We start from the raw sequence: 143,416 nt of genomic DNA, 5'->3' as shown, positions 1-143,416 counted from the left end.
TATCTTCAGCAAACTTACTAACGGCGCATCCAACTCCTGCCTCCAGATCATTGATAAAAACGTTGAACAGCACTGGCCCTAGAATTGAGCCCTCAGGAACACCACTGCTCACTGGCCACCAGCCAGATGTAGCCCCATTCACTACAACCTCCTGAGCCCTCCCCTTCAGCCCGTTCTTCACCCGGCGCACTCTGCACCTGCTCATCTCACACCTGGACCAGTTGTCCAGAAGGATGCTGTGAGGGACAGTGTCAAGAGCCTTACTAAAATCCAGAAAAGCTGCATCCGCCACCTTCCCCTCACCCACTAGGCAGGTGACCTTATTGCAGAAGGATATCAGATCAGTTAGACAGGGCTCTCCCTCTGTGAGCCCGTGCTGACTGTGCCTGAGGATGTTGCACTCTCCTTGAAATGCCTTTCAGGAGCACCCAGCAGGATCTTCTCCCTAATTTTCCCAGGCACCCAGGCACTAACAGGTCTGTAGTTTCCTGGGTCTTCCCTCATGCCCTTCTGGCAAATTGGAAGAACGTTGCCTACCTTCCAGTCAGCAGGGACCTCCCCAGACTCCCAAGACCTTTGGTAGATGATCGAGAGGGTCCTGCTGTAACGTCCGCTAGCTCCTTCCGTACGCTGGGATGAATCCCACCAGGCCCCATGGACTTACGAACATTCAACAGATCCCATTTTAGGGTCCAGAAATGGTAAGCTGCTGTTCCCACAGGACTCCCACAGGAGTCATGGTCCTCCAACGCAGAGGACTGGGCAGCCCAAGGTCTATCATTAGGGTTAAAGACTGAGGCAAAAAAAGCATTGAATGCCTCTGCTTTTTCTGCATCCCTATTTGCCAGGTGACCCTCTTCATCAAGGATCGGCCCAAGGTTTCCCTTAGACCTCCTCTTGCTATTAACGTACTTACAAAATACTTTCTTGTCTGACACAACGCTGGCCAGTGGCAACTCGAGTTGAGCTCTGGCCTTTCGTGCCACTGGGACCTGGCTCTTTCTTTGGGGCCCCGCAGCAGCTCTTGGTGCCAAACCCAGCAGCCGCCTTCTGTCCCTCCCTTCATCTTGCGTGGCCGGCTTGGCTGCAGAAGGGCTCACGGAGCGGAGTGCGAGAGGAGGCCGAGGGGCCCTGGGGAGCACGGAGAAGATGCGCTGCCTTTTCTGCGGGGTTCACTCACAGCAGAGAGGAGCTGTGCTGGGGGAAGACCTGCAGAGAGCATGCGATGCGGAGGGCTGGTGGGGGGGGTGGTGAGGGGCGCTGGGGAACTGATGGCGCCCATCTGCCACAGAGGGGTCCTCTCCAAGCAGATGAGAAGAAATGCCAGCGCCGAAGCTGGATCTGGCGGAGCGGGAAAAAAGCCTGTGCTCGATGGCAGCAGCACATCCATCTTCCTTGGCTCGTGTCCCATGGCACTTGATGGGGGGGAAAGGGGGCCCAGCGAGACCAGACAACCCGACTCAATGGAGCTCCCATCAGCGCAAAGAGGCTCTTCAGGTCCACAGGGCCAGGCCCCACGGCACTCGAATCAGAGGAAAGGGCCCCTGCAAGAGCACAGAGCCAGGCGCCATGGCACCTTGCTCACGGGAAAGGGGTCCTGCGGGAGCAGAGGCCCAAGACTCCTATCACTGTGCTCTGGGGAGAGGTGCACTCCGAGAGCACAGGCCCGGCTCCGCAATAGTCAAAGCAGGGCAACGAGGCTGGGCAAGACCAGAGGGAGAAAGCCCCATCGTGCTCTGCTACAGACAGCGAGAGGAAACGGTGGGCGTAGCCCCAGGAAAAGGGGGAGAAAGCAGCAGGGATGGGGGTAGCAACGCCACCAGTTAGTAACACCGAGACTTTTTCTGCAGTCTTCAGGCCTTTATTTTCTTTTACTGCCTGATAATTGGACTTAGAGGGCCGGGAACCCTTGAGGGCCGGCGTATGCCCCAGCTGCTGGCCCAGCCCTGGTTTCAGCAGTGCCTGGGGCGTTCTTCTAGTGCTGCCGGCGGGGTGGCCTCTTCTTGGCTGCAGAAGAGGCCTCGGGGCTGCCAGCCCTCCTCTTTGCGGGTCGCCGAAGCTCCCCAGGGGAGCGTTCACTGCCCCGGCTGGAGGCAGATGGATGTGCCGTGGCCTCCTCGGACTCCTCCTGGGGCTCCTCTTGCTCCCCGGGGACAGGAATGGGGGCAAAGGGAGGGCTGCCAGCACCCCCACGAAAGGCAGCTGCTGAGGTGCTGGGGAGGTCGTCCGCGTTGGTTCCTTCAGGGCCGACGGAGGGGGCCGGGCCAGGTGCGGGAGACCCTCCTCGGGAGGCGGCGGGGACGGGGGCAGCCACGGGGCTGCCCTCCCGCCCCCCGGCAGCATGGCTGTCCTCCAGGCCCAGCAGTCGGCAGGCCTCCCCACTGCACCGTTGCACGGCGACGTCAATAAGCTGGTGCACAAACGTCGCCGTGCGGTTTTCGAGGGAGGCCCGCAGCAGCTGGACCAGCAGATCTTCATCCAGCCCAAAGAGAACCAGGAGGGGCATGACGAGGCCCTCCACTATGTCTGCCCGCGAACGCCGGCTCCCAAAGATCCGTCCCAGCTCCTGACGCACCCAGGTCCGAAGGGGATGGAGGAGAGCTGGGTGGTCCCGGAAAAGGGATGCCCAGGTGCTGGGCCGGACGCCGCCCAGAGGAGCCCTGGGCACCAGCCCCACAGCCTGTGGTTGTGTTGCTGCAGGGCGACGCAGGCTGTGGGCAGCTGGACGGCCACGAGCTCCTCCTGCCTGGCGGCCGACGACTGATGGTGCCGCAGATGGTGTGACGACATGCTCCTCAAAGTCGTCGTCCGCCTGCACCGAGTGCACGATGGAAAGGATCCTCCTCTTGCAGAGGGGGCACTCAGGCTTCCTCTCAGCCCACCGCAGGATGCACGGGTGGCAGAACTGGTGGAGGCACGGCATCACGTAGCTGGCCTCCTCCCAGCCGTCCAGGCATATTGGACAGCAGTTGTCCAGCTCCATGGCCACGCTCTCCATCTGCTGCAGTGGGCTGGGGGCAGCTGGGGATGTCGAGCGGCTCCCTCTCACCGGCGCTGCAGCAGCGGGTGTCACGCTAGAAAAGGAAGAGAGCCCACGGTCACTGGCTGGCCAGGGGAGGGGTGGGAAAAATGCCCAGGTCCCTCAAGAAGGAAACCCTCCCAGCTCCCCGAGGTGAGGCGTCCCCGCATAGCTCACCTCTGCTGCTGCAAGTGCACCTCCTGGGTGCCCCGGCTGCCTGAACCTGGCAGGCCGGAGAAAATCCTTCGATGGCTCTGGGGTTGGACACCGAGAGCTGCAACAAACAACTCCCCGCGCACCACACCAGCACCAAAGGCCTCGCTCAACACTCCAAACCTTGCGAACTCGCTCAGCTGGAGCGCAGGCACAAGCCGGCTGGCTGAGACTCAGCGCCCAGATAAAAGCAGCGAGGGACGCATGGTCACAATCCATCGCTCGGGGACGTCACAATCCATCATTCGGAGATGTCGCAGCTCACCCTTCGGTGACATCAGAACCCATCGCTCGGGGACTCAGTGACACCAGAACCCATCGCTCACAGCGCTCGCCCCGGCAGCGCTGTGGCCCCAGCGCACACGTCTGGGGTTAATGCAACGCCACTGCCCACTCCATCCCCCCAGCTCTTGTCTTGTGCTCGGCATTGGTGCTTCACGCCAGTCACCGAGGCCTCGGCCGTGTCTTCCCAGGGCCCCGTCGGGTCGCTCTGCCCGTGGCAGACGTCTCCAGGCACATATGGCAAGGGGGTTCATTGGATAACACCTCGTGCTCCCTTGGAGGCTGCAGGACAAAGTCCCACAGGCTCTCCCCACTCTCCAGCACTGCTGGCCAGCCCCCTGGGCTCCCCTGCTTCCTCCCACGGGGCGTCAAAGGCAGCGCTTGGCTCGCTCTCGCGGGTTTTATCCTATCTTTCTCCCCTAGCCAGAGGGCACCAGGGTGATCCCCCTCATCCGAGCACTACGTTCCATTTGGGGTCCTGGACAGGAGGGAGGTTGACAAACCAGAGGGGCTCAGGGGAGGCAAGGAGAGTCTGTGGGGCCGCCTCACCGTGGAGCAGAGAAGGCGTCGGCGCACCTCACAGCACACTCCGGTGCCTGTGGGGAAGGCATCAAGGGGATGGGGACAGGCTCTTCCCAGTACTGCCTGGTGGGAGGGTGAGAGACAGGGGCATCTCCTGAAAGTAGAGAGGCTCAGGATGGAGGTAAGGAGTCCAAACCAAAATCCCTGTCAGGATCATTAAGCACTGGAGTGGGTTGCCCAGAGAGGAGCTGGGATCCCTGAGCCTGGAGGTCTTCAAGACCGGAGTGGCCACAACCCAGAGCACAACTGTCACAAGCCCGCGAAGGGATGCTTACTGAAGTCCCGGAAGAGAAAGCATTGCCGGTGGCAAAGGTGGCAAAGGTTTCCAAAGGTGCAACGGCTTCCATAAGCTGCAATGTCAGAAGACCACTTTCTAGTTTCCTTCAGTTCAGCAGCTTTCACAAACATTGGTTTAGAATTAGAATAGAACAGAACAGAGTAGTTCCGGTTGGAAGGGACCTACAACAATCATCCGGTCTGACTGCCTGACCACTCCAGGGCTGACCAAAAGTCAAAGCCTGTTATTGAGGGCATTGTCCAAATGCCTCTTCAACACTGGCGCATTGGCCACCTCTCTAAGGAGCCTGTTCCAGTGTTTGACCACCCTTTTGGTAAAGAAATGGTTCCTAATGTCCAGTCTAGACCTCCCCTAGCGCAGCTTTGAGCCATTCCCACGTGTCCTGTCGCTGGATCCCAGGGAGAAGAGGTCAGCACCTCCCTCTCCACTTCCCCTCCTCAGGAAGCTGCAGAGAGCAATGAGGTCACCCCTCAGCCTCCTGTTCTCCAAACCAGACAAACCCAGAGTCCTCAGGCACTCCGCATAGAACATGCCTTCCGGCCCTTTCACCGGCTTTCTTGCCCTCCTCGGGACGCGTTCAAGTGCCTTCACACCCTTCTTAAATCGTGGGGCCCACAGCTGCACACAGTACTCAAGGTGAGGCCGCACAGCGCTAAACACAGCGGGATAATCCCCTCTTTTGACCGGCTGCCTCTACTGTGTTTGATGCACCCCAGGACGCCGGTTGCCCTCTTGGCTGCCAGGGCACACTGCTGACTCGTGTTGAGCTTCATGTCAACCGGCACCCCCAGATCCCTTTCTGCAGGGCTGCTCTCCAGCCACTCCTCTCCCAGTCTATACCTGCGTCACAACTGGGTGCCCAATCGGTGCCCAATGCTCCAATCTATCTGGATCCCTCTGCAAGTCCTCTTGTCGCTCGAGAGAGTCAACAGCACCTCCCAGTTCAGTATCTTCAGCAAACTTACTAACGGCGCATCCAACTCCTGCCTCCAGATCATTGATAAAAACGTTGAACAGCACTGGCCCTAGAATTGAGCCCTCAGGAACACCACTGCTCACTGGCCACCAGCCAGATGTAGCCCCATTCACTACAACCTCCTGAGCCCTCCCCTTCAGCCCGTTCTTCACCCGGCGCACTCTGCACCTGCTCATCTCACACCTGGACCAGTTGTCCAGAAGGATGCTGTGAGGGACAGTGTCAAGAGCCTTACTAAAATCCAGAAAAGCTGCATCCGCCACCTTCCCCTCACCCACTAGGCAGGTGACCTTATTGCAGAAGGATATCAGATCAGTTAGACAGGGCTCTCCCTCTGTGAGCCCGTGCTGACTGTGCCTGAGGATGTTGCACTCTCCTTGAAATGCCTTTCAGGAGCACCCAGCAGGATCTTCTCCCTAATTTTCCCAGGCACCCAGGCACTAACAGGTCTGTAGTTTCCTGGGTCTTCCCTCATGCCCTTCTGGCAAATTGGAAGAACGTTGCCTACCTTCCAGTCAGCAGGGACCTCCCCAGACTCCCAAGACCTTTGGTAGATGATCGAGAGGGTCCTGCTGTAACGTCCGCTAGCTCCTTCCGTACGCTGGGATGAATCCCACCAGGCCCCATGGACTTACGAACATTCAACAGATCCCATTTTAGGGTCCAGAAATGGTAAGCTGCTGTTCCCACAGGACTCCCACAGGAGTCATGGTCCTCCAACGCAGAGGACTGGGCAGCCCAAGGTCTATCATTAGGGTTAAAGACTGAGGCAAAAAAAGCATTGAATGCCTCTGCTTTTTCTGCATCCCTATTTGCCAGGTGACCCTCTTCATCAAGGATCGGCCCAAGGTTTCCCTTAGACCTCCTCTTGCTATTAACGTACTTACAAAATACTTTCTTGTCTGACACAACGCTGGCCAGTGGCAACTCGAGTTGAGCTCTGGCCTTTCGTGCCACTGGGACCTGGCTCTTTCTTTGGGGCCCCGCAGCAGCTCTTGGTGCCAAACCCAGCAGCCGCCTTCTGTCCCTCCCTTCATCTTGCGTGGCCGGCTTGGCTGCAGAAGGGCTCACGGAGCGGAGTGCGAGAGGAGGCCGAGGGGCCCTGGGGAGCACGGAGAAGATGCGCTGCCTTTTCTGCGGGGTTCACTCACAGCAGAGAGGAGCTGTGCTGGGGGAAGACCTGCAGAGAGCATGCGATGCGGAGGGCTGGTGGGGGGGGTGGTGAGGGGCGCTGGGGAACTGATGGCGCCCATCTGCCACAGAGGGGTCCTCTCCAAGCAGATGAGAAGAAATGCCAGCGCCGAAGCTGGATCTGGCGGAGCGGGAAAAAAGCCTGTGCTCGATGGCAGCAGCACATCCATCTTCCTTGGCTCGTGTCCCATGGCACTTGATGGGGGGGAAAGGGGGCCCAGCGAGACCAGACAACCCGACTCAATGGAGCTCCCATCAGCGCAAAGAGGCTCTTCAGGTCCACAGGGCCAGGCCCCACGGCACTCGAATCAGAGGAAAGGGCCCCTGCAAGAGCACAGAGCCAGGCGCCATGGCACCTTGCTCACGGGAAAGGGGTCCTGCGGGAGCAGAGGCCCAAGACTCCTATCACTGTGCTCTGGGGAGAGGTGCACTCCGAGAGCACAGGCCCGGCTCCGCAATAGTCAAAGCAGGGCAACGAGGCTGGGCAAGACCAGAGGGAGAAAGCCCCATCGTGCTCTGCTACAGACAGCGAGAGGAAACGGTGGGCGTAGCCCCAGGAAAAGGGGGAGAAAGCAGCAGGGATGGGGGTAGCAACGCCACCAGTTAGTAACACCGAGACTTTTTCTGCAGTCTTCAGGCCTTTATTTTCTTTTACTGCCTGATAATTGGACTTAGAGGGCCGGGAACCCTTGAGGGCCGGCGTATGCCCCAGCTGCTGGCCCAGCCCTGGTTTCAGCAGTGCCTGGGGCGTTCTTCTAGTGCTGCCGGCGGGGTGGCCTCTTCTTGGCTGCAGAAGAGGCCTCGGGGCTGCCAGCCCTCCTCTTTGCGGGTCGCCGAAGCTCCCCAGGGGAGCGTTCACTGCCCCGGCTGGAGGCAGATGGATGTGCCGTGGCCTCCTCGGACTCCTCCTGGGGCTCCTCTTGCTCCCCGGGGACAGGAATGGGGGCAAAGGGAGGGCTGCCAGCACCCCCACGAAAGGCAGCTGCTGAGGTGCTGGGGAGGTCGTCCGCGTTGGTTCCTTCAGGGCCGACGGAGGGGGCCGGGCCAGGTGCGGGAGACCCTCCTCGGGAGGCGGCGGGGACGGGGGCAGCCACGGGGCTGCCCTCCCGCCCCCCGGCAGCATGGCTGTCCTCCAGGCCCAGCAGTCGGCAGGCCTCCCCACTGCACCGTTGCACGGCGACGTCAATAAGCTGGTGCACAAACGTCGCCGTGCGGTTTTCGAGGGAGGCCCGCAGCAGCTGGACCAGCAGATCTTCATCCAGCCCAAAGAGAACCAGGAGGGGCATGACGAGGCCCTCCACTATGTCTGCCCGCGAACGCCGGCTCCCAAAGATCCGTCCCAGCTCCTGACGCACCCAGGTCCGAAGGGGATGGAGGAGAGCTGGGTGGTCCCGGAAAAGGGATGCCCAGGTGCTGGGCCGGACGCCGCCCAGAGGAGCCCTGGGCACCAGCCCCACAGCCTGTGGTTGTGTTGCTGCAGGGCGACGCAGGCTGTGGGCAGCTGGACGGCCACGAGCTCCTCCTGCCTGGCGGCCGACGACTGATGGTGCCGCAGATGGTGTGACGACATGCTCCTCAAAGTCGTCGTCCGCCTGCACCGAGTGCACGATGGAAAGGATCCTCCTCTTGCAGAGGGGGCACTCAGGCTTCCTCTCAGCCCACCGCAGGATGCACGGGTGGCAGAACTGGTGGAGGCACGGCATCACGTAGCTGGCCTCCTCCCAGCCGTCCAGGCATATTGGACAGCAGTTGTCCAGCTCCATGGCCACGCTCTCCATCTGCTGCAGTGGGCTGGGGGCAGCTGGGGATGTCGAGCGGCTCCCTCTCACCGGCGCTGCAGCAGCGGGTGTCACGCTAGAAAAGGAAGAGAGCCCACGGTCACTGGCTGGCCAGGGGAGGGGTGGGAAAAATGCCCAGGTCCCTCAAGAAGGAAACCCTCCCAGCTCCCCGAGGTGAGGCGTCCCCGCATAGCTCACCTCTGCTGCTGCAAGTGCACCTCCTGGGTGCCCCGGCTGCCTGAACCTGGCAGGCCGGAGAAAATCCTTCGATGGCTCTGGGGTTGGACACCGAGAGCTGCAACAAACAACTCCCCGCGCACCACACCAGCACCAAAGGCCTCGCTCAACACTCCAAACCTTGCGAACTCGCTCAGCTGGAGCGCAGGCACAAGCCGGCTGGCTGAGACTCAGCGCCCAGATAAAAGCAGCGAGGGACGCATGGTCACAATCCATCGCTCGGGGACGTCACAATCCATCATTCGGAGATGTCGCAGCTCACCCTTCGGTGACATCAGAACCCATCGCTCGGGGACTCAGTGACACCAGAACCCATCGCTCACAGCGCTCGCCCCGGCAGCGCTGTGGCCCCAGCGCACACGTCTGGGGTTAATGCAACGCCACTGCCCACTCCATCCCCCCAGCTCTTGTCTTGTGCTCGGCATTGGTGCTTCACGCCAGTCACCGAGGCCTCGGCCGTGTCTTCCCAGGGCCCCGTCGGGTCGCTCTGCCCGTGGCAGACGTCTCCAGGCACATATGGCAAGGGGGTTCATTGGATAACACCTCGTGCTCCCTTGGAGGCTGCAGGACAAAGTCCCACAGGCTCTCCCCACTCTCCAGCACTGCTGGCCAGCCCCCTGGGCTCCCCTGCTTCCTCCCACGGGGCGTCAAAGGCAGCGCTTGGCTCGCTCTCGCGGGTTTTATCCTATCTTTCTCCCCTAGCCAGAGGGCACCAGGGTGATCCCCCTCATCCGAGCACTACGTTCCATTTGGGGTCCTGGACAGGAGGGAGGTTGACAAACCAGAGGGGCTCAGGGGAGGCAAGGAGAGTCTGTGGGGCCGCCTCACCGTGGAGCAGAGAAGGCGTCGGCGCACCTCACAGCACACTCCGGTGCCTGTGGGGAAGGCATCAAGGGGATGGGGACAGGCTCTTCCCAGTACTGCCTGGTGGGAGGGTGAGAGACAGGGGCATCTCCTGAAAGTAGAGAGGCTCAGGATGGAGGTAAGGAGTCCAAACCAAAATCCCTGTCAGGATCATTAAGCACTGGAGTGGGTTGCCCAGAGAGGAGCTGGGATCCCTGAGCCTGGAGGTCTTCAAGACCGGAGTGGCCACAACCCAGAGCACAACTGTCACAAGCCCGCGAAGGGATGCTTACTGAAGTCCCGGAAGAGAAAGCATTGCCGGTGGCAAAGGTGGCAAAGGTTTCCAAAGGTGCAACGGCTTCCATAAGCTGCAATGTCAGAAGACCACTTTCTAGTTTCCTTCAGTTCAGCAGCTTTCACAAACATTGGTTTAGAATTAGAATAGAACAGAACAGAGTAGTTCCGGTTGGAAGGGACCTACAACAATCATCCGGTCTGACTGCCTGACCACTCCAGGGCTGACCAAAAGTCAAAGCCTGTTATTGAGGGCATTGTCCAAATGCCTCTTCAACACTGGCGCATTGGCCACCTCTCTAAGGAGCCTGTTCCAGTGTTTGACCACCCTTTTGGTAAAGAAATGGTTCCTAATGTCCAGTCTAGACCTCCCCTAGCGCAGCTTTGAGCCATTCCCACGTGTCCTGTCGCTGGATCCCAGGGAGAAGAGGTCAGCACCTCCCTCTCCACTTCCCCTCCTCAGGAAGCTGCAGAGAGCAATGAGGTCACCCCTCAGCCTCCTGTTCTCCAAACCAGACAAACCCAGAGTCCTCAGGCACTCCGCATAGAACATGCCTTCCGGCCCTTTCACCGGCTTTCTTGCCCTCCTCGGGACGCGTTCAAGTGCCTTCACACCCTTCTTAAATCGTGGGGCCCACAGCTGCACACAGTACTCAAGGTGAGGCCGCACAGCGCTAAACACAGCGGGATAATCCCCTCTTTTGACCGGCTGCCTCTACTGTGTTTGATGCACCCCAGGACGCCGGTTGCCCTCTTGGCTGCCAGGGCACACTGCTGACTCGTGTTGAGCTTCATGTCAACCGGCACCCCCAGATCCCTTTCTGCAGGGCTGCTCTCCAGCCACTCCTCTCCCAGTCTATACCTGCGTCACAACTGGGTGCCCAATCGGTGCCCAATGCTCCAATCTATCTGGATCCCTCTGCAAGTCCTCTTGTCGCTCGAGAGAGTCAACAGCACCTCCCAGTTCAGTATCTTCAGCAAACTTACTAACGGCGCATCCAACTCCTGCCTCCAGATCATTGATAAAAACGTTGAACAGCACTGGCCCTAGAATTGAGCCCTCAGGAACACCACTGCTCACTGGCCACCAGCCAGATGTAGCCCCATTCACTACAACCTCCTGAGCCCTCCCCTTCAGCCCGTTCTTCACCCGGCGCACTCTGCACCTGCTCATCTCACACCTGGACCAGTTGTCCAGAAGGATGCTGTGAGGGACAGTGTCAAGAGCCTTACTAAAATCCAGAAAAGCTGCATCCGCCACCTTCCCCTCACCCACTAGGCAGGTGACCTTATTGCAGAAGGATATCAGATCAGTTAGACAGGGCTCTCCCTCTGTGAGCCCGTGCTGACTGTGCCTGAGGATGTTGCACTCTCCTTGAAATGCCTTTCAGGAGCACCCAGCAGGATCTTCTCCCTAATTTTCCCAGGCACCCAGGCACTAACAGGTCTGTAGTTTCCTGGGTCTTCCCTCATGCCCTTCTGGCAAATTGGAAGAACGTTGCCTACCTTCCAGTCAGCAGGGACCTCCCCAGACTCCCAAGACCTTTGGTAGATGATCGAGAGGGTCCTGCTGTAACGTCCGCTAGCTCCTTCCGTACGCTGGGATGAATCCCACCAGGCCCCATGGACTTACGAACATTCAACAGATCCCATTTCAGGGTCCAGAAATGGTAAGCTGCTGTTCCCACAGGACTCCCACAGGAGTCATGGTCCTCCAACGCAGAGGACTGGGCAGCCCAAGGTCTATCATTAGGGTTAAAGACTGAGGCAAAAAAAGCATTGAATGCCTCTGCTTTTTCTGCATCCCTATTTGCCAGGTGACCCTCTTCATCAAGGATCGGCCCAAGGTTTCCCTTAGACCTCCTCTTGCTATTAACGTACTTACAAAATCCTTTCTTGTCTGACACAACGCTGGCCAGTGGCAACTCGAGTTGAGCTCTGGCCTTTCGTGCCACTGGGACCTGGCTCTTTCTTTGGGGCCCCGCAGCAGCTCTTGGTGCCAAACCCAGCAGCCGCCTTCTGTCCCTCCCTTCATCTTGCGTGGCCGGCTTGGCTGCAGAAGGGCTCACGGAGCGGAGTGCGAGAGGAGGCCGAGGGGCCCTGGGGAGCACGGAGAAGATGCGCTGCCTTTTCTGCGGGGTTCACTCACAGCAGAGAGGAGCTGTGCTGGGGGAAGACCTGCAGAGAGCATGCGATGCGGAGGGCTGGTGGGGGGGGTGGTGAGGGGCGCTGGGGAACTGATGGCGCCCATCTGCCACAGAGGGGTCCTCTCCAAGCAGATGAGAAGAAATGCCAGCGCCGAAGTTGGATCTGGCGGAGCGGGAAAAAAGCCTGTGCTCGATGGCAGCAGCACATCCATCTTCCTTGGCTCGTGTCCCATGGCACTTGATGGGGGGGAAAGGGGGCCCAGCGAGACCAGACAACCCGACTCAATGGAGCTCCCATCAGCGCAAAGAGGCTCTTCAGGTCCACAGGGCCAGGCCCCACGGCACTCGAATCAGAGGAAAGGGCCCCTGCAAGAGCACAGAGCCAGGCGCCATGGCACCTTGCTCACGGGAAAGGGGTCCTGCGGGAGCAGAGGCCCAAGACTCCTATCACTGTGCTCTGGGGAGAGGTGCACTCTGAGAGCACAGGCCCGGCTCCGCAATAGTCAAAGCAGGGCAACGAGGCTGGGCAAGACCAGAGGGAGAAAGCCCCATCGTGCTCTGCTACAGACAGCGAGAGGAAACGGTGGGCGTAGCCCCAGGAAAAGGGGGAGAAAGCAGCAGGGATGGGGGTAGCAACGCCACCAGTTAGTAACACCGAGACTTTTTCTGCAGTCTTCAGGCCTTTATTTTCTTTTACTGCCTGATAATTGGACTTAGAGGGCCGGGAACCCTTGAGGGCCGGCGTATGCCCCAGCTGCTGGCCCAGCCCTGGTTTCAGCAGTGCCTGGGGCGTTCTTCTAGTGCTGCCGGCGGGGTGGCCTCTTCTTGGCTGCAGAAGAGGCCTCGGGGCTGCCAGCCCTCCTCTTTGCGGGTCGCCGAAGCTCCCCAGGGGAGCGTTCACTGCCCCGGCTGGAGGCAGATGGATGTGCCGTGGCCTCCTCGGACTCCTCCTGGGGCTCCTCTTGCTCCCCGGGGACAGGAATGGGGGCAAAGGGAGGGCTGCCAGCACCCCCACGAAAGGCAGCTGCTGAGGTGCTGGGGAGGTCGTCCGCGTTGGTTCCTTCAGGGCCGACGGAGGGGGCCGGGCCAGGTGCGGGAGACCCTCCTCGGGAGGCGGCGGGGACGGGGGCAGCCACGGGGCTGCCCTCCCGCCCCCCGGCAGCATGGCTGTCCTCCAGGCCCAGCAGTCGGCGGGCCTCCCCACTGCACCGTTGCACGGCGACGTCAATAAGCTGGTGCACAAACGTCGCCGTGCGGTTTTCGAGGGAGGCCCGCAGCAGCTGGACCAGCAGATCTTCATCCAGCCCAAAGAGAACCAGGAGGGGCATGACGAGGCCCTCCACTATGTCTGCCCGCGAACGCCGGCTCCCAAAGATCCGTCCCAGCTCCTGACGCACCCAGGTCCGAAGGGGATGGAGGAGAGCTGGGTGGTCCCGGAAAAGGGATGCCCAGGTGCTGGGCCGGACGCCGCCCAGAGGAGCCCTGGGCACCAGCCCCACAGCCTGTGGTTGTGTTGCTGCAGGGCGACGCAGGCTGTGGGCAGCTGGACGGCCACGAGCTCCTCCTGCCTGGCGGCCGACGACTGATGGTGCCGCAGATGGTGTGACGACATGCTCCTCAAAGTCGTCGTCCGCCTGCACCGAGTGCACGATGGAAAGGATCCTCCTCTTGCAGAGGGGGCACTCAGGCTTCCTCTCAGCCCACCGCAGGATGCACGGGTGGCAGAACTGGTGGAGGCACGGCATCACGTAGCTGGCCTCCTCCCAGCCGTCCAGGCATATTGGACAGCAGTTGTCCAGCTCCATGGCCACGCTCTCCATCTGCTGCAGTGGGCTGGGGGCAGCTGGGGATGTCGAGCGGCTCCCTCTCACCGGCGCTGCAGCAGCGGGTGTCACGCTAGAAAAGGAAGAGAGCCCACGGTCACTGGCTGGCCAGGGGAGGGGTGGGAAAAATGCCCAGGTCCCTCAAGAAGGAAACCCTCCCAGCTCCCCGAGGTGAGGCGTCCCCGCATAGCTCACCTCTGCTGCTGCAAGTGCACCTCCTGGGTGCCCCGGCTGCCTGAACCTGGCAGGCCGGAGAAAATCCTTCGATGGCTCTGGGGTTGGACACCGAGAGCTGCAACAAACAACTCCCCGCGCACCACACCAGCACCAAAGGCCTCGCTCAACACTCCAAACCTTGCGAACTCGCTCAGCTGGAGCGCAGGCACAAGCCGGCTGGCTGAGACTCAGCGCCCAGATAAAAGCAGCGAGGGACGCATGGTCACAATCCATCGCTCGGGGACGTCACAATCCATCATTCGGAGATGTCGCAGCTCACCCTTCGGTGACATCAGAACCCATCGCTCGGGGACTCAGTGACACCAGAACCCATCGCTCACAGCGCTCGCCCCGGCAGCGCTGTGGCCCCAGCGCACACGTCTGGGGTTAATGCAACGCCACTGCCCACTCCATCCCCCCAGCTCTTGTCTTGTGCTCGGCATTGGTGCTTCACGCCAGTCACCGAGGCCTCGGCCGTGTCTTCCCAGGGCCCCGTCGGGTCGCTCTGCCCGTGGCAGACGTCTCCAGGCACATCTGGCAAGGGGGTTCATTGGATAACACCTCGTGCTCCCTTGGAGGCTGCAGGACAAAGTCCCACAGGCTCTCCCCACTCTCCAGCACTGCTGGCCAGCCCCCTGGGCTCCCCTGCTTCCTCCCACGGGGCGTCAAAGGCAGCGCTTGGCTCGCTCTCGCGGGTTTTATCCTATCTTTCTCCCCTAGCCAGAGGGCACCAGGGTGATCCCCCTCATCCGAGCACTACGTTCCATTTGGGGTCCTGGACAGGAGGGAGGTTGACAAACCAGAAGGGCTCAGGGGAGGCAAGGAGAGTCTGTGGGGCCGCCTCACCGTGGAGCAGAGAAGGCGTCGGCGCACCTCACAGCACACTCCGGTGCCTGTGGGGAAGGCATCAAGGGGATGGGGACAGGCTCTTCCCAGTACTGCCTGGTGGGAGGGTGAGAGACAGGGGCATCTCCTGAAAGTAGAGAGGCTCAGGATGGAGGTAAGGAGTCCAAACCAAAATCCCTGTCAGGATCATTAAGCACTGGAGTGGGTTGCCCAGAGAGGAGCTGGGATCCCTGAGCCTGGAGGTCTTCAAGACCGGAGTGGCCACAACCCAGAGCACAACTGTCACAAGCCCGCGAAGGGATGCTTACTGAAGTCCCGGAAGAGAAAGCATTGCCGGTGGCAAAGGTGGCAAAGGTTTCCAAAGGTGCAACGGCTTCCATAAGCTGCAATGTCAGAAGACCACTTTCTAGTTTCCTTCAGTTCAGCAGCTTTCAAAAACATTGGTTTAGAATTAGAATAGAACAGAACAGAGTAGTTCCGGTTGGAAGGGACCTACAACAATCATCCGGTCTGACTGCCTGACCACTCCAGGGCTGACCAAAAGTCAAAGCCTGTTATTGAGGGCATTGTCCAAATGCCTCTTCAACACTGGCGCATTGGCCACCTCTCTAAGGAGCCTGTTCCAGTGTTTGACCACCCTTTTGGTAAAGAAATGGTTCCTAATGTCCAGTCTAGACCTCCCCTAGCGCAGCTTTGAGCCATTCCCACATGTCCTGTCGCTGGATCCCAGGGAGAAGAGGTCAGCACCTCCCTCTCCACTTCCCCTCCTCAGGAAGCTGCAGAGAGCAATGAGGTCACCCCTCAGCCTCCTGTTCTCCAAACCAGACAAACCCAGAGTCCTCAGGCACTCCGCATAGAACATGCCTTCCGGCCCTTTCACCGGCTTTCTTGCCCTCCTCGGGACGCGTTCACGTGCCTTCACATCCTTCTTAAATCGTGGGGCCCACAGCTGCACACAGTACTCAAGGTGAGGCCGCACAGCGCTAAACACAGCGGGATAATCCCCTCTTTTGACCGGCTGCCTCTACTGTGTTTGATGCACCCCAGGACGCCGGTTGCCCTCTTGGCTGCCAGGGCACACTGCTGACTCGTGTTGAGCTTCATGTCAACCGGCACCCCCAGATCCCTTTCTGCAGGGCTGCTCTCCAGCCACTCCTCTCCCAGTCTATACGTGCGTCACAACTGGGTGCCCAATCGGTGCCCAATGCTCCAATCTATCTGGATCCCTCTGCAAGTCCTCTTGTCGCTCGAGAGAGTCAACAGCACCTCCCAGTTCAGTATCTTCAGCAAACTTACTAACGGCGCATCCAACTCCTGCCTCCAGATCATTGATAAAAACGTTGAACAGCACTGGCCCTAGAATTGAGCCCTCAGGAACACCACTGCTCACTGGCCACCAGCCAGATGTAGCCCCATTCACTACAACCTCCTGAGCCCTCCCCTTCAGCCCGTTCTTCACCCGGCGCACTCTGCACCTGCTCATCTCACACCTGGACCAGTTGTCCAGAAGGATGCTGTGAGGGACAGTGTCAAGAGCCTTACTAAAATCCAGAAAAGCTGCATCCGCCACCTTCCCCTCACCCACTAGGCAGGTGACCTTATTGCAGAAGGATACCAGATCAGTTAGACAGGGCTCTCCCTCTGTGAGCCCGTGCTGACTGTGCCTGAGGATGTTGCACTCTCCTTGAAATGCCTTTCAGGAGCACCCAGCAGGATCTTCTCCCTAATTTTCCCAGGCACCAAGGTTAGACTAACAGGTCTGTAGTTTCCTGGGTCTTCCCTCATGCCCTTCTGGCAAATTGGAAGAACGTTGCCTACCTTCCAGTCAGCAGGGACCTCCCCAGACTCCCAAGACCGTTGGTAGATGATCGAGAGGGTCCTGCTGTAACGTCCGCTAGCTCCTTCCGTACTCTAGGATGAATCCCACCAGGCCCCATGGACTTACGAACATTCAACAGATCCCATTTCAGGGTCCAGAAATGGTAAGCTGCTGTTCCCACAGGACTCCCACAGGAGTCATGGTCCTCCAACGCAGAGGACTGGGCAGCCCAAGGTCTACCATTAGGGTTAAAGACTGAAGCAAAAAAAGCATTGAATGCCTCTGCTTTTTCTGCATCCCTATTTGCCAGGTGACCCTCTTCATCAAGGATCGGCCCAAGGTTTCCCTTAGACCTCCTCTTGCTATTAACATACTTACAAAATCCTTTCTTGTCTGACACAACGCTGGCCAGTGGCAACTCGAGTTGAGCTCTGGCCTTTCGTGCCACTGGGACCTGGCTCTTTCTTTGGGGCCCCGCAGCAGCTCTTGGTGCCAAACCCAGCAGCCGCCTTCTGTCCCTCCCTTCATCTTGCGTGGCCGGCTTGGCTGCAGAAGGGCTCACGGAGCGGAGTGCGAGAGGAGGCCGAGGGGCCCTGGGGAGCACGGAGAAGATGCGCTGCCTTTTCTGCGGGGTTCACTCACAGCAGAGAGGAGCTGTGCTGGGGGAAGTCCTGCAGAGAGCATGCGATGCGGAGGGCTGGTGGGGGGGGTGGTGAGGGGCGCTGGGGAACTGATGGCGCCCATCTGCCACAGAGGGGTCCTCTCCAAGCAGATGAGAAGAAATGCCAGCGCCGAAGCTGGATCTGGAGGAGCGGGAAAAAAGCCTGTGCTCGATGGCAGCAGCACATCCATCTTCCTTGGCTCGTGTCCCATGGCACTTGATGGGGGGGAAAGGGGGCCCAGCGAGACCAGACAACCCGACTCAATGGAGCTCCCATCAGCGCAAAGAGGCTCTTCAGGTCCACAGGGCCAGGCCCCACGGCACTCGAATCAGAGGAAAGGGCCCCTGCAAGAGCACAGAGCCAGGCGCCATGGCACCTTGCTCACGGGAAAGGGGTCCTGCGGGAGCAGAGGCCCAAGACTCCTATCACTGTGCTCTGGGGAGAGGTGCACTCCGAGAGCACAGGCCCGGCTCCGCAATAGTCAAAGCAGGGCAACGAGGCTGGGCAAGACCGGAGGGAGAAAGCCCCATCGTGCTCTGCTACAGACAGCGAGAGGAAACGGTGGGCGTAGCCCCAGGAAAAGGGGGAGAAAGCAGCAGGGATGGGGGTAGCAACGCCACCAGTTAGTAACACCGAGACTTTTTCTGCAGTCTTCAGGCCTTTATTTTCTTTTACTGCCTGATAATTGGACTTAGAGGGCCGGGAACCCTTGAGGGCCGGCGTATGCCCCAGCTGCTGGCCCAGCCCTGGTTTCAGCAGTGCCTGGGGCGTTCTTCTAGTGCTGCCGGCGGGGTGGCCTCTTCTTGGCTGCAGAAGAGGCCTCGGGGCTGCCAGCCCTCCTCTTTGCGGGTCGCCGAAGCTCCCCAGGGGAGCGTTCACTGCCCCGGCTGGAGGCAGATGGATGTGCCGTGGCCTCCTCGGACTCCTCCTGGGGCTCCTCTTGCTCCCCGGGGACAGGAATGGGGGCAAAGGGAGGGCTGCCAGCACCCCCACGAAAGGCAGCTGCTGAGGTGCTGGGGAGGTCGTCCGCGTTGGTTCCTTCAGGGCCGACGGAGGGGGCCGGGCCAGGTGCGGGAGACCCTCCTCGGGAGGCGGCGGGGACGGGGGCAGCCACGGGGCTGCCCTCCCGCCCCCCGGCAGCATGGCTGTCCTCCAGGCCCAGCAGTCGGCGGGCCTCCCCACTGCACCGTTGCACGGCGACGTCAATAAGCTGGTGCACAAACGTCGCCGTGCGGTTTTCGAGGGAGGCCCGCAGCAGCTGGACCAGCAGATCTTCATCCAGCCCAAAGAGAACCAGGAGGGGCATGACGAGGCCCTCCACTATGTCTGCCCGCGAACGCCGGCTCCCAAAGATCCGTCCCAGCTCCTGACGCACCCAGGTCCGAAGGGGATGGAGGAGAGCTGGGTGGTCCCGGAAAAGGGATGCCCAGGTGCTGGGCCGGACGCCGCCCAGAGGAGCCCTGGGCACCAGCCCCACAGCCTGTGGTTGTGTTGCTGCAGGGCGACGCAGGCTGTGGGCAGCTGGACGGCCACGAGCTCCTCCTGCCTGGCGGCCGACGACTGATGGTGCCGCAGATGGTGTGACGACATGCTCCTCAAAGTCGTCGTCCGCCTGCACCGAGTGCACGATGGAAAGGATCCTCCTCTTGCAGAGGGGGCACTCAGGCTTCCTCTCAGCCCACCGCAGGATGCACGGGTGGCAGAACTGGTGGAGGCACGGCATCACGTAGCTGGCCTCCTCCCAGCCGTCCAGGCATATTGGACAGCAGTTGTCCAGCTCCATGGCCACGCTCTCCATCTGCTGCAGTGGGCTGGGGGCAGCTGGGGATGTCGAGCGGCTCCCTCTCACCGGCGCTGCAGCAGCGGGTGTCACGCTAGAAAAGGAAGAGAGCCCACGGTCACTGGCTGGCCAGGGGAGGGGTGGAAAAAATGCCCAGGTCCCTCAAGAAGGAAACCCTCCCAGCTCCCCGAGGTGAGGCGTCCCCGCATAGCTCACCTCTGCTGCTGCAAGTGCACCTCCTGGGTGCCCCGGCTGCCTGAACCTGGCAGGCCGGAGAAAATCCTTCGATGGCTCTGGGGTTGGACACCGAGAGCTGCAACAAACAACTCCCCGCGCACCACACCAGCACCAAAGGCCTCGCTCAACACTCCAAACCTTGCGAACTCGCTCAGCTGGAGCGCAGGCACAAGCCGGCTGGCTGAGACTCGGCGCCCAGATAAAAGCAGCGAGGGACGCATGGTCACAATCCATCGCTCGGGGACGTCACAATCCATCATTCGGAGATGTCGCAGCTCACCCTTCGGTGACATCAGAACCCATCGCTCGGGGACTCAGTGACACCAGAACCCATCGCTCACAGCGCTCGCCCCGGCAGCGCTGTGGCCCCAGCGCACACGTCTGGGGTTAATGCAACGCCACTGCCCACTCCATCCCCCCATCTCTTGTCTTGTGCTCGGCATTGGTGCTTCACGCCAGTCACCGAGGCCTCGGCCGTGTCTTCCCAGGGCCCCGTCGGGTCGCTCTGCCCGTGGCAGACGTCTCCAGGCACATCTGGCAAGGGGGTTCATTGGATAACACCTCGTGCTCCCTTGGAGGCTGCAGGACAAAGTCCCACAGGCTCTCCCCACTCTCCAGCACTGCTGGCCAGCCCCCTGGGCTCCCCTGCTTCCTCCCATGGGGCGTCAAAGGCAGCGCTTGGCTCGCTCTCGCGGGTTTTATCCTATCTTTCTCCCCTAGCCAGAGGGCACCAGGGTGATCCCCCTCATCCGAGCACTACGTTCCATTTGGGGTCCTGGACAGGAGGGAGGTTGACAAACCAGAAGGGCTCAGGGGAGGCAAGGAGAGTCTGTGGGGCCGCCTCACCGTGGAGCAGAGAAGGTGTCGGCGCACCTCACAGCACACTCCGGTGCCTGTGGGGAAGGCATCAAGGGGATGGGGACAGGCTCTTCCCAGTACTGCCTGGTGGGAGGGTGAGAGACAGGGGCATGTCCTGAAAGTAGAGAGGCTCAGGATGGAGGTAAGGAGTCCAAACCAAAATCCCTGTCAGGATCATTAAGCACTGGAGTGGGTTGCCCAGAGAGGAGCTGGGATCCCTGAGCCTGGAGGTCTTCAAGACCGGAGTGGCCACAACCCAGAGCACAACTGTCACAAGCCCACGAAGGGATGCTTACTGAAGTCCCGGAAGAGAAAGCATTGCCGGTGGCAAAGGTGGCAAAGGTTTCCAAAGGTGCAACGGCTTCCATAAGCTGCAATGTCAGAAGACCACTTTCTAGTTTCCTTCAGTTCAGCAGCTTTCACAAACATTGGTTTAGAATTAGAATAGAACAGAACAGAGTAGTTCCGGTTGGAAGGGACCTACAACAATCATCCGGTCTGACTGCCTGACCACTCCAGGGCTGACCAAAAGTCAAAGCCTGTTATTGAGGGCATTGTCCAAATGCCTCTTCAACACTGGCGCATTGGCCACCTCTCTAAGGAGCCTGTTCCAGTGTTTGACCACCCTTTTGGTAAAGAAATGGTTCCTAATGTCCAGTCTAGACCTCCCCTAGCGCAGCTTTGAGCCATTCCCACATGTCCTGTCGCTGGATCCCAGGGAGAAGAGGTCAGCACCTCCCTCTCCACTTCCCCTCCTCAGGAAGCTGCAGAGAGCAATGAGGTCACCCCTCAGCCTCCTGTTCTCCAAACCAGACAAACCCAGAGTCCTCAGGCACTCCGCATAGAACATGCCTTCCGGCCCTTTCACCGGCTTTCTTGCCCTCCTCGGGACGCGTTCACGTGCCTTCACATCCTTCTTAAATCGTGGGGCCCACAGCTGCACACAGTACTCAAGGTGAGGCCGCACAGCGCTAAACACAGCGGGATAATCCCCTCTTTTGACCGGCTGCCTCTACTGTGTTTGATGCACCCCAGGACGCCGGTTGCCCTCTTGGCTGCCAGGGCACACTGCTGACTCGTGTTGAGCTTCATGTCAACCGGCACCCCCAGATCCCTTTCTGCAGGGCTGCTCTCCAGCCACTCCTCTCCCAGTCTATACCTGCGTCACAACTGGGTGCCCAATCGGTGCCCAATGCTCCAATCTATCTGGATCCCTCTGCAAGTCCTCTTGTCGCTCGAGAGAGTCAACAGCACCTCCCAGTTCAGTATCTTCAGCAAACTTACTAACGGCGCATCCAACTCCTGCCTCCAGATCATTGATAAAAACGTTGAACAGCACTGGCCCTAGAATTGAGCCCTCAGGAACACCACTGCTCACTGGCCACCAGCCAGATGTAGCCCCATTCACTACAACCTCCTGAGCCCTCCCCTTCAGCCCGTTCTTCACCCGGCGCACTCTGCACCTGCTCATCTCACACCTGGACCAGTTGTCCAGAAGGATGCTGTGAGGGACAGTGTCAAGAGCCTTACTAAAATCCAGAAAAGCTGCATCCGCCACCTTCCCCTCACCCACTAGGCAGGTGACCTTATTGCAGAAGGATACCAGATCAGTTAGACAGGGCTCTCCCTCTGTGAGCCCGTGCTGACTGTGCCTGAGGATGTTGCACTCTCCTTGAAATGCCTTTCAGGAGCACCCAGCAGGATCTTCTCCCTAATTTTCCCAGGCACCAAGGTTAGACTAACAGGTCTGTAGTTTCCTGGGTCTTCCCTCATGCCCTTCTGGCAAATTGGAAGAACGTTGCCTACCTTCCAGTCAGCAGGGACCTCCCCAGACTCCCAAGACCTTTGGTAGATGATCGAGAGGGTCCTGCTGTAACGTCCGCTAGCTCCTTCCGTACTCTAGGATGACTCCCACCAGGCCCCATGGACTTACGAACATTCAACAGATCCCATTTCAGGGTCCAGAAATGGTAAGCTGCTGTTGCCACAGGACTCCCACAGGAGTCATGGTCCTCCAACGCAGAGGACTGGGCAGCCCAAGGTCTACCATTAGGGTTAAAGACTGAAGCAAAAAAAGCATTGAATGCCTCTGCTTTTTCTGCATCCCTATTTGCCAGGTGACCCTCTTCATCAAGGATCGGCCCAAGGTTTCCCTTAGACCTCCTCTTGCTATTAACATACTTACAAAATCCTTTCTTGTCTGACACAACGCTGGCCAGTGGCAACTCGAGTTGAGCTCTGGCCTTTCGTGCCACTGGGACCTGGCTCTTTCTTTGGGGCCCCGCAGCAGCTCTTGGTGCCAAACCCAGCAGCCGCCTTCTGTCCCTCCCTTCATCTTGCGTGGCCGGCTTGGCTGCAGAAGGGCTCACGGAGCGGAGTGCGAGAGGAGGCCGAGGGGCCCTGGGGAGCACGGAGAAGATGCGCTGCCTTTTCTGCGGGGTTCACTCACAGCAGAGAGGAGCTGTGCTGGGGGAAGTCCTGCAGAGAGCATGCGATGCGGAGGGCTGGTGGGGGGGGTGGCTCCTTCAGTAGTCTGGGGTGAATCCCACCAGGCCCCATGGTGTCTCAGATATTCACCCTTCACAACTGCTCCCTTACTATTTCAATGAAATGCTCTCCCGGTCCCTCCACGGCCCATGCACGCCCCTCTGAACCTCTCTGTACCACTACAGCTTCCCTCCTTACAGAAAATGCGCTGAGCACTACTCGGGTAACAAGAACCCCCTACGAAGCCAGCAGCACCGTCTGGGCAGACGGCTGAAACGACCTGCGAGGTCCCTTTCTAACGTTTCTTTTTCCGGTACAAAGGTATACCTCACAGAAACGGCCGGGGCACGGGCCAGCGCCAGCCGCAGACGTCACCCCAGAGGCCCTTCACCCTCACCCCGCTGCCTGCCTGGAGGGGCCCCCCAGGCCAGACCGCTCTCCTTCACGCCCACCCTCCGCCTCCCCGCCGCGGGGCCCGGCCAGGCACGCGGTGCCCGGGCCGCGGGCCGAGGCGACGGACGCGCCCGGGCGCCGGGCTCCCCCTGACGCAGCCCGACGGCTCCCGGCGGCCACCGCCCGCGGGCGCCCCCCTGCCGCAGCAGCGACTCCGGGCGCGCTGCACGCCCGCTTCCCTGTCCGGCCGCCGCCACCGCCTCTTTTCGGGGCGGGCCCTAGACCCGCCTGTAGGCGTTTGCGGGGGAGAAAGTAACATGGTGGCTGCTTCCTCCCCAAACAGGAGCGGCGGCGGGTCCGGCGGCTCCTGAGGAGGCGGCGGGCGCGGGGAGAAGCGCCAGGCCGAGAGCGCCGCGACCCTTGGGGCGGACGAGGGGCGCTCCGTGACGGCTGTCGGCGGGCGAGCCGGCGGCAGGTGAGCGGCCGCGGGAGGCAGGCAGGCGGGGAGGGAGGGGGCCTGACAGGCGAGGAGCGGGCGCTGGACCTGGCGCCTCGTCCGCCCTCCAGCGCCCCCTTCCTCGGGGCGCGGCAGGAAGCCGGCACTCCGGCGGGGGGACCCCTCTTCCCCCCCCCCGGCTCGCGGCCCCTTCCCTCTCCTCTGCCACCTCCGCAAGAAACGTCCCTCCTCGCCGGAGAGGGAAGGAGGTGCAGGGTGTTCCCGTGGCGCCGAGTCGGTCCCTGGGAAGGGCTTCTGTTTCTCCTCCTTCCTTCCCTGCCGTACCCCGGCAGAGCTTCCGCGCTGGGGCTAGCCCTTACCCCGCACCGCGCGGGGACGGGAGGGCGGAGGCGCTTTCTGGGCTTTTTAATTTTAATTATTATCATGATTATTGTTAAATTCTCCGCTCCCATCCGCCGCGGCCGTTCCTCGGGGAGCGCTCGGCCTGCCGCGCCCGCCGGCGGGGCCGGGGGAGGGGGGCGCTGTGTGTGCGGCGCAGGTAGCAGGTGCTGCAGGTGAGTCCCCGGGCAGCTCCCTCTTCATTTCTCCATTTTTCTCTCCTTTTCCATGCTCCGGCTCCTCCCCTAGGCTCCGGCGTCAGCGGATTTAACCCTTGCGGGGGACGGAGGCGAGGCGAGCTCCAGGGTGGCAGCGAGGCCCCCGGGCGCTTTGTGCGCTGTGTCCGCAGTGAAGCGTTAGCGCTGCTGGGCTGTCAGGGCGTGCTCTTATCTGTGCCGAAATGGAGACCGTGAACAGCGGTGTCACGGCTGTTAGAAGGATGTTTGAATAGCAGGCGTCGTCCCTCCGCTCCCCGACCCGCCACCCAGTGATAAAGGCACCGTTACTAATAGTCATGCTATGTTTTGGAAGCTGATCGTAAGATGTTATAAAACTTACAGTTTAGTTCTGCAGATTTAAAAAAAAAAGAAAAAGCTAGAGCCAACTTTTAATCAGCCTGTACTATCATCTGGCGATATCTGATGTGTCTTTGCTGCACGACCGGATAATCTGTGTAGCAATAGGATCTAATGATATGCTAGGGCCTTCGTATGTCAAATAGGGAAAAAATAGTTACAGAAACTTTCAGAAGCTTTAAATGCGATGTGAGCTGATTGACTATGCTGTTAATGCCAAACATGATCTTCCAAAGTGTCCGAGCACAACTTAACATATTGTTGATGATGCAGTCTCAGACAGGATGCAAAAACCGAACAAAATGTTATTAAATCTAAAATAAATGCCTGTTCTATACCAATCTTTTTAATGCAGTTTTCTCTTTTGCTGTTAAATCAAGCATATTGCAAACATGGACTGTTGTGTTGATTTCAAACTTAATGCCTGTGGCTAAACTTTTAGATCTGCATGAGGTCTTAGCTTGTAAACAAACAGGACGTTTTTTCTTTTTTCTTTTTTTTCTGTAAGCTGTGTTAGTGTGACTTCTAGTGTCATTTGTAGTGTTTTCTTGGCTTATTAGTGTTTTTAACCAAGCTAAACTTGAGCCTGTACATGGACATGTTAGTAAAAAGAAAATTATTTGCTTGTAGATACTTTTGTTGGCTATTTTCTTGTGTAGACGAAACACAAAGTTAGTTGTTGTGGTTTAACCCCAGCCCATAACTAAGCACCATGCAGCCGCTCACTCACTCCCCTCCCTGGTGGGGGGGACGAGGGGAAAATCAGAAGGGTAAAAATGAGAAAACTTGTGGGTTGGGATAAAAACAGTTTAATAGGTAAAGCAAAAGCCACGCGCGCAAACAAAGCAAAACAAAGAATTCATTCACTACTTCCCATCGGCAGGTGGGTGTTCAGCCATCTCCAGGAAAGCAGGGCTCCATCATGCGTAACGGTTACTTGGGAAGACAAACACCATCACTCTGAATGTCCTCCCTTCCTCCTTCTTCCGCCCAGCTTTATATACTAAGCATGATGTCATATGGTATGGAATATCCCTTTGGTCAGCTGGGGTCAGCTGTCCTGGCCGTGCGCCCTCCCAGCTTCTTGTGCACTTGGCAGAGCATGGGAAGCTGAAAAGTGCTTGACTAGTGTAAACCTTACTTAGCAACAACTAAAACATCAGTGTGTTATCAACATTATTCTCATACTAAATCCAAAACACAGCACTATGCCAGCTACTAGGAAGAAAATGAACTCTATCCCAGCCCAAACCAGGACATTAGTAAAAGTTTTTGCATCACCCTTTTTAAGGTAGCATGTTTAGACGTTAAGGCAGTAAATGTTCTCTGTGTTCTTGGGGCAAAAATAATGATGGAATGCAAATTACTTCATACATGTTTGGAAAATGAAAGGATTTTTATTTGTATTTTTTTGTGAAAAGCAGTCATGACCAAACTTCAGTGACTAACCAGACTAACATATATATTTCAAATGCTTGGCACAAAGGACACAAACTAAAAAAATCAAAACTGTCAGATAGCTTGAGAATGCTTTTATTATAAATGTGACTGTAAGTCTTTTTTAAGATTTTTTTTTTTTTAATAATTGGCTAATGGACTGCTTTTTACCATTCCAGTGGATATGAAATGCTTATAATGCATTCTGTCTTGAATAGTGCAATTAAAGAGTTTAGCAGAAACCAGAAATGTAAATATTGGCTTGCCTACATGACTTCTGACTTCTATGTTAAAACAGTTACTAGCACACATAGACACTTGTTACTGCTAAAATCTCAAAAATTGGACTTTTAAAAAAAATTATCTTATAAATTAAGATGGGCATTTTCTTAAATACTTACAGATTAGTATAATGTTACATTTGGCTGTTCCTTCATAGGTTAAGTTTGGGCTTTCTGTAGCCCAAAGTAAACGTAATGAGATCTTCTTGGACCATGTCTTACATGTTTGTTTTCTTGTTTGAAAATTGTGTCTGGGATTTCTCTCCGATCAACTTTTGTATTTTTTTGAATGAAAACCATCCAATTCGAGCAAAATGGGGATATCCAAATGGTGGTACGGATAATGTCCCTCTGACTCAACATGTATGAATTCTCATTTGGAGCTGCAGTGCTACATATTGTTGAAATGTAGTGCTTGAAATAGTATGTTTTTAAGCTCGGTTCTTTCTTAGGTCTGCCTTTGACCAGTGGAGAACTGAATTTGGAATTCAACCTCGGTATGCGTTAAGGACAAATAAGTTTCAGTTTTAGCCTTGATGCCTGTGTCTGGGTTTGCTTAAAAAAGCTCCCTGCCAAAGTTGTAAGAGGAAGGTAAGGTAGTCTTTTGACTGTTCTGAAAGATTAACAAATCTGATCTTACATATTAATTTCAATGGCAGCCATAGGCATAGAGCATTATGCATAAAGACTAACATGTTTGGTGGTCTTCTTACTGGTTTCATGTAGTAGTGTTTCTTTTTCTGACTGACTTAGCCTTCTGACTGAAATAACACCAAAAAGCAGCTGTAAGCCTAAATCTGGCATCTTTTTGTTTAAAGGTAGCTTTCACTGTAAAACTCTATCTGGTAGAACTTTTTTTTTCCTGTGTTCGCTAGTCATCCCAAGGCCTGGATTACCCACCTTCAGCATGCCACTTTCTTGAGTAATGTTCAAGATACTGAAGATCTTGGTGTAGGTGACCTCTAAAATAGTTACTGGGGATCATAGTCATAGTTATTAAATGGCTTTCCATGTGACTTGCCAGATAGTTGTCCACTACTGCTTACTCAAATCTGTAAAACGAGAATCAGTTTACTCACAGCGTAGCATGAGTCCTGCTTTCCTCCTATAGTGCTTCAGACTGTAAACTCAAGTCTTTGGATTTTTTATCTACTTTTGAGCTGCTGTCTTGCTACAAAAATCATCCCTCTCTCAAAATTGTTGCCCTTGATTATGCAGAAATGCGACGCTGCTTCTTTCCCATTGGATAAAAAAGTAGCCTTGCTGGAAATATTCCATGCCTATGATGACAATGAGAGTGCTTGCTTTCTGCAAATTCGTGGGGATAAAGGCTCACAACTCTGACCTCTGTGCAAATGGTTGTTAGAAGCTAAGTGAGTTAGTTCAAGACCATTTCTGGACTATAACATTCTGGTGGAGTGTGACTGTTTCATGTTCAGTTATTTTTGTGACTGCATCTGTCACAAAATGTGCACATACAGACTTACTTATTTGAAAGTTCAGGAATACAGTTGCACTGTGCTATGCATTCCAAGCTGGAATAGAGCAGAAAGTTTTGTCTTGGTTAATATCTCACTCCAGTCCTTTGTTTCTGCTTACAGGTTCTTCAAGAGTATAAATGTGATCCTGACATTTACTGTTTGCTTTGGCAGACAGGAAACTTGAAAACAGTTTTAAGAATAGCAAAGATTATAATGATGTTCTCTGTTTATGCATGTGACTCTCTGTTTTCACTTTTTTTTTTGAAGAGCAGCAAACTCAAGGTTGTTAATACAGAGAACAGTAAAAACGTACCCATGATTTCTTGGATAAAGGTTGGCTTACATGTTATTAAACATTCCATTTGCTTTGTTTTCAGTTAAATGCAGTGAGTCAGTTTTGCCTTATTCTTCTTTCATCTTCACATTTTGTGACACTTCAGTTCCTTTCCTTTACTTTCAAAAACCTCTCCAAAGAGACTTGATGCTTTTCAAGCATCAACCAAGAGCCTGTGTTTTTCTGTCTAAAAGATGTTAAAAATACTGTAAATCAGGGATTGACTTGCAAATTAAGTTGTTCAGTTCTGGCAGCAAAAGCTGAGTTTACAATTACAAGTCTCCAAAGTAGTAGAAGCTTTCTTCCTCTTGAAATGAAAGTGTTGTCCAGTTGTGAACGAATTGCAGCTCTACTACAAAACTTGCCCATTTTTCACTAGAGACGCAAAGAACCCCATGTTTTTGCTTTCTTTCCGAGCCTACACATTTCAGTGATAGCTTTTGCCTTTATAATTAATTACAGCCTTTGATGAGTAATGCTTAAACTGACGTCTAGCCACTGGTGCATTCTTCAGTGCTCCTCTTCCCCTTTGCAAGTCTTTCATGTTGAGGCATTGTGGGACTGGTGAAAGCAAGACTTTTTTATTTTACTTCGCCCCCCCCCCTTCCTTCCCCTCTTGGGCCACCCAGTGCTGCTATTCCTCGTGTCACATAAGAAACCTGACATAGGTAGAAGTCTTGCGAGTAGGATATCCTCCAGTCATATCTATATAATGTGTAAACTATATCTTTCTGTTTTAAGAAGGGATAAAAGTGTGGTTGAAGTTGGGCAAAAGAGAACCGCGACGAGAGAGCAGCTCCCTAGGGGCAGCATATGAAGAAAAAGAAGTTTAAGCACTTAATTAACATTTCAGGAAAAGCAAGAAATCAAGGCAATCTATAGCTATATAATTAAGCGCTGAAACTTCTACAGGATATCCATCTCGGTCTAAGAGAAAGTTATAGAAAGGAAAAATAAGGTAAACTGCTGAGTCACAGCAACAGGTTATTCAGTCGGTTACTCTAATCATTGAATGGGACTACTGGAAAATACGAAAACCGGTGTGGCCAGTTCTTAAGAGTTGATCAGCCAGCCATCCTTGGAAGTAACAGGAGCAGCTCCCCTAGACTAGGGAGTCGATTGTACCTATGCCTTCATTGTTTCTTGGTGCTTGAGTTCTCCCACTAATATTTTAAGTAATGAATGACCCTAATGAGTATATAAACTACTAGGTTTAAGTGTAGGTGTAAGTGGCAAAAAAATGTTGTGTTTAAGGCAATATGAACTGAAGTACACAGAGGTTTGGGTTTTTTTGAAGGCATAAACAGTATCTTGTGCAGGTTTCATAAAAAAAAAGCAGTGTTTGCCAGAGGAATTACTTTCAAGGATGTGGATAGCCTGAGGAATGTTTAATGTATGTAAAACGTATGTGTCTTGTACCTGTTAAGCTTCTGAAACCACCAAAGATGTGACTGAACAGGGATATTGACAGAAGTTAATTTTAGCCTAGGGAGACCCATCTTTCTCAGCTCCTTTCTTCCCCTGTTATCCACCACTTACTTTTTAGGGGGTAATTCCCAATGAAAGCCTGACTTTAGGTGCCCTTAATTATCATTTGAAGCTCCTCTTCCATTTGCTGTAGAAGGAACCTAGGAAAGCTAACCATATGAGGTTAAGTTTAGTTTTCTGAATATGTGAATAGGTCCCACAAACATCTAAAAATAAAATTTGGATTTGGCAGGAGGAGGAAGAGTACAAGTCATTTTCTTTTAAGCTTTCTAAGTCATGAACCACTGTGATGTATAGATGTGGTTTGTTAATGAATGGGAGCAGTATGCCTCTCATTGGTCACATCCAGGTTTGTTTTCAGTTCTGAATATTAAAGGATAAGCAGGACATAAAAGAGAAAACTTCCTAATTGCATCAACATTTTACTATTTTCTCACGGTCGTGATGAAACCAGAAAAAGCAAGTCTACATGTCTCCTGTACAGTGTTTACTTCACTCAAAGTGAATTCTTGCAGTTAGAATCATCAGTGAAAGACTTGAATTTCTTCTGACCTTAAATTCTTGCATAACCTTGGGGATGCATCCTTACTTAGGTTTTTTCCTTTTTTTTTGTTTGTTTTTTTTTTTGTTTGTTTTAGGTATGCCTTAGGCTTTGAGTAGTAATTCTCCCTGTTTAGGACTGTTTATGTTTTGTTACGTGGATAAAGTATAAGCATATCACTAAAGTTTTCCAGTACTAATAAACTATGTGGGCAAACTTGAAATTGTACTGGTGTAAGAAAATCACGACTCAGAACAGACTTTGCAAACAAAAAATTGGTTTTGCTGGTGGTGGTGTACTTACACAGGGACTTATACCAGAATACCTGTATGTCTCTGAAGACCAGAATTCTTTTGTGCACTCCTGGCTATGCTGGTACAGTTCTTCTAGCAGTAAACCAAACCTACATTACGCATAATAAAGGAAGGAGTATGTTCTTCAGGATTGGGTAGACCAAGTAGAAAGTTTACCTTTGAAAAAAAGCATGGTATGTGACCCATGCTTTCTTAAACAAGCAGTGTCTTTTCAAACTCTGATGTATATACGTAGTTGCATTTCTGCTTTGAACTTCTTTTGTAGGCATCTTCTTGTAAGATAGTTACGTGTGAAAGCCTTAAGTTCCTTTGGGTTATGATGACTCATTCACCATGAATGTAATGACTAATGTGACATTTCAGTTTATTTTAAAGAAAACAGAACAAATCCTGCACAAAGACATTTATAGCTTTTTCTTTCTTCTGTAAGATTCAGATGTACAGTTATGCACTGTTAATCTCAAAACCTTCTTAGTCTCTTTGATCTAACTGATTCTGCTAGGGAAAAAAAATCTTATTTAATAAGTCACTCCTCTAATTTTACACTGTTTTCCAAGCTATATTAATAGCCAGATGATGCACAAATCTGAGAAGGGAAACTAGTTTGAGCCTCAAGTGCCTAATTGTCTCTTGTACCTTTTTAAAAATCTCACCCTTAGCTAGTATGCTTGCTGGAGTGAACGTCTGAGTTGAAATATATCATTCCATTTGTATCCCTACTCTTTTTGTCTGTATGGAGTATTGATGCTGCCCTGGAACTGTTAAAAAATGACAGAGGAAGAAGGAAGGGAAAAAAAAAAAAAGACTGTAAAGCATTAAAATTGTGTTATAGAGGGCTGTGTGATGCCCTTTCTTTTGAGCAGGGACCGAAATGCTGGTAGCCCACCTCAGGTAAATCCTCTGACTGCGTAACTGTCATCCCACCTGCCTCTTCCCAGAGCCAGTTATATGTTTAAGTATACAATGGAGCAGTATCAGCGGAGGAGAACGAGGATGTTCCACTACAATATTTGGGAGCAGATTGTGAGGGCTGGCATACTTTTTTTTGGGGGGGGAAGAGGGGGAGGGGAGAAATTGTGAATTCTACTCCACCCTGTGTAGAGAACATAGGGGTCTCAAATGTTTTGTGCATGCCACAGCAACTGAGCATTGGGCAGAGTGATGGGACTGTGCTCTTGTGTAAGTTGTGTGGGAACAAATCTTGGGAAAGGATGTCTGTTTGAATTTCCAAACAGTTTGGAAAAAGCTGAGATCAGTCCTCTAAGTAAATTGGATTAATCCATTCCTAGATGGTTAAACTGGAAATAGGAATGCTAACAATTGTGAATTATGTCCACAATAGTCATAGCCTGTATAACTAAAGCAATAAAAACTTTATGTATCAAAACATTATGTATCAAAGAGTAAATAAAAAGACACATGAAGAGTATTTTAAATAGGAAGGCAAGTGCGTGTGTTAAATTATGACAGAAATGGATGTTGCAAATAATAAAGGGTAATAACAATAACATGAAGGGCACAACACTATAAAACTGTAAATCGACATTGCTTTTTGCATTGCTTTGTCTTTGCAGAAGAGAGGATATGACTTAATACTTAAATCTGCTTTCAGAATCCTACCATAGGTAAGTTTTAGGCTCTCTGAAGGGATATTTCTCCAGATTTTTAGGCAAGTATGTTGGAGGCTGCTAGTAACGTTGGCCGAAATTTTAAAAAAAGATAACCTTTGCTTGCCTTCTCTCTGTATTGTAACTAAGCAGGTGTGTTCTTAGCGATGATCTGACTTACACACTTCTTTTACTCTTTAAAATCTGTATAGTTCACCCCAGAAGATCAAGTTTCCTGTAAGTGTTTTGTCTGAGAACTCCACCAGTGTGTTGAGTAATACAGTATAGATATTTTGAGTGTTAGATGATAATATTAAGAGAAGGATCAAAATATGTGTAATGTCAAACTTCACATTTACTTGCCATCTGGTGAGTGATAAGGCTTCATGACAGACAATCTCAGGCTTGCTATCTTTTGACAGCTTTTTTTAGTGTTTGAGGAAAATATTTGTTGATACATTTGTCTGTGTAAGTAGTACCTTTCTAATATGTTATCTTTCGTGATTATTTTCTTCAGAAGTTCATATAATGTACAACACGATTTTAGTATTCTAATGATTTCACATTTGACGTACATTCAGAATACTGAAATATGGGCTTTAATGGATTCAAATACTCAGTTCTCCTGAATATATATATTCAGGAATATAAGTGAGCACAGCAAGAAGCAAAGGTTGATAACCAAGGGCTTTTAAGGGGTGGAAACATAAGTTTCTTTACATGTATTGCAGAATTCAGAGGGGAAAAAAGATTTATTGGTTTTGTGATGAGTTTCTGTGTAAAAATCAGGTGTTCTATTTGTCTCAGAAGTGACTGAAAATTTTAAGAGAAAGAAACAAAATACAAGTCAGATTTTCCACAGAATGACAAAATTTTCTTACCTGTGGATAACTAACTTTGTCAGTACAAACTTAAGCAATATTTTTATGTTTATTCTGGAGCAAGAGCTGTCGTCATAACGAAGAGTTTGAATCACTTTACATGTATGCTTTCGCAGATACACAGTCCGCTTGATGACTTTTATTTGTGAATGCTTTTCCATTTCTGTACTTTTAATATTAAGATAGCTTTACTATCCTTTCTGTGGCTTTGTTCCATTTTGTTCTGGCTTTTGGAGTTGTGACTGGACTGCAGTGTGATTGCATGGGTCCTCTTGTCAATCTTACTTAAAATAAATTAGAAGAGACGTGGGAGGCAATCATTGACTGCACTTTCTTACATTGCTATGATCCATTTCTCTATTAGCCTTTATCTAGGAATGGGAAGAGTAGCTTAGATAATAAGCAAAGAGCTTGTCTTTAGAAAGTTTTGCTAAAATATTTGACAATACAGAAAACCCTTATGAAAGTTGAGGGCATAATATTTCAGGAACCATACTCCTGCCTAAGCTTTTTACGTTTGTTTGTAGTAACTTCATTGCAAGGTGACCTGTGAAGTGAGTGATGTAGAGGGGTTGCTAGGGGGCCTACCCTACGCTCTTTCCACAATTGCAAGTAGATGTACTAGTGCAAAGCCTCACCTCACTGCAAAAATGTGCTGCAGATCAAGATCGTGGTATGCTTGGTGCAGCATAAAGAGCAAAAAGACAGTTCCTCCTGTAAGATTTTCACTGATGCAGCATGAGACTAAGAGCATGAATATTCTAACTGCTGTCAAGCGTGTGGTTTGGACTTTTTTAAGCCATCTTGGCAAAAGAGAGTTTCTTAATGAGGAGTTGGCAAGAGGATTAAAAGACAGACTTCTGAAGTGTTAATAAGCTCCTGCCAAGCTTGAAGAGCAGCTGAGAAAGAATGAAAACATGAAACCCAGTGATTTGAGGCTGGTGTCATAGGCCAACCAGAAATGGGAGTCATCCTCTTGGTAGCCAGGAAAGGTGTTCAGTGGGGGTGGGGACAGGCTGTGAGGCACTGACGGCGTCGATGAGGCAGCCTGTGTTTGATGTGATAAAGCTGTCAATGGAGAGACCTACAGAGAAGAATGATGTCTTCCTGCAGCGTTTTTTTTTCCCCAAAAGATAAAAATGAGGAAAATCATGTTCCTCAAAACCAGTGAATGGGTTTGCCGCTCTGGATTTGTGGAGCTCTTAGGAGACGATTTCAAGCGGCATATGGCTGATTGTATTGTAGGCAGCTAACAAAAGTGAAATCAAAGCATCATTCTGTGATCTGGCAAATCTCTGTCACTGGAGAGTGTGGCAAAATAATTTCAATGCTAATATTCGATATAATTTTTAGCAAATTATATTTTGCTAATATTCAGTATAATTTCAATGCTTAGTAGAGAGAGCAACAAGAAAGAGAATATCTCAAACTCTTAACAGCTTACTTCGAGTAACCTCTCGAGTGGATTTGAAACAGAACATCTTTTCTTCTTTCTTTTGACCTCTCAAAACCAAAACATAGTCTGGTCTCACCCCAACCAAAAAAGGGCTCCAAAAAAACTACGAAAAGCAATCTAGGAGATTTGGGCTCTCAGAAGGCACTTAACCACTGGACTATTGTCTCTTGACTTTTTCTTTACTGTTTCATTTTTGTTTCAGGCTACTATATTTGGCTTTGTTCCAATGGAGTTTCCAATTACAGAAAGAGTTCTTTAACAAAGAATGTTTCCAGGGCTGCAGATGTTTCGCTCGTTACATAATACTGAGCGTGGCTAACCTTTAAAGCTTGCAACTGGGGCAGTAAGGCCATTTTATAAAGTACTTCGCTTGCTCTGAGAACTATTACTAATATTAGTATTAAATTTTCTCTCTTGGACTATTTTCTTTGCAGCCTCTGGAGTAGTTGCCATCTTCTGTTACGTGAAAGAACAGTTTGGGTACAACACTGATGAAACGAGATTAAACTGGTTTATTAAATGAGTGTAGCTGGACTGCTTGCTGATTATCATTCTTCCCTTCTCACATCTCTTCCATTTCTGTTTTCTGTCCTTGGCAATAGAACTTAATTTGCTGGTACCAAACTTGCCTTCATTGATTCCAGCTGGTTCTTCTCTAGACTCTGTATGTCACTTCAGAATTTTTTTTTGGCCTCACATGTCTGTAACTACTCCCAATTTTTATACCATTGGACAACTTGAAATTACTGTACAATAGGAAAAGTTGGACTGCTGAATATGGTAGAGATAGTCTGGAGTCGGGGTTCCCCCCCCCCCCCCCTTCTTTTTTTCTCCACTTAGGATTTTTCTGAGCGGCATTTTCATACTGCTGAGCATCCTGGATCACAGGGTCCATTGACCTAGTGATATTTTAAGTCATTTAAAATTCATAAGTATTTGTTCAAACTGCTATCGCAAAACTTTGCTTCTGAAAGCTTTGTTACGTTTGATACAAGCATTTATATCATAACATCATTGCCCTGCTGTTTTGTAGCAATGGTAACTGGTTTTGCTGACAATCAGAAAAAAATCAGACTAAAAGCACAGTTCTGCTTCCTAAGACAGAATCTTAAATTGTTAATAGTTTGCTTTGTGCCTTTTCTGAATAATTCCAATTTATTAAATATAAAGCTGAAAATTTGTGACTAGTTTCCTCCCTTCCTTTGATAATTTTTGCTCCAGCAATCCAAGGAATTGCATACAAGACAGGAAAACATAGAAAATGCAAAGAAAATTCAGGGTAATGGAGAACAATAATATATTTTGTTTAAGGGCAAAATTATTTTAAAATGTTCTCCATTTGTTTCTAAAACAAGGCTGAAAAGCTATAAGACTTCTCAGTAACAAAATTGATGCTTAAATGGCAAACTGTATATGCCTTACAAAACTAGAGAATTATTGCTATGTAATTATCACTTATTACAATACTGGATTTGCAAAAGTCAGTTCAGTTCCTCACCACCCCTTCTTCATATGAAGGACACTATTGCATCATTTCAAAGCCCATGGTTTGAAATTGAAAAGGAAAACTACGTTGAAGAATACGGACACCTGTTTCCCGTTATATGAATGGTGTATTGTTAGTGGCTCTCTCAAGTGTCAGTAACAAATCCCCAAAGAGAGATACCAAATATCTGTCTTAGTCAAGTTTTAAAGAATTATGGATGTCTTTAGCCATCGTAGAAGTTACAGTTAAAAGTGTGAAAAAAATCTTGTCATTTCCCACTTGTGGTATTTTAGCCTTTGGTGTTTGGGTTTTAAATATGTCTGCTAATTTGATGTTAAGATTTTTTTTATTTAATCAACTTACAAAACACAGTTTGTTTTTTGCAACAATTTAGTTATCTGACATAAAAAGCCAGTTTAGATTATTTGCAGTATCGGACCTCGATACAACTTGTTTTCTGGATGTTTTCTGGATGAAGTTCAATTATCTGATAAAAGCCATCCCATAGGAATACTTCATGAAATGTAATTGGCAAGCCTTTTATCTTTCACCTTATTCTTCAGTTTATTTTTCACAATATTATAGACTTCTATAAGGTGATCAGATTGTAGCTTATTTCAATTGTGCAACCATTACATTCTCAAATGTTTACTTGAAAACTGCTACGAAGGAATGGTCCTGTATTTGCATATGTGCATGTTCAGACCCAGTCGCGGGTGACATCCAACCATTCTTGTTCCACAGCTGGTGTGTTAAGACAGGTAGAAGGTGGGCATTGCGTGTGTGGGAAGTTATTTTTGCAACTCTAGTTTTTCTAATACTCGTGTGATTTAGTCAAGTGACTGTAACTGTTATTTCATTTCATAATTTATGACAATGTGATATGCATTCAAAAAAGAAAGTCTTTAAATGCACATCTAGGAATTCTTTTTCTCTTGTTACTGACTGTCTGTGGCTAATAATCTGTGGACTACTTTTTTTTTCTGTTTTAATTCAGTGCTAATGGTATGCTTGAAGTAATGTTGCGTTACCTTGACTCTTTTTGTGGGGGGTGTGTGATTCTGGTATTTGAAATGTGTGCAGAAAGAAGGGGGGCAAGCATGAAGGCTTAATGCAACCTAGCTGTATCTCTTTGCTGTTATGACAGTGTTTTACCTTCTTCAAACATGTCTTTAAAGGCATTTACAAATCTTGTTTTAATTTCTTTCCATTTTCAGTTTTAATGAATAGCTGATACTGCTTTATCTCAAGAAGTATGCTGTCTTGCCGGTTACTTACTTTAACTGTGTAACATGTGTATGCATGTTACATAATGCTTTTAGTGTGAATCAGGGATATTTCCAAAGTCACTCATTAAAAGAAATTCTGCAGTGGTTGCTGTGGTATAAAATTAAGATTTAACAAGCATCAATGAAGATGCTTTTCTACAAAGGGGAAACAAATTGTTCTTCCCATCCCTTCACCAATAACGTTATTTAATCTCAGCACAAAAGAAAAGAATGGTCTGTGTGAATAAAGAATCAGATCTCTCCCTTTTCTACCACAACAAGGAAAGTTTCTTTCTGAATTTTCAGAAAGGTAAACAAACTTTGCGTACCCTTTCTCTCATCTGATTAGTTCATTGGAAATAATAAGAAGTTGCATGTATAAAGACTTGCTCACATAGCTTATTAAGTTCTGCATTGGGCAGTGAGGTGCCTGTGGTAGTCCTTGTGTTGTCTATGAAGTTTTGCCTAGCGCAGAGGTTGAAAAACATAGTAATGCTTCTCTCTTACTCAGATTGTAGCCAGTAAGTTTTCCAAGTGTTGCAGATGACCTCTTGACACCCTGTCTTGTGTCCCTCCAGTAGAGTCTTTGTCTTTTAAATTAGTTTAGCAAATCCAGTGTCTTCCCTGATCTTTAGGCCAGTTTTAGGAATAAATCTCAGAGAAGAATGCATATACATTTTTCTTTTAACTTCTTTACTGCCAATAACCAAGTATAATTCACTTGCAAAACGAAGCATTTGCGTGGAAGTCCTGAGTTGTGTTTAACATCTACCCTGCTTAAATATTTTATTTATTTTATTTTTTTTTATTTATTGCAAAAATATTTACAGTTATGAGGAAAGTATCTCATCTTGTCTAAGTTCTTCAGTCATGTGTGTATCCATGCTGTAGGCTTCCACACAGCAAGTGCTTTGTAAGTAGTAACTTCCACACATTGTAGTTTTTAGGCACTGAAAGAAGATGCAAGTGAGTTTAATAAATTGCAAAGTCATGTGTTAGCCATTAAACACTTGCATGTGTTAGCCATTAATCACATCTTTATAACTTTAGTTCTTTGACTATCAGTTCACCAGTATTTTCAGTTAAATAGATTTCTGGACTTTGATTATATTGAAAATAGGCTGAAAAAGCTCTTTATGGCTTTATTTTTATTTGTGGTTTAGGGTCAAGAATATCTCAGTTCTGAGTCTTCACGTGGGTAGTGAAGGAACAGGTCACTGATTATATGAAAGAGTTGGTCTTTCTTATAAAGCATCATTAAAAAGCCATCTGCTTTTTCAAGGGAGCATTGTATAAGATAATACAGTTACTTCACTGCTACTTACTGCAGTGTATGTTTTTTCAGTTGCAGGAAGATTGTGTTTTGTCTATAGAACATGGCTGCCATCTCTGATGTTAGGCTTTTACTGGTCTGATTTCATTTCTTTCTAGTGGACACTTGCTTAGAGCAGAATTTTGAAACTAGTGAGATTTTTATGAACAAAGTTCAACTGTTTCATAGACTTTTGCTATGTAAAAAATAAACCTGAGAAGAACTTTTTATCTTCAATTTGTATACAGTATGTAGTGAGTTTTCTTTGCAGGTAGTAGAGTGCTCATAGGTAAGGAAATAAGAGGCTTTTAAGACCAACTTGATTTTTGCAGGGAAAGTTATGCTAGTTGGCCTCCTGAGCCTTATGGTGATTTGTTTTGAGAAGATGCAAGATCAGCACTTCAGTTGGGAGTGGACTGAAAAAACCTTTGATATCCACACACACTCCTGACATAAATTCATTTTATTCTTTGTGTGCATTGAGATACCAGCATTTGTGATACTTCCTTCCAGCAGTTGAAAGGAAAAAGCAATTACTCAAGGATTTGCCTGCACATAAGCCTTAAAAAAACAGCTACCTCTGAACCCACTCTGTTGGTGCTTATTCTTACTCTGGAGTGAGTGCATACACACAGGTTTCCAAGAATACCTTCTCCTTAGTAGTGTCAGGTATGAGTATGCCACTTGTATGTAAATTATCAGATTGGCATTTGCGACAACCCCTTTCCTTGGTTGCTGATGTATCAGTTCTGTAAAGCTTATGCTTCCTTTTCTTTAAGTCCACTTGTCAAAAACTGCATTTACCTGTACCATTTTTTTCTAGACATATGCTGGCTTTCCAATCTAATTTTAGAGGATAATTCAACACTTAACATATTTTTAGGATTAGGACAGACCTGTACTTAAAATTCTAGACTTCCAACATTTTATCACGGGTTCAAAGGGAGGTAGCATAAATTATGACATGACTTCTTAGGAATGAAAGACTAATTAATGGAAAGGTCTTCTGCGAAAATGGCATCTTGTTTCTACTGGAATGAAAGTTCCTGGAAAGTGGAGGACAATGTTTTATTTTCTCCACTACTTTTTTTTAAGCGGGTCTAAACTGTGCATTAGAGGTTGGCTCAGAAGTGCCCAAGTTTCTTTGATTCAACATGGTAGGCCCATGTGGTATTGGGACAGTGTTGTGTAGTGATAGCTGTTTGGTCCTGAAAATAATATGGCTGCAAAATTTCTGTTGATAGGCCACAAAGGGGACCGTAGTTGGAGTAGCGTGTTAGACTTATATGGCTACCTTGCTTGTGGTTTCTGAGTTGGTGCTGTATCTGCTCCGCACAACATTACTGGGCATATTAGTTATGCTGATGTCCAAAGTGTGTTTAAAATGCTTTCTGAAATACTTGAAAACTTTTAAGACTACACATGCTGCCTGCCAGATCAACCTCCTAGCGTCATCTCCAAAAGCTTTTTTCAAAAATGAAGGAGGTGGCCTAAACATTTGACAGGGTTAATGGATCTTGCATCTCAGATACTGTTTTCAGAACTGAAAGGCTGAAATCGTACTCTCTGACTTCCTAAAATTGCACGTCGTGCATATTTTCTCATAGCAACTTTCTAACATTTAACAGAATCAGAAAATAAATTCAAATTTCTAGGATATTAACATTTTAGCATACCAATTTTGCTGGTATTCCTTTCTGCTGCATCTATGTCTTTACTTTAGATGAGCAGACAAGCACTTTCCTGTAATTCCACACTTGAGAAATGAAGTACTGCTCACCGTACTTACATGATGGATAATTCTAAGCAAATGTTACTTGACTACAAGCAGCCGACACAGTGGTGTAGCAAATGATGTCATTAATGAGTTTAAATGGAGGAGTCTTGGGAAAATAGTTGTGCATCTAACAATGTTAAGGTAAATATTTGCTATTACTCAGAATATGAGTATGACAGGTAGCTGAAGCAGACTTCCACAAATTAATATGTGTTAGGGAAGCCTCCTTTTTCTGTGTTTTGCAGGTAATGCAGAAGAAAACTTTTTTTTTAATATCTAAAGAATAGGAGTCCTTAGCTGTGGCAATCTCTGTAAATGAAAACTGAGAACTTTAAATTAAATTTTGGAATTGAAAAGCTTGTAACTATGTGATAAAAGTATAGCTATGAAATAAAATACCAATACAATACTTACATCATCATCTTTACTTCACTGTGGCTGCTTGTAACTTGCTGTCACAAATTTTTATGCTTTTTCAAGAACAACTCTTTGTTGTGCTTCAGCTAACTGTAAATAGAGGAAATTGCAGTCTAGCAATATTGAAAGAAAAATCTAACTGGTGTTTTAGACAGCAGTCAATAAACTGAAGCAATTTCTAATAATGTAGGTTTTTTTTCCATACTTGTTCAAAATTCATAAAAGTGATCTTTAGAATGGAAACCTTTTCCCCAAGGCAATTTCACTATGAAATCTCTCCTTAAGAAGGGGCTATGGCCTATATGAAGCTAACAGTTGAGTTGCTATGTTTTTGGTAGAACATTATGGAAGAATTGTAAAATTACATTGTGGTTGTGAGAAAGGCTGTTGTCTTTTTAGAAAGGTCAACCTTAAATGGACTGTGGAAGAGGAGAATGCTTTGCCATATTTCTGGAGTTTAGCAGTGAAAAGAATTTGTTTTATTCACTACTGCATGTTTTTGCTAGGTGGATCTCTTGACTTGGACTAGTCATACTAGGTGCCTTTAAGTGTTGTCTGTGCCTGCTGATTTTGTTTTTTATCTACAAAACTAGTGTCTTCCAGTGGGAATTCCTTTTAGAAAAGCATGGGGATTTTAAAAGTACATCTTCTACTCTGAAGACTTTTTTTTCTTTTATTTAAAAAATCATTTTGGTCCTAAACTGCTCATAGCAAACTTTCCTATTGTGGCTTATGAATGAATTGGAAAACTAACTTCACTTAAATAATTTCTCCGTAGCCCTTATGGATCTATATGGACTTGGAGGTTTGTAATTCCTCACACAGTATTGCTCACCTTCTTAAAACAGAATTCCCAGTTTTTGTTTTCAGTTTATTTGACTGAAACAGATGTATCTTTGCAGACTTAAAAAAAAGATATTTCATGGGACTTGCATGTTGGCTTTTTTTCAATATATCCTGCGTTTTCATCATCCAACACCAAGGTAACAGTTTTTATTGTTAGAAATTCTTTGTATTTCGGTTTTGTCCTGCAAGGGAATGGGGTGTTACAATAAAAATCCCAATATTTTCTAAATGTTGAATTTGCGTATTAGTCTTGTGGTGTACAGAAACCTACTCATAGAAAACTCATAGGAAAAGAAGAGGACAGTATCTCTTGAAATTTGGGGTGGGGAAAAGTTGCTGTGATAAAACTTACGATAGAAGGTCTCTTAGAAGAGTGTTTGTTCCCTTGTCTATTAAGAGGACCAGTGTGCATACTTATTCTTGTGTGAGAAAATAGTGGAAAGCGGCAGTGGATTCATCTTGTTCCCCCACAAATCATACGTTTATTTTTTCCTGCAGTTCAGAAGGCAAAGTATCCTTGGACTAACTGAATTCTATTGTTTCTATTTGTTTTGCTAATTTATGGTTTAGTGTCTATTTGTATGCATAAAGCTATTGCATTAAAGAAGATAACCATGGCTTAATTAAGAGCTTTGAGGTCTCTTTTGAGAGATCATGTTGCTTCAAAGCTTTCTGAAATTGGAGAATAAATTCTTGAAGAGCTGAGTTGTAGTGCTTACTTGAAACCTTACTTCTCTTATCCTTGTGGAAAAGGCATGGAACTGTTTTGAGAGACTCACTCGGAACATTTTGGGAGACTCAGAACATTTTGAGAGACTCGGAACATTTTGAAAAACTCGCTAAAAGTTGTGCTGACATATGAGGCTGGTGTGCCAAGTTTCTCAGCTGAATTGTCTGGTGACTCTGACTTTTGCCTGCCACATATTACACAGAGTTTCTGTGAAGTAAAACATAGCCATGGCTGAGAGAAAAATATAAAATCATAGATAAAAGGTTATGCTCTTTAGCAACCAATTGCTACAGTTTTATTAATCCCCACTGGTAAAAATTTGGGAATGGATTTTCTTCATTTGCATTCTAACCTTCCAAATTTTAGTATTCAATTTTTCAGGTCCTTTTAAATTTTTGTCCCTCCTTTTACCCAGGAAAGCTAAATTTTCACTTTAAAAAACATTCAAGGTAGCATTGGCGCAATTCCAGGAACTACGGTTGTGATTAAAAATACAAACTGTTGTGAGATTTTTGATGTTGAATGCTGTTATCGTTACTGTTTTATTTCCTGCTCTGTGTGCTTAAAGTAAATGTGAGCGACGATTTTAATGTTGCATCGAGAGAACATGATATTGAGCCGTGTGAACACATAGCAGGTAATAAAAGGCTGGACGTTTAACAAAGGTTTTGTTTTTTAAAAAACAACATTTATATGATGCCAACCATTTTGCTATTTTTAGCAGCTTGTTCCAGTAAGTTGGTTTCATACATGTCAAGTGCAAACAGTACTTCCCAGGTTACAAGATATTCTGGCTCAGGACTTTCCTTTCTTTTAAGGGGAGGAGGGAGAGGTTGGTTTACGTATTTCTTTATTTTTATAATTCTGTGAACAAGTTCAAGCATCTAAGAGGCAAACTGAAACATGTTAGACTTCACAGTTTTGTGATTAATCCCGTGCAAGTCAGTGCTGCTGCTGAAAGGGGCGTACTGCTGCTGCTTTTGTGCTGACGCAGTGAATTGTTGGAGAACAGCTCTGGTTGAACACTATACAGTCTCTGCCAGGCTAGCGTTCAGCCAGAGCAATTCCTTGTTCCAGTTCATTACGTGGGTGCACAAACTATAGTTCTGGACAAAAGTGAAGGTGGGAATGAGCAGCAGCAGTACGAGGAGGAACCTTTTAGCAGAAGCACCAATTTATGTGAGATTAAGTTGAAGCCATTACTCCTGCATTTCATGCTGACTTGCTTACCTGTAAAGGGCTTTATTACCTTTATTACTAATTTCATGTTGTTTATGACAGTAAAAAGGGTAAACTGCAGCAAGTTCTGTAGCTGAAAGTGATTCAGAAGCTTCACGAGTAGCTATGGCTTTGGAGTCATTTTCTTGGTCTTCAGCAGACCTAGGCACGGAACACCTGACAAATTGAATAAACCTTTTATTGTGCTTGTTGATTTGGCATCCATATATTTTAGGTCTGAAAACGCAGTCATGTGAGTAGCTGTCCCATGGCTTTCCCCTTTTCAGGGCAGCCAAACACTTCTGAACAATCTCTTCCCAGGATTGTTCATGGATTGCCCTACAGAAGTTATTAGCCAAAGTGTTCAGAGAACACTGAAGTGATGTTGTGAAAAGCATTGTGGAAAAATATTGCAGAAGAGAAGAGTCTTTTAAAGTGTTAAGGTATTCTTCTTTCAGGTTTGAAAGGATTTGAGAAGTTGTCATTTCAGTGTTAGAAAATAAAAAATGGAGTTAGTTGGAGTATAGAGGTACTACAAATTTGCATGAAATTATTTCCCTTCCCTTCCCGGAATTCATCTCGTACGGTATAGTGCAATATAGTGGTTGGCGCCTAAGTTGCATAGTCTTATGCTTGTTCTTAGTAAACATGCAGGATGAATAACTGATTTTTCCTTCAGCTGAGTATCAGAACACTTCCGATAACAAGTTTTAGAAGTCTTGTGAAGCGTGAAGATGGAAAATACCTTTCCAGAATAATTTCAGTAAGAAAGAGCAGGATAAGAACAGGAGGAGAAAAGAGGTTGCAGGGAGCAGGATTATACTGTCTCCACCAAACCACATTTCTGTTAGCAGAGGCCAATGTTTCTGCAGTTAACAGACTGGGACATTCCAAAGACAAGAAACTTTTCAATTTTGGTGCACTTATTATTTGGTAATACCCATGGACACCGCTCCTTGGTAGGTGGGACCTTGGCAGATGTGGCAGTTATGTTTTCAAAGATGGGAACCAAATTTCCATTTTTGGTGAGCTTTCTAGATGGGATCCCCAGAAATGTGGTGATGGAAACATGGGTATCTAAAAGAAGGTGGTCCCTAACTCCCTGAAGGGGTACAACAGTATTCAGATTTCTTGCTTGGCAACTACTGTTTAAATATTTCTCACTCAACTTTTAAAAAGGTAGGTATCTCATGAGATCAGGTACTTGAAATTGTACTTGTGATATTTGAGCATAGTCTGTCAGCTAGTTTTGCTCTTAATAGAAACTTGCGTTTCACCGCTTTAAAATCATGTGCTTAGTGAACATCGCTGGCGTGGGGAGAACAGCTCTTTCCAGATCTGGAATGTGCAGCTGAGCAGTGATGTGTACTGCCTGATCAGCTGATGAAATGTGGGTTTGGATGTGTGATTTTTGTAAATGACTTCCAGATGTTACAGTTGCCAGCTGAATGTCTCAAGACTGTACTGTTAGGTCTAGATTATGAAACAAAATGGATGAAATGTGTGGAAGATAAACTAGTGAGGCTATACTTGGAATTGTTCCTTCAAAAAAAAAAAAAGAAAAAAGCAGCACGATTCTGTAGTCAAATTACTCACTAAACAATGGCAGAAAAATATAGATGCTTTTAGTTAGGGGTACCTGCATTAATTTATAGCCTGCGAAGAGCTTGAATGGTCTAATAGCAAACGCCAAGCAATTTTCTGTGTAGCTGCTGTGGTAGGAGCTTTGAGTTGTTCTTTACCTCACTTAAACTCCTTGTGCTAAAATATGACTGTTACAGTGCTAGAACTGGAATCCAATTACTAACAATGCTATCTTTCTGAGCCACAGAAATCAAAGTTTGTTTTGGAGTTTCCCTAGAATTTTCATGAAATCTCTAGGAATTTTTTTATTTGCAAAATTTTCTTTAAAGGTTTTAAATCCTCATACTTGTTGAGGGAAGGGGTTTAGCTTGCAACCAGACTGTTTGATTTCTCTCTCTTTATTTTCCCCAGGAAGTACTGACCATGATAGAAGACAAAGGTCCACGAGTGGCTGACTATTTTGTAGTGGCAGGGCTCACTGATACAGATACTGCAACCCTCCTGGACCAAGAAATAAGCCGACATGAAACAAAGTCAACTGGTCCAAAGGCTCCAATTACTGATATTGCTGTGATAATTAAATCAGCTGGTGAAACTGTCCCAGAGGGATACACCTGTGTTGAAGCCACCCCTACAGCCCTTCAAGCCAACTTAAACTATGGAAGTCTAAAGAGTCCTGAACTTTTTCTTTGCTACAAGAGAGGCCGGGACAAACCACCTCTTACTGACATCGGGTGAGATTTCTGTAACACTTCAGTTCCTCCTTCAATAATGTTCAAATCTTACTGTTCATAGATGATGATAAAAACAGATGTGAGAAAACTTTTAAAAACATACTGTCTTTGAATCTCTATTGCTTATTGTGTGTATCTGTGTAGTCCTTGTGAAATAAGTTGAAAAAAGTGTCAGTCTTACAGTGAACTTTTCTTAAAATGGATGATAATTTTTTAACTTAAAAAGATACGAGAGAGATATATAAAGAGAGAGAGATGGAGCAAATCAAATATGAGAAAAGAAGTTGTTTGCTGCAGTTTTATGAAAGGTGAGAGAATAGTACAGAATTAATTCATAGAAATGGTATAGTGCAAATCCAAAAATACAACATGCTTAATATGAAAGTGATGACTTCAGAAGAAAAAAATTATCATTTTGTGGAATTCACTTTAATGCTTAAGGTAAAAGATATCACTTAAGAATGGTAAGACACTGAAACAAAGATCTTAAAATTATCCACCTACCTGGAATCTTGTAGCCTGCCTTACGGTCAGGTCAGAGTGTTTGTGAGGTTGCTCACAAGTTCTGACATGATTGGCTGCAGACACTGGATTATGTAGTCTCTTGGTAACTCTAATCATGCTTGTATTTCAAAAATCACGCTTTTTGATGTCGACCAAGATCACAAAATCACCCAAGATCTTGAGGTGGTGAATATTATAACCTGTGCTACTAGCATATTGAGGTAATGCTACAGTATTGTCTAAATTGCTCTATATATATGGATAAGGACATTGGAGAATTACTGGGGATGTAATCAGAGAAAAGGGAGCACGGGTGGGGGAAACTATTACAATGATGGCAAAATAAGGAATGTGTGTGTTTTTCCTTATTTAGTTATTCAATAAATAGTAAAGAGTAAAGTAAAAAACATGCATCTACATGTAAGCTATAATAAGTTTAGTTAATTTCATTTATAAGTGTAAGCACATCAGGCACAATGCCTACAGACCCTGCTTCTAACCTACAGTTTGAGTGCCAACTGACAAGTAGAGTCCAGTCCGGAAGAAACTGATAGTGAAATCTTAGTAATGAAATTAGTAACAAGATCTCTGCTCTAAGGATTAAAGTTCAAGTTGTATAATTAACCTGATATATTCTAGTTTCAGTTCATCTCGATCATCTAAACTGTTCTAGTAATCTTTAGTGAAACTGTGATTTTTAAAATAGCCTTTTCCCATGTGTGTGACTGACACTGCAAGACGACGTAACTGCTACAATGGAATTTGACTGTGTAGAATTGCAGTATGAAGTTATTCTTTGAATGATATGTTAAACTTTAGCAAGTTCTAGCAGAAGGAGGAATTTCTAGAGGGAGCGATTCCTCAAAGGCATTCCTACACCATCAGTCTTCAGTGTGTGCCTTTACGGAAGTGACTCTGCTAGCACATGTTTATTTTCATGTCTCCCACAACTTTAGGAGCTTGAATGCTTGGGTAGATTTCATAGGGAATACCTGATAAGCAAAACAGGCAAATAGTTGGCTGACTAAAGGCTTCCCTAACAGAGACACTTTTTAAAACTATTGCTGGAAAACTGTTGTATTTGGCAAGTAGTGTTTATTCTATATTTTATTTTACACAGATCTAGTTAGGTTGTCACACCTAACAAATCATGGCAGGCTTTTCCCTCTGAGCAATGATGCATATGAACGTTTTCCCCCTGCTGTTCCTGCTATTTTGCAAGTGCGTGCAAGAGATGGTTAGAGCAAGCTTTTTTTTTTTTTTGTGTGTGTGTGTGTGAATTTCAGTGTGTTTAAATGAAAATGGAGTTCAGGCAAGAGATGTATGTAGAGTCTGAAGGCTAATTTATGCTGTATTAAAGAACCAAGTGTGAAAGAATATTTTATCTTTGAGTCTTAAATATCCATTAAGTCAGCTGACATGCTGAGTGGATTTAGTAGGTAGAGGAAGAGTATATCCCTTGAAAGGGTCAAATCCATAGTCTTGTGTCAAGGTTGTTAATATATGTACAAAGTTGAGTTATCTTGTAGTCCAAGCATTCAGATGATTCCTGATAAGTGTGTGTGTGTGTATTTCTTTCACAGCTATTTTTAAGGAAACTAATTAAACGCATGCTGTTTGGAGGAAGGGGGAGATGGGGGTACACTGTACTGATTCTTTGCCATTGTCCTTGTGTTCTGTATTTCTGGGCCTTCCATCCTCTTTCCTTCCTATTCTTCCACTGGTTCTTAAGCTGAAGTGTCTGTAAACTGCTGGAGTGAGTTGCTGTTGCAGGTGCTCACTTGCATATAGTTAGGCCACGTGCCGTGCCTCTGGATGTTGCATTTGCCGTGGCTGTTTTTAGTTGGAAGAATAAAGGTTTGATCCTAGGACAAGAGATCCCTGAGGTCCTTTTCCTACATATAGCTGTAAAATTTACTATCTTAAGCTTATATGTCTATAAATAATTCACCTACTAGTCATTCTGTTGCTTTCCTAACCAATATTTTTGCTGATGTTCCAGAAATAGACAAGAACGGAGGTTTGAGATTTGTTTTGGTTTAGGTGCAGTGAGACTTTGAAACAAGATCTCATCTCTCTTTGTTTTACACTTGAGTTAGGAATATGGGAGAGCTCCAGCACTTGTTTCTTAAATGGAAGAAAACCTGACAGAAAAATTCTTTTTAAGTGTAAGTGGTTTTGCAATTTGTAACACTTACTGTAGAAAGGAAAGAATATCAGACTTCTTGTGTGAAGCAGAGGTTCTTGTATTACTGAGTAATGGGAAAGTTAGGTAACTTGCATTGTGTAAGTAAAGAAATACTGATTTTTTTTTTTTTTAAAACTAGTATGGGAAGCTTTAGTTTGGTTCTGTGCCAAGGACCCATCTCATTCTGCATACCTGGTTTCTGAAAATATGTGGAGGAGCATCGATTGAACAGATCTTTTTCTTTACTAGAAATGTATTTCAAAAATGAAAGTGAACTTAAATTTCAAGAAGCATAATAGAAACTGGAAGAAGTTTTTAACAGCCTGCATCTTCCGTTTTTCCTTAAATCCCACCACTGTGACAGTTGCAGTGGGGTGTTTGGAACAGCTTGGGATAATAATGATGAAACTAATCACTTGTATGTTTAGACAAGTAATAATAGTGGTGGCAGTAGAAATAAAAGATAAGTTAATCTTTTCTCTCTGCTTGATCCAACGCTTCTTCTCTGACCCTCCTACTGCCTAGTATATTTATTTTCATTCCTTTATTATTCAATACTTGCATACTGCCTTCTCTTAAATGAGATAGGAAGAGCTGCTATAAAGAGTTATTTTGCATAAGGACTGTGAGAGGCAGAAATGTGGTTGGACCTAGAGGAGAAGTCAAGCTGGAGAGCAGCTTGATGCAATTTGCAACAGTCCCCCTATTTTGAAATGGTTTTCCAGAAGCAGAGTTTTCTGTGGTTTAAGGTTTTTCACTCAACAGCTGCAAGAAGGTGGTTTTTATCTTTTCTAAACTCTGCTATCTGATGTATTCAAGTATACCTTTAAATCAGTAAAACTGGTCATGAGAAAACTTCCACGTACGACGTGCAGCCTTATGAAGAGATAGCAAGATTTTTTGGCCTTTTTTACAAAGAAAGGACCTACCATTTAGAGGAAACTGTAAGTTACGTTTTGCTTGAAATGAAATTTTGTTGAAGTTCATAGAATAATATAGCAAAGAAGGTGTACTTAGGATCGAGGCCAAAGTATAAGCTCATAGAAGCAGGAAACAAGTCTTATCCTGACCAGTACTAATTAATCAAAGGCAGACACTGCGAAGTTGAAACAAGTAGGAGTAAACTTATTCTCTCAGGAAGGACTTTGTATATACAAGGTGTCACGTTAAATATTTCATGCATCATTTCTGAATGTTTTTGTCTGAATCATTAAAATCGTTTCATTTGAGTGATCCATAGGTGGTGGTTTTCTTCTGTTTGCTTGTTTTCTTAAATTCAATACTATGCGTGAGGTCAGGAAATGGTGTGGTTTTAATAATACTTATATATGTAGGACTGAGAGTAGCTTTCATTTTGGTTTTGCTTTTGATGGGAGGTGACCCCACTGTGACAGTCTTGAACACTGGTCAGCCCCTTACCTCTTAGAACTATTTGCACAACTGAGAAATTCTTCAATCTTTAAGTATCTTTCTGAGAATACTTGTAAACCTATAAAATTGAACTGCTGGAATTGTCTGATTAATACGGTTTTCCTTCTCAAAAGCTGTCAGCTGAGAAATGTTTCTGGAATAACCTTAAATTCTTGGATTTTTTAAAAAATACATGAAATTGTAATAAAACTGAACTGAAACTTCTGTTGGAGGCAGCTCTGTTAATATTCTCTTCTGATTAATGTAAGGCAGCGATGTGAAGAGTTCATGTAAACTCTTTGTGCACAATGAAGGTGGCCTAAGAGCTGCTGCCATTGTAGTTGTTGGTTTTGTGTTTGGTTTTTGGTTTTTTTTTTTTTAACTTTATGAGGTAGGTAATCCAATAAAAAGAGCAAAATACATGTTCTTCCAGATTATTTAGTTTATAAGTAATTTGAATAGCATGTACTTCCTCTAAACGTATCTTGAACCAGTAAGTAGTATATTAAAACTAAGGCTGCAACTTGGAAATACTGGTATTAGGCTGGTTTTGAACCTGAGATTACACATTGTTTTAAATGTAGCAAAAGTATGATGATCAGACTCTTTACAACTGAAACCATTATTGAAGGCAAGAATATTGTCCTCCATGAACTAGCTGAATAAATTTATATGGCAGCCTGGTAGCTACATCAGTATACTCCCAACTCATGTGATCTCTTTGCTTTATTAAAGTATTCTAGGACTGTAGTTCAAGGATATCCTCAAAACTATGGTAAGATGCACGTTTGTTCTGTGGAATCAGAATAAACAGTAATATTTGCATATTCCAGTTTAAAGATGGACAGTAGTATTTAAGTAATCTGGGAATTTTAATCGTATATATTTTTTGAAAGTTCTGAGAATTGTTGGATCTGGAAAAAGACTTTTGGTTTTTTAGCTTATACACATGACTTTTTGAAGTTTTCAAATACATACTTACTAATAGTCTGTCAAACATTTAACCAAGGGACAGTACAAGATATATTGCCTGGTTATTTTTTATTTTAAAGTGAAGTTGTGATGGACTACATGTGGGAAGCTGCAGGTCACAAAATACACAGTTTTAATGTGTTACCTTTGCTAAATCTTGCCATGTATTGTAAACATGAAAACTCTTTTGAAGGTGGCAAGTACTCTCTACATACTGCAGAGAATCAAGCAAATGGAACCATTGCTTATTTGGGTGTGGAATGGGAGATAAAGCTTGCCCTATCATAGCATCTCTATATTAAAAATATGCAGTGATGTGTGGTTTGACTTCCACATTTCTTCTCATGGTCACTTCCTAATAGCTTTATGTTTGGGAAAGATTGAAGTGTAAAGTTTTAGCTCATTTAGCTGCTGTGAAGCTGTGAAGGATCTTTCTTTTTTTGCTAAGAATATGGTGATCTAAACTAGTGATCTGGCTAAAAAATCCAGGTACCATGTGAATGTTGCGGTATGGCTGTGTAAGATATATATTCTGCTTTCTAGGAGTATAGTTAACTGTAGTTATTATTTCTTCCTTTTCTGTGGAATGGAGTATTATTTTGTCTTTTTTTTTTTTTCCCCTCCTTCCCTTAAGGAATGTTATTCAAACTATGAATGTAAATCATTACTCATTTTTTTTCTGTAAAAATTAGTCTAGGAAGCAGACTTCTGTCTTCTGTTGTTCTTTTCCAACAACATTCCTTAAAAAAAAAAAAAAAGGCAAGCTTGAAATGACTTTCCAGACATTGTAGTGATGGAAATAATTTCTAAGAAATTCTCAGGTATCATGTGTGTAAGCAATTTAAAGCTTCCTTTGTGTTTAGTTTTCATTGATAGCGCAGCATTCCTACTAATTCTGTAACTAAATGCTTTTCAGTGTGGCTTGATTTTATTTGTCTGTAATTATGGTTTGTTCCCACAGAGATTTCATGTAATATTTAAATATTTCTGAACAGTTTCTTTACCTCAAATCGTGCATGACAAAAGGCAATATATAAAATGTCTTCATTTGCATGTTCAGAATGTTGCAATGATGATATAAGGATGGACAATTTCTGTGAATTTGTCCAAGTAACTTCATATATATTTGAATGCACATAATATTTTGTTTCCTTCCTGTCTGCAGAGTTCTATATGAAGGGAAGGAACGCATCATTTCAGGCTGCGAAGTGATTCAAGCTACTCCTTACGGTCGTTGTGCTAATGTTAACAATAGTTCAGCTTCTTCTCAACGGATCTTTATCACATATCGAAGGGCTCCTCCAATACGACCTCAAAATTCATTGGCAGTGACAGATATCTGTGTTATTGTTACCAGCAAAGGAGAAACCCCTCCTCATACATTCTGCAAAGTTGATAAGAATTTAAATTGTGGTATGGTGAGTACTTAAAAGCTAGAGTCTCTCTCTTTTTTTTTTTTTTTTAAAACCAACCAAACAAACCCAAAAGAGTATCTCTTTGAACTCTTCTTAGCACTGTTATAATTGTGTTCTATCACTACATCATAATTCTTTCATTCTATATTCCATGTGTGAGACTTCAGTTTTGTAGGTTTTGTTGCTCTAATTTCCTTTGGTGTTAGGAATTACTTCTTCATACTGATTACTCACTACTTCAGTTTGCATATTCATGTCTAGGTGCTATTTAAGAGTGGTGCGATGGATTTTTTTTTTTTTTTTTTTTTTTTTATTTATTATCCCCCCCCACACCTTTGGTGATGCTGACACTCGGGATGAACCACAGATGCTTTTTTCTTAGTTATTAATAATGCTTATGTTACTAGGACATGTAAGAATGACAATTACTGCTTAAAGTTTCTTCATGTACTTTTTTTTTGATCAGTTCGCTTTTGTTTAGTCTGTTTTGCGTTTAGTTTACTCAGTCTGAAATAAGTGATATTTTCGAACGGTAGAATGTATTTGGACAAACTGCAAAAACACTACGTAAATAACCAGTTTCACTGCTTCACTTTTCCCTGTTCTTCTGTTGGAATAAGTCAGAGAGTAGTGTGGTGGTGTGATTATTTTATGTAAATCCTGTAATCTCTAAAAAATGTGAGAAGGGTGAATTCTCAATTTCGTGATTTACATCCACTCAGCAGCCAACCAGTCATTTTATTTTGTAACGCTTTTTATTTAAATGTCGGCTTTGTTTGTAAGTGGGAGTATATCCAAATGCTTATTCTTGATTTCTCTGCTACCTGTTGTCACCTTTGCTGGTTCTAAGATGAAACTTGTGTCTTCCAGTGGGGTTCCAGTGTATACCTTTGTTACAAGAAGTCTGTGCCAGCTTCTAACTCTTTAGCATATAAAGCTGGTAAGTAATTTTAGAAGCAGACTGCCTAGACATGCTAACAGAAGGATTCAAATGCCTTGTAGGAATCAAATAATAATTTTAAAAGCTTGAGTGCTATCTGTCAGAATTCTGTTCCTAGAGCATGTCAGTTGCAATCAACTCCTATAATGCCTTCTTTGCTCTCCTCACTTTTTCCCAGGCACAAAAAAAAAAAAGCCTTAATAGGAATAGCATTCTTCTGTATTAATTTAGTTCTTATCATGTCAGGTTTGGTAGCGTAGAAGCTTTAGTGGAAAGCTTAGCAAGCATTTCAGATGTAGCAACAGACTTAATATTTTTTGTACTGGTGATGATGGAGAAGGGGTAATTAAAAATTCCATTCAACCTTACTCATACTTCTTTTTGTGTCTCACAGCTAATGCAACATCTTTCATTTAATTTGAAAGTTAAATGTGTTTCTTTCCTTCAGTTCCACCACTATTCACTTGTTTCTTATTTGACGAGAGTGAAAAATATTCTGAACAATAAATGACAAGTCATCTTTTCTTCCAAGTCTGGCTTTTCTAAGTTTTTTAATGCATTGTTACAGATTATTTTTTTTTCCTGAAGAAGTCCAAAAAAACTCTCAAAAGAGTTTCTACTGAGCGCTAAGTGCACCAAATTCCATTGAAAGGAGTAAACTACAAAGCAGAAGTGGAAAGCATAGATGATGAAAACAGTGTATCATAAAATAAGCTAGATAAACAGCAGTAGTAAACCAATGCTTGTGTGCCTATTTTCTACCTGCAAGAGTTAGATATATTTCTGAAAACTGAATAAGCGATTTGTTTAAATTGAACATATTGACTAATTAGCAGAAAATGTGGACAGTCAGCTAGTTCATCCTGTTTTCAGTGGAGGTATTGCTGCTGTTTTTACAGTAGATAAATTATCACTTTCTTCACAGGAATTTCTTTGTAAAAAAAAAATCCGTTCCAATGGCACATTTAAATAGCACAGGTAGTTCCGAACTGGTTGAAAGTAAAAATCTTCACTAATTAGTTTTTACTATGTACTGGTTTTTGAGCAGTTACCAAAAGGGAGTGCTTCAGTATTCATACTGAACAATTTTAAATTATTGTTACTTGGATGACTTAGTCTAACTGGCAAATGAGAGACTTTCTTCTTCTGCAGATGTAATCTTCAGTTATAAAGTCCAGATAACCAATAGACTTTGCTGTATATTGTGAAAAATATATTGCTTACATTATTTAGGGTTTGCAGAGCAAATGTGTTTACTTTTCCTTCTCCCATTCTGGAGGCTTAATTTTCAGATATCCTCAAGAGAACTATGAGTCATTCCCACTGTCAGAATCTGTTCCTCTCTTCTGCCTTCCTATGGGAGCCACTATTGAGTGCTGGGACCCTCAAACCAAATATCCGCTACCAGTATTCTCAACATTTGTGCTGACCTGCTCTTCTGCAGAAAAGGTATGGCTCCATACTGTGATTAGTTTTTGCTTTTAGTTCAAATGGCTGCTATGGAGATAAATAGGCACTGGTTCTTCTGTATTTGAGAAATACTACAAAATAAATTGTTAAGTACTTCCTTTATAAAATTGTATTTCTTAAGCCTTCATATAAGATGGAGGCTTAAGTAAACCAAAACAGGAAATAGCTGAAAGGGCATGTGCTGTTTAGTTCCATGTAAGCTGAACCATACGCTTAACAAAACCAAACCTCACAACAAATGGATTTCCCTGTTCTTTCAAGTAAGAGGTTTCTGGAAATGGAAATGTAGCCTACATGTTAAAGAGATGTTCACTTACCACATGCGTTGGGAATGTTTAAGTTGTTACGGTTTTCCTATGGTTCCCTTAAAAGCCACTTCTGTGTGAATTTGTGTAATTGGGCTCTGTAGGTATCTATGTATGTGACTAGGAAAGTGGTTACCAGAAAACAGCAGGGCGGGGAAAGGAAAATTATGTGCTGAGAGGCAGCATGTGAAAGGCTCTGAAGAACTGATGAGCTCCTGAGACCAATGATCCTGTTGAATTCACATGAAGTGATAGATTCAGAACACCAGCTGTCTGCCAAATCTGTATAAGGCCACCAGCACACATGGGCTCCAAAAATGTGTTGCACGACTCAGCCCACATGTGAGAAGGCAGTGTTTGCTATACACAGACAGAGAATACAGGATTATAAGTACACCTGATGAAGCAAGGGAGCCCTTGTTTGGGGTTGGTCTCCCAGCTGTTGCTTCAGTTTGCCAACTGTGTCTCTGTGTGTGTGTGAACTGCATGAGGGAACAAGTCATTGTAATGTGTGATTAGCTTTCTGTGACTAATAAACAGCAGTTTGGCTCTCTTAGTGGTAAAGACTCAACTTCTGCTCTGCCTCAGTCCCCTGTCAGGGAAATTTATATACTTCTCCATTTCCAAACAACAAAAAAAGTCTTTCTCCAATATATTAATACTTCTTTTGCAAGGAGGAATGTAGTAGCTGCCAGTATTTTTCTCAGAGAGAATGTATACTGTGGTACCCATCTTTCCCTGTTCTCCTTTTGCTAAGCTTGCCAGAATAATTCAGTTAATTATGAAAGTCTGACAAATAGGGAAGCAATATTAGAAAAGGTTGGTACCTGTTTAACTTGATAAAATGGGTGAAGTCAAGGCTAATTGTTTAGTGTAGTAATGACAGGGGCATTTACTGAACACAAGCATTTCATGAGGGTTTTGTTTTACCATAACGATTAATGGATAGGGTTTTGTCATAGCATGCAGTTTGGTTCCTTCCCTTTCAATTTACTCAGCATGAATACTTTGTTGAGGAAAGTGCAATGAAAAAGAGGAAGAGAGGCACAGGAGTCCAATGCATTTCGTCTGTAAGGATATTTTGCATATGTTACATAAATGAAAAGTCATTTTACAAGCTACCAGCAAAAGCACTATAGCATGTGTGCAAACACCAAAGACTTAAGGATGCTTCGAGAGTTCTAACCCAATCTCCTGTTAAATACTGGGTCTGCTCAGCTGTTTTTTTTCATCTTTTAGGTTTATGGTGCTGCTATTCAGTTTTATGAGCCTTATCCCCGGGAGCTGTTAACAGAAAAACAACAATTGCAGCTGGGTCTCCTGACAGCTGTAGAGAGGAAAGTGGTTACTTCCAAGTCCATCAATTCCAACAAATGCATCTGCCTTCTCTCACACTGGCCTTTCTTTGACGCATTTCGAAAATTTCTTATGTTCATCTACAAACTCTCTGTCTCTGGACCTCATCCTCTTCCCATTGAAAAGTACGTAAAACATTTTTCAAGTTAATGTGGGAAGGTAGTTATATCAGCTCAAGAAGTCATGTGATTTATACATGTCACACTTACTTAGTTGGTATATTTGCTCCATCCCCTTGCTTGCACTGTGTAGCTTATGTTGTACTGATAGAAATTATTGCTGCTTCTGTTTAATAATAGTGGCTCTTGCAGTGCCAGGAAAGTGAACTGGATTTTACTGTGGTTTTTCTGTTAGAATATATCATGCCTGTTTACCTTTCTCTTAACTACGTCAAACACAGAAAATGGCTGAACTATAAGATACATGCTAATGTTTGCAGTCCTGCATTTTAGGTTAATAAATACAAGTTTAGGCACTCTGTGCATTAGCAGTGAATATCTGTCTGTTTCCAAGCACTGCAGCTAATGCAGGTGTGTGGGTGTGTGTGTGTGTAAACTCTGTAGAGGATGCTTTTCGTGGTCTGAAAAGTTTACTGAAATATGATGTTACCTTCAAAATTGTATTAGACGTCTGGTCATGAAGTATATAGTTTCTCTTAGCAAAGCGTCATTAGAAACTCTGTAGAATGGGGTTAGGCTGCCTGGGATTTGAAATGGCTTGCCTAAATGCTAGTGTATTCTTATCTTTTGCATATATATCTGAAGCTGCCAGTACTAATTTTCACGCATGAAATGTGAATGAATGGAGCTTCTTTGTTTCAGTTTGCATAAATAGGCTCTTGAACTTATCAAAACACTAAATAAATCTTAATAGCCTTTCTAAAACATGGTACCATAATAATTCCAAAATGTGATTAACGTTGTTTTCAGTCCCTGATTAGTCCCCGATGCTGGTATTCTAACATCTTGTCTTCTTTTCAGGCACATATCCCATTTTATGCACAATATACCTTTTCCTTCACCACAAAGGCCAAGAATTCTTGTGCAGGTAAGCAAAACATTTGCTTCCGTTTTTAGTTACAATAATGGCAAACCCTCTTTCTTGCTTTTGAAAGCCTGGTTTCTTCCTTTAGGCTTTTTACTCAGCTTTGAATACCCATCTGCTGGAAGGGAGAGGGGAGGAGATGGATGGGTTGACCTTTCATTGATACAAACCTTGGGTAACTTAGCAAAGGAGACTATTTCAGACTTCAGGTGGTGCGGATGGCAGCAGTGTCCTACTTGCACTTTTGAAATTTCTGCTGTATATTACCATTTCATTTGATAGGCACCATTTGCATTACCTCAGTAGGGGAGTTGTTTGTCTTCTGACTTTGTTTCACTTGTCCACCCACTACTGTGGGTAAGGTTGGTCCCCCTGGGCACTGTCTCTTGTGCTTCTCTGTTTAATCACCTCGCAGCAGTTACATATTCAACACTAAGTCACAGACAATTTCCTGTAGCTTCTGAGAATCGTTTCAGTGACAAGTACAAGCTCTGTTGACCTAGTGAACACAAGTCCCAAAGATTGTCTCGGATTTGCGTCTCTTGCATGACATTGTGACTGTGTCTGCCAGGTACTTTATGTGACTATGGATATACATTTATGTTGGAGTATTATACTGTATTAACTTTGGAGTTGTCCATATCAATCACATACTACTTTATGTGTTTCAGCTTTCTGCCCATGATGCATTAATATTGTCTCAGCCAGTTTCTACACCATTGCCATTAAGGTACTATTATTAATGCTTTAAATGTATGCTACTTGAAAAATTCAGAGGGAGATAGGAATGAGCCATAGAAGGAAGTCAAACATTACTGCAATATTATTAGATTTTATAAACAGAAAGCTCAATACGCATTTATGATATTATACAGTGTGGTCTTTTTGACATAGATATGTCCCTTGTGGAAGAATAGTATGATCAATTATCCTGAAATAAAGATGAATTGCCAGATTACTGTAGGAACTCTGAAGAAAGAAGCAGCAGGCTGTGGGGAAAAAAAAATATGTATTTATTGTATTTTCAGAACCTGTGTAGTAAGGAAATTTTTTTTTTTTAATGACATAAATAAACTGTTTGTTATCTTTTTCCCTTTTCGGATCCAAGAGAGACATTTACGTCAAGCAGTTATGTGAAATCAGTCAATGCACAAATGTGCAAACACTTCGGAAATTCAAAATTATACCTAAAAATTGGTATTTGTGCTTGAAGGTTGATGTAGTCTCTGTGGTACTGCCTGCATCTTCTGGGCTGGAGCTCCCTATGATTGTGACATGGGGTTTTGTTTGGGTGTTTATTTGATTTTTTTTTTTTCATTGTTTTTACGTTAAAAACCAAAATACTCTCCCTTTTTTTATTCTCCCCCACCACCACATTATCATATAATATTCTGTATGCAGAAGAATCCCATGTTTAATCACATCTGTTACATAGCCTCTTAAGTGAAAAATTGCAGCCAGCCACCAAACTGCAAAGTAACACGTAAGCACTTTTCTAAGGACAGATTTTACACCCCCATGATCTTACAGATGTCATTACAATTCATAAATGTGTACAGTCTGAACAAATGAAATGGAGTCTGGAAACTAAAGGCATGTTGCTATCGGAATGATGGATTGATTTTACTTGACTAGTATTAGAATTTGATACTGTGATTCTAAAATTAAATGGATACTCTACTTCATGATTTTTGCCTGAGGTAACCCATCATATGAAACTCCTGGTGTAATTTGTGCTTGGATTAGTTGTTAACCAGTTAGATCTGTTTTACTGTTACAAAGACAAGATGCCTGTGCATATATGAGAGAGTGCCATAAACAACACGAACTCAGCGGTAGCATGGTATAGCACATGTTTCTTTAGCAATAGAATTTGAATTTAGGTTTCTTTGTGGCAGTACAAGCCTCATGTTGAGGTGATAGCTATTAGATAGATAGGTAGATATTTGATGTGTGGTAATATTAGCACCATTTAACTAGTTGGTCCCAAACATTTGTCAGAAGTTTGGTAGTAGTGACTTTTTTTTCTTTTTTTTTTTTTTAAAATCCTGTAACATTCTTATTCTCCTTCCCCTTCCCACCCACCCCTTAGTGGAGCAAACTTTAGCACTCTGCTCATGAATCTTGGACCGGAAAACTGTGCCACTCTGTTACTCTTTGTATTACTAGAAGGCAAGATCCTCCTCCATTCTCTTAGACCAGCTGTGTTGACAGGAGTTGCTGAAGCTGTAGTATCTGTAAGTACAAAGTGTTCTGTACATCAGTGAGATAAATCAGTTCAAACTCCACAGTTATTACAAGGCTTTTTAAAGTTAAAATGATTGATGCTCTAAATGATCCTTTTTCCCAGCAATAGCATTTAGTGAAAGTGCCCTAGCATGTCTTATTATTATAACTATTAGAATGATCAACTTTTTTGCATAGCTAACTAAGAGATGTGCTGTAAATAAGTGGTCAGACTTGAAGACTTTTCTGACAGTGTTCCAAGGCTTTTAGAAATTTCATTTCAATTTGCTGCATGTAACTTCTTGGTTTTTGTTGTACAGTATCTGTTGTCTTGTTTTAATGCATTGATTTCATTTAATTTTTCCCTCAGATGATATTTCCATTTCAGTGGCAATGTCCATATATCCCCCTCTGTCCTTTGTCTCTGGCCACCGTACTCAGTGCACCTCTTCCATTTATTGTTGGAGTTGATTCACGATACTTTGATCTGTACGATCCACCACAGGATATTGTGTGCATTGACTTAGACACAAACATGGTGTACATGTAAGTTCTATGGAGTTTTTACATTTATCTGTAGATGGAGAGATTGCTGAAATGCTCAGGAGATAAAACTGTTAAACACTGTTTTATCCAATACGGTTCGTTTCTTACTGTCCTCTGTTCTTTTTCTCATTTCTAATGCTTCATAGCAAATTAAAACTTACTAAGTCAAGGGTCAACATTTGGCACTGCCTATAAAAATGTGATGCAGATGTTGCTATAAATTTAGTAACAGTGGTAATGTGTTCTGGTTTGTTTTTGCACTTCTAGTACTGATTATTAGGGAAATGGGACGAAAGGTACAAAAGAGGAAGAAGAGTTGGGTTTTGGGTTTGGTTTTTTTTTCCTGCCCCACCATTTCTTACATTTTCACCTTGGCCTGCCACTTTTGAATTTTGTTTGCCTGTGTTCAGTGACTATTGGTATGAACATGAGCATTTCAGGACCCTTCATGACAGCTTTTCATGCTGTCTTGCACTTGGGGCACTTTATGTTAGTGTTAATAAAGAAATTTTTCTCAAGTTACAAGGGCCAAATTTTGGGTGAGATCAATCAATCAAAATTTGGTGTCTTGACTACATTCAATCTAAAATATTTTCACTTAATTATGTTTTTAATGCTTTTCTTAAATTGAAGGTATTGCATGAACAGTTTCTTTGCACCTTCTTGAGGAGAGGCTTCTGTTTTTCTGTAATATGTCTAAATGAGAGTACAAATAAATGAATTGAAAATTCAGTTGTTTCGAGTGTTTAATTTAGTAACTGTATGAATTACCTTTCAATTTTAAATCCATTAGATCATAAATAGAAAGAGGCATCTAAGCTAGTTGAAGATAAGGGTCAACATCACTAAATAAAGTGCACATCTGTTCTATGTGAAAATATAGTTTTACTTCATCTCATGTCACTTTTTAACTCTTGACTTTTGTTTTTACTAACTTGAGTTAGAATTAGTCATTTGATCTATGGATCAGTTGAATGCTTTCTTGATTTTCGTTGTGTCAAAAGGACTCTACCTCTACTGAAGCATCTGTTTCCTTTGCATTACTGAAATGCTTTGTTTTATTAGTAGCATCAAAGGAAATAGTAAACAATGTAGCAGATTGTGTTTTTTTTTTTATTTGTTTTTTTCTCCTTCACCTAGGTCCCCATTAAAAACACTGCAAAAAGCATTTTCATTACTGTATATCACAATATTATGCCACCAAAAGAATAATTATAATAGGTGGTGTGAAAGAAGAATGTACTGAAGAAACTCAAGGAAGAGAACTTCTTTATATGAAGATATTTGCAGTGAAAAATACCCGAATGTTTTTGTTCATAGTTAGAATGGAAGTTGAAGACTGGGTTGCAGAAAAATGAAGGAAATAGAAACGGGATTTAGCAGGGAGATAAGGGTGTCAAGATTCTGTTGGGATGACTGCTAGAAAGACCAAGTACCAACCTTACTTGGATTGGTTACTGAACGTAAAAATCTACCAGTGGCTGACCTCTTATGAGGCACTCAACTGGAAATATTTTTGCACCTTTTCTTTTACTGTCTTATAAGTCCATTTCACTTTCAATAGTCAACTGATCGTTTTCTTTTTTTGCTGCCCATTTCGCATGTATCTCGTTTGTACCACTTATTTGACTTCCAGAGGAATTTGACATCTGTAACATTTGACTTAGGTAAATGTGAGATGTTGGTACCTGCATTATAAAACTTTTTTAATCTGGAAATGAGGATATTTTTCAATTTTGGAGATGTGTAGGTAAAACCAAATCTCCACAAAGCATTTTGTGTTGAGGATCGTACAGAATTCTAAAATAGTATGTTACTAGTGAGTAAAGATTAACATTCAATTTTATTTTATCCACATCTGTTTCTCCCCATATTTATTTCTGTGGCAATGTTGCTTTTTTTTTTTTTTTTTTTTTTTGAGGTGTAAAAGCATTTAACAGCACTGTTGCTAACTTTGAAAGACTGCATAATAGAAGAATAACATTTGAAAAATTCAATATTTTCTACTACATCAGTCTGTCTGTATAGTGTCTTTTTAGAGCAAGTTTGCTGCTATCTTCCTTACGATAGACTGAAGCTTTATTTACTGCCAAAAAATACTGAAGGCCTTTTATTCATTCAGCATCTTCCTTAATGCCTTTTTTTGGATGTTTTCAACTATCTCTGTGAAAGTAACATTGAAAGCTGGGTAAGGAAAGTAGCCTTTTTAGGGCAAAGATTTGAAAGTTTGTTTTATTTTGGTAACGGGATTTTTTTCCTTGCATTTTTGGAACAGTACCACTTGTATTGTTTATAGGCATGCCATTACGGTGGGGGAAAAAATGGGAAAAGGCATCCGTAAATGTGCATTTTTTCTTTAACTCCTGAAACTTTGGCTTCCTTCCTAAGATAGTTCTGTGTCGATGCCAACTGAGCAAATAATTGAACAAACATTTCAGTGATGCAAAGTGCGAAACAAGCAGTGACAGCATCAGCTCGGATAGTAATAACTGATTAGGTCTTGCGGCCACAAGGTTTGTTGTACTCCCTGTTACAGCAGTTCTCCTCCACCTTCTGCCTCCCAGAAAGAGGCGTAGGAGTTCTCAGGATTTAGTCCCTACTCTCTTTATATCCAACTGCTTAAACAAGGTCTGGCATAGTATCCATTGTCCTTCTAACAAAGATGAGCATCCCTTTAGGCCAGTTTACTCCATTGCTTAACCAACCACATAATTTTTAAACTGTGAATTCCCAATCTTCCTAGTCCCTGCTAGCCTGTCGTTGAAGCTGGAACTGGGTTGCCATAGACGTGTTACAGTGTACCAGATCACCATAAAGCTACCAGACTGGTCTTCCAGCATTTTGCAGTAAGAGGTTCATGTTGTATTCCAAACTGCCTTTATTTGTATCAGTAGCAGTATGGCAGGTTTATGGTAGTATAGACTTTGCATAGTAATCACATACAGATCAGTGTGCTTAAATTATATTAGCAAGATGATAAAAATTCTGAAAGGGAAATCAGCTAAGTGAAACTTCAACTGAAAAGTCTAAATCAAATCTTGATGCAGATCCTCCTTACAGACTGGAGAAAACTCTACTCATAAGTCAATTGATACTGTTCTGTATCTGAGGAAATGAAATCCTGAGTTATGTTACTCCCGGTTTTTTATTTTTGACAAATAGGGGCAGTGACAAGATTTCTTTTGAAAATAATTTCTTTTTTTTAGTTACTACGTTCTGAAAATGAAGCAATTTAGGGCTGTGGAAGCTATTCTTTTCTTTATATGGTCTATATTTTATATATCCTTTTCTCCCTCCCCTGTGTTTTAGATCAGATGATAAGAAGAGCACCAACTGGAAGCAGTTTCCTAAGAAGCCATGTAAAAGTCTGCTCAGCACCTTAAAGAAACTGCACCCACAGCTGGCAGCAGGTGAAATATATAAAATAAAATGGGAAGGGGTCAGAACTGAAACTGCCTAAAGCAGGCAAAGTAAATATTCAAAGAAAACTATTAAATTTTCTGATACACACCTACAAGACTTAAATTATAATTAGTATATAAATGTAAGGACTTCCTTCTATCATATGTGGTGTAAATTATTTTTTTAGACTTTTATTTTCTTTGCTGTGACTTCTTAAAATTTGAGCTTTTTTTTTAGCCTTTACTTGTGATTAAATTAGATTTAAACAAAGATTCAGCTAAAACATGTTTGGATCTTGACCTAAAACAATATTCACATTTCTGATCAAAAATAATAGAGGAAATGGGGATAGGTAATGAGTAAAATAATGTTGAATAACTCAGCCATTGTGCAGATACTGCTGAATATCTCAGATAATGACTTTTCTACAAAAATAATCAAGTAGCTAAATTTTGACGAAGTATTTTGTCAAAAAAAAAAGAAAAACTGACCATCTTCAGTCTAATGACTTGGGCAAGTAAGAGCAAAGTTGTAGCTGACCTAACAGGTTTCTGACTGTAGGTAGGCTCTTTAAGCTAAGCTGGTTCAGGGTATGTTAGGTTGCATCATTATGGAGGAGGAGACAATGATAGCCTCATAGGTATACAAGATATACAAAATTCGTAAATTATAGAAACAGAAAAATGCATTAATTAAGAAGCAGGTGTTCTTGTCTCAATTTTCTGTAATTTTTATTTTGCAGATAGCCTTTACTTCATCTGTTAGGAAACTTCAACTTTTCTTTTGGTTTTATCAGCGGGGTATGTCATGCAATCTACCTAATACAGAACTACTTCCGAATTTTAACTTGAGCAGAACCAGTGGTGTTTTTTAGATTGATAGTTTTTCTATTTTGGCAATATTATAATAGATAGGTTATAATAGTTATTTGTATTTTTATATAAATATATTACAATAATTTATATTTTTGTTATAATAAAAAGCATGGAACTACAATTTTCAGCAGTACCTGCTACTGTTTTTTTAAGAGTGCAGGAGTAAACTCTGAATGTCATCTCCTTACTTCTACCCTTTGGTGCGCTAAAATGTTAGAATTTTGATTAGAAAAATAGTTTTAGGCCCTTTCTTTCTAGATCTGCAATCTTCGAAACAGTGAAAACATGGTCCTTTGTGTTTGTGTTGATGTATTACTGAAAGACTACATTCAGTTGGGTATGTGGTAACATTAATTCAGCGGTGATCCTCCTTGTTTCATGTCCCAGAGGGCTGGATGAGTTAGAAAAACACATAATCAACTCTTCAGGTAACCTGCCTTTTATATGGGCCAGATCAATTGGAAAATAATCACAGGATTTCTAGTGTTTGTCACTTCTGAATATGTGCAAGTAGAAAAAAAGAAAAATCAGTCTTCAGCATCTTGCAAAAGTTACCTGTTTGAATGCACTGAATTTTAATATAGGATTGTATGTGTTCCTCATTGCTAGTTCACAGAAAAACTCAAGAAGGCTCTGCAGTAGAGATGACTCCTATTGAGGCAGATTTCTCCTGGCAGAAGAAGATGATAGAACTTGAGATGGAGATCCAGGAAGCTTTTCTCCGTTTCATGGCATCTATTCTAAAGGGTTACAGAACGTTCCTCAAGCCAATCACGCAGGCGCCTTCAAATAAAGCAACTGCTGCTGATTCCTTGTTTGATCATCAAGGTGAGGGTGAGGGTGAGGCAAACCAGCTGCTGATAGCATTGGCAGTGTTACAACTTCAGGGTTGAGGAGCTGCTTAACTTTAAAAGGTCAAAGTTCCCTTTGGTTGTACAATTCTTGGCAATATTTAAAATTGCAATTGTATGAAGTTAAACTATTCAAAGTTGATTAGAACATGGATATATGCACATAGAACTGCAGTTTGGCAATGGCTCTGGTATTAGAAAAGCTGTCTTTCAGTAGCATGATGATGCGATGCTCTGCATGGCATATTCCGTAAGGGCAGCTCTTGGGAATGAAAGAATATTTCTCAATTTGTACAGAGCAAAAATGTCAGAAGCCCAGTCATGAAGAACAAAGTAATGTTCTTGATATGAATGGGAAGATAAAAGAGAATGGAGCAGAGATCAGAAACGTAAGAAAACAGTAGGCAGCAAAGGTCATCTTGTTTTCCTCACCTTATCACCTTAACTTTTCAGATCTGTTCATGAGCTGAATGCTAGGTGAAATGTCACAGGTGTTTTGTTTTATATGTGGTGGTGGTGTTTTGGGGTTGGGTTTTTTTGTTTGGGGTTGTTGATTTTTTTTTTTTTTTTTAAATTACTGGAAGAGAGATTTGAGAAGAGATTTTTTTAGTCAAAGATTTGGAAAGTCTTAAATATTTTCAGGCCCGTCACCTCTTAGGATAACATAATTTTTGTTTTAGTATTGTTTTAACTGTTAGATACTTCTGCTTTTGTACAAGGTCATCATCTCCTTTTTCTTGCACAAAAAGTCAGCAAACACAGTGATCAGATTACATGGGGGTGATTGCTTGCCAAGCATTGTTAATTATGGTGAAAAATAATTACTAAGAAAAAAAGCTGTTATTTTAATCTTCCGAATGCAAGTAGTGATAAGTAGTTGTTTTATTCATAAAGCCAATATTTTATGTACTAGCACTTTAAATATTTTATGTTGACACTTTATATGTTAGTTTCTTATGGAACTCATAACTGGTATTAAGTTGTGTGTTCCTTTTCATAACCAGGATTTTTAAAAAGCAGAGACCGTGCCTATACAAAGTTCTACACGCATCTCACCAAAACGCAGATATTCAGCCGCTTTATTGAAGAATGCAGTTTTGTGAGTGACAAGGATACTGGCTTGGCATTTTTTGATGACTGCATAGAAAAGGTGAAAAAATGTAGCAATATTATTAGTATTATTCTGTTCATTTTGTGTTATTGTCCTGGTTTTTGGTGGTAAAGGTAGATACTCTCTGCAGCAAGTGTTTTGAGGGATTGGAATTCTTGGTGGTTATTGCTGAGTCATTTTCTTCCTTCATCTTCTTGCATGGTCATCATTTTCTGTGTTGGTGCAGGAAACTTTCATTAAAGCCCTGTAGGATGTCAAGCTATAAGATAATGTGAGGTATACCAGTAGCTGACACTTTAGCATAATGCCATCCGTGTCTTCCCTTTAAATGTTAATCACCCCCCTCTAATGTGGAATTATCTCCCAGTGGTCATCTGTGTTGTTGCTCTTTTTCACACAATTTAAACTTAAAACACAAAAACATGCCTAGTGCTCCACTTGTGGCCAAGACTGATTTATGTAGATAAGATCCCCTTTCGTTGCCTGTGTTTTGTAAGAGAAAGGTTGCTGTAACCCATTCTTGTTTTTTTGAAACAAAGTCTCTTCAGCACGGTTCTGGTCTAGATGGGTTATTGAGTTCATAGCTTCATCTGTAAAATGCCAAGTTCACAATATAAAAATTAGGAGCTAGAGAATTATATGTGATTTTTTTGAAGGTTTATATATGATTCTTTCTGGACAGAACCTTCATTTTCATACCAAGTTCTTATAGAATGAGTCTTTGATTCAATATTGATTCCAATCAAATTTACACTTGTAAACAGACCACAAAATAAGTGTTTAGAAGTTTCTTTGCCTTTATTTTTCTTTCTGCTGAGTATGGGGTATGCATCTAGAGTATGCATCTAGAGTATACTTTCTTTAATATTGTTAATAATTTGATATTGCAGGTTGTTAATGTGTTGCATACTTAAATTGTCATACTGAAAATATCTGCAAAACAGCAGTTTTTTTCTATTAAACTAAACGAAAGCACTTGCCTTGGATAGATTTAGGATTTTGTATTTGGTGGATAACGTCAACAGATTGAAAGCATGCTGATTACTACATTTTCTTACTTTCAGCAAAGGAAGTATTTGAAAAAGAGATTAATTGCTTCTACAGTAATATGAAAACTTAGTGTTTCTTATTTAATATTTCAGTAAATGACACAGCTTTGATAGAATTCTTTAGGATTATTTTTAAGTTGAGAGGAAACTCTAATTTTTTTTTTTCCTCTTTTCCCAGCTCTTTCCAGAAAAAGGAACAGAAAAAGGAGAGAAGGTACTTTGTCCTTCAAAATGTTTAGGGACATCTAATCATGAAATAAAAATGGAAAGACAAGGCTGTGGACTTGATATTTGAGTGATTAGAACAAATATAATTTATTTGATATATTATATATATAACCAAATACAGTATATTAAATATATTTTTACATATACTAACATAATTCATGTTAAAAAGGGCATTTTATCCCAAAGCCAAACTCTGTACTTAGAGTGCAAACTCTGTTTTCAGGTTGATGTAGATTCCGTCGAAGATGCACGGTTGATTGAGCTTGATGAGTCACAAAAAAGTGAACACACAGTGTTCATAATGCCACCAGAACCTCCCGCTGATGATGGACAGGACCGAATGCCAAAATACAGGTACAAGTTAAACAGCTACACGTAGTGAAACTAGAATGCTTATGACATTAAGCAGGGCAGGTGTTCCGTCTTGGTGCAAGACTTGCCTTAGTAGAATGTTCACAAGAATCTTTAAAAAGGTACAAACTGCCTGGATTCTGGTAAGTTTCTGAAGCTCTAGAAGGTAGTGTTTTTTGTGTGTGTATGTTTGAGGGCATGTGGATGTTGGTTTTAATTTTTCCGTAACTTCTTGCCAACTTTATAGTAATACTTTTCTACATCTGTTCAGTGTCTGTCTTCCTATTTGAGCCGTTTATGTGTATTTTGTAGCAACTGCAGTGCACTTTGTTTCACAGTTGGAATGACAGGGGGTGGGTCATGGATCTGCCCAGTACTATTGATCTGCAGCTGATGAACCAAAAGAACAAAACACCCACTGCAGTTTTCAGACTTCTTTCATTCAGTGTTTTTCAGCCCTGTGCAGGAAGTGTGGAGTTTCAGACACTCTGGGTATGATTTTTTTCTTCCTGTCTCTCTTGGAGGTCACAAAGGTTCTGTTTCCAGCTGTTGTCCTTGTTAATCATCATCTGTGCTTCCCTGACCTTCATGGTATGGATAGCAGTCTGGTTCTTGCTTCCATTGACTATGGAGATCTTATGTCCGAGGCATCTTCTTGTGATATCTTTGTGAATAAGACTAAAAGGATCCTGCTATCTTTTCCCCCTTTTTTTTTCTTGTTTTTTTTGTCCCCTGGTTCTTTATTCTCCTGTTTGTCAGTTCTTTGCACGCAAGTTGTCTTTGTATGGCTTTCCTGCTATCAGCAGGTACGTGAAAAGGTTTTTTCTTTTCTGTTTTTTTTAATCATTTATATAGCTATAAAAACTTCCCACGACTAGATTTCAAGCTCTTTGACAGGCCACAGGAGCTCAAGCTCTCCTTCAGCAGACACCCAGCTGGAAGCAGCATTTCAAATAGTCCAGCACTCATGGCAAAGAGGACAAAACAGGTCAGATGAGTCTTACTCTAATCACTGTGTGAACACTGAGAGATATAAAGTTTTTCGGTAAAATTGCCACTACCTATTTATACTATAAGTTAATGTTGTTAGAGTTTAGGTCTTTGTAGCTATTGAGAGTCAACACTTGCCAAAGAAGGAAACAGAAGGCAACAAATATACAAATTGGCATCTGAGATTACAGTTTATTGTCAAACCCGTTTTGAAGCTTTGGACTGTAATATAAAACAAAAGGAAATCAAAATTAATGCTTGAATGGGAAAGAAAAAAAAAGAGGATTAATTCTGATGCTAGTTTTTGCTTGCAGAGAGCCTTAATAAGAAAGTGGTGAAAAGGGAGCTTCAGTTGAATGTTTGTCCGTTATTATTAAATGCTTACTTTTAAGAAGCCAGTATCTGAGTTAGTAATGGCTTCTAGGTTCAGGATGTTACACCTTTTGTCTGCTTTTTTGTTTTGTTTCACCCTTACAGGAGATAAAAACAGCCCATAAATTAGCCAAGAAGTATTATGTAAGCCCCCCGCAGTGGGCTAAGTGCCTCTTCAGTCATAGTTACAGCCTATGGTTTATTTGTCTGCCAGCCTACATCAGAGTTGCACATCCCAAGGTCAAAGCACTGCAGCAGGCATATGATGTCCTAATTAAAATGAGGAAAACTGATGTGGAACCACTAGATGAGGCAAGTGCGAATAAAAAAAACGTTACCATAAACATGGGATAGAAGACAAGGTGCAAATACAGTGTGTTTCACTGCGACCACCAGGTTAAGCATACTGACGGTTTGACCTGTTTTAAAGCCACCTTGAAATGATCTCAAAGATTGCTTAACTAGGGCAACTGGAAATTCATTTCATTTTTCATTACCAGCGTAGTGTCAGCTGCGTTAAGTACTCCAACTTGGTGTTGCTAGCCTTCTCGCAGACTTTTTCAACTTCTTGAATATGCCTATGTTTTAAATGCATGTTGAATTAATGCTTTGCAGGCTTACTGAACTGAAGGGATAATGGGTTTGTGTGCAGCAGACCATTCTTTCAGTAGTATCCACAGGCGCACAGCAGCAAGTTATCCTGCTTTTTGCATGGGTGTTTCCTTCCCTCCTTTATTTCGCAAACAGAAGAGCCAAGTGGAAAAAAATCCAGCATTCTCAACAATGTGACTGCTGATGTTATTTCAGCTCGTGTGATTTCCTGTTTAATTTTTGCTCCCTCTTCTGGCTGTTGAGTGTTGTGTACTGAGTAGTTGCTCTCACATGGCTTTCCCTTTTACATGTGTAAAAGTTGGAAAGCAGGGAAGAGCTGAAGCTGTTTCAAAATGCTTGTCATCAGTCCCTTTATGCATTTCTGTATCTTGTCAGGTCTGCTACAGAGTTGTAATGCAGCTCTGTGGACTGTGGGGTCAGCCTGTCCAGGCTGTGAGAGTCCTCTTTGAAATGAAAAATGCTGGAATACAGCCAAATGCCATCACCTATGGTTATTACAACAAGGTAAGAGAAGTCTTGACAAGGGGTACTGGATAAACGTGTCTCTTGCTGTTGTCACTCCCCATGTCCTGTAGTATGTTTTGAAGATTGTTTCTTACAGTTTTTCACTTGGATTTGCTGATTCTGTTGGGCAAGCTGTCATTTTGGACATGCTTATGGATCACTGGATCTGCACTGTATAGTTTTACACTGTTAAGTTTACATTCCTATGCTGTTTGGCTAACCAAAAGTTTTGTGGAAATATACATTTATAGTGTTTCCATTTCCAAGTTTTGGAACCTTCCATGTCAAAACCATCTGTTCCTAGGTGTATCCTTTAAGGTAGCGGGATCCACGATGGATGAAGGCTGGAATTAGGCTAGTTGAAGTAGCCTCCCCCTCTTTTCCTTGATTCCAAATTCCTGTAATATGCTGATGAATCTTCTTAATAAAGTAAACTGTGTAAAGTAATAGGAAAAGAGGTGCTGCTATGGTCTTTTGTTGCTACCAAGGTATATAAATAAGAACAAAACCCACCTTGTTTACTTAAAAAAATCTTATCCATTGTTTGTTGTTACTCAGCTATTGTATCCAGAGCTTTGGGATAAAAGGGAACAGCTCATAAAAGGGAACAGCTCATAAAAACGCAAATATTTTTCCTTCTTCACATGGTTGACAGGAAATGAAAGAAACGGAAAGAAAAACTTCTCGCTGTATTGTGTTTCTTAGTGTAACTTTCTTACTGTTTTTGTTATTGCAATGTCTCTCTCTGTAGGCGGTTTTAGAGTCTCCTTGGCCTAGCAGTAACCGCAGTGGCATATTCCTGTGGACAAAGGTACGAAATGTTGTTCGTGGCACAGCACAATTTAGGCAGTGCTTAAAGAAATCAACGCAGAGCCCACAAGTACCTGTGATATCAGGTAATAAGTTAGCTGAAATGGATTTATTTTTGCTGAACAAGAGCATGACATGCTTTCTGAGGGATTGCAGCTAACATTGTGGCTTTTACAAGTGGAAAATCTTTCCTTAAGCATATAAAAATTGATAATTGCCAACTTGACGCTTGAAACTAGAATGTCTTTCACACACTGAAGAATTAATTGTCTGAATTCTGCTGCTAGAATTTCATATTCTTATTTTATATGTGCAAGCAAAAGTATTTACTGATGTCTGAAGAGGTTAGATTTGTTTAAAAACCTGAAAAGTTAAATCCTTTCTTACTAACCAGCTCTCGTTCATGTCTTTAGCTCTGCGGAGTACCACAGGTGGAAGTGATGGGGACATGGTGAGCCATGGTAGCGTGGATAGTTCTAATGATGCTAACAGTGGGGAGCACACTCTCTTCGTCAGTGACTTAGTCAGGCTTGATTCCATTGATAATCACTCTAGCACAGGTACTAGATTCTGCTGGGTTTCACTACTAACAGTCCCCCAAAAGGCTAAATTTTCTAGTCTCTTGTTGATTTCCCCTCCACAACCACCACCTTCCCCTCTTGAGGCTGTAGAGAATGAAGCATGGACTTAAGCTATGTAAAGAAAAAGAAATACATTGTTGTTGAATATTACTCCTTTACTGCAGATCATGCTGCTTCTTTAGTTTAGAGTGAACTGTAGCAGAAGTACTGTTATGTTAAAAATAAATGTCTTGCTGTGGTCTCATGAACTTTGCTTTTTGTGCTAATCTTCGGAAAATTTCAGAAAAGGTATGAAGCCTCTGACATATGAGTGTGTTCAATTTTTGCATATTGTCATTTATTCATAGAAATGATAGTCTGTGTGAGTAAAATCTTTCTCTGTATTAAAGAAAAGGAGTGAAAGTTGCTGACGTGATTAGAAGCTAAAATGTTGCTCCTTGATGGTAATCCAGAAAGGCCTAATTAGCATTCCTGGAATTAGTATGTTATGTTTGCTTATAGTAAACTGTGCTTTTGAAAGCCATATTCAAGCTTCTTAATAGTAGTTGGTAAACTTGGAAATAAATACAGAAATTATGAGAACCTTGTCATACAGTCTTTATGAGACACCCTGGGAATGAAAAGACAAGTGATAAGCTGGAAAAATCTCTGCCTTAAACATGCTGTGCACTCTTCCAGACAAAATGGAGTAAAAGAGTGCACAGGAAGTTAATCCCTTGAGGTGGCAAGACAAAATCCATGGTTCTTCGTCTCTCCTTTAGTACTGATTACATCCTACCTGTGCACAGTCTCAACTAAACTTCCTTTCTGTGTGTACTTCAAAACTTAGTGTACAAATGGTTCTTGCACACTCTTCATGTTTTTAATATCTTGAGCCCTTCTGTAAAGAGAACTTTGAGTCTGATTCCTGTGCTTCATCTGATATGCCTGCCTAGATTACTGAACTTCCCTTCTCTCTGCTCTTTGTTGCTCTGCTTTTTGCTCTTTGCTGTCTCTTGGGTGCCGCATTTGTCCTTGGCTATCACGGTGTGGGGTGCAGACTTATATGGTGTGAAGCCTTGGATGCACGTGTGCATTATTTCTACCCTTGAATGTTACTTCTGCAGGTAATTCACCCATTTATTGATAGGGTGTTTTCACTTCTGTGCAAAGGAGGGATACTAAGATTATTGAAATGATGATGATAGAGAGAAAATAAGGACCAAAGAATGTCAGAACTTACTTTTCTATATAAAAGGTTTTTAATATAGTAGCCAAATGTAATAATTGATGACTGCTCAAACTCTTAAATTTAATTCTTTTTTACATGATTGCTCTTTGTTGGTAAAATAAACAGCAGTAATATATATTATAGATAAATTATGTCTGTCACTCAAGTTTTATGGAGCTTCCTAATACCTTTCACACTCAGTAACTTACTTACACTTTTACCTTTTTAAATACTGTCATGTATTCTAATAGGTACTCTAAGGCATATAAATAATCCTGTTTAACATGTTGCTGTGGGATATGTCCCATATAGTATTTTTGTGTTATTGCATATGCAGCAGCACTTCAGATAAAAATAACAAAAGAGTGTCTTTCTGGGTTTGTTTCTTATGGCAGACTTCTTGGACTGCTGTAAACTATTTTTTTGTTTTTTTAAGAATGAGTTACAGCTGTTAAGTTTAACTGGTATAGTGGAAGAACAGACTTTTTTTTAAATGGTTAGATTTTTACTTTTTTCCTATTACATTTTATACTTTGCACTATAGCACAAAGATGTAGCACAGTTTATGGTACAGTTCTTTTCAGGGATGTATTCATTGTTAGACGCTTGCTCAGTTACTGTTGCACTTGTCTAAATTTCTTTTGTAGATGCATTTGAGAAGTTAGCTTGCCCAGCAATGAAATATTTCATTCTAGTGAGAAGGGAAAGGTATGAAAGGAGATACAGTGCGTTAAAAGTAGTTAGTCACTATAGTGTTCCTGGGAGAATAACTTGTATTTAATATAATAATTAGAAAAGTACATTTGGATTGTATAGCCTAATTATCTCTGCTGTCGCCATCACCAAGTAGATCTGTGCACAGATTAGGCATTTTGGTGATCTTCTATGAACTTTTCTGGCGAAACAAAATATGAAACAAATTAATTTCAGTTCTTTTATTTTCTTATTGAAAAGCAAATTTAGGAAAGAAAAACAAATCTGAGGCATGTGTTTGTATTCCTTCAAACAGGTGGTCAGTCAGACCAGGGCTACGGATCCAAGGATGAACTTTTAAGAGATGATGGGGATAGTCTTCAGGCGACTGAAACACAAGTAGAGAAAGATATTTCTTCTAAAGCTGAAGACCTAGTAGGAGGTTAAGTATGCATATTTACATTGATGACGGATTTTTGTAATAAATCTGCTTCATGCATTAGACTACCACAAATACTTAATGTATTGAATTTGTAATGTTTCCAAGGTCAAACTATGACTGTATGAAATCTGGTGGACTACTTCTGTGCTCTAGATAATAGCAGTGGAGTACATACAGGTAGAAGTAGTCTTTCATTAGACTAATTTAATATAGATGGAAAAATTGGACAAGGGCTGGGGCACACAGTATTTTGTATTCCGTTCCTCTCATTTGTATATTTGAAAACTTGACCATTTTTTTAGCTGTACCAGTTGACCTAATAAAAGGCACTACTATTTCCTATAGACTCTTCCCAGCTGTAGAAAATATGGTCATCTCCTGTCTTCTATCCAGATTTTGCCCTTACTTTTTCTGTATTTTGTCTTTCTTATTACTGAATCTGTTTCATATCTGTGTTACTAGAATCCTTAATGTGAGTTAGGGCTTCTAAAGCCCTACTTGTCATTAGACAAGTAGCCCTGCATGAAAATCTGAGAACTGCTGTTCCTGCTCTGCTTTGGTTAGTTGAAAAAATACCAAAATACTTTGGTTAGTTGAAAAAATGCTCTAACCTTGTGAACAGATAAGCACTCTGCATAACACTGTGTACTGTCATCTGTCTGGATATTATTTCAGGAAGTGCTCAGTACCTAGTAGGACTGATCCTTTAGGTTGTAATTATATAAGAGAACATCGAGTTTATATTTTCCATAACAGTGCAAATGAAATTATTTAGTTAAATTAACTAAAGTTCACATTCTCTTTCTCGTAGAGGTTTGTACTGAGAGATCTGATGAAAAGCTGAATATAGAACCTCATAGTCCAACAGACCTACCTGCTTGGGGTAACAGTATTGTGAAAGTTCCATCTGGCATTTTTGATAGCAGTGGAAGAAAAAGCAGTCGTGGTGAGTCACTGGGTGAAACAGAGCTTGCTAAAGTCCTGATCTTGTTGTGCTATAGTGTTTTGCAATCTTTTTCATGCTATGAAAAGAAACAAAACTTCTATTCGAGGTGCAGATACCTCACACATTTGCTTTCCACCATTATCCTTTGCAGCTGACTTAGAAGGAATCTGTGGATTCTAAGGTTGAAAATTACTGTTGAGTAGATTGAAATCAAGATTTTCCCTGTCCTGCACGGACAGCGTTTCAGTAATGTACTAGCAAACCAAGAGAATTAGGGTCTCTACTCTTGATTTTGTCACCTAAACTTGCAGCTTAATGACGAGGAAGACTTATGGATATATAAAAGCTAAATCTTGGGGCTCATTTTTCTTCTGCCTTTGTGTCTGTCCTTGCCTAAGGCAATGTAGTCCAGCTGCTGTGTAGCTTGATAGCAAAGAATTGAGTCTCAGGCATGAAGTTGCCCAGAACCTTTCTGGCAATTATGAGAGCTGATGACTAATCAAGAAGCAGCACTGATGTGAGACTCAAACATCCTCCAGCGGATATGGTACATCGGGTCCTCTGTTGGGTTCCTAATATAGTAGAGTTTCCGTACTTGTGAAGGTTTTTGCTTAGCTAACACAGTTTTCTAGGCAATAAATATTCCCAATTCCCCTGAGGAAATGGGAATACTTATAAGATTAGTTTATATCTTTCACATGCTAAATTTAATCAGCTTTTTCTAAATATGGCTGTGTCATAAACCAAATAATGCTTCTCTGTTGTGCAGACACACACGATAGTTGTTTGGGTTTTTTTTCAGAACCAGAATAAACTATGGATTTCAATGTATAAATCTGTGAATATAGCTCTGGAAAAAAAATAGAGCAATCTTTACTTATAATTATACTTTCCTTTAGTTCATGGATGTAGTACCTACTCTTTGCTGCGTGTTGGCACAGGGAAAGGAGGTAGAAGCTATACAAGGCTTTGACTTCAAGGAGTCAAAGAGTAGATGACTTTTGACCTGCAGGATGCCTTTGCAGCCAGTAAAATAACTTGTTAATACTAGTGTAACTGTTTAATGGATAACTTGAGATTGTGGTGCTCCCAGTCTTCTCACCGGTAAGGAGATAAGGAAGTTTCACATGATTTCAGGAAATAAACATTTTTGGTGGCTATGGATACCATATTAATGCCTTTTCTCTTTTAGAAACTGGTTCTAGCCCACTGTTCATAACTCAGGATTCAGTTGAAGATGTAGTCTTTGGTGATGTTTCTCCTAAGAAAACAAGTGAAAAAGGACAGAAGAGGCAGAAACTGTTTTCAGAGAGAAGCTGCAGTTTCAGCAGTGAAAGCAGAGCAGGAATGCTGCTGAAAAAAGGCAGCTTGGACTTGCATTCTAAAGAAATAGCAATAATGATGGGAGCAGATGCCAAGATCCTAACAGCAGCTTTATCTGGGGCCAAAACTTCACCCTGTCATATGAATAAATCCCACAGCTTTGAAAATATCATTGACCAGCAGTTTTCTGGCATAAGTGGCACTTGGAGTTGTGTGACTGAGAGTGATTGGGAATTGGAGCATAGGTCTTCACCAGTGCTGGAAGAACCTGGGGAAGGTCAGGAGCATCTTGAAAATGGAAGAGATGAAAACATGACCACAGTGGAAGACATGAACCTTGAACAGTCAGCTGAGTCCAAAAACCAGAAACCAGAATCCAAAGATGCAACTGCTAAAAGGAATAGCTTTTATGGAGTGGTTAAGCCTATTGAGAGGGAAGATGTTGAAGTAGGCTTGGACCCTTTATCTTTGCTGGCTACTGACGGCGCACAACCAAGGCATCCAGAACCTGAGGAAAAATTGGTGTCGCCCGTTGCAGCACGTAATTTGGCAGACGAAATAGAGAGCTATATGAATCTGAAGAACCCATTGGGCAGTAAGTTTCCTAGCATGGAACTGCACAAGCCAGACAGGGAGGCAGAAGCCTCTGGTACACTTGGTCATTCCCAAGAAAGGAGGTCAAGCCTGCCTTTGGATCCCATCCTGCCATCCCCCAAGTCTTATGAAAACCGGAGAAGTCCTTCTGTCTCCAGATCCAAAACATTCACTGGACGACCAAAGCAACAAACCCATCCGCGAGTTCAAAAGGAGCGGTCTTCATCTTTGACAGGGCTGGGTCGTTCTTCTCCACATGGCTCATTAGGATCTGTCGTAACAACTTTATCCAATCTGAAGTTAGACAATATACTGTCTGGACCAAAAATGGATGTTCTGAAATCAGGCATGAAGCAGGCTGCCAATGTGGCCAGTAAGATGTGGGGAGTTGTAACTTCAGCATATAATTACTCAGATGAGGAGGCAAGTGTTTTTCAATATGAAAAATTTGGGGAGACCAAGTTAGAGGGGTAACTTCTGTGTCCAGAAGATTGCTTCCCGAGATGGTGTTTTTTCTTAAGTATTGACTTTAAATAGCTAATAAAAATTGTATCTTATGTACAGTGGAGTTTTCCTCTGTCATTAAGAAAACACTTTTCAGACAAAAGCAAATTAAATGCTCTTGATGCAGTAAACTTAAACTTTGGCTTTTTGTTCTCAACATTCCCCCCCATTTATTTATTTATCTATTTATCTTTTTATTTATATGTAAAGAAACTTCACCAAGAAGCCCTAGTAAGAACAAAAGTATGTCATCTTAAATGATATCATACATCTTACTTTTAAAAAAATTAAGAAAAGGTTGTGAAAACAAATCACAAACCTAAGAAGTCAGGTTGGTGAGGATTAAAGTTGAAAGTAGTAAAGGACAGCCTGAGATCTAGTAAATTCACTCATCAGGAATTTGGAAGCTAAATGTTATAGTTCTTGTGTGAGCACACTTGATTAACAAAGTCTTTTTCGGAGTAAAACATTTCAGAGTATAATGACACAAATGAAAGAGGAGATGGAGAGATGAATATTATAACTTCCTCCTTTCTATATATGTCTTGTTATTGTGCCTCCAAGCATAGTTTTCTCTCTTAGAAAAGCCTCTGCTTGATCCAGTTAACCCCTTGATCTGGTATTTGGCTTTAAGGATCTTTTGTTTCCCCTCTTCAGGCTGTTAAGATAGCTTCTTGTTTCCTTTTTCAAATTCTCCCTCCTTTCCCCAACCTCCATAAAAGATGGGAAAAGGTGTCTGGCTTTATTTCTATGTGAAACAAATTTAACTGATGTTACTAATACGGTCCTTTCTATTAAATAAAAAAAAAAATGTTTTTCTTAATTTTTTTTTAACCAGATTTTGCCTGTGACAATGAAAATTCAGTGGTTTGCTTTTTTCCCTGAGTTTTTTTCCTGTGACCTAGGTTTTCCTGTGTGCCTTTCTATTATACTGACCTATTCTGTAGAATTTTGTTTAATGGCACATCATAATCCCCTTAATGTGACTTATTTTAATTTCCCTCAAGGATCTTTCCTTCCTCTCCTCTTTTATTTCTGCAACTTCCCTTTTTTAATATCCTAATTATTATACTTTATTACATCATGTGTCTTAGTGACTGTATTATTGCTGCATCATTTCAGCTGGTATGTTTTATTCCTGTCTTCAATTCTGAAAATATGACTTTAACTTGGACGTTTTTTCTGATAATTCCTTCATTTTGTGTAATGTCTGCGAAATCGCAATTTCTGCATCGTTTTTCCTGTTTCTCCTGAAATGAAGAATTATATCCCTGTCGCTCTGTCACTCAGTTTGATTCTCAGCTAAGTATTTTGATTGCTAAAGCCTTTAATTTTTTCAATATCCTTCTGGTTTGTCCAATATCTGCTCTTTTTGGGGTTGCATAGGTTTATCTTACATCTAATAGATTTTTTACATCAGGATTTTGTCTTAATCTGCTACTTTATTTATTTATTAGGATAAAGATGGAAGTCAAATAATGGATCTGGAAGTACTCAAAAATGCTAATTTTCTGCTTCTATTAAAGGAAGAAAACAGTCGACCAGACTTTAACTTCCCTGCTGGTTTTGAAGATAGTATTTTAGGAGATAATCTGTCATCAAGAACTGGAGTCCCAGGGCTAATTACGAATGAGCTTGCAGAAAGCACTACTAGTCTTGGCAGTAGCAGTAGTAGTGGAGATGCAGGAAGACAGCATTACAGTGCAGGTGAGATGCGGGTTTTTTTTGTTTCCCCCTCATAACTTGTTTATAATACAACAAACAGGGAAAACTACTACATGTGAAATCGTTCATAACAGTGGAAGCTATGATAATGTGAAATTATTTCAAGCCCTTAAGATAAGTACAAGCAAATTTGTATTTCCATTCTATACTCTTCTCTTGCAGTAGCAAATAGCTAATGCTTCTCTCTTTGTTGAATGTATAAAAAGTTGATACAAAATACAGGGATTTAACTGTAAAAATACTTCCTCTGTGTATGTGATAGGAAGATTCCTAACTAGTTATAGCCAGGAACACCTCCTCATTCATGTAAAGTCATAATACCCTGAAAGTTCTTGAAATATCAATACAGATGAGCAGAGCAGTGTTCAAGAACTGCAAATAGTTGCATAACTAACAGAGACAGATCTTTTGAGGGGAGGGAAAGAAAACCAAAACCCTGAAAACAAACAAACAAAATCAACCCCACAGCCCCAAGCCCACAAAAAAAGCAACACACACAAAAAATGCATCTGTTTTACGGTGGAATAGGAGGTATTGGATGCACACTTGATTTGAACTTGTGAAGGTAATTAATTGATGAATACATGCCTATTGCTAAATTGTCCTTTCCCCCACCCCACCCCACCCCCAGTTCTAAAACTGGATGAAGTAAATCTAATCATTTTCAGTTCAGATTTGATTCAATTAGATTTTATTCTTATTTTGAGAAAAAGATGTGTGGCTGAACCAGCTGGGGGTTTGGGTTAGCTCTCTTTCCAGTACTTTAATGATGTGAACATCATAAAGCCATCTGCATCAAGAGAGGAAGAACTATCTTGTGGACTGGACATAAGCTGGCCCTGTCTAGCAAAATCTTGACGAGATCTTCTAGTTCCAGTTAGTTAGGAGGGTTATAAGAACTAACTATAAAGAGTGGCAGCCATCAGCAGGATATGTAAAATTTGTTCACAAACATAAACTTTAGCTGAAGAAGCAGAGGAGCCCTCTTTATGATGAGGGGACTCTGGTAATGATTTTTTGAATAGGAAAGTTTGACTGGGCTTGTCAGAGGAGGTAATGCTGATAGTTTTGCTTCCTAAAATTGATTCCAACCATTTCCTTCTGGTAAATATATTCCAACTCCTTTTCCCTTTCTCCCGGGCAAAGCTCATAACCCTAAAACCCAGTCTCACCAAAGAAAGATTATTTGTTTTCCTGCAATGTTAGCCAGGGAAAACTTAAGCACAGTAATGGCATATTTGTTATCACATGTCTTGCCTGGTGCTATCCTTCTGTTTGCTATTTACATATGGATATATCATTCAGGAAATCTTGAACAACTTCTTAGAGTATATATATCGAGCAATCTTACTGCTCTTTGCCATTCTTTATTCTTTCTTTGTATTTTCAGATTTTATTCACTGATGCTTTTTTTCTTTTACCAGTCTGTGATATAATATGTTAGACAAAAATAACTTTGAAATCTTAATCACAAAAATGATATTTATCTATATTTTAATTATAATATCAGTGAAGTTACAGAGCTACATATATTTGGAGATCTTCTGGTACAATTTTCTGTCTTGGTCGAATAGAAATTATTTTCTTTGGGAATGGATTCATTTCTCTTTCCTTGAATAAAACATCCAAACTACTCTTTCTGTACAGGTGAAGTTTCATTCCCAAGAAGTATGAAAGTTCTAGATTCTGAGAAGTCGGAGCACAGCTCTTCACATAATACTAGTTTATCCAGCATTTTCCAGAACTATGCAATGGAGGTAAGATTAATAAACTCCTAGATGAAAGATATAATTATTCAAAATTACTGTATGCATTAATTACTTGTTTAGTTGGCTTGTGGTTGGATTTTTCAAAACAATCTTTTTCCATGTTTCTACTGGAAAGATGCTTGATATTTTTAGCCCAGGGTGTGACAGCAGCTTTAAAAAAGAAAAGTGTGTTAAATGCTTTTATGTATCTTTCATATATAGAGAGAAGTGACAATTGAGGGAAGGGTCAAAACTTAAAGTGAGACATAAATTAGACAGCATTTCAAGCATTTTTTGGTGATTTTTTCCCTTTATGAAAATTACGGGTTGTTACTAAATAATTGTGGTGGGTTGACCACATCCAGCAGCTAAGCCCACACCCAGGCACTTGCTTACTCCCCCCTCATCAGCATGAGGGAGAGAATTGGAAGGGCAGAAGCGAGGAAAAAATCTTGAGGGTTGAGATAAAGACAAATTAATAAGTGAATTGAGAAAAAAAAAAAACCAAACCAGGAGGAGGGACAACGAAAAAAAGTGATGCAAAGGCAATCAGTCAGCACCATGACACCCCAAGCAACAGCTACCTTGGAAAAACTGCCCCCCGCCCCCCCATCCAGTTTTATAGCTGATCATGACATTATATAGTATCTCTTTGGTCAGCTGAGGTCAGCTGTCCTGGCTGTGTCCCCTCCCAGCCTCCTTGCTGGGTTGGGGACAGAATGAGAAAGAAAAGGCCGTGATGAAGGGTAAGGCACTGTTCAGCCGTAGCTAAAACATCAGTGTGTTATCAACATGGAGTTAGTCACCAGCCTAAAACACAGCACCATAAAGACTGCTGTGAAGAAAGCTAACTCTATCCCAGCGAAACCTAACACGATAATGATTTAGTATGCCTCTTTGTCTCAGTTATCGCTTGTAGATGCTTTCAGACTTCAGATATGTAGGCAATGGTCACTGTGTTTGCCTTGGTCGCTTTTCTTTCAGCTGCAGTGTTATTTTGTAATTTTCTTTTATGTTTGAGCTTCTGGAGATCTAGGTTGTCAGCTTCTGCACTGCATTATATAAGGGGCATAGTAAAAGAAAAAGGTTGCTGTTGGGCCAATATCTAAAATATATTAGATCTAAAATATATTATATGCTGTGTTTGGTGGTGGTTTTTTGATTTTGTTTCCTGTGAGAATGAAACAATGAAGTAAGAGGAAGCCTAAAAAATAAGGATTATAGACCACTCTTCAGCTAGTACAAAATTATTTTTTATCATCTTTTCTCAAGTTCTCAATCTAGTTTAGTGATGAGACTTTTATTAGGTGAAAAACAACTTTCTGATTTTTCCACTTGTATTGAGTTTGCGTGGCAAGGTTTTGGTAGGAGGGAGGCTACAAGGGTGCCTTCTGTGAGAAGATGCTATAGAAGCTTCCCCCATGTCTGATAGAGCCAGTTCCAGCCGGCTCCAAGACGGACCCGCTGCTGGCAAAGGCTGAGCCGTTCAGTGGTGGTAGCGCCTCTGTGATAACGTATGTAAGAAGAGGGGAAAAAACTGCTGCACAACAGCAGCTGGGGAAGAGGAGTGAGAATGTGTGAGAGAAACAGCCCTGCAGACACCCAGGTCAGTGGAGAAGGAGGGGAGGAGGTGCTCCAGGTGCCAGAGCAGAGACTCCTTTGCATCCCGTGGTGAAGACCACGGTGAGGCAGGCTGTCCCCCTGCAGCCTTTGGAAGTTAACAGTGGAGCAGATATCCACCTGCAGCCCACGCCGGAGCAGGTGGATGCTCCCGAAGAAAGCTGTGACCCTGTGGAGAGGAGCCCATGCTGGAGCAGGCTCCTGGCAGGACCTGTGACCCCATGAAGAGGAGCACGTGTTGGAGCAGATTTTCTGGCAGGACTTGTGACCCCAGGGGAGCCCATGCTGGAGCAGGCTGTTTCTGAAGGACTGCACCCCGTGGAAAGGACACGTGAAAAGGACCCACGCTGGAGCAGTTTGTGAAGAACTGCAGCCTGTGGGAAGGACCCACATTGGAGAAGTTCATGGAGAACTGTCTTCTGTGGGTGGGACCCCACGCTGAAGCAGGGGAAGAGAGTGAGGAGGAAGGAGCAGCAGAAACAACGTGTGATGAACTGACCGCAACCCCCATTCCCTGTCCCCCTGCGCCGCTCGGGGAAAGGAGGTAGAGAAGTTGGGAGTGAAGTTGAGCCTGGGAAGAAGGGACGGGTGGGGGGAAGGTGTTTTAGGACTTGGTTTTTATTTCTCAACTTTTGATTGGCAAAAAATTAAATTTATTTCCCCTAGTCGAGTCTGTTCTGCCTGCGACGGTAACTGCTGAGCGATCTCCCTGTCCTTATCTTGACCAATGAGCTTTTTGTCATATTTTTCTCCCCCTGTCCAGTCGAGGAGGAGTGATAGAGCAGCGTGGTGGGCACCTGGCATCCAGCCAAGGTCAACCCACCACAGCACTATAAAGATTTCTTTTGTGTTTGGTTGTTGTGGGTTAGTGTTTGTTTTTTGTTTTGGGGTTTTTTTTTTTGGAAAAGTAGACATGCATTTACTTATACAATTCCAAACAATTCGTATATATTGAAGGCTTCACAGGAGCGAGCAATTGCAAATGCTAAATTAGTAGCATTTCAGGGTAATGCTTCTTCCAGGTCTCAAAATACCTAACAAAAATAAATTATTAGTATTTGCATTTCATAGGTAAAAGTTATGTGGACAAGATAACTCTGAGTATGGTAAGTAAGTAGTGATGAACTCATGCCTCCCAACTGGCATTCTGATACTGTTAAACTCCTATTGATACTAAGCCTATATAAAGCCAATTATAAAAGAATCTGAAACAGGACTGATAATATTAATTCTTTGCTGTTCTAGGTATTGATGTCGAGCTGCTCTCAATGTAGAGCTTGTGGTGCTCTGGTTTATGATGAAGAAATTATGGCTGGATGGACAGCAGATGATTCAAACTTGAACACTACCTGTCCTTTCTGTAAAAGTACCTTCCTACCTTTACTTAATGTTGAATTTAAAGACCTACGTGGCTCTGCAAGGTTAGTGGGTTTTATAAATACACTCTTTCTGCCTTTGCACTTGTACGTGGTTAAATTTTTTCACAAAAGAATCTTAGTTATATCTCCCAGTATTTTTGTCTAGATGTTTGCAAGAATGTCACTGCCTGTTCGACGGTCATGATTGCACTAAAGGAAATTATAAGTCATGTAAACTATTGAGTTTCATTGTAAAACAGCCAAAAAGCTGTTTTTACCACTTTTTTTTTTCTTATTTTCTTTGTAAGCATAACTGTACAGAAGGTATAAGTCTGTTTTCATTTTGTTTAGGTTTTAAAACAAAGCTAATGGGTCACGAACTTTTTAAAAGCATATGACACAGTTTTTACATCTGTCAGCAAAGAACTTCTCCCAAATTAAATTTACTAACAGCTTTTAGTAACAGATGCTCCAGCTTATTGTTTCTCCAGTAGTTCTCCAGTTTAAGCTTCTCCACTTACTATTTTTACCTCTTTCAATTGCACTGTGAAGGCTGGAACTTACTTTAAGGTAATTTAAAATGGATTCTCACTGTAGTGGTTATTGCTGTGAAGCAGAGCTGCCATTAGTGTTCTTTGATGCTGAAACTGTAGAGTGTGTACTTAAAAAACCTTAGCAAAGCAAGACACATTCCTGTTATCTTGAGCCTATAATGGTGTATGGTCTTCTAGTCTGTAATGTCACATTACAATAACAACCATTTTCAGTGATGTGTCAGCTATTGATATATGGTTGCTGATTGGGCAACAATATATCAATATGACAAACTAAGGTCACTTGTAATGACTTGCATCCAGCACAGGATTTCTTAATTTGCAGATCAAATCTCTGTATGTGTTCGTTTACTCTGCCTGTATAAGTTACAGTGGAGAGAGTAGGATGAAGTTTGTGTCCTGTCGTCAAGCTTTTTAATGTTGTGTTTCCTTATTTTTGCTACTTTTTGAAAGTAAATTTAGAAAATAATAACTTTTTAAATGACTTTATGCTTACATCTTAACCTTTGTATTTCTCTCCCCTCCCATTCATGTTGTAACTTAGCTTTTTCCTGAAGCAAAGTACCTCAGGAGATAGTTTACAGAGTGGTACCCTTCCATTAACCATGGATTCCCTGGAGCAGAAACTGTTGTCCAGTCCAGCTGTTGCTGACTTGATCAGTTTTTCAGATCACCCACAGTCCAGCCACACCATAGCTGAAGAAAGTAGCTCTGCAGCTGAGCAGAGGTAGGTAAAACAGCGTTGTTACTTCTGTCAGAAATGTATCAACACTTCCAGTATCTCTCCTCTACTTCTAAAGTGAAGGTTGGCTTATGTACCAAATATGGTGGAGAAGTACAATTGTAACTTGACGATCATCTGTTTCCTGTCATTCTTTTTACATGTTTTAAGAGTGCTTTTATCAATTTGAAGTAAGCTGGTTCCACTAAATGAGTGGGTTTTGGAGATACAACTATAGAAATAAATCTTCAAGTCCATCCGCTATAGAGTAGTAGGTAAAACTTCTACTCAGTATTGTTGGAACACACTCACCTTTTAAAGACACACAGAAATTTAAGCATTACTTCTCCTTTCCTTGTGTTTAGAATTTAACAAGACGGACATTGCATTACGGGGAAAAATAAGTCTGTTTGCTGGAACACCTTTTTGAGAGAAAGCTCTCAGAGCGCTCAACACTTGTACTGAGCATACGTTCTATGAGAAATACTGCTGATGTAAAACTGAAACTCAGAAAAACAATACCACTTTTGAAACAGTTTGAGGAAAGAAGCATTAAGGAGAAGGTGTCATGTTGGAAGAGGAAAGAACTGAAATAGTGCTGCTATGAATTGTGACCTTTTTGCTGGGATTTGTTGACATTTTGTTGTAATAGCGGGGTTTTTTTAATCATTATTCCTTTTGGAATTCTTGAGTATCAATGCCTGTGAGGTAATGAGCTAATGCCTGTGTCAGACTATTAAATCAATGTGATAGTAGTTAGTCTTAATATTCTAAAAATGAAAGGTGATATTGCTTATGTTAATCTCTTAACTTTGACGTCATATATTTTTAACTAAAGTCAAACTTAGGAGTGAACATCACCTCTAATCTCTTCCCTCTCTTTGCGGATTATTTGGAAGCAGACACTTTCTGTTTGACTTGATGTTTTTTCTTCTGTATTATAGTTGAATTGTTTTTATCCATTGTTTCAGTTATAAGGGGCACAAAATGAATATTCCCAGATCTGCAAGCAGCTTGATTGTATGGGTTGAATTTGACAAGCCTGTAATAGGAGTTTGCTTGAATTATCTTGTTGGATGAGTTTGACACTTACAATTTTTTTTTTTAGTCTTTTTTTTAGTCATAAAACATCTATAATATTTTTTCTTTGCTTATGACATTTAGAGAAAGTAAACATAAAGGGAAGAGGAAGTAAAAATAATTTTTGTGTGTTGACAAAACTGTACATTGCTGTTTTTCTAAGCAAGGTAAAGCTGTATCAGAGCAATGGTACCTATACAGAACTGCAATGCTTTCAGATTCATGTCTTAGGTTATACCTAGCTGCTTCTCTGGAGGGATGGTTATACTGTTTTGAGAGGCATTTTGTTTTGTTTTCCCTAAACTGTGGAGCTAACTGGGCAAATATGATTCCTTATTAATAGAGAAACTTAGCTTGGGATACTTACTTAGCAGCCTTTCTCTGCTTCCTTCCTGTTGCCATGGGAATGCTGAATAGTTTCTTATTAGCATGTTCTCTTCTAAAATCCAAACAGTGATGTGGCAGAAGAACAGAGTAAAGATCCCAGAACCATGAAGACATCTGCCAATAATCCACCAAAAAGGGGAGTGTCCTTGACTCGGAGCCACAGTGTTGGAGGTCCACTGCAAAACATTGATCTTTCCCAGAGACCGTCTCATGGCATTTCAACAGTTAGTCTTCCAAATAGTTTGCAAGAAGTTGTGGTAAGTCTGGAAGCTGCACCTTCAGTTGACAGCAAAATACTGAATGCAGTGAACTTACAATGAATAATGTTCTACTACTGGCATTCTTATCCATTTGGGGAATGGGAATTGCCAAGCATATTTTCATGTTCTTATGAGAAAAAAAAAAATCTTGGTTCAATTAATCTAAAATTGCTTTTTCAGTACATTGTACAAATGGTGCTGCTTGATTTGAAATGTTCTCTCTAGCAGAATGAAGCTGGTCTTTGTCTTTCTAAAATGGAAAGTTTGTTTTAAAAATAACCCGACTTCTGCAGCAGACTAAACACAATACTGCAAACAACACACTGTTGCAAGAGTGAAAGTCTGTTCCTTTTCCACGCATTTACTTACACCCCTCCTCTATGTTCTGTTAGGCTTACCTGTTGGGTGGATGGGAGAAGGTGAGACACAGCATTGAGACTATTACATTATTCTTGCATGTAAAACAAAGCGTTTCTCCTCTCTCCAGGTACTTTTTATTGGCAAGAAGCTGTCTTAACGTAAACTCATGATTCAGTTCCACACCTGATGTAATTACTGACATTTTTCTGCAATCTCCATTGCTACTGGCTTAGTACTGGCTTAGATAGCTTGAAACTGCACAATCAGAAACAAGTTACAACAAATTAGCGCTTTCTCTTTTTCACATAATAGAGGGGGCTTAGGTGATGATTCTTTAAAGTTAAGAAACACCTCAGCAGTCAAAACTGCTGATGCTGTTAAAGTTATTGTGTGATCAGTACTTCCAGAGGCTTTTTCCAAATATCAAAAGAAACTGTACAATGGGGGATTTTCAGGGCAAGTAATCCTGAAGAGTATTTCTGGAAGAAAAATCTTTGATTTTGTAAAAAAACCCGATTTTTCTTTTCTGTGTGTTGTTTTGTTTTTAGGATCCTTTAATAAAAAGACCTAACCCTCTCCCTGTATCTGTACCCTACTTGAGCCCTTTGGTACTGCGTAAGGAGCTTGAATCACTGTTGGAAAATGAGGGAGAGCAAGTAATTCATACATCCAAATTCATCAATCAACACCCCATAATTTTCTGGAACCTAGTTTGGTATTTCCGGCGGTTGGATCTACCTAGCAACTTACCTGGACTCATTCTAACATCCGAACACTGTAATGATGGAGTGCAGGTAAGTGGCTTCCTCATACTACAACTACAGATTATTAGAGTAAGCCAAATTTGAGAGTTTGGATCAAAAAAAGTGGGTGAGTAATTTCTGAGTAGCTTGGATCTAGGTTCCTGGTTTTTATAATACAAGTAGATAGGTTTGTTTTCCACAAAGAATCTTGAAGGAAGATGAGTGGAAACAGCATTCAAATTCTAGTCAAGCTGTTCTCTTTTAAAAACCCAGAGGGTAAAATTCATTAAAGAGAAGGCTGATATATAGAAGGAAGCAGGATGTGTCCATTGTAATTCACATAGTGTAGGTTACATACTTCAATCTATGAACCTTTTAAGTTATTGGTCAATATTTTTTTGTTCTGTTCCACTAATAGTTTTTGCTATTCAGACGCCACTTACTATATGAATAGAACCAGAGAACGTAGAATGGATGCTATCTTTTGAGTATTTTGCTTTTCCTATTTTAAGGAGCAGATGTTTTTCTGAAACCTATATGATTTGTGTATGTAAGTACTAAAGTCAATAGGTATTTGTATATGATGCATGCGAAAAAGTAATATTTTCCTATCTACATACATGCGCTTTAATTTTAAAATTCTCTGCCAATTTTTCAAAAAAAAAAAACCCACCTAGAACCACGAACAATTTTCCAAGAAATGTGGTTGAAGACCAATACTAATGAAATCTAAAGCATACGGGAAAAATACAGTGCATCAGCAGGGAAAACCACAAGACAAGACATAGTACCTTGTAATCTCTACTATAAACTGACACACTAGTGGTAAATTTTTCTTGCCCACTAATTCTTATTGTATTAGTGATTCCAGAGGCACTTAATTTTATAAAATAATTATGGAAGTATTGTTTTGTGTGCCATATATTTTTAATGGAAATAAGTGGCTCATATTTGTATGCAAATACAGATTCTTTCTGCTTGTTGGGAAGACCAACACATAGACATGCATACCAAATCTTAATCAGGTCAGAAAATACTAAGGTACAGCATGATGAGTAGTACAAATCATGGGTGGTGCACAAAAAATATTTTTGGATACTTATTCATAAATATTTTCTTCAGATATCTGTGGAAACCTGAATGGTCTTCATACATTAGGCTAAACTAGAAAAGGCAATTAAATGTTGCAGTACTTGTGACTTTGCTCTGGTTGAGTCCAGTTTCCTCTAGAAGACATCAACTGTTTCTGTTTATTGGATTTAAGTTAAATAAAGTAAACCTTTTTTTGTTTCCAAAATGAGTAAAAGAGCAGGTTTTTAAATAATAAGATTGTACTGATGTTTTTAAAACTTCTTCCCTTTCCTTATGTTTTTTAGCTTCCTTTGACATCTCTTGCTCAAGATAGCAAGCTAGTATACATACATCTGCTGTGGGACAATATCAACCTCCACCAAGAGCCAGGGGAGCCTCTGTATATATCTTGGAGAAGTCTCAGTAAGTAAAACAAATGTTACAGAAAGCAGAGGGAGCAGAGGCTGTGGAAAGAAATAGTTGTTTTGTAGGGTCTGAAGTGTACACAGCCCATCAAGTTGGAAAGCGTTTTTAGTGGGATCTGCAATCCCTTAGGTACTTAACATAGTCTTGGTGTCAAATTATTTGTGAAAATATCTTACTGATCTGTGTGAAAAGGTATGTTGTCTGTCCTTTATGTCATAGACTTATAAACAGGGTGGGAGGATTTGCTCTAGATGGGGTGCTAAATAAGCTTCACCTGATTTGAATGTTTCATTGCATTATCTTGTTGTATCTATGCAGGCATGAAAAAGAAGATTGTATTACAAAAAAGTATCTCGTGTTTCTATAAATGAATGAAAGCTCACAAGTCCCATTAATATGTACATTTGGCAGCCTACGTGACTGTCAAAAAGTAAGATCCAAGAAAGCCTTTGTCTACCATAACTTGATTTGGAAGGAATAAAAAACAGGCAGACTTGTTATGAGAACTTCGGGTTTTCATTACTTCTGATAAGCAAAAAACTTTTTTTGACCTAAACTTCTCAGCCTGTGTTTTAACTTTCAAAACCTATGCTAAAAACTATGTAGCATGCTAATTCTGGTTCTAAGGAAGAAAAAAGGGTTTGTTGAAAAGTGTCTTAAAAATAAACAGACTGATCAGAAAATTACAGGTAAGAGCACAGAATAAGATGTGGTGTTTCCCTCAGCTTCTACGAAAGCGTATTGATTTGAGCATAATACATGAAAAGCGTCCCCAAAGCATTCAGACATGAATGAAGGTGCATAAATATATGTGTTTATGTAAATAAAGGAGCAACAGGCCAGTTTTGAAATGTGGAAGAAAAGTAGTAGTATTGTAGATAGGCTCTACAGCAGTGTCAGAAAGTATCTGGAAAACAGGAAATTACATTTGTAAACCATCATGAAAGTCAGTTTTATGAAAACTTCAGGTTGGTGTGATTATGATTACTAGCCTTGGTCTACATTTCATTTACACACCATATGCTTGCTGCCTAATCTGTAGCCTTATTTTTTTGCCAATAAATGGATTTAGTATTCCCTCACGAGTCACTGTTTTCCAAAGAATAATAGTTCAGTGTTATTCTGGATGCGGCAATGTAAGCAATAAATCATGATGGTAAATAACTTGATAATTTTCTTTCCTGTTTGACACAACTGTGCATTATCTATTCCAGTATGTAGCCCAAAGTTATCCATTAATTGTGGATTTTAAGAAGGGCTTTGATAAGAAAAGTTTCTGTGATAAGAAAAGTGAGAGTGTTTTCTTTTGTTTTATTTCTTTTCTGTTGTGTAAAAAGAACCTTGTTGAGTGAACTTAGTTTTTGAAAGTTAAGTACAGCAATAAATCTGAGCTAACAAACCATCACAGGCAACATCTGATACTGGATACTCTTCAGTCTCTTGTATTTCTTTGTCATGTGGGAGCTCTTGCACATGGATACCTGATGCATCCTGTCACTTTCATGGTGGAGTAAAGACTATGAGCAGACAAAGCCTTTCCATTGTAACAAATTTCTGTAGATTGAGTAGAGGTTCTGTGTATATATCTCACTTTATGAAATACTTTCTGCTTATTAAGGTGAAAAAAAAAATCGTTACTGTTCTAATAATCTATGCTGTTGCATTTACCAGATTCTTCTGAAAAGACACCCTCCACAGTGGTAGAAGATCAGCAGGCAACAAACACTTTGTTGGAGAACATCAAACTAAGTATTCAACATAATGACGTTGTTAAACCAATCAACCTCCTTGTACAGAAAGTTAAGCCAGATGTGAAACGACAGAGGTAAAGGGGTAATCTCTTCTTACTTCCTCCCCATTCCAAGTTAAACAAGATCAGACTATATCCACTTCATTAATGATAATTCCATAAGGACCTCTCGGGAATATTCAGTTTCATTTGTGTCCACCAAACACTGTGTATATTTGTTTATACGAACAGATGCATTCAGTAGCCAGATGCATAATTCATCCAAATCAATTGGATAAATGTAATTCTTTAATCAAAATGGACATTTTACAAATGAATAAGAAAAACGCAGATATTGACTATGCAGATTTTGGTGTTGCTCCAGATCTAGCAAATTGAGAAATACAAGTGTGCAGCATCCTGTTGCAGTGTCTGGAATATTCTCCAAACTACCTAGGTTTATACCTATTGAAATTCTACCAACCTGGAGTACTGGCTAAGACAAGTGGATATAGCATGATCCACAAACAAGGAGAGACATCTAAATAACTCTTGTACGGTACATTTTGCCATCTGCGCTACAATTCAGAGAGGGCTTCATACAAAAGCACAGCCTCTGAAGTAAATTACAGCAGGTACAAGATGTGTTTGAAGTCTATCATGCTACGTCATCTTTGCTTCTGTGGTTTCTAGTTACTAAAAAGAAACAAGAACAAGTCTGCCTTTGAGTTGCACAAGGAAAAAGTTAATATCTGATTGTTCAGTGATATCCAGTTCTGAGATAGATCGTGACATTCTGAAACAAAAAACAAAATATGGGTGATCTGAAATAAGCCTGCTCCCTGTACTTCACCCTCAGGCAGGAGTGAGTTAATAAATAAGTGGTGCTTAATTTTATATTTCTTGTTTTTCTTTTATATTTCTGGAGTTTTTATTACATGTTTGGCAGAGGGATTTTTTATAGAAAATGTAACTGCTGGGATTTGGCAATAATATAACTTCATGCATCAAGGAAAAATATTCAGACATGAGGAAGCCTTAAGCTAGTAATCATGTAGATTGGTCACTTTCTTCCCAAGCAAGATTAACCGAACAGTTGCAGAAACTACATAATGGAAGATTAGCGTCTTCAACATTGACTTTCTTAGACTTAGGATAGTTGATGCTTTCATTGACTTGCCCTTCAAAATATTTCCTAGGAGTTTTTACAGAGAAATTCTTTTCCTGTCTCTGGTGTCTCTTGGAAGAGAGAACATTGACATTGGTAAGTAGAAAATACTGTGAAATGCATAGTGCCTCTGTATGAAATATATGAATACTTGATGTGAAAACTAGTGTATAAAATCGACTTTTCATCCATGAGTTTCTAAGAAACTTTTCAATTGCTGTGTTTTAGTGAAAAGTACTGTGCTCTTCAAGTAGATGTTGCTTTTATGAAAATGTAATTCAGATGGGGCCATTAATTTTGACTTTGTTTGAAATCAGTAATCAGTTATTCTAAACAAAGTTTATTAGCTTGAAGCTTTAATTCTTCATGTCTGAAAACTTGTTCCCAGTCTTGTCCATCTTCCTCTGACCCACATATTAGACCTATGTCATCTAGCCACCTGATTGCCCACCCCTTCCTGATCTCCTCTACCCTGTCTTCTATTTTGTACTATGCAAGCAAAGGACCTCCCTTATGGGATGTGACAGGGGAAATAACCTGCGAACAGGCAAACTGAACTGTGATAGAAGTAATGGGCATCCACTGTGGTGCATTGTGATGCTCCAGCATGAAGATGCTTTTCAGGTTCTCTGAGAAGATGTATTTTGAAAAAAGAAAAAAATCAGCAGCTAGTTAACATAATTATTTTGTTATTATATAAAAATCACCAGAAGTATTTTATAGGAACAGTAGTGTGCATTCTACAGGGTTTCTTAAATAACTTCAACTATGCTTTTTCTATTTCAGAGGTCTTTGATAATGAATACAGAATTGCACATAAAAATCTACCAAAGGATGTTCTTGAAAAGATGCAGAAAATAGATGCTCCACCAAGCAGCAGGGTTGAGTGTTGTAGGAAGTGCTTTGGAGCACCTTTAATATAAAAATGAGGAGGACACACTGAACTTCAGTGAGACAAAAGTAGAGGTGAACAAACCAGGAGCATGGTGACATATACACTTTGAATCCCGAAAGGTGATAACTGAGCAATTTGTCAAAGCAATTTCATTGAGCTACAACATATATTCTTGTCTTTCATCTCATTAGACACAGTGTAAAGTACGTTAAAATTTTTTAAAACTATATTAATAGGGTGAGTTGGTTTCAGTGATTGATCTGCTTTTTTTTCCTGTATATACTTCTCCTTTTCCCTCCTCAAATCTTTCCCCCATCAAATCAAGGTGTTCAAAAAAGTGATGATTAAACAGCAGCCTATGGTTGGTGACTTTCTTAAGGGCCATCAATATTTGTGTATTTTAATGAAATACCTTTCCTGCCACAGAATACTTAGATTGTTCACTACTACTTTAAAATGACCTTTACCTAAAGAGGGATCTTTTTATTGGTGTGCAGTATGTATGTATGAATGTAAATATTTGAGTCCTTGGATTGGAATTTGCAGCGCAGTTGCTTTTGTCAGATCACAGTACCTAAAATTGCTACCCTTCTCCTGACGCTTGTCCCAATCCGTATTCTAAATTATCTTTGGCTGACCTTTTCATAATGTATGTCTATAGTTGTAAAAAACAGAAACTTACACTCAGTTTTCCTGTATTCTCTATCTGACAAGTTAAAGATCCTATGAATGTACTGCCTCTTTCTCCAAAAGAATGATAGGCTTCTACACTAAGCAGCTCAGAAAAGAACGGCTTTCTAAAAATTAGATAGGAATCTTAAATGGCATTAGGATACGTACAAGGTTTGTCAAACAGATACTGTCTGAAAAAATTATGCTTTATACTTATGCATGTATGCTTAAAACGTGTCTTTTCCTTAAATTCTTTATCACCCTTTCCCATGGTTTCATGCTGGCCTGTGGGTTAATTATTTTGCACTGATAGTCAAATTCAATATTTCAATTAAAATGTATTTATAAATGTGGTCTTCAAGGTGTATATTAGCACAAATGAAGTGCTTGAGTGTATGATCTGAAAAGATGAATCCATCTTTTGGATTGCTTCTAGTAGATAAGACACTTCCTCACCTCATGAATCTAATTGACTACAGTAGTCGTAGTCTTGGCAAGAAGAGCCTGGATACTGGTCAACAGTTTAAATGTTTCTGTTACTTGAGGAATATGATAAGATTTATTCCAGGTTTTTTGCTGAAATTTAATAGTGTGGCTTTTCTGATGGAATTATTCCTAGAGAAAAAGAGAGTAAGATTTGTAGCATGTTAAAGGAGCATAGCTAAAACTATAATTGAATCTGAGTATGAATGTATTTACTTCATACTTCATCTTTCTTAAAAATTTTCATTCTTGAAAATGATGAGGGATGAAGATCTGTCTGGAACAGTTTTTACATGAAACAACAGAACCAACTTTTGTTTTTTCATGAGGCAAAAACAAAGGATTTGTCACTATTTGTGACAAAATACATTTGCATCATAGACTGATTCCTTGTATTTTGTCTAAAAGTGCTGATCCTAAGTTAATATGGGGATATTACCTGGACAGATTTTCTCCTGATGAAAATACTGTGCTTTCTCAACAGTTAAAAGCAAGAAAGCACACACTGACTTTTTTTTCATTCTTTATTCTTTGGGTTTATGCATGGTAGCTTGCAGATACCTGACCTACATCACAATGGAAGGGTAGAGCTTGATTCTTCATTTTTCCTCTCTTCTTCTATTACATAATTGACATAGGCGGTTCCATCCTTTTGAAGTAAAAGTCTCTCTGAAGCATTTGTCCAAACATAATACATTCGTCCAATACTTCTACAATCAAAACGGCAAATTTTCTTGTACAATTCTGTACTGATGTTAAACACACAGCTATACAAAGACAATTTTTGAGTGTTAAATGGACAAACCATATGATTATGTGATGCAACTTGCAAGGAATCAAGATTTAGTTATTCTTAAGTTCTCCCAGCTCATTAAATTACAAAAAAAATCTGTCCAGTGAGTGCTGGTTTAGATAATTGGTGACATCCAAATTGTTATAAACCACTGTAAATAATATTATTATAAACTAAATTCTGTAAGCAGATCACCTTCATTTCAAAACAACCTTCCCATCTGTTGCTGAAAACATAATCAGGGAGTAGTGTTGTAGAAACAGCAATGCAGATTGTGTCACAGCATCTAGTGCTAAATGTTAGATTTTCCCCAGGTATATACACTAAACAAAAAAAAAAAAAACTAAAGCCTGAGGGGAAAAGGACAGCTGCAGGATTGAACTTGCGTTGATTTGGTCCTGCATATTGGCATTTCTGTACACTACAAATTAACTTCTATTTCTGTTGTATGTACCTAGATTTCAGAGTGGTAGAAGTCCTGCATGTAATTACTTGAAATCTTGAATCTGCCTAATGAAATTAATTCTTTAATATAGCAAGTAAGCGCTTACTGTTTTTAATTTGGATTTTTTCAATGCCTGGTTTTTAATAACTAACTAATCAGCTGGTCCTTGAATGAAATCCGTAATTCAAATGAAAAGGGAGATCTCAGAAAGCAATTTGTTTATCAAGTTTTCAACTAAGGAGATTCTTTTTTGGGGCAAGAAAAAAGTTCACAAAAACTTGAAAGGAATTAAGAACTGAATGTGTTTTTCCTAGTTGCTTTCTCTCCTTTCAAATGCATGATGGCACTTCCTGTTCTTCCTTTGACTTTTAGGTGTACTCCTACAAACAGGTAGAGACTGCAGGTTTTCCTACACAAACTTTCTGATACGTAGGCTTCCCGAATTTGAATGCTGAAAGAACTGTGAGCGTGCATAAGAAAAGGGCATGGCATAAAATAGCTCAGCATGGCTCAATACTTGTATGGTTGAAAATCTGGCCAAAAATAAACAGGGAAAAGTCTTCAAAAGTTTTTTGTGAGTGCACTGCAAACACTTTGATCTTTCTGAAAATTGGGCACTAAAGGCATAGTAAGTTCTCTGCAAGTTAGTAACAGCATGAACTTCTTGGGCTATATAGGCATGACTTAGTTACCTACAGATGTTTCTAATTTGTTTGACACCCCACTCCTAGTAATCCAAATTTATCTGAATCCATAACGCATGAATGAGCTGGACAAAGTGTTGTGAAGGAGGGGTGTGGATAAGCTTGATCTTGGTTCTGTTTTCCTCTCGGTGTAAGCAGAAAAAGTAGCATTTTGCTCACTTGCAAAATTCTTGCCTTCCAATACTCTTTCTAGTAGTTCAACAGCCAGTGTTCAGGAGGAGGTGGCTCTTCTGTGTGTGTTTGAATTCTCATGTATAAATGTGAAGAAAGTGGTTGCAGATCAGGATTAACTTCAAAACCTGCTGTGTGTGCACAAAGTGTACACATGAGAGTGTAAACCAAACTGATCACTTATGTGGATGCAAACTGTTAATGAATTTCAGGTAAGCCCCACAACTTAGAAAGTTTGTGTTGGAGTAACAATTATCACAGAGAAGCTTCCTTGAATTGTTGCCCTAAGGGTGTCGAACTTCAGTCAGTTATCCTGGGAAGATACCTTCTTGCACGTTTCACCCAGCTGTCGAACAGTTACATATAGCTTGTGTGCTCATATCAAAATAGCTATTTTTTGTAGAATTTAAACAACAGATGGGGTATTAAAGGTTTAAAATCGGGATTCTTAAGTGACAACATTTTTCTTTATGAATTATAAATACATTCTGGCACATTACCAAGACATAACAACTTTCAAAACCCCGTAGGTATAGCAGACTGATGTGGCTGCAGTATTGGCACAGTAATAGGTACCAGCTTTTACATGTTACTAGAAGCATCTGTATGTTACTTACAGTCATATCCTGTCTTCACATTTTATATAACTCAAGTTTAGACAATACAATTTTAATAGAAAATATTTTATTTAGTATATGTGTTTCAAACTAAATTCATTTGTTTTGCAAGTAACTTAGTCTTGTTCCTAGTGGAATTTCACATTGGTTAAGCTCAAGCTACATTGCACTTGTGAATGAGTAATTTTATTCCATTTTAACTGTGAATTTATGGCTTTTTGTATTGCTGCAGCTAGAATATACCTTTCACTGAGTTTACTGCTTTCCTTGAATAACTGCAACATAGGGGATATTTTCAAAATGTATATTAAATTAGATCATAGAAATTATATTTTTTAAAAAAATTGTTAAAATGTAAGTAACTGAAGAATCCACTCAGTAGTTTTTCTCTTTTTAAAACTCTTAATTCAACAATTATTTCAACGCAGATAACTTTATTTCATTAAATGGTAAGCAGGTCATCTTATTCACATAACTGTACATTTTCAACACAGGGTTTTTTTGTTTTAACTAATAAAAACCTTAAGGTGCCTTCTGTATATCAGCTTTTCATTATGGACCTTTTTAAAAAACAAACACACACCCTTGTAACTTTTAAGTCTTGAAACTGAATGGTTGAATTGGACTCTCGTTCTGTATTCTGCTGTGCTGTATATTGTGATGCATACGAGGAGAGAAACGGATGGGGTTTTTATGTGTTCTTTCAGTCTGCATCAATCAATGGTGCAAATAAAAGGGATAGATTGCTGTTTTTAGAAGCACATTAAACTCCTTTTAGGAGCTTAAAATAAACTGTATTGTAATGAGGATGAAAGGATGTAGTGTGAATAAATTATGACTTTATTAAGTGAGCTGGGAAGTTTTCTTTAACGCAATAAAATTTGCACTGGTTTAGAGACTGTTTTGAAGTGTTGAAAAATGGCATCCATTTACTGTGCTTTGATTAACAAGTGTTTCTCTGTAATGTTTTTGTACATTCGACAAATGTTTCTTGAGTTTAAAAGGGCACTCTGCATATTCTGAATTCTGTATAGATATCCTAGACTAAGAAAATTTTTAATGTATTTCCCATAAATAAAATATGTATGCATCCTGTGTAAAAACTTCAACTGTTCAGCTTTTTTGCCACACTTACCTGCTTGACAGAATTTAATCTTAAATGCAAATTCAGTCTATAGTTGGGCATAAAAGCAGACTTCTGACTGCCTTTTTTGGAAATTGTTTCATAGTACCTCAGTGACTTCTGAATGGTGGGAAAGAGCGGGAGCAGTTGGGGCAGGGAGAGAGGAAGAGAAAAGATGGGATTCACTTGTGAAGGTTTGGTTCATGAGAGAGAATGGCTTTGCGGCACCTTACGCAAGCTATGGGGACTAAGCAGAGGTAAGAAGAATTGAAGAACAGGCTAAGGGAGGTAGAATCTATGAAGATCTTGTTTACAGGGAAGTCATGGATCCTGGCTTCCTGGTGCCAGAGCTGCTGCTCTCTGCTGACCAGGAAAAGCATCATTAATCAGTGGGTGGGAACAGGCGGAACAGTGCCTGTACTTGGGGGAACACTTGCCGGGAGTTCTAGTTTCTCTGTGGTGGGGGCACAGAGTGATGCTTTCAGTGATGCATCCTAGCTTGCAAGAGACACTGGTGGACCTCCTGCCTCACAACATACTTGTAGGTTTACATGCAGTTTCTTTTTTTTTTTTTTTCCTTTCCATGGGGCAGGTGGGGGAGAGGAGTGAGGCTGGAATGAAATTTAAGCAGTAGAAACTGCCGGTTAGTGTCAAGTGGTTCAGGCCTTCGCAACTGAGTATCTTTCAACCTCCCGTATGTATGGTAGTCAGTTCATTAATCTGTTAGTAAAAATAAGAATTCCAGACCCTAAAGACCTTTCTCTCTGTAGAAACTGATACACATAGCACAAACTGGTTCATAATAAACTCATCTTTTCAGGCCTGTTTTTAGGTAGGGAGTTCAGGAACAGTTAGTTTTTTGGACTTTTCCTTGTTTTGCTCTGACTGCTTTTGCCACTGCTGTCTTTTTAGTAATGCTGCCTGCTAAAAATACTACACTGCCTTCCTAATATGCAGCCTTTAACATGGCCTATTGAGAGAGGAGGCTGAAGGAGGGAGGGTGTAACAGGCAGAAACAAAATCTTGCATTTGAGGAATCCCCAAAGAACACAGGATTTGGGTTTGAAGCTGCGGAGAGGAGGGAACTGCTGTCTCCTGTGCCAAAATCAGATGCGAAACTTGAGGGAATGTGATAGTAGAAGGAGCTGGCTTAAGGAAGCTCCGGTCCTTCATGTGTTCAGAGCTACCATCAGAATAGTCATTAGTGGTAGTTTTCCCTAGCTCTGTAGAGACAAATTTTTACAAAGAGGAGTAAGGGAAGAGTCACTAATTTGCCAAGCTGGAAAAAATCTGATGGGGTTCAAAAGGAAACACAAAGGTCCTGCCCCTGGGTAGGAATAATCTCATGCATCAGTGCAGGCTGGGGGCAGAATGGCTGGAGAGCAGCTGGGCAGGAAAAGATCTATGGTTCCTGGTGGACACTAACCTGACCATGAGCCAGCAGAGTGCCCTCACAGCAAAGCAAGCCAACAGGGTCCTAGGGCGAACTAGGCAGAGCATTGCCAGTAGGTGGAAGGAGGTGATCTTTCCTCTCTACTCACTGCTGGTGAGACATGTCTGGGTGCTATGTCCAAGTCTGGGCTGAGCAGTAGAAGAGTGGTTTGGACATCCTGGAATGAACTCCCGTGAAGGGCAACAAAGGTGATGAAGGGCTTGCAGCATCTGTCACACAAGGGGAGGCTGATGGAGCTGGCACTGTTCCACCTGGAGAAACCTTAGGGGCAGGGGGAAGGGAGAATCTCATCCATGTGTCTAAATACCTGATGGGGTGGGTGGGGCGTAGAGAAGACAGAGCCAGACTTTTCTTAACGGTGCCCTGTGCCAGAAGAGACAATGGGCACAAACTTGAACTATAGGAAAATCCACTTACCTGTTTTAACTGTGAGGGTGATGAAACACTGGAACAGGTTGCCTGGAAGGCTGTGGAGTCTCCATCCTTTCAAAAATGCTCAGGCCTGACTGGACACCACCCTGTTTCAGGCTTGCCTACCAGTCTCAGTGGCCCTGTGGGGACAGGTGGCAGCCTGGAACAGGCTTTGAACTGCTTAAGCTGTTAAGAGACTTCTGCAGCTGCTGGCCTTGAAAGTTTTATTGCAGATCCTACTGTAGTAAAGTCAGGAAGTGCACAGGGGCAGAGAGCAAGCACTACCTCATTAACCTCTTCTGAGTTGGGGAGTTGATTCATCCGTGACCTAAAGCCACGGTGAAAGCAGGTGCCTGGGAAAGTCCGGTATGGATTTACCACAGGCAAATCATGCCAGATGAATTTGATCACCTGCTACAACAAAATAACATCTGTCACAAGGGCGAGAGCAGCAAGTGTTGTTTAGTTAGACTTCAGCAAAGCTTTTGACACCGTTTCCCACAGCCTTCTCCTGGACAAACTGTCAAGATACAGATTGGATGGGTGGTCTGCGAGATAGGCAGGAAATGCAGCGGGTGGTGATCAATGGTTTTACTCAGGCTGGCAGCCTGTAACAGGCAGGGTCCCCCAGGGATCAATGCCAGGCCCCATGCTGTTCAACATCTTCAGATGATGGGATTGAAAGCACCCTCCCCATGTTTGCTGGTGACACCAAACTGGCTGGTGAGGTGGACACATCAAAAGGGAGAGCCATCTTTCAGAGAGACCTGGACAGGCTGGAAGAGTGGGCTAGGAAGAACAGTATGAAGTTTAACAAAGCCAAGTGCAAAGTCCTGGATCTGGGATGACATAACCAAAGAGCCCAGCACAAGCTACGATCTGTGTGGCTGGGGAGCAGCCTTGCTGAGAGGGACCTGGGGTCCGGGTGGACAAGCTGAACACAAGTCAGCAGTGCACCACTGCGGCAACCAAGGCAAATCGGATTCTGAGCTGCATCCACAGGGGCATTACTAGCAGAGATAGAGACATGATCACCCCACTTTACTCAGCACTTGCCAGGCTGCATCTGGAGTACTGGGTCCAGTTCTGGTCCCCACAGTTCAGGAAAGATGCAGACTGGAGAGGGTCCAAAGGAGGGCCACAAAGATTATCAAAGGCCTGGACAAACTGCCCCATGAGGAAAGACTAAGGACTTGGGTCTTTTCACCCTGGAGAAGGCTCAGGGGAAACCTCATCTTAAACGGTGGCTACGAAGAGGACAGAGGCTCTCTCTTCACAAGGAGCCACATGGAAAAGACAACGGACAACAGGTACAAGTTGTACCAGGAGAGGTTTCATTTCAATTAAGAGATTTTTTTACAGATCAATCAATCATGATCATCCTGTCTTCCTCAAGGACATGGTAGACTCCATGTCCTCCATTGCTGGAGGCTTTCAAGACATGACTGAACAAGGTGCTAGATAATCTCATGTAGGCTCTCCTTCTCATGAAAGGTTAGACCAGATGATCTTTCAAGGTCCCTTCCAACCTGGGCTGTTCTGTGATTCTACGATTGTAGAATGGTATGCCCGATTTGCACTTACAAATGCAGGACTAGAGAAGGAAGCAGCAGAGGAACCACAGATGATGATTCAAAGAAACAAGTGATGGGAATCAGTGCAGGAAAGAGTTGTTTGTTATTGGGGATTAGGCTATGTATTTCCCGTGTCTAACAAGGCCATGCATTCTCATGAATGCTTGACAAAAATAACCAGCACCCCACTCACTTTTTTCACCCATTAATACAACCAGGTATGAGTTGCACTGCTTTGGAGACAGACTTACTGGCAGCCTATACAATAGGACATCCTACAGCCTATACAGTAGGACATCCAGAACACAGGTCTCTTCCAGGACACACTAATCTCGGTGCTTGGTGACCTTGACCAGAGTAAATGCCTCTTAATCGCAAGCAAGTAACTGTTACTAGGGTCCAAAAGAGAAGGCTAGACAGCGTTAAGAAATTCGTGTATTTCTCTTCTGCAGATTATTGTAAAATTCTCAGCATTGTCAATTTAGAGTGCTACTCTCATACTTAAAGATGAGACCCCCTCTTACTTGACAGTGCCTGTTGATAGGACTTCTTTACAGTAAACATCTGTAATGTGTGTGCAAGTTGTTTTTTGGTAAGCAGGTTAAGGATGTCGTATGAAGCATATTTGATTGCCCGAGGATATTTATTTTATCCATATTTTCTCCGTATCAATTTTTGCAGCTGAGAGACTAACATTAAATTATGAGTGGATTTGTGAAAGGTCCACTTTTCATTTTAGTGAAGCTCAGGCTTAACAGGGCCTATACGGCTATCTTCACTAAGAGAGAAGAACCTCTTGTTTAAAGTGAAACTGTAGGTCTTGAACATGGCCTCCACAAAAAACAAGACACCGATGTATCTAGTTCATCTTATATAAAATGGTACCCTCTTAAAATTTTACAGAACTAGCCAGCATTCTTATTTAACTCACGCTTAACTACTATTGCTAACCCTCTTTGCCTTTTCTGATTATGTATTTGATTTGTCATTCAGAAACAGTCTGTTGTTATTCTTCCACCTAAACAGTTATGCTGTGAAAGACAGCTTAAATGGAAGCCTGGAGTAACTGTTTTGGCCAAGTTCTTTTGGTCTGGGGCTTCTACTGCACACACATGCTTTATGTCAGAGATCAGTACCCCTTCAACCTAATACAAACCGGAAGTTCAAGAATGGCAATTTGATCCTTCTGTGCCTATAATCTACTGCTAGTCATGGTTCTGCAACTCTGATTTTCTGGAGTCCAGATTCCACATTCAGTGTATTAAAAAATTGCTTCTAGACAGTCAGGTGGGGCCCTGACTTAAAAAGCCTTGCCATGCACATAGGAAGGAAAAAAAAAGCTTCGTGACTTCTAAGGTTGTGATAAAGATTAATGTATTTAAGTTTCTATACTGGAAATAGAAGCACCTCTCAACAAAAACTGAGGTGGATCCTGATTACTATTTTAAGAACAACTAAGACAATCTATTTAGCCGCAGACCATTCTAACACACCTAACATGTACCCTTAACTCAGAGCAGAATTCCCATCACCCTTACCTGGTACTAGATCTGCACAAAGTACAGTCTGAATACATAAAGGCTATTGTAAAGTTTTCTATACTTGAGTGAAATTTCTAAGTGAAACCTTTTAATGGCTGGCTTACTCACGCTCAGTATTCAGTACTAATTTCAAGAGCAGAATGCTGAAATACTTACAGAATCACAGAGTATCTCGAGTTGGAAGGAACCCATGAGGATCACTGAGTCTAGCTCCCTGCTCCTCGCAGGGCTACCTAAAACTAAACATATGACTAAGAGCATCGTCCAGATGCTCCTTGAACTCTGACAGGCTTGGTGCTGTGACCACCTCCCTGGGAGCCTGTTCCAGTGACTGACTTAATTGCACTTAATTCTGCAAGAATAAGCTGAAGGCTTTACATTTTACCAATCTTACACTCAGCATCAAAAGCCGGTGTCGTGATTCCTCATCTGGAAACACTATCCTGTACTTAAAGGATTAAAAAAACAAACCCCAAAAAAACAACAAACCACTGAACAGTACCAAGTGAGTTCTACCCACAGCTCCTAAAGATTACCTTCAGTTTAGTTCGTGTGGACACTGCTGAACCATCACACAGAATTTTGCTGTTAACAGGTAAATCCTGCTTGTAGAAAAATCAACAAGCATGCACAAGGCTATTATAAATTGGAACTTCTCACTAAAGACAGGAATATATATTACAAGTTCTCAAAAGAGAACTAAATCAAGACTGAGGTTTGTGGTTCCAGTTTGGTCTGCATGATGCAGTTAGTCTAGACTACTATTTAAGAGATGGCCAGTAACAATATGCACTGGGAAGTCTCATACTGAAAGTTAACCACAAAAAGGGTTTATTTTTAATATCATGTACATCTTTACTTCTGACTTGACTCAGACTTAGATGTAGAAGCTCTCAATGAAGAAAGCCGGCGTCTCTTCGCAATCTGCTCCTGGCGTTTCTCCTTGGCTTCCTGAAAAGCAACGAGCATTGAAGTAAGTACTGAAACATTACACATAATCAAGCACGTCAAAACATCTACAAAGGAACGAACTAGGGAAAATGCAACTTGAAGGAAGCTACCAAAAAGAATGGATTCCTTAAGTCAATAAAGCAAAATACAGTTTCCCTTCTTCACAGATCAGAAGAATTCTGCAAGTATTCAAACCTGTACAGACCCGTGTCTTTAAACAATATGGACTAGTGTCCAAAATTACAGTAACATACTAGAGGTCCATCTACTCTCAGTTTCAGCCTGGAAGTCATGAAACACACAAGTAGTGTGCTAAATATTCCAACAGTACTGCTTCAGCAGTTACTGCTGGTTCAGGTGCAAGAGCAAACTCATCCAAACAAATAGCTTCTTGCCAAGTTATCTTCCATCCAGGTCAACTGCTGGACCCTGTTTCTCCACACAATCACTCAAATGCTTGGGCATCTGAGTTGAACTAGAATTCATCTGAATTAAAATTGCTACGGCAAAACTTATCTTCACAGGCCATAACTCTTCCTTGTTTTCTTCAAAATCAGCTCTCAGTTAAATTAATTGGTCTGGTTAATTTCTACTATTCTAGGACTGGCAAAAATGGATAGAAATGCTCACAAAAACATTTGACCAGCAATGTTTATACTCACATTCAGGCATTCCTATTCAAAATGAGCTAGGTACAGAGCAGCTCTAAGTGTACAGTCAAGTTTATCAAATCCCTTGATTCTGGGATATGAGGTATTCCGTATAGCTGAGTTATAAGGGCAAACGCACCTTCATTCTCTTGGCCAAGAGCTTCGCATATTCTGCTGCTTCCTCCTTGTTCTTTTGAGTGCGCTGCTTCTTCAGAGCAATACGTCTGCGCTTATGTTGCAGAACTCGAGGAGTCACTAGTCGCTGGATCTTAGGAGCCTTGGTTCTGGGTTTCTTGCCTAAAAAAGCATTACGAATCAGCAGAAGTGGCAGATTATCTTCCAAAGAGATCTCAGGCCTCGTCTAGCAAACTTAAGAGTAGAATTCCATTTACTGTTATGGTAACATTATTTAATGTACTACGTATTATAGCAACTTACACAGAGTTCAACCTCTTGACAAATTTTGCAGGAAAAACAATCAATTACTGTCAAATGTAGCATTAACAAAATATAGTCTTAATGCTCATGATTTGTTATCAGAGATGACGTGTAAGTAATGCACCTCTAACCCCTTGCATTTTTGTGAAAATTCCTAGCTTCTCAGCAGGTCTGTCTTCAATAATTTCCCCTAGACTTAAAACATTTAAAGAATATGGAAACTCATCACATAACTTTCAGAACAAGCCATTACGTTTTCAGTGTTAAAAAGCTCTCTACAATTCTACACAGGCTTGACAAGTGTGTCTCCAAAAAACAGATCTACATAGCTCATAGTGAGCAAACAAAACACACCACCACACACATCTGTAAAATGTCACTACTCGATCCTGCCCAACTTCAGTAGTCACAAGCAACAGTCTGATGTCCACAAGGATCACATTCTTTAATGGACAGAATAGTTCCTATGATGCAGAAAATAGCAGTCTTTTACCCAAGCTTTCACAGTGCCCAAGCTTTATCATGTCCTTTTTGCTAAAAATCCTCACCCTTTCTGTTCCTGATGCAAAAGAACGCTAAATTAAAATCTTACACTGCAAGAGACTGTGCTAAGCAGAACAGTGCCCTCACAATAAAAGCTCCTTTTGGAGACTGCCATAAGCAACAGGGGAAAAAATCTTATTGTCTCTATATACTGCTTTTTTCCTCCACCTCATAAAAACGTTTCAAAAACATTCCATCTCATGTTTAACCTTCTTCTATTAATTATTTTGGATTATTCTTAGAACCACTAGTAAATAATTACTCCAGATTGTATCAAACATTTAAAAACAAATTGTGCCAAAGCAGATGGAAAGGCAAGAGGGGGCAAGAGAAATGAGGCAACCAAGAAACTCCACTTCTTACCCCTAAGTTACAGCTGACAAAGCTTAAATATCATGACATCAACTCCTGGATCTATTACTATAGTGTGCTTCATTCACTGCAGTAGGCTGGACACCTCTTTGCTGATAATTACATGAAACGAAAGAGTTGTAAAATTTGAGTTCTTACCCTCTTTGTTCAGAGGCTTCCTCACAACATACTGGCGAACATCATCCTCCTTAGACAGGTTGAACAGCTTGCGGATTCTGCTAGCCCTCTTGGGTCCGAGACGACGGGGCACAGTTGTGTCCGTCAGCCCAGGTATATCCTTTTCACCTTTGAGAATGTAAGTTTAAACATGCCAATTAATCCTGCATCTACCAAACACCTGCTTTGTTAGTGAATTTCAATTACAAGTTTAAAATGCATAAAAAAATCAAGATAATACTAGATAACCCTTGGGGTTCACCAGCCAATAGCACCACCCTTAGCTACACTTTGCTGATTTAATGTGATCAGATTGCTGGCAGCAATAAAAGTGTTTCAGTTTTAAAATTACAAGAATGTAATGCTCAGAGGGAATTTCAAGACATATTCACACTCTAAAGCTGGGACTGCATTTGTGTTCTACAGAACTTCTCAGCCACTAGCAAGCAAGCTCCTTCCAGGTGCTATTGCTTGCTTCATCCAGACTCTTACCCTTTTTCACTATGACCAAGTTCAGAACACTCAAGTTGGCATCAACGATGCAACCACGAACGGATTTGCGTTTCCTCTCTCCAGTTCTTCTGGGGCGATAGCAGGAGTGGCCCTTGCTGAGAAGAAGGCGGACACGTCCATGAGTCAGGACACCTTGCTTCATGGGAAAGCCTTGTTTGTCATTGCCACCACTGATCCGGACAACATAGCCCTATGAAAACACAGAAATACACTTCTTAGTTGCTCACACGTCTCTATTACTTCAAGGAGAAGCGGTGGATATCACAACATACTGTTCAAAACAATGGCGCACAGTGCCCATGATTCAGGGAAAGTCATGGCCGACGCAAACAACTTCTTTAACCAACCCCACTCCAACAGTTCAGGAATTTTACTAACAGGTGTGAAAAATACCTCTGCGTAGCAGAATTTACATTTATTCTACTTATCTGCAAATATATATTCAAAAGTTAAATTCCTAGCCATTCTAAGATTTCTTTAAGCTACACCAGGCTGAATTTTGTCCGTTATCGCCTAGCTTTTCTTTAATCCTAAACCTAACCAAAGTCTGTTATCATCACAAACTGGAAATCTGCATACAACACAAGAGCGTCTGGAGTAGGGATACGTGGGTAAAAAGAGAAACGTAAAGCTTTTATTGCCTTCCTTGTGGAAGTGGCAGCAGAAAAGATCAACTTACCCAAATTGAGCTGGACTGTCCATATTAACACCCAACAATGCCAATTCCATCCACCAGGCCCAACACGCTTTTTCCCATGCACTAGCGGAAGTTTAAACGCAATGAAGGCAATTTTGAACTTGTTCAGTAAAGAAGGGATCAGCAGTTTTACGGTACAGACTTAATTCGTCCTGAATACCAAGACGGCACTCAAATGAAGAACAAAAAACTACTGCAAAGAGCAGCAAGAAACTCTAAAGACAAGGCTTAAAAAGCACTTAGATAAGTCGAAGTAGCAGAACAGGCTAGCCCAATCACCAAATTCAGCATATATCACAAGAGAAACTTTAAACATACCTGCCAAATGTACACCATGCCCTCTAGTGTGACAATTGCATACTGGAGAAATTTTGTAGTTTAAACTCTTTGAATACAGCTCTGACACATCCTTCTATGCTTCTTACCTTCCACTCCTCACCAAGAGAATCAGCTGCGACCTCTGTGGCCATCCGTTTCTCATAGAATGTCCTCAGCTTGCGCTCATCATCCACTTCAATTAATTTCTGGCAGCCAGTGGCTGGGAAAGAGATGTTCAGCTAACAGAAACAAAAAAAAGGAAAAAAAAATTAATTTGGTTGAAACTTCTCATGAGACATTTTAACAGAAAATTAGCATTTATCTGCTGGTTTCATCTTAGCATTTCACAGTGAAATTCCCCATCTGCTTACATGAATGTTTACTAGCCATAACTCGTCACTACCATCCTCAGAGAGCCAGGCAGGTCTGTCCCTGGCCACACTGGGCTGTATTACTCGTCCGGTTACAAGGAAACTGGCTTTACCATAGGTGGAGCTTCACCACCTTCAAACAGACTGCAGTCAAGCAAGTCAAGGTGAGGGCAGCAGAAACCTGTTCTCTCGTCTCCCACAAGCCCTTCGCAGCACACGTCGTATTAAAGAATTGCATAAGCAACCTAAAGGGAGCAACACTTGCCGTTGGTGATTACTTGTGCTTCTTCGGGACCGCTGCGAAGCCCAGAGCCTCGGGGACGCCCTCGAGCACAGCCCGATACCAGCACAGGCCCCAGCTCTAGCGCACACAGTGCCCCCATGGTAGGCCCCGCTACCGACACCGCAGGCCTCACACTCGCAAAAGGCCTTCTGAGCTGAAGAACGACCGCTACCGGAACCTGGAGCTCCACGGCCCGGTGGCAGGAGATGCCCCACCGAGGGAACGGGGCCCGCGCGGTCGCCATGTCGCCACGCCAACAATCCGCTCCCATCCTCCCCACAGCGGCGCTCCAGCCCCGCCACCAGGGACCATCGCCCTCCGCCAGCGGCCCCGCACGCAGCGCCGGAGCCATTTATGGCGGGAGACCCGAGCCCTCCGGGCGCGGCCCCGGCCCCCCGCGCGGCCCCACCTTCATCCTCGCCGCGCCGCGCCGCCGCAGGAAAAGGCCGCACTTCCGCCCGCAGCGCGCACATACACCCGCCAACTCTCGCGAGAGCGGCACCGCCCGTGCCCCGCGTGACCGGGGCTACCCAATGGCGAGCGAGGCTTCGCCAGCCGAGGGGCGTGGCGGGGAGGAGCCGGCTCTGCTTGTTGGAGGCGGAGCGCTTCCCGGCGAGGCATATCCCTCAGCGCCTGCGCTGCGGCCAAAGAAAAGAGCTCCGGCGTGTCACTCACTGCGGCGGCGGGCAGCCGTCACCGGCGGCGGGCGCCGGGCGTGCTGGTGCGAGCCGGTGTGGCTGAGAGGCCGGCGGGGGGCGGTCCCTGGCAGGAAAACTGTTCCGGCCGGTTTCGCTGGCAGTAAGAGCGTGCTCTTTGATGTGGGGGTGAACGGCGGAGTCGTGGGGCCTGGCCGGGCCGATGGATCCGTCCCAGGGCTGGAGAGACCAACAGCTGAAATAGGAAACGCCGTCAGTGTGCGCAGCGCTCGCACCGCCTCGCGGGGGAAGCCCCGGCCTTTTCTGCAGCCTCAGCGGCTCCCACCTGGCTGCGCTTCCCGCGGCGATGGCGGGGCGGGAGGGGAGGCGCACCCCGCGGCCACCGCCGGCCGTGCGTGCCGGGCGCTGGGCCGGCCGCGGGAGGGCGGGGGTCGCCGGAGAGCGCCCCTTCGCGGGAGAGAAAGCCCCCGGTACTGAGCAAAGTAAAAGTGCAGTCTGCGCTAACCGCTCGCGTTTCACAGAGCTGACACGCGCTGCTGCCGCCGCCGATGCCGCTGTTCGCAGCCGGCACGGAGGCGCCTCTGGCGCAGCGGCGGTGATGGCGGCTGGCAGGGCTCCCTCCGGGCAGGCAACATGGCCCCTGCGGAAAGCCGGCCGCAGCCATTTGCCGCCCCGACTGTCGGGCAGACAGGGCCGCGGGCCCCGCCAAGCCCTGCCAGGCGGGAGGCTGCCGCGGCCGGAGCATGGAGGCCGCCCCGCCCCTCACGCAGGCCCGAGGCGCGGCGGGAGGCGGGCGGCAGAAGGAGGGACGGGGGGCGGGGGAGCGGGAGGGCGGCCCCGCGGCGCGGCCGGGCCGGAGCGGCGGGCGGGCGAGCGGGCGCCATGGGCGCGCTGGTGTGGTGGGACCAGCTGCGGGCCGGCAGCTCGGAGGTGGACTGGTGCGAGGACAACTACACCATCGTGCCCGCCATCGCCGAGTTCTACAACACGGTGCGTGGCGGCGGCGGCGGCTGCCCGCCGGTGCGGGGAGCGGCCGCCGCCTCGATGCCGGGGGGCGGAGGAGAGGCGCGAGCTCGGCGCGGGGCTCGGCGGCGGGGCGGACCGGCCCGGCTCGGCCCGGCAGGGCGCTCTCCCTGCGGGGGGACGGGCGCCGGCCGTGCGCGGCGGCTGCCCCGGCTGCGGAGCGGCGGGTGGGCGAGCGTGCGGTGGCGGGCCAGCAGGCGGGTGGTGCCGCCGGAGCCCGGGGGGGCTCCTGCTGCCTGCCGAGTCCGTCCCACACAGGGTTTTCATGGGGCTGTAGAATGTGCCCTTCTGTCGCTGCCGGCTTCTTCCTTCTCCAGTCCTTAGTACGCCTAAAATTAAAGAAAAAGGAGCGGTTCGGTAGTGTAGGTATAAAATCGGGAGGTTTAGAGAGGGCTCTGACAAGCTCTTTGGTAAGTCGTGTGCCGCATGCCCCCTCATCTGCGTCGAGCTTTGCGGCGGCTGAGTGCAGAACTTTTGGTGCTGGGTTGCCTGTGTTCGGTACCCAGATGTCGGCCACTTGACGCTGTGCAAGGTGGTGGTGGACGAAGAAAAAAAACACCTTAGTGTTTGGAGGCAAAACTGGGTTTCATCTAGGTAGGTTTGGCTCCAAGAAGGCCTAGCTTTCAAGAACTATTTGCCTTGAGGTTGCAGGGTGAAGTCAGCAATGTACTTTTGGGAGAATAAGAGATGTCCGTTTAAGAAAAGAGCTGAAGAAAGGAAGGAGAGGGAAGAAGACTAATGTAATTATTGCTTCCTTCCAGGAAGCTGTGGTTCACCCCAAAGTCCTCTCGTGCCATCCCAATACCTCTCAGCTGCTGGAGAGAACTTGTGAAAACATAGCCCCTGCAACACAGCCAGACTGCCATGTACCATGCATCTCAGAAGGGGAGCAATGCCCCTTACATCCTGTTGACGTAAAGAATTGCAGTGACAAATAGATCCACCAGAGAGAGATAATGCATTGGGCTTTCGGGTAGTTTGCCTTTCCATGAGAAACACATGTCCAGGAGCGAACCCCGCAAATGCCCTGTCTATTTTCTGTTCTATAGTGGATGGTGTGTGCATGAATGAGGAGCTGGGGCTTCTGCGTTGCCTCTTTTGTAGTTTAAGATGGTCTTTTATGGTTTTTTTCTCCCAAATTCCATCCTTGTCTGAGCTGTCTTTCCCTTTGAAGCTGTGTTTCTTTGACTGCTAACATCCAGTGGAAGAAAGAAGTAGGTGTCTGGCTTCGCTCACTGGACCATGTGTCATGGGGAGTGGTGCACATACAGAGCAAGTAATTCCACGGATATAATTCCACAATAGTGTACGTTGCTAACCTGTTGTTTTTTCTTGTAGTTTACTGCCAAAGTCATCTGGGTGGTGGCTGGTCTGTGCCAGTGGAGAACTTTGAGGGTGTGTGGGGGAAACTGTCTGCTTTCTTTGTGTCTGATGTCACTGTGCAAGAACCAAAAACAAAGGGAGGAAAAGGTCAGGATAAACAAGTTCCTTGAAGACAGCAAGTGGGTTTTGGAGCCAGCTGTGCAGGGGGATGGGTATCCTTCCGACTGTAGTGAGGTGATTAGCAGTGTATAGAAGCTTGCAAAATGCTAGGAGCTGAGGTATGTCAGGATTAATAACTGGGGTTCCAGGTAGGTTAACAGAGAGACACAGCAAAAAGTTTGCCCTGAAGCTCGCTGTATTGCGGCACCTATGTACAAATCAGTGAGCTGTACGCTGGAAGAGAGGGAAAAAAGAGGCCGTGTTGAAGGTGGCCGTGTTTAGCCTCTCTTCATTAGTAACAAGTCATTGTAAGGATTTGACTTCTGTGTTAGCAACTCCTGAAAATTAAGACAGTGATTCTCAGTGAATTGATGGCATTGTGCGACTGTGTCCCCAAAAAGCCAGATGCTCACAGGACAGTTGAGAAATTTTGGCCCTACTCTAACAGGCACTTTAAGGGAAGTTTAAATTTTATTTCTTCTAAGATGGTTCAGTTCTGACTCTGACTCAAACCCTCTTGAAGTTTCAAGAAGGACTCTTCAGCAGACCAGCATCTGGGTCTTTAAGCTGTAGATTAAAACCTTGCTAATCCGCATTTTAAACTGTCATGGCCAAGGTCAGAGTTGTAGTTGAGGTCTCACGCAATATTCATGTAAGCACAAAAATGGAACAGCTTATCTGAAAGGTATTTTAAAAAAATCATTTATTTATTCTGTTGGGACTCAATCTTCGTCTATTATGCATAAATTTAACTTGATTTAGTTAAAAAGCAAACCAAAATGCTCAACAGGATTAAATCAGTGGGAGAATATCTGTTCAGAGTTTTTGTACAAATTGATCAGACTAATTTTTTAAAACATACATGCGCTAGACTGGTGTGATTTTATATTCAGGTCTTACACTCTTTCAGTAAAGAGGCCATGAAATACTTTGTAACTTAAATTGAAAGAACAGTTATAGGAAAACTAGCTTTTTCTTTGGTTTTGGTGGGGGTTTTTTCCCCTGAAATGAATAATGTGCCCCGATGCAGTGTAACTCTACTCCACAACATAAATAAATGCCTCCACATGATTAAAAGATTTACCCTGTGTAGAGATATTTACAAAAAAAGCTGTTGTGTTTGTGTTTTAAACACCTGAAAACTAACTTTTTTTTTCTGTTGCTAGTAAGGTCAGTACTTTGCAGTTCAGTATGTTGTATTCAGTTGTGCATGTAATACATATTTCTTGCCAAATTTCCATTTAAAGAGGGAATTGCCAGTGTTTTTATTGCTCTTCTTTTGTTTCTTAGTGGCATGGAGATAAAAGTTTTAAAAAGCTATCAAATAGTCTTAAGAGTGTGAGAGAATGCTCATATTCTCTCTACATCGTCTTTTTTACTAAAAAAGTCTTTTAGTGTATGTGAGTGGCATGCTCATGGATTAGGATATAGAAGATACAAGCCCCCTGAACTCACCGAGAGCTACTTAGTCCATTTTTGCTTTCTCCTCACAAAGAGGTAGTGCAGTAAGTGTTGCTGTGGTGGTTGAATGCTACAGCTGCTGTCTGGGAGACGTACCAGATAGTAAAGAATACTTGAGCTTTGGTAGGACTGCAGGAAACATCCTGTGTCAGGACTGTGGCCAGATGTGAGTGAAGTTAGGTGGTCATGATCTGAGCAAGCCTCTGGCATTCCCTTTGTGACCCATGTCCTATATTCCTTTCATACAATTAAATAGTTGGAAATTAAAACTAAAGGTCCAGAATTGTATGAAGCCAGAGGATGGACTGTTATTGATGGGCTGCTTACCTTTTTTCCAGAACTGTAATTTTTAATCATTGCCTTTTGGAGATCCCAAAGGAAATTTTCTGTACTCCTGTTATTAATTTTTGCACTAATCTTAATGCTGTATCAGCATTTGAATTGTACATTATCAAACCATGCAGGCCAAGTGTATTATGTAAAAAATTGCATGTGCAACATACTTTCTGAAACTAAATGGATAGGTGCCTCGCTTGCTTGGAAAGGGTGGTGTTAATAGTTGCAGTATATCTAAGGATGTGGTCCTCGTAGGGAGCCAGGCTGATATTAGAGAGTGAAAACCAGCACGTCAGTTCTAGTGTTGATCTAGTTGACGCTCAACTTGAAACTAAGAGAACTTAAGCAACGTGTTTCAGAAAATGTTCCAGAGTCCTGATTTGTGTATAACTTGTGGAAAATATTATTTGTGGAATATGAGAAACAGAACTAAGCTATTGCATGAAAGAGATACATGATTATCACATTTTTTGTAAACTTAATAGAAAAGAATTTCAGTACTAAAATTATTTCAACTTTTACGATGTTAGGAAGTCCTCCTGGTGGCCATTGCAAAGAGTACAAGTCATGACCAAGCTCCAGGTTGCAAGGGTTTTCTTGCATTTGCAGGCAGGACCCTAGCATGAACGGGAGTTCAGTGCCAGAAGAGCACTACTGTAGCGCAGAACCGCTCCCTTGTTGTCTAATCACTAGTATAAACGTGCATTGCTACAGGTATGGTAAGTAGGTGTGATTCGTTTGTCATCTTGTTCCGAGGCAGAATAAGGGCTTTCTAGCCAAATTTTTGTAGACTGTGATTACCTGGTCTGATTTTCTCTGTTGGTCAGTTCTAGCTGTAGAGATGGAAAGGTTTTCTTCCACACCGCTTTGTTTATAACCATCTATTTTTTCCACTTGACACCTCTTTTTAGCCTAACTGTGGCTAAAAGCCTAAAATGTGTAGAGCACCCCCAGGTCCCCAGAGGACTTGTTCATATTCCGTTGTCCCTGCTACCAGTCACTGTGTATGCTTCCTACCTGTTTTGGGGCGAGGGGAGCCCTCCCGCTCTGTGCTTTTATCAGCACGTTGCGCATTGGCATCCTGCTCCATGGCTGTGTTCCCAGTGTTGCTAACCATCTCTGCTGCACGGAGCTGGTGAGTTTTTTATTAATGGAAGATGCTCGAATGAGCCTGTTTGGTTGAATATGTAGGTTGTTTTACATGGATTACACAAATTGATCTGCCTCTTAAAATCTGCTACGATAGGATATTACTTTGTAAATAATTCTTTGGTCTTTACCTGCCTCCCCAGGGTTGTGCAGTATCCTGCACTCTGACATTGCCAGGTGCCCCTGTTGTCAACCTGCCACTACCTGAATTTGTGAATGACAAAGGCAAAATTTGCCACCTTGGGGGGGTGAAGAATTTCCATAAGAAGAGTCCTTTTATTCCTGCTGAAGAGGTGCTTGGTCTATGGCACTGTTCATCAGTTGGTGCCCCAACAGGTTTTTCATATCTACTTTGTAAGGTTGGCTTCCTGCATGGCAAAACACACCGTAGGAGCTGGTAATTGGCGAAAGGATTCAACCCTTGCATGGGTTCAGAAAGGGCAGTCCAGCGGGAGGTGGCTCTCTGGCACTGTTCCCTGGCGTGACTGGTCGGTGTTGTGGCCTGATGGCAAGGAGCCCTCTGCATTAGCGTCTTTGCCTGGGCTGTGTGCTGTTACCAGGCTGCTGTTGGCAGAGATTTGCATAGTATTTGCAGCTATAAACTGCATGGGTGATGGCTCGCTCTAAGTATTTTAATGAAATGTAAAAGCCAGGACTTTGGAAGGAGATGCAGCTTGTCTGTGAGGATGTACCTTTAGCGTGAGGGAAGGTGTCAGGCATGGGTAGATGGTGCGGAGAAATTATTGTCATTTTGCATGCCAGCCTAGGAGTATGTTTTGATGAGCCTTGCAATGTTAAATGAGATGTGTCCATTTTAATCATCGTAAGCTCTGTTCTCAGACTGTGTTGAGTGGTGGACAACAGTAGCTGAACGAACAAATGCCTTCTTCGTATGTCATTCTTGAATCCTTTCTCCACTAGATTTTCATTAATGTCAGTAAAAGTTTGTAAGTCTCTGTGAAGAGGGGATCAGGCCCAAAGGAGTGCTCTTGTCCAGGGTTGTTTTCTACATCCGCTTTAGGGGAATGTTACTGGGGATGATTATCTCTTGTGCTTGGGCTAGGCAGGGAAACATGAGGAAGCTGAGGCTGGGGAGCTCATCCTGTCCCGTCCCGTTGTGAAGGAGCAGTCGAGTCTTTCCATAACTGCTCATAGTGCCACGGCTGGCCCTCAGCACGGGCAGCTCCTTCCACGGAGAGCCGAGCAGCGGCTACAGGGACAGCTCCTGCTAATTGCCGGTAAAATGTTTTCATTTTCAGCCTTTAACTACAGAATCATGCTTTGAATAGCTGGTAAGCAAGAGAAAATATGTCTTTGTTCAACTCTTACATACTAAATTAAAAAAAGCTAGCAATGGTCTGAATTGTCAGCCTTTTCATCTTCCTGTAACTAGTTTTCAATCATACTCAGTTGTTTCTCTAATGGAGAACCAGAGGTAAAATGAAGTGTAAAACGATTTACAGCTTCAGGCTCTTTTTACCCTGCACAAAAAGGGTTCTAACTCTTTTAGCTTAGCTTTATATTTCAGACCTTCCAGACAATAGCTATTGCTCAGTGACTTGACTTCCACAAAGCTTGACTAGCCCTGTCTAGTGCCAGTACTTCTAGTGCTTTTTCCATGCTAGGCTTGACAGCCATTGAGAGGACAGGTCACTTGCCAGGACGTCCTGTTCCTCAGCTGCTTGCTCTTGTAGGCTTCCTAAATTGCAACAGTCGAGTATTTGTAGACTCTTAATAAAATTCCTCTGGGAATAGACTTGAAAGGTAATTTAAAGATATGACTAGCCACACTGTACATTGCTTAAAGTTTTTATGCTGTTAGTAGTTTAATGATGTTAAATAAAACAAGTTGGTGCTTTGCAAAAACAGCTCAGCTTTGGTAAAAAGGGAGGGCCATAATTTGTTGAGCTGGAGCTTCACTGGATGACACAATGTTTTATAGATGTCTTAGGCAGCCTATGAATATTTACAGTTTGTTTATTTTCTGTCCTTGTGATATTGGTTTTTTTTCCCCTAGATAAGCAACGTCTTGTTTTTTGTTTTACCACCCATATGTATGTGCTTGTTCCGTCAATACGCAACCTGCTTCAACAGTGGAATATATTTAATATGGACTCTACTAGTTGTGGTTGGTAAGTTGGTTAGTCTCTGTTTGCCTGCTCACGCGTGAACTGAGAGAGGAAATCAATTTTTCCTGCTTGTGCTTTATTGTTTTGCAAAACAAAGCAATCCTGACGTCTATGCAGGAGTTTGCTTGTACTTGCTTGAAGCTGAAGCAACCGTAGTTTCTGAAAGGAAAATGCCTTTTGCAGTTTGAGGTTGGTGGGAACTTTGGCCTTAGTTCTGTTCCCTTTCTATCCTTCCTTTGCATAACGTCTTTTGGTTTTGTCTGGACTTACTCTACAGCAGTGCTGACTCTCCTTCCTCTGTTATTGCTTAAATGAGAGCTGAACTTGCCCAGCACAACTGAAGAGGATAACAGGTTTTGCATTGTGGTGAGAAGGCCCAAAGGCTTAGCTGTTTTATAGATGTAAGATTCTTAATTTTTTTCAATCCTGGGGTCACTGCGAACTTTTAAAGGGATAATCAGAGCCCTGTGGGGCAGTGTGACACTTTTCACCTGTAAACCTATATCATGGAGTAGTCATCAGATGCTGCTTTTCATCTTTGTCTTACCCATTCTTCTGCTATTGAGAAAATTCAGAAGCAGCATTTGGCTTTTATTTCTTAATTGGTTTTGCATTTAACTTTACCACCTGACGTTTTTTCACATACATCTACTTTTCTAGTAGGAACTGGCATCTTTAGCTGCTGCTTTGGTAATACGTTTGCTTTGTAATTAGTGAGGTGCTGATTATTTGGATTGCCTTCTTAGGAAAGTTGGCGCTTGTTTTCTGTTTTGGTTTGGTTTTGTTTTTTTTTTTTAACGTTTTCTAGACCAAATGGTATCCACCATTTGCTATGAAGTTCTGAACATGAGCAGTGTGTTTCGGTCTATAAAGTACTGCAACTATTCATATTGCCTTTTGATTGATTCTTCCAGGAATTGGATCTGTTTACTTTCACGCCACCCTCAGTTTCCTGGGCCAGATGCTGGATGAGTTGGCTATTCTCTGGGTCCTGATGTGTGCTCTTGCCATGTGGTTCCCTAGGAGATACCTGCCCAGAGTTTTTCGGAATGACAGGTAATCATACAATCATACTTGTACACTTTCATGTTTCTTGAAGCTTCTTATACTAATACCTAAACGTGCATGTAATGGCACTGAGTTATCATCCAAACTTACCACTGCCACTGCTGTCTTTTCTCACTCCATTCTTTTCCTGTTGCTTGTATCTCAGCCCATTTTGTTCAGAATTCTTGAGTCTGCAGTTGCTGATGGTGCGGTTTACGCCCTGTAACTTCAGATCTTGGGATGAGGTGACTTGCCACTGGAAGTGCCTGTTCTTGTTGATTCTAGGGAGACCTTTACATGAGTAGTTTATATAAGTTGCGGCTACAGTAAAGTAAGAGAAACCCTCTTTCCCTCTTCCTTTTGTGTATCCTAAAGTGTACATACAAGGGGACCTATGGAAGTCAGTTGAATTTTCATCTGGATGTTTAAGGCAGTGGTTAAGGATTAAGTATTCAAAGGCTAAGTGTTTGATTAGAAGCCTATTGTTGTTGTAAAAGAATTTTTTTTCTTTTTCTTGCAGGATTAAAAAAAGTGTGTTGTAGCCAGTTTAAAGAATCTGGTTGTGGTTTGTCCCCCCCTAAAAAAATTGTGCTATAATCTTTGTACATATTGCTCTTTTATGCAGTAAAGAAGTTGAGGTAATGGAGAGGTTTGAATTGCAGCACCAATGTTCTTCTCTCTGAAAACTGCTAAGGCTGCTGCCTCTGGCCATCTTATACTGTTACTATCTGGGGTTTTTTTGTGTTTTTTTTTCCTTGACATGTGCCTGATTAGAAGTTACTGGGAGGGGGAGGGGAGAGAAGGTTGGTGCCTAGATTGACCATTCTTCAAAACAGCTTGCCCTGAGAAAAATGTATCTTGAATTACTGTGTACAGTCTATGCAGTCTAATGGCTTTGTCGTGTTGGTGTGAATTTAGTACTTCCGCCTATTGCAACACTGTGCTATTACAGGACACCATCGACTTAACATGCAAACAGGTTTTACTGGGGTGTTTTGGTCGATGACAAGACTTTTAGACATTTAGTTCAAGTGAAGAAGTGTTCAGAGTCTTGAAGAATTTCTGTGACTGCATGTAAATTATTTCTCAGAAGCCTAAGGGGATTGTTATATGTCATCTGTCACTATCTTCTGATAGTGTGCTGGGTAGGTTCATAGTATGGCCCAAGAGATTAAACTATCTTTTCTAAAAGGAATAGCAACACTTTTTGGGTGAAATCCTGTTTCTATTGAACTCGGTGTTAAAACTGTAAATAATAATCTCCCAGGTTATAACTGATTCATAAAAACACTGAGATGAGGTGAAGGATGTCCCCTATCCTAAATTTCTCAGAACACGTCTTCCTGAGAATCTGTCAAGGCAATTACGTGTTAAGGTCTTGATTCCTTTGTGAAGTGTACAGAAGACAGACATACTGGGCAACAAACCCTAACCCAGAACAGATTTGATTTATATTTTTTGGTTTTTTGCTCTGCATAGCTAATCCTCTAATATCGTATCTATCCTGTGCTCACTGCTGTGGTCTTCACTTTCTTCATTCTCATCACACTCTGGATTTTCAGTGCTGCAAATGTTATTATCTACCATGACCAATCTGTGGTGTCTTTAGTCCTTAAGGCATTCGCTTCTGATCAGAGCTTCCTACTTAAGGAACTTGTTGCCTTCCAGCAGAAAGAAAAACTTTAAAGCAAAAGGCAGATGGAATGAACTAGGTGAAGGTGATGACACTTGTGGCCAGGGAATGGTGCTGCACGAGTATACTGAGACCCTACTTCAGACATAGAATTAAGGACAGAAGGGCCATCCTTGGACAGCAACAAGTTTTATAAAGCTATGGGCCATTAGTTCAAGGGCAGCGTGATGATCCTCTGTCTGCCATAGTCCTCCCACAGATCGGAAATGGTTATTTGAAGTCCAAACTTGAAGTTTAAACAACAGTTAACATATATTTAATTTAAAAGTTGTCAGACTGTCTATATAGGGCCCAGTTGTGACTTCATTTATGCTAAGAATATACCAAACTGTAATCTTTAAGAAGTGTGGGAATCCCTCACCTACTGTTGAATTTGGTTAAAAGAAATGTTCTTACTTACCTTGTAGTTTTCAGTATCTTTAAGACTTAAAAGAGATAAAGGAAAATAAAACAGACTGTAACATGACTCTAGAAGTTGGGGCATTAACGTAACAAAATATCCTAAAAATCCATGTTAAAAGCGTGAAGCTTTGAGGAAGTACAGTGCTGTGTGCAGAGATGGACTTGTTCCTGACTTATTGTGGGAGGAGGAAGATCGGAGTGTGACTTTTGGATTTTGAAACCAGTGACTAGTGTGTGTGTGCATGCATATGTATACATACACATGGCTGCTTCAGAAGACCACAGTCCAGCAAAGATTTGTGTATATGATTAATTCTGCATGCACATGCAAATCTGTGCAAGATCCACATCCATTTTATGCACATTGTCATTGCACCTCCTGAACACACCTAGAGAAACCCAAGTTTTGTTACATTATTAAAATAATTTTAAGGTTTCTGGGTTTAGTAATTAAAAGTCTTGAATTAAAAGCAGTTTTTTTCCCCCAAAAAACCCTATTCAGGAGCCGATTTAAAGCTGCCGTGGGTATCCTGTCTGGAGTTACTACCTGCCTCGCCTTCATTAAACCTGCCATCAACAACATCTCACTAATGACTCTGGGTCTTCCCTGCACAGCTTTGCTCATTGCTGAGTTGAAGAGGTGAGTACATTTCTCCGGAATGCAGTGTTGCCTTCTGAGATCCTTAGGCCACCGTGTGATGGCACACTAGATCTGGCTTCAGTGCTTGTGATAGCAGATCAGAAATGCTTCTCCAACATGCAAGTGCAGATCTGATATAAACTTGCTCTGCCAGCTGAGACATTTTTGGCAAGGATTTTTGTTTTGTCCTAGGCCATTGTACTAGGTCAGATGTTGTCTGTCTTCTTGCAACATACCTTGCTGCAACCTGGTCTAACTCAAATTTGTTTGTTTATTGTGGAATCAGGGCAGGGGTTTCATTCTACTGACAGCATTTCTGCTGTATAGTCTGCATAAGGGTGAGGTGATTGCATGATCACAGTCTCCACATTCTAGAAGGAATATGGAGCAAGGCCCAAGCATGCGTGGAAGACGTTCCAGCTCTCAAAGTTGTACTGTGAGTCTTACACCACTTTGTCTTCTGATGTGAATAATATGATGGAGGCAGACTGACAAAGATAAGGTTAATCACTAGGTTGTAGAGGATAGCTATCAGTCAGGGCCGTAGAAACTATAAAACCAGAATGCAAATAGAGAAGAACCTGAGACTGATCTTAACATTTTAAAGAGTCCTACCTGTCGTGGTTTAACCTGGCAGGCAGCCAAATACCACGCAGCCGCTCACTCACTCCCCCCACCCCCAGCGGGATGGGGAGAGAATCGGAAGGGTACGAGTGAGAAAAACTCGTGGATTGAGATAAAGACAGTTTAATAGAACAGGGAAAAAAAGGGAAAATAATAATGATAATGATAAAATATACAAAATGAGTGATGCACAATGCAATTGCTCACCACCCACGCTGACCAATAACCAAGTAGCGATCGGTACTTCCTGGATCACGCCTACCCTTCATATACTGAGCATGACGTCACATGGTATGGAATACCCCATTAGCCAGCTGGGCTGGCTGTCCTGATTATGTTCCCTTCCACCTTGTGTACCTAGCTCAGTCAGTAGGGACGGGAGCTGTCCTTGGACTAGGAGGGCACTTAGCAACAACTGAAAACATCAGTGTGTTATCAACATTCTCCTCATACTAAATCCCAAACACAGCACTAGGAAGAAATTTAACCCTATCCCAGCCGAAACCAGGACACTACCATAATAGTGATAGCAGCAGCCATCCAGAGACCTTTTTGCATCTCTTCACCCGCTGCAAAAAGGACCAGACGAGTACCAGCGTAAGAACTGGTCCTTTCCCCCTCGTCTCCAGTGTCTGAGAAGGATTTTACAACTTACATTGGCTCTTACATATTGCATATTGAAATGTCCATCAAAAGAAACGAATAGGACCAAATGTCTGCATTCTGACTGCTCTTGTTAGAATAGGGATTCTCCTTGTTTGCTACCTGTTCTACTACTGCGTCTCCATACAGTGGAAGCCTCTGCTAACAATGTTTTGTAAAGGTGTTCATGAGTCTTTTCTCATTAGACATCTTGCTGAGCAGCATTTATTTCTGTGGTCAAAGAAAGAAACTTGGGAAACAGCACACAAGTTAGTTGTAGACAAGGTCAGTAGTTGAAGAATATTGGTGGAGGTATCTCATTTTGATGAAAGCACTAAGGAACTACTTACAGGGCAAATAGAGGTCCGGTTGTGGCACTGAATAATTTATGTGAACTCTCTACATATCAGTTTTCCAGGCATGAGCTCCTGAGAAACTTAAAAGGACAAATACTTAGTGTCTCGTAAGTTTGAATACTATTGCGTCAAATCTAGGAATTGGTATGCCTACAGGTATTTGCTTTTTAAAATTCCTTCTGAAAGGTCACATCTTAATAAAATGTGTGGAGTTGCCCTGTCTGGTTTTTGAGAGAGAATTAAGGACACAGATAAACCTTCTTTTGAATTTGTGATTAAAAAGGGACCTAAAGTGACATATGGCCCTCTTAGTTGTGCATTGGGATGATGTAATACCTGTGATATTTTTTGATGAATTCCTAAGTGTAAAAGGCAAATAATTAAAGGTTGTATTTTAAGCTATGCTGATCCTTAGGAGATTTAAATGGGATATATTCTTGTAAACTCAGAGGAGAGGAGTCATCTCATCCCTTTTTACAGGAGGAAAAATAACCTAAGCATTATTTAAAATGGCTGTGATTCTCCCATTCTCTACTACCACAGTCAGTAGGGGGCTACACATCCGAGTCCTGGCAGTCTGCAGTGGAAATTTATCTGTGAAACAGGTATTTGGGGAAGGAAGGAGAAGAGCCTCCAGAGGAGTTTCTTCTGTTCTGTGCTGAAGTTTGTGATGCGTTAGACCAAAACTCCCTGTTGTTATTCCTGTTCTATGCTGGTGTCAATCTTGTGCAGAATTCTGGTGAATCAGAACCACTGTGTTTTCAAATGAGAATTTTCTGCCTCTTATTTGTCCTTCATGAGGAGATAATATTGACAGAAAAGAGCATTTAAGACACACCAGTTCTTAAATGCAGAGCTGGTAGGGTAGAGTGTATGCTAGGAAGTATTGTAGGTGGGAGATGATCAAAAGAGCAAAAGATAGTTAACTGCACACTTGTCCTTGAAAGAAAAAGAAATTGTAAAACTTTGTTCTCATTTCTGTCCAAATGAATCCCTTCATGTGTTTCATTTTAAAAAAAAAAAAAAGCTCTCCTAAGGGATGGTATCAGGGAAAAATTGGATGTGGATCCTTTTGTTTGCTGGTCCAAGCCAAATAACCATTGAGATTATAACATCATCAAATTAGTATGATTTAGTGAGTCATCATCAGGCATGTAACTATCTCCATGTGCAGATAGATGCTAGAATATTGTAGCTCAGCTGACATCTGAGCCTTGAGCAGTGAAGTTTACCCTAGCTTCAGGTCTGTCCGTTCATATTTGATTCTCCTACTGCAAATCTGACTGTGGGCAAGCCCTGCTTCATTGTCACAGGTTGCTCACAGCTCCCTTATTCCCTTGACTACAAGGTTAAGCTAGTTAAAATTTAAAATATTCCTTAGGGTATAAAGGGACATACCTGTGTTAAAATGAGTCACGCAGTTAATAGACATCCAGCTACTTGCGCCGGTTTGAAGAAAAGCTGGTATGTTTTGTTAGGAGTGCCATGACGTTGGAAGATAAAGCTGCTGGAATTGTGTACCAGCCCAGTCCCTCGGATAGCAAATGGCTGGGGCACACCAATGTTTGCAGAAACTCTGGTAGTTAAATAACTGCTGTTTGTGTTAAACCAAGAAGACTGTGCATGGTGTGGACAAAAGGTGCAAATGGAAATGCAAGCTTTGTGGAGTCCAATTTCTTTCAGACTAGAGTAGGGTAGGAGCATGTCACAGATCTGCGCACAGCAGCACGAACAGCTCTTTTAGACCCTCAGTTGACAGGTTCTGTTTCAGTGGTAGTTTGAATGATCAGTGCCTGTGTCTATTGAGAAATAAAAGAAATGGGTTGGGTCATTGTCTCTTGCCAGTGTCCAGCTGGTATTTGCATTACCTCTCCTCATTGTGGTAAAAGCAGTGGCAGGTAGGAAACTTTGCAGTCCCCTGTCTCCTCAGCAAATGTGTCCTCAGCCCATCGGAAGCACACTCACTGCAGGAACTGAAGACTCCATGAGGGATGATCACAGAAAACCCAGGAATATTGCACAGATCAGCAGGCTGTGCTCTCCTAATTGTGCTTGACTCTTTCTGCCTTAAAGTAGTCTTTTGCAGTACACCCTGCAGCATCTAGTCTTAAGTTTATAAAAATAAATTGCAGTACCTAATGGTGGTACTGAGCAAACCTGTCGTTATAATCTGTACCATTTCTATGGCTGATCTTGCGTTGGGACAGTTTTTTCAAGTAAGCTTTCCATTTTCCTTTGCGGCCTTGAACTCTTTGAACCATGTAGGTTAATTGTCCTCTCCTCTTGGTTTTCAGACTAGTCAGATGTTGACAGGCATGGTCACTGACTAAAGGACATGGATGTTTGAGGCCAAGCCTCTTATCTTAAATGGGATGCAGTTGCACGTGTTTGTTTATGTCCTTCAGATAAATCCAGGAAAGCCTCCATGTTCTCAACACACACACCCTTTCCTCTGTCAGAATGCACAAGTACCCATCACAGCAATCTAGTTTTATCTGTCAAATGTACAAAATTGATCCATGCATGTATCCATTTAGGTACATGGTTTAGCATCTTGTTCTTATGAACAGTTGTGTGTCTCACTGAAGACTGTAAATCGGCCTTAACATTAATGGGAGAGAATTAAGCCCAGTATGCTTAACACAGTGGTGGGTTTTGACCAGTAACAATTTTCCCTCTTCTTTTAAGAAGGGGTCCATGCTGTCTAGCCATTTGGCAGAAGCATGAATCCTCCCAAATGAGGAGGATTTACTGTGTAGTTTTACTGATAAAACTGTGCCAAATGTTTCATGTATCTCTTACTGGGGTGTCTCATAAAGGAGTGTAAGGAAGAATTCATGTAGCTGCGCTCTGGAACTTGATAGGCAACTTAAAAATCTCTTTACCCTTTCTTTTCTTTGTGCTCCTTGGAGGCTTTTAAAATGTAAAAACACTATTTCAGAGAAATAAGCCTTTTTTACAGTATGCAGCACAATCTTGAAGCCGTCTTGGGCAAACCCTGTCTCCTCTGACTGTGACTTGATGGTTTGCCAAATGGATTGGAGGATTCAGGCCTAAGAAAAAAGTCATTTTGGTTTATATGCTATGTGAAGTATTAATTTTTGTGGCAGTCATCTAGGTGTTTTTGTTATGAAAACAACGATTGTGATATCTTTCTTGTGGAAGAGAGTACAGTTTAGCCAGTAATTGAAGCACTTTTTTGAATTACAAAGATAGGTGTGATGATTTTGAATGCGACATTATTTATAGATGGCTTAAAAAAGAAATGCCAGATTCTAAAACCAACTTGTGCAAAGGACACTGGAGAAAATCCTCTGTCAACAAGATTAGGCAGTTGGTAGCTTTTCTGTCATTAATCCAGTAGCTATAGAAGTGCCTTCTGCTCAGCCTTAGGAGTTTCTTAATCCCAAATGCCTGTTAAAATGTCAACTGAAATAGTATCTCAAGAGTGAAAAAAAATCTTACAGAGAAAACTGTACTAATTCTTTAGCTTGCAATACACCAGAGCCAGGTATACTGCTGCTCCTGCAATACATTTGGAAAAGTGTTCCTGGACAGAGCACTCTATGTAAGTTTTTAATTTTTCTGAATGCTTAGCTAGGCTCCCTTAGCAAAGCTCCAGTACTGCTTTTCCACCACAGAGAGACAGGAGTCATTCTCTGCCCCTGTCCTCCTCCAACTGAGTAGTTGGAGATCATCTCACACGTGCAGGAGGGTGTAGTGACAAATTTTAGCTTGGGGACAGAGCTGGCATTACTACTTCCCTGACAGTGAATGCAGGGTAGCCTGTGGCTTGTAGGCTGTGTGGCCATGGAGACAATTAGCGGTAAATATTGGAAAAATTAGAACACTGTAAATGTATCAAATAAGAACAACAGGTTTCAGACTGACAAGTATTTTGTGTGGAAGACAGAAGGACCAAAGAGCTTTTTGGTCTGTGCTGCACTGTGTTAGTCAGTTGTCAAGGACAGTCATGTATAAAGAAGATCAGGGACCATAATTACTACTGCAGTGCACACAGTGCAGACGTATTTGCCTGTTCTAGCTCCCTCCTCCAAGGATTTGCTTCTGAGTGTCACAAGGTGAAGTGTCGCTTTAAAGAACCTGTTTGCCAGCATTGCTCACCTTCCAGATGCAGTGAATGAGCCCACGAATTGTGTAGAAGACGACTGGTGATTCAGTGTCACATCTACTGGGGTTGGAGCAGAGAGAAAGGTTGGCTGGTGATCTGCTGGAGAGGAAGAGGCATGGAGACATTCCCAATAACTTTTTGGCAGAGGTGTAAGACATAGAAGATGAGCGTGGATTAGAGGAGCTGTTCTTGAAGACCTGGGGACAGAGGAAGGGATTGTGGAGCGCTTGGCATTGACTTGTTTTCCTTCTAGGATGTAGAAGGAGAAGACAGTGGCCTGTAACCTTGATGAAGGCTGAGTATTCCTTGTTATACTGGCTAGAGATTTGGCTTATTAGTTTACTCTTGAGATGTAGCTCAAACAAGTCACTTTAAACAAATTATTCTGTCATCTGATTAGTAGGTTCGGGAGTGCTTTCGGAGGTCATATCAGTGACCTGAGAAGAGCAGTTCATTGCAGCAAGAATTGTCCAAGAGCACGGAACGGTTCTCGGATCCCTGGGAAGTTCACCAAGAATTTAACAACAAGAAGAAAAAAGGCAGGGGGGAAAATCCCATATCATAGCTTTGTTCTTGCAGAAGGCAGGGGAGCTGAGCCGTGCCTTTCCTTGGCCACATAGGCCTGGTCATGTCCCAGTGTAGCTTTGCTTTATAGATATTAGTAACACCAGAGCTGCATCTACTGGCAGCAAGAGGCCTAACTTCAAAATAGCAAGTGTAGGTAGACAGCAAACTATTGACTTTAATAGCATTTTGAGACCTGAAGATTATGTTGATGCCTCCTTTTTCCTGATTTTATTCTTTTAAGCAAAGCTGCACAGTAGTTAGGATAGTTCCAAGATGTGGAAAAAACCAACGCATCATATAGGGAAATAAAATTGTGAGCTTTTGAGTAAACCTGCAACACAGGTAATGCTATGCAAGTATCCTGGCATCTGCTGTATTCAGTGATGGTCAACTGCAGACAACACTGCATGTGACCACAGCACATGTTTTGTGCTCTTTCTCTCTGGTGTACTTGTATATGAACAAGTCAGGTTTCTTGCGGAGGGAGAAGTTACTCAACATGAGGAATTCTGTTTCAGATGTAGATGCCTGTGCCATCTACTAAAGCATGCTTCTTTGGGCCCTCTGGGTAGAAGCTCCTACCTTAGAAGTTCTCTGGAACTGTTACATTGTACAATACTAACTTGTAGGGGGAAAAAAATCAACTAACCAATTGAAAAAAACCTCATCCAGTTCCTTTTTTTTACCAGTCTTTATACAGTGACAAATACTAACAAATCTGAGCACTTGCTGCATGGCTGGTTATTACCAGACAGCGTGTGTAACTAACCACTAGTTGTCCTAGATGCTCCTCCCTAGATATGGGAATGCTTTGAATTTTGCCTGCCATTTGCACATCGATATTTAAGACAATACCCAAAGCACAGCTACTGATTAAAAGGTTTGTTTTGTCACCTCACCACTGCCTTGCATCAGAGCCATATTTACTGTAAGTAAAGTTCCCCTGTTAAGGACATTTATGGTGGAGCCATTTTAAGGATGTGTGCCTGGCACTGTGAATCCTACCCTAAAATACATACACCCAAAAAGCATCAAGCTACCATTACAAAGCAGATTGTGGGTTTTTTTATAACAACTTCTTTGTGTTTTTCTCCTCAGGTGTGAAAACCTGCGTGTGTACAAACTGGGTCTCTTTTCAGGTCTTTGGTGGATGCTAGCACTTTTCTGCTGGATCAGTGACAAAGCATTTTGTGAGATCTGGTCATCATTTAACTTCCCCTATTTGCACTGTGTATGGTACGTGTTGTGTATAAACTCCACGGATTGATTCAAATGTGATGCGTCCTCACCACATTACCCTTCTGTGCTGCCTGGTTGCTATTTCTGGTTAGTACTAGATAGAATTACTGATAAGATTATAAGCCCAGAGCAAGTCTCACGCTATCCAAGGTTGCAGATTTAGGAGTCTCTTTGGCCTGATCAGATTCTTCAGATGCTAAGTTCACTAATTGTAGCTGAATTCCTTGCCTTACTGGATACTAAAAATCCCACAGCACTGCTCAACTGAAGCACTGTGAAAACTTAAACTTCCACCTTTAACAACTGAGGGTGAAGTGGGGGAGCAGTGAAGGGCTTTGATGCCTTTTCTCTTTTACCACCGAGCAAATTGTGCTCTCTTATTCAAGATGACATATCTCAGCATTTCTGCACAAATCTGTCAGGTGCAGAGAGGCCAAAAAGCTGCAGCCAGTTTAGACCAAGGATAAGCCACAGTTTTGTAGTTTTCCTTACTCTCTGTATTCTTTGCCTGCAGCAACCCTATAGGGGACTCAAGGGAAGAAGGTGAAGGATAGACTGATTTTAAAGCATGACAATATATTTGATTGCTTTACTGAAGTTACTGATTTTTTTCTTTTTTTCTTTTCTTTTTTTTTTTTTTTTTTTTTTTTTTTTGCGGGGGGCGGGTGTCTATTCTCAGGCACATTTTGATTTGCCTTGCGGCGTACCTGGGCTGTGTCTGCTTTGCTTACTTCGATGCTGCCTCTGAGATCCCTGAGCAGGGCCCTGTCATAAAGTTCTGGCCCAGTGAAAGATGGGCGTTCATTGGGGTTCCCTACGTCACCCTCCTCTGCGCACACAAGAAATCACCTGTGAAGATCACATGAAGTTGGCCATGGAATGGGGATGGAGTTTCAACTTACATTCCAGCACAGACAGTATTTAAATAATGATAAATGAATAGGGTTGTATTTTACCTTTTTCCTAAGATATGCAGTACTTCTAGTGTCATAGAAAGAGGAGGCAAGTGTGTTCTTTCCGCTCACTGGAGAGGAGAGAGGAAGCAGAAAGGTGGAGGCTCTTGAACACTAAAGTAACCACTAGCTTCTCTGGTTGGCTCTGTTTTGCACTGTGTTTTCGATGTAGCATTTCCCTTGATAAAAGCTCTTTCCAAATACCAGGGTCAAGGAATGATGTTTCTGCAGTAGAAACTGCACCTCTGGTGCTTGATTCACTTCTTTCGTAACTTCTGGCTTAAGGCCGCCTTTGCGAAAGAAGCCTACATGCCATCCTGTGTCCTTCTCAGCTCTGATTTTGGTGTTGTTGCATATGACCACAAGAGTGTGCTCGAAGCACATGGTCCACCCAGCCTGGCGTGTAACGCAGGGCATCTGGCTGTGCATCACATTGGATCACAGAGCATGTGGTTGCTTCCGCAAGTACAACAGGAGACTAGTGCAAAGTGTTTGCCATTGGGTAACCGGATCAGTGCAGTTAGGCAGTGTAAATGCGGGAACAGCTGACAGAAGATTCAGTCCCTATAACTAAATAGGAGTTCAGGGGTTTTGAATTTTTCTGTATTTCCACTGACCTGTGGACATTTGTATGCTGCATATTTCCGTCTTACAGAAATGTCACAGAAATCCCTCTCTACCTCTGCAGACATGTTTGGTCTTGAATTTGGTGTTGAAGCTCACACAGAAGTGCGAACATTAACTTTGGTAAGAGCTCAGGTCACCATGGATTGACAGTGTGATTAAACTATAAAAGCTCATAGTTGCCTAGCTGTACGTCTAATTTCAGAGCAAAGTGCAAAGTGACATGAACAATAGTCCAGCGCTCTGCTAGGTATACTTAGGAAAAAAGTAGATAACCGCTTAAAAACCAAGCTGAAGACTTAGATTTCAGTGAACAATGAAATGTGACATCGAGTCTTGCATTCTTACAAAAGAAGAGTAGGTTCAAATTTTCTGCTTGTTTTCAGCCTGTTTTGTGAAGATAAGGGATGTCTAGATCCATTTAGTTTTACTTTGGGGTTGAGGTTCAGGGATGGCTATGGTTCTTGCAAGCAATTTATGCTAGGTCTGTTTAAAAAATGATGCAAAGTGCAGGCATGTTTTTCAAATATTAGCAATTGTAGCTGCTAATAGCTGCAGTCTTGGAGAAAATAGGGTCTGCTTACATTCCACCTAATATCAGAAATGTAAGTGGCTTAAGGCTTTGGATGTTCACTTTATTAATAAGTGATATTTCCTTTTTGAATATTAAACCAGGAAATACCATTTCCGCTGTGCTTTGCTAAGAAGTCTCATGTTGTACTTGTTTTTTATCAGTGTGAAGCTGTATATACAGTATCATCTTTAGGAGAGTGGGTTTTAACAAGAACTTTGGGGTGAATTAACTTTCAAGCATTGAAAAGCCTTTCAGATAACTTTTGTATTCAATTTTATGCTTGGAAAACGAGCTAAGGTGTATGCTGTTACACTTAAAGCAAAGTTGTTAATGGGAGATATGACTGTCTTCTTGAGAACTTCAAAGTGGGTAAGTAGTTTACTGTCAGATTGACTGACAGATCACAAAAGCAGCAAAATCTGTCCAGTGGAACAATGCAGATTTACACCACTTGCTAGTAGATTTGTCTGAGAGAAACGTGTTTTTTCGACACACAGTCGTATAATTTTTGTATTAAACTTGTTTGTAAAAATTCATACAGTAATGTTTGTTACTCTTTGAAACACAGCTGCTTTTTCCTTTTCCTTCCTCTCTCCCTAACTATGAAATGCTCAGTTTCAAACACTTCTCAGGTATTAAACGTCATATGATTAGATCCTTACACAGACAGGCTTGCTTGTGGGCTGGAACCCAGCTAAGATTGCTGATGCCTGACATGGCCCTACTTTGAGTAAGATTTTTTGATATTGTTTGCTAAATTATTATGTTATGGTAAATAAGTTATTTTCAGTATTGCTTGGGAAATTAGTAACTGCAGACATAATATACTATTCAAAATGACTGGAGCCTTTCTACTTAATATTTTGTTTGACTCAAAAGGCTCTAATCAGCCTGCTGTCAACTGCTGTCTTCTGCTCTGCAGAGTCTGACTGCTCACAAAGAAGTAATTTTATAATTTAAAAAATGGCGGTAGTGCATTCAGCTATTGCAGAGGTGAATGAATGCAGGTACAGGCCAAGAATGATCTCCTGTGTTTTTATTAACTAACCTTTAGCCTTCGTATTCTTCATAGGAAACTGTGTGAACAAAGATCACTGTCTGATACTCAAACCTCCGCTGTAGAACTGGTTGGGAGTATTCCACTGTAACAGTAGCCCACCACTTTTAGATATAGCTACTGCACTTTACATTAAATTAATATTAACTTATATATTCTGACGAAAGTTACATTTACTTCAAAAAAGAAAAAACATGCAGTTTTTACCAGAGTCACAGCTTTACAGATTGCACTTTGGACTAAGGCTCCAGTTCATGGTAACATTAGTACCTAAAGAAGTATGTGATTGGCATACAGAGGGGTTTGTGCACTGCCTTGATCATACAGATGAATAGACTTGCGCACAAGTAGCCATATTATGTTGGAGTATAAAGTGATGTATATGCACCCTCAGGTTTTAAAGCCCCAGAATGCTTTCTTCCCTTGCCGGCAGGAAGCGAGTGGGTTCCTAGTCCTTGGGTTCAATTAATATTTTAGTTTAATTAGTGGAATGCAATAGTGCATTGAGCATAATGTAGATTCTGTATATTGGCGTGTGATATCCATCATTCCTTGAATGCTAAATTTTTGGTTATTTAAGAAAGGATGTTTAGCTCTCAATGATGGCAAACACCCAATTCACAGGCACTAAAAACTCAGTAAGTAGTATGTAAGGAGTGGTGTTGGGGTTTTTTTTTCCATCTCCTTTGAAGTCTGTATACTGAATGTTTGTGGAAAGCATGTAATACTTTGCAACATTAAATTGCATTCAGAATAAATATTGTTTGCCTTTTCATACATCGTGGAGAAGATGTTGCATACATTTGTGGAGAAGAATGCAGCTGCCAGTGTGATGCCTTGAAGTATAGTAAGGATAACTTCTCCCTCACACAGGTAACAGCAGTTCTGACTTTTAGAGGAGGAGGGAGACTGCATTAGATAGAAGACCATTAATTAATGAGATAGAGATTACTTTGCTGAGCAGACTGATTTTTTGCAAGTAGAGCAAATGGAAAACTTGCAAGCCCATGAATCAACAGGGACAAGTAGCAAGAAATGGCTAAAAATGAGTGGCCTGTATTTCCACAAATCCAGAAAACTGAGTCAGAGTGAGTCCATATGGAGAACAAAGTGTGAATCTTCAGTATTCGTTACCTAAGACTGTGCTCCCGACTTAGGGATGGGGATAATGGCTGTATAGTAGCTTTGCATCTGCCCCTCCCCTCCCATTTCTCTTTTACCACGGTTCCTCTCACTCCACATAAAAGACCACCTTTGAGACATTTCCGGATCCCCATAAGCCAATGTGATCAGGCTTGAAATAACTGTTGTGAGAAAGTGTACAGCTCAAGAATGTTACTCACTCAGAGTTAATGTCTGTAGTTGGCAGGATGTCAAAAGCATCTGGTGGATTGGCTCATATATCGTCCTGTCACTCAGCCTGCTCTATCTGGAGATTATTGACATGGTTTCCCATGGAAACAAGGGGAACAGCATCATACTACTGCATTTCTCTGATAACTTCAGAGCTCCTGGCTTATTTTGACCAAATCTGACAGAGGCAAGAGCCTTGGAGATAATTTCCTACAAGCTGTGCAAGGCAGATGGTCACGTAGAGAAGCCAGGCCTCTGAGACAAGCTGTCTCAAGAACCATATTGTTAAAATAACAGAGAACTTACCAGGGAGGAAACCAAAGCAACGCTCAAGATCTGGATGTGCTTTGATTGTGGCTCATACCAGCTGTAGCATCAGGAGCCAGTTACACGTGGAAGGAGCTTTACAGGCTTCTGTTCCAGAGATGGAGGAATTACTTCGCTGCAACACACACAAACCTGCCTTTTTCTCCAAACTTAGGAGGCAGAAACTTCCCCAAGGGGGGCAGTTGGAAATCTCATATCGCTCAGAACCTGTGTTTTATTACCTATGCTCACCCTCAAGCACACCATGTCTTTTAAGCTTTCAGTAGCTGATTTATCAGATGTAGGGCTGACATAGGACGTATTTCTCTTAAGAAGCCCAAAAGGGGTATGACTGGCATAGTATCAGACCCTGTAGTATCTGGGTGCTGTCTGAACCTTAGCTTTGGCAAGAAGTGGGTCCCTGGTCACCATTTTATTATGTGCCAGGACTTGCTCATACTGAAGGGCTTTCCCCTACTGAGGAGACCTGACAGCCCTTCGTTCGGTATTCTAATCACTTCTGGGGTCTCAAAGGTTCCCAGGCCCCTGGATCGGAATTTAATTTCTGAGAATTTGCCCCAAGAGACTCAGCAGTAAGAGAAAGCATGACAATGACATAGCTTGTCATTGACCACAATGTACTTGACTGCCAATTTAGAAACCAGATTACATGTGTCATGTTATCACATTAATTGGTTCAATGTGTGACTTTAACTAGAGTTACAGGATTTATCTTTTTGAAGCGCTCAGTGTTAGCTTTTAAACTGTCAAAATGCAGACTCCTTTTTAAAGCATCTAGCTTACTTCTCTGCATTGTTTTTAGAATTTGAGAAGAAGCTCTGAAATTTGCAATTTCTCTACATGACTATTAACTATTCACATTTCTTCTTCATATGCTTGACCAGAAAAAAAGATAACCAGTGAGCAGAGAGTCCACACATCATTCTTTGAGTTCATTGGTTTTTACACCTACTTCTGCCAGAATGGTCTACTGAAATAGTCCCAATTATCTTTGAAAAGTTACGAGAGGAGTTACTCTACTTCTCCTCCTTAGCTGCTTATAAAACGTTGAGAAGTACTGTGGTTCTGTTTCTACTCCCATTATCCCAAATATCTTTCTTTGTGTTGGGGTTTCTACCTCAATGCCAAAGTAAGTACGGCACCTTTATTTTGTTGCATGGATTCTGTGAAGTCAGTTAATCTGTAAAATTTATTTTTCATTTATCTCTTAGACTATATGAAACAGTCTTACAATTACAATGTGATCAGCTTAATAAATACTAAAGAAGAAGGAAAATATCTGCAACTCAAAAAAGTAAGAACAAAATTCTAAGTAAATTGTTTTGATGCTCATGTTCTATATAACCTTGGTATCAGCGGGGAACATGGAGAGTTGAAGGAACCTAAGGATTCTGGAAGTTCTTTTTGAATTACTTTCATGAGACTGGGTAAAATGTAAAACATATTTTGATCTAGAAAGAACAGTGCAATACAGTCAGGGCATGTAAAATTCGAGTGTTAAAAGACATAATCAGTAACTATCCAAGTACAAAATGAAGTAAAAATAAATGGATAAAAAAACTAGACATTTAATGTAAAAAGATAAAGGTTATTCTAAAACACTAGATACAGTCAGTATTTACGTTGTTGGCTGTAGGACTTCACTATGATGTTTGAAATATATAATTTCTATCCACATTGTGTCAGGTTCTCTTTCTCCACAAAAAGGAAGCTACAAGCCCTTGCAGATGCCAAGTTACAGTGACAAGTGAGTGACGTGGCCTGGAAGAAACTGTTTTGTGAGAGAAAAAAAAAAGGAGTGCATATTTAAACTGTGAACAAGAGGGCAAAATCTGCGCAAGGCTGATTTCCGTGTTTGCACGGAAGTGATATCCATTATTGACATAAATGTCTACTTGGAGAAATGACTTAAAAGCTGGGATGCCTTGCTAGATATCTGTGGCAAAAAGAAAGGGCTGTGGAGGAGGTGAGTGTCAGTTCAGGGAAGATGTTCCACTGACAAGAGGAAACTGCTAAGAAGTTGCCCATGAGAGAAGTGGGAAGCAGGCTGTGAATGATAGCCTTTCTGATAGGTAAGAGGGGAAAAGTCATAAGCAGACAGCTACTTAGGGAGGGACTGTAAAGGGAAAAAACCTCAAAGGAAAAGTTGGAATTGTAAGAGGACTGCAGAGATGGGAAGATGACCTACTTTGTTGTAGAAGCCCATCCAGCATGCGATATGATTATCCACATGAACATTTCGGAGTGATACACTCCTTATACCTCTGTCTGGAGGGATGTGGTCTTGCTTCTCAGCTGACAGTGCAGAGAGCAATGATGACAGTGTCCTAGGCAAACAGGTAGTACTATGTTTCAATACTGTACCATCACAGCTGCACACAGTATCTCCACAGAGGTGTGATGTGGTCTATCTTGCTGACCACAGTGCCTGGACTACCTTTGTTAATTGCTAATCTCCTTTGCTAAAAGGAGAGAAGTTGATCAATACAGCAAAAGCAAAGTATAAAGTCTGCTCTCAAGAAGTCATAGCAAAATAGGGCTAGAAAGGTTGTCAGGAAGGCATTACACCACTAGCAGCTCAAAAGCAGGCTCAGCCCTTCAAAAATATCCCAGGAAGATTTTTGTCTAGCCTGTTCTTCAAAACTCCCTGTGCTTCAATACCCACATTTTCCCTTGGTTCCAGTCACAGAGGCAGAAGGGACTGGTGGGCAAACAGGCTGCAAGCCTTTTACTGTTAGCACACTTGTACGGTACAAGGAAGAAAGATGCCGTAGGGGAAGGCTTCTCTGCTGGTCTTGCTCTTGCATGTCTGGCTGGGCCAGAGCTTTAACAGTGCAGAAGCACCCTGAGTAATGTGCCAGCTAATTTGCCACATCTGCAAACTGCAGTGAAAGGGATGGGTGAGGCAAAGGGTGGGAAGATTCTAACTTAGCCTTACCTTCTGAATTAAGCTATCAAAAAAAAAACAAATGCAAAGCAAAACAAAACAAAAAAAAACATGGCAGATTCACTAAATTAGCAATGCCTATTACATCTTCCTGTAAAAACAGATAGGTGTAATCATAACATGACTTTTACTAATGCACTTTTGTAATCTGAATAAACCCTGATCCAGAAAAAGGGAGGACATAATGACAACTATCTTTGAAGTCCCATTATGGTATTTGGAATAAATCAAGAGGTAGTGATGTAAAGAGTAGATAAATTCAAAACTTAGTCTGAAGCAATCTTTTTCCAGAACCTGTCCTTGACAGTTTTATAAAATGGGATGGTTTCTCTTGGTTTCTGTAAACTCTTGGCAGTTGTTAGGGCCACTGAAAGAATGAAATGTTAAACCTGTGAGCAGGATCATAACCCACCCTGACCTGCTTTTTGCCCCTTAGTGTATGTTCTGGGTTTAATACTTGTGATTTTTCTCAAAAATCTTTAGCATTGTAACTTGCAATGGTAGTACACTGTGTACCACGCTCTCTATCTCAAAATGCCCTAACTTGTGGTTTTCCTGGTATTCAAGAAGTTGCAGTCTTACTGCTGAATTGATTTTTGTGGCTGTGTTAAAGTACTGTCCCGCCTTTGAAGGTCAATGTAAATCCTGCCTTTGGTGGCATGTGATCAGGCAGAGGGCTCCAATGCCTTTAAAAGCATACCAGCAATGGGACTGCTTTGGCATATTCATGTATGTGTTTGTGGGGATCCCCTAAAATGCTACTGTAACCATATCTCATACCTGCAAGGTCTTGCTGATATGCTACTCTCAAATAAGGCTCTGGGTCACTTCTCACAGGTGATGAGGGAAATCCCCATCAAATTCAGTGATCCTCTCCCATGCGTTAGAAATCTGAGGACCAGGTATGAAGAGAAGACAGGCAGGCTCTAGATATGTTATTGTGAGTCTTTCCACAAGATCGTGAAAAAGTTTGTGTCAAAATGCTACACTATTTTAAACTGTACGAAAGTGAGACTTCATTCTGGTGTTATCTCACACACACATGCAATGTCTCCATTCCTTGCTTTGAAATAAGAGCTACGCCCTTGAGCCTGAAGTCCACAGGCCATGTTATTTCTATGGAACCAGATATCGCAATCCACACACAGAACTGAGGCAGATCATCAAGAAGTTTGAGTGTCCTGTCCTTCATCCACTCAGGAGAATTAAGTCCTCTCTGGCTCGGGTCTCCTGGTCTCTGAACTGCAGCATGATGTCAATTGCCAGAGAGTGCATGTTTCTTTTCACACTGCAGGGTTGTGCCCTTGTCAAAATAAGGTGCATTTATAAAAGGTTTAAAGACAAATAAAGAACCTTGCACCAGGTTTCCACCACAGGAAGTCTTTGCTCGGCTGAGATCACAAGGAGCAGACTGGTTAAGTGGCACATGTCTTCTCCACAGGCACAAGGGAGAGGAAGAGGGTTAATGACACAGTGCAATGCCTCATAGAGCACAACGTGAGGCACCCAGCAAAGGGCAGTCTAGGACTGCTGTCTGTCTAACAAATGCTCGCATCTTATTTCATGCTCTGTGTTCATTTTGTGTCACTTCCCAAACTGTGATGGACAGCACTATGTATTTCCACTGAGGGAAATGGGTAATTAGCCTGGGGAAGAAAGAAGCCTAGTGTGCCAGCAAAGAGCTGTGATGTGTGTTGCCAATACCAGTTTTAGCTCGTCTGCAGAAAGGGAAAAGTACTGCAAGGACAAATATACATAGGAAAGGAAAAAAACCCACAGTATCGTAACTGATGTTGGTTAGAGCGCTCGTGGTGTTTTGCAATCAGAGACCATGTGGCCCAACAACCTTACCCTTTGGCCTCGCTGCTCTGTGGTTTTTCCTCAAATCTTCCCACGTTGGTCATCTGTTTTGCTTATTACCCTGATGAGTCATTGTCCAATTCGACGTTTCTTTGAGTTTCTCCTCTTTTCCTCTCTCTTTTGCTCTCTGCAGCAAATAAAACTGCTGTGTCCTGGCTCTCAAGCTAGTACCTGTGCTAGCAGCTATTCAACCTTTAATTCTGTCTGTGCAACCACTGCCAGTAATTGTGGCACTGAAAACTAATACAGACAGGAGAACTACATGATATCTTCCAACCTGCTAATACTGGTGGCAGTTTGTAGCTGCAGTGTTCAGCGGCATAGAAATGCCTACATACACCAACATACGTTGGACCTGAGTATACAAAGCTAAGAAATTTTACTGTAAGCCATAATATAAAGACCTATCCATAAGGAGTGCTCTGCTTGTGCCTAAAGTGAAAGGTGTTATAACTCTTGCAAGCGTGATCAGCTTCTGCTTAAGGACTATGTTATCTTAATGCTGCACATTGCTGTCATTTATACGAAGGGCTGGTCCTCCACTGAACCATAATGAATGTCTGGCTTCGAATATACCTTGTAGCTATGAGCATCAGAGTTTAATTGTAAAGTGTGAAGGTTTGTTCCTTTTTATAAGTACTAAATCTTTTGATTCATTATTTTTATACTGGGGGAAAAAGGAGGAATACAACTTGAGATCTGTCTATCCTCAGACTGTAACATGCTGGTTTAATAGCTGATAATTATCTACAATAATGAAGAATAATTAAGATAACTTAAAAATCTATGTCTTATCCTGGTCAGTAATTACATGCAAGGATTAGGTTTTTCTGTAAGGCTCTATGGCTTTTTTCTGATAAAGCTGAGTATTTAGATAAGCAAATAATTCTTACAATTTTAATTAACCACAGCTTATTTCTTGCTTATTTACCACTAGAGAAGTGTGTTATCTGTTAATACTACTACTTCCTTTTGGGAAGCTTAGATATGGCATTTGTAATACAACTCATTGTCTGTGTATCTTCCTGGTCACTGCAGCAATCAAAGCTATAGCACAGGCAGGACAATGACAAATGTAACATAGAGTGGAAGACAGACTGGGGAAAATCACGAAAGTCCTTCCACCTGCCAGCCCTGACGGGCATTTGTGGCAGATTAAAGTATTATATCATAGAAAAGGCCCCATGTGCTGTATTAGTGATGTTATTTATTGGATCTTTAAGAAGTACTTGTAACCTTGGGAATTTCAGGCCATTTAGGACCTCAGTTGGATTCAGAAATGGAAGGGACAGAAATGCAGTAAGAACTGTCATTTTTTGTTATCATTTAACTTGAATGGGTGGGTGATAGCATCTTGACAGTGTAAAAAAATACATAGAAAAAATTCTTCAGCTGTGGAAACAGCTTTGAAATCACTGACAGAGGTTTGCAGCTGAATGCCAGCTTAGATGCTCCATGAGAGCTCATGTCAGGCTTTGTCTGTGAGGAACCATTTCTTTGTTCCTTTTTTGTGCAGAAGTGGCATAATGGAATCTGTGATTGACCCTTAAACTGTACCTAGCAATAACCACACTGGCAGGAAAGAATGGACATCCTAATGGAAAACAACTTTGAAATATTTCACAGTGATCTCATGTTTTGCTCTGTTCCCATTGCTCCTCCCTTCTCTGACCCCAAATGTTCGTTCTAGGAAAAGGACGACTCACACAACAGAAAACTGTCTGAGGTGAATGCGGGCATGTATGGCATTATTTGTGACTGTATAAATGTGCATCTTAAAAGGTTGTACAGCCCTGGACCTTGCTTTAAAAGCAGAAAGGTCTTATAAGGTCAAAGCATTCAGACAAATGGGTGAGACATTGCTTTCTGTACATACCACAGATTCTGAGTACCAAAATGCATGCTAGCTGATAGAGAAGATGGAACTGGTATTTGTGTCATCTAATACAGATACTTCCTTGTTTCTCATAGCAGAGGTTTGGGGTTTTTTTTTAGAACTGGAGGATTTTTCACTCCTGTTAAATACAAGAGTATTTCTTGGTGCCTCTCATCACTCAGCTAGGAAAGCCAGTGATAGGGACCCTGCTATGGTATATAGGGTGCAGACGTTCAAAAGTGTTTCTTTCAACATCTCACCTTACAGACCGCAGAGAAAGCTGGGGGTGCTGTTCATTTTGGATTAGCTGTATGGTGAGGGAAAGGATGGGACTGATAGCTGTTAACTGCTGTTGGGTCTGAGCACTTTACGAATAGCCCAGCCACTTCATCTCCCTTACCAAAACTCTTGGTGTGAACTGTTTCCCTCCACGGTTCCCGGAGAAGAGAGTTGCTCTCTGAGGTTGTGATCTTGCAGCGGTCGCTCCTGTGCCATGAAATGTCACTGAAGAGAACCGACAAACCTGCAAACTTGACCTTGTGTGTGACAGAGACATGCTGTGGAGGCTGTAATGGTTTAGGTTCCTGATTATATTGCAGATAATCAGTGGAGGGTTAAATCCAAGCAGCAAGGAGTTCATTATGGTACTTTTTGCTTTTCTTTAGCACCATCTGTGAGTTTATCCGTACAGGATTTATCATCAACCATATGACTGTCAACTGAATGCTACTGTTCTTCAGAGAGTAAGAACAGGGAATAGTGCAGTCTGACAGACATTTCAGTTCCTTCCTCATCATCCAAATATTCTGTCATTTGAGTCTCTGTTGTCTTCACATGAACCTTATCAGCACCAAATAGGATCTGCAAAAAGAATCTCTTTTCTTTATGCCTCCATCAGACAGGCTTTTTAAATAAAGCAATAGTTCACAACAATGATTTTTCTTTCATAGTCTGGTTGGTATATCCTGCAAATGACAGCTATATTTTGTGATCCAGAACAGTAATATTTGGCAGTAGTATTTCCTGAAAACTATAAATAGACCCAGCAGTATGATTATCTCTATCTGACTGAATGGGATACTTGAGAAAGATTTCAATGGGCTTGCTTCTAGAAAAAGAGTGGTGAACTACTAAGATACAGTTTGTGAGGTTAGCTGGGTCTAGTGATAATTTCCTGAGCACCATTGAGACTATTTTGTTCTTTTAGATGGTGGTAGTTTTTACCTTAAAGGGTTGAGGATGTCTGGTTTTAAGTGTGTTTAAGTTTTACTGGTGTTCTTGCCTTTCCTCCATTGCCAGGATGTACCCATGACACCAAATTTACAATTAGCAGAATCATGGGGAAGAATCTGAAAATTCTGTTAGGCTCTGCCGGGGCAAGTTAGGAAACAGAAAGTCTGTTTATTTGGGCTACGTGTGGCATGTTGCCACTGTTGACAAAATCAGTCTTGTTAATGGCTTGCAGAATAGCTTCTCTGTGAGTTGGATTACTCATTCCTTGCTGCAAGAGGTGCTGGGCTTTAAAAGAAAATGAAAACTCAATGGGTGAGGATTTATGATGCAAACTCATCAGGCCATTGCTCAGTGGATGCTAGAGGGATGTTGCAAGGATTCTCCTGCTTTCAGTCAGCGCTGGGGTGGGGCCTCAGGCTGTGATAAACATCTTTTGAGTCTAATTCTTTTGCCGTTAGAGATCTGTAAGAAAACCAAGGGTACTGGCAGATTACCACACATTTCTGTTGAAGTTAATCACTAGAGAGAGAGAATTCACCTTTTTTCTCCCTCAAAACATGCTTAGCTATACTTTAATCAGAAAGCTAGGAGTTAATCCAATATGCAACCTTCCAAGAAAGAAAACTTTACAAAAATGTCATCATCCATCAGTATCAGGCCTGCAATTCAGATATGAAGGTCATCTTTCTTTCTGCATGTTTCCTTTCAGATATCCTCAACACGAGAAATCAGACGTCAAATTTCCTTCTTAATATAATCCCTATAGCCTTTTTAATAAAGAGTGTGGAAATACTTTCTAAAATATAAGCAGTTGTTCAGTCCACTCAGATGAAGAAATTTTAAGCAAATAAAGTTTGCTTAAAGTCATGTTAAGCAAATAAAGGTCTCTGATAAATGTTAGCCTTTGATGGTGTTCAAAAACCCCCACAAGGTATTCAGGCAGGATACACCTCAAAGACGTACGTAGTGCAATACATGTAGAGGAATGGCCCAAATGTTACCGCATTGCAATGGAGCATGATATGCAGGTTGGGTTTTTCTTGTTGTTCAGAAGTTTTTACATTTCTTCTCTCAGGAGACTGATTTTGTCTGGCAAACTGTTAGCCTTGCTGGGGAACGATCACCTGGGGACTCTGGGCAGGAGCTTGTAGCAGGCAACCTGTGTCTTCAGACTCACACCCTCCAACGCTCCACAGTTTTCCTAACCCCACACACTACTTGCAGGACTGCTGCTACAGAAGAGGCATTAGTCACTGTAATAGCCAGCCAGCCAGCCAAGGAAAGCATGTGTGGAGCTCTACAAACTGATGAAGTTGGACTTACTACAGTTCTCTGCCTTACACACAAATTGAGACACTTCATGTCGTTGAGGTATTTATAAGGTCTCTGGCTCTCCCTCCCATGACTTCGCTATGTCTAATAGTGCAGAAGGTCATTCACCTCTTTTTTGAGCAGAGGCACTTGATAGCAACTATTTCCTCCGCACTAAGGTGGCTGCTTCCAGGAAGCTCATGGGAACTGAATTGCCTTTGAGATCTTCGCCTTTCTGTCAAATCTGAGTGAAACTAGCCCCTGAGTAAAATACAAGAAAAAGTCCTGACTGGGAGAGGCATAGGGGCAAGCATCCCGCTGTGTTTCCTAAGAAAATCATATCAGATTTTTAAAGGAAACAGGGACAACTGAGATGTTTGGGTAATGTGTTTGCTATTGATCGCCCATTATTATGACTGTGGTAGACTTCATACTTTCAGGATATTTCTTCATTACACCTTGTAAGACTGAGGTAATTGTCTAAAATCAGCAATTACCGTTCCACACGATGCATTTTATCCTTTTTTTTGCCTACAGCAATATAATGAATTTGAACTCAATGTACTGTCTCCCCAGCCCTTTGGTTCATGAAGAAGTACTGCACAAATTGTACTCATCTGTGTGTGTTTTTAATCTTTTGTCTTCAGTAATGGATTTATCTTGCTTTCAGTTCTCTTGGTACAATCTCTGAAAGCAGCAGTCCAACAACTAAGACACAAAGTCACTCCTTTCAACTCGCTCTTTGTGCATCTACTACATTTCCCAATATGAAGCCAATGGAGATTTTGCTACCACTGAGGGCAAGACCAGGCCTGTAGAGGCTGTTTAGCCTGTGAAATAAGCTAGCTTGATAGTTAACACAGGCTGCACTACAAAATTCAAGAGAATACAGACTCCAATAGGAGTAATGCAGACTAGTTAAAGGGGATAAAGAACTGTAGACCTGACAGAAACTAGGCAAGGGACTGTGTCATGCAGAAATGGAAATGCCCCCCATCTCTCCTTCCTTTCCTGTCATACATCTCTCTCCCTTTTGTATTCTTTCCCTGACCTCTTCCATCTGTAACTATGGGATGATGATCACTCAAGCAGCAGAGCTGCGCTGTCTCTGTGGCTTTGATCTGAGGGCTTTAGAGAACCCGGTCATTGAGGTCTCCTGCCTGAACTTTTCCACATTGTCCTCCAGACAAAG

At 42.8% G+C, this 143,416-nt stretch overlaps 3 protein-coding genes across 6 annotated transcripts; 2 read left to right on the top strand and 1 right to left on the bottom strand.

Moving 5' to 3' along the window:
• Positions 1-23,273: 23,273 nt before the first annotated feature.
• DENND4C (DENN domain containing 4C) lies at positions 23,274-98,240 on the top strand. 4 transcript variants are annotated; one of them, XM_075136246.1, is made up of 33 exons: positions 23,274-23,456; positions 45,261-45,583; positions 51,823-52,075; positions 52,943-53,012; positions 54,292-54,461; positions 56,027-56,268; positions 57,124-57,190; positions 57,859-57,917; positions 59,280-59,424; positions 59,784-59,959; positions 63,269-63,369; positions 64,846-65,064; positions 66,092-66,237; positions 67,426-67,461; positions 67,699-67,829; positions 68,682-68,814; positions 69,294-69,500; positions 70,176-70,304; positions 71,056-71,200; positions 71,528-71,575; positions 73,915-74,040; positions 74,852-74,986; positions 76,179-77,326; positions 78,934-79,114; positions 80,780-80,889; positions 83,746-83,921; positions 84,957-85,139; positions 86,668-86,857; positions 87,769-88,014; positions 89,340-89,457; positions 91,132-91,285; positions 92,389-92,453; positions 93,144-98,240. In XM_075136246.1, exons 2-33 carry the CDS (start codon positions 45,273-45,275, stop codon positions 93,278-93,280), a joined length of 5,757 nt encoding a protein of 1,918 aa, XP_074992347.1. In that variant the 5' UTR covers positions 23,274-23,456; positions 45,261-45,272; the 3' UTR covers positions 93,281-98,240. The 4 variants fall into 4 exon arrangements, with proteins under 4 accessions (XP_074992347.1, XP_074992345.1, XP_074992346.1 ...); XM_075136244.1 differs by having other exon boundaries at positions 71,528-71,674; XM_075136245.1 differs by having other exon boundaries at positions 71,528-71,674; positions 76,179-77,330; positions 78,938-79,114.
• A 5,807-nt stretch (positions 98,241-104,047) lies between these two features.
• RPS6 (ribosomal protein S6) lies at positions 104,048-109,157 on the bottom strand. The gene is made up of 6 exons (XM_075136249.1): positions 108,941-109,157; positions 107,985-108,116; positions 106,842-107,052; positions 106,332-106,478; positions 104,980-105,137; positions 104,048-104,190 (listed from the first exon to the last, which is right to left on the bottom strand). Exons 1-6 carry the CDS (start codon positions 108,944-108,946, stop codon positions 104,095-104,097), a joined length of 750 nt encoding a protein of 249 aa, XP_074992350.1. The 5' UTR covers positions 108,947-109,157; the 3' UTR covers positions 104,048-104,094.
• An 861-nt stretch (positions 109,158-110,018) lies between these two features.
• On the top strand, positions 110,019-132,094 carry ACER2 (alkaline ceramidase 2). The gene is made up of 6 exons (XM_075136248.1): positions 110,019-110,177; positions 116,656-116,770; positions 117,682-117,823; positions 120,412-120,549; positions 127,969-128,106; positions 128,789-132,094. The coding sequence occupies exons 1-6, from the start codon at positions 110,070-110,072 to the stop codon at positions 128,973-128,975; spliced, it is 828 nt and encodes a 275-aa protein (XP_074992349.1). The 5' UTR covers positions 110,019-110,069; the 3' UTR covers positions 128,976-132,094.
• The last annotated feature ends 11,322 nt before the right edge of the window (positions 132,095-143,416 follow it).

This window comes from Calonectris borealis, chromosome Z (assembly GCF_964195595.1).
Source record: "Calonectris borealis chromosome Z, bCalBor7.hap1.2, whole genome shotgun sequence".
NCBI lineage: Eukaryota > Metazoa > Chordata > Aves > Procellariiformes > Procellariidae > Calonectris > Calonectris borealis.
Note: the sequence above shows the minus strand (reverse complement) of the source record. Positions and strands in the feature narration are given on the sequence as shown.

Excerpts from the sequence above, each read along its gene's own strand:
- DENND4C (XM_075136244.1), top strand. The coding sequence starts at position 45,273 with ATGATAGAAGACAAAGGTCCACGAGTGGCTGACTATTTTGTAGTGGCA. Across the intron at positions 57,918-59,279 it reads TCTACACCATTGCCATTAAG|TGGAGCAAACTTTAGCACTC; the intron begins GTACTATTATTA and ends CCCACCCCTTAG. Across the intron at positions 67,462-67,698 it reads GAACAGAAAAAGGAGAGAAG|GTTGATGTAGATTCCGTCGA; the intron begins GTACTTTGTCCT and ends CTCTGTTTTCAG.
- RPS6 (XM_075136249.1), bottom strand. Across the intron at positions 106,479-106,841 it reads CTTGGTCATAGTGAAAAAGG|GTGAAAAGGATATACCTGGG; the intron begins GTAAGAGTCTGG and ends ACATTCTCAAAG. Across the intron at positions 104,191-104,979 it reads TCTTGGCCAAGAGAATGAAG|GAAGCCAAGGAGAAACGCCA; the intron begins GTGCGTTTGCCC and ends GTTGCTTTTCAG.
- ACER2 (XM_075136248.1), top strand. The coding sequence starts at position 110,070 with ATGGGCGCGCTGGTGTGGTGGGACCAGCTGCGGGCCGGCAGCTCGGAG. Across the intron at positions 110,178-116,655 it reads TCGCCGAGTTCTACAACACG|ATAAGCAACGTCTTGTTTTT; the intron begins GTGCGTGGCGGC and ends TTTTTCCCCTAG. Across the intron at positions 120,550-127,968 it reads CTCATTGCTGAGTTGAAGAG|GTGTGAAAACCTGCGTGTGT; the intron begins GTGAGTACATTT and ends TTTTCTCCTCAG.